Below are 117,958 nucleotides of genomic sequence, written 5' to 3'. Positions count from 1 at the left end.
TATTTGACTTTCATTAAACTCATTTCTCATAAATCTATCTTCCATTCCATCTTCTATAGGAAGAAGGGTCATCTAATAGATATTAATGCAATGCAACAGATTATAATATAATATCGTAATGTCATGGCCTGGAGAATCTCAGGTTTTATAGTTGCGGGCTCCCATAAACTGACACTAGGGGGCAGTAAAAGTCTTCATCATTGAACCTCACTCGCATGCAGTAAAATGGGGAAAAATACACTTGTGACTCATTTAAATAAGTCTGCGCTGTAAAATGTTTTATTCAAATGCAACGTGGTTCTTCCATTTTATAAACGTGTAACCAAATTATTCTATTGCAGTGTATTTTAGTTAATGCTTTATATTCACGATTGACCATCTGCATGTATCGGAATTGAGTTTGAAGACCATATGACTGCAACATGTTCATGTATATAAACCTAAATTATATGCTATAGATCACCTGTTAACAATATCTCTATCATTACAAATATCTGTCGGCTGACAGCCTATGTGTCTCATGGGGGTGTGAAAGGAATGTGAGAGACAGATCGCTGTTGCCAAGCCGACAAGCTCTACAAAAGAACTCCAAGACAGTAAGTTACATTCAAACAGCACAAGTCAACACAAGTAAAACGTCAGTGAAACAAACAGGGTTTTTTATTGTCGTGTCGCTCGTTCACTTCCTCTGTTACTAGATGTAAATAAGAAATGTATTGTAAATCACCAGAAGATGCAGTTTTTGATTGGTGCAGTCTAAGAGACAGTAGAGGAATTTAATGGGGGCTCCGGGACCCCCCATAAGGCATTAGATATTTCAGATATTTCTATTTGAGTAAAAAATAATACAGACAAATGTGATTAAATTAATGTAATGGATATGGTAAATCACTCCATCCAGGGTGTATCCTGCCTTGATGCCCGATGACTCCTGAGATAGGCGCAGGCTCCCCGTGACCCGAGGTAGTTCGGATAAGCGGTAGAAAATGGAATGGAATGGATATGGTAAATTTCGAGAATTAATTATTTACAATGATGTATATTAAGTTTGTTTATGGGCTAGTTGTCATGTAAAGACCGCTTCTAAAGACCGCTAAGCGCAGGACATCGTTGACATAATTGCTTGATTGGTGTCGCTCCGGCAGTGGCGGCTCCAGACACTTTTGATTGGGGGGGCAATGGGGGGTCCTGGTCATTTCAAGGGGGGTCTCATGAAAACCCAAAAAAATACAGTGGACATGGCTAATAACTGCATATTACTGCTACTAAACAAATAAAACCAGATCCATGCACACTGTGAAAAAAATGACGACAGGCAAAACAAAAAGCCGCGTCTTTTGAGTAACGAGTAACTAAAACCCTTGGATGCTAGCTGCCCCTGCGATCCAAAAGAACGACACTGTTATGATTTTAATTTAGGCTGTCCTGGTTTCTCGTCTGGGCTATGGCTTAAATCCCCGGTTAAATCCTTTCCATTTCAAATAACGTATGTGCAACATTAAATGCAAAATGAAAATAAAAATTCAATTATATCAATTACATTTGTAATCATAAAACCCCTGTAGGAACTCCCAAATGTAATTGATATAATTGAATTTTTATTTTCATTTTGCATTTAATGTTGCACATACGTTATTTGAAATGTATATTTAGATACACAATTGCATTGTCAATTTACATACTGCATTGCCATTTTGCATATTACATTTCAAATTGAATTTTGCAACACATATGCTTCCATATGCGAGTTGCTCCGGTCCCACCTCCTCCTCCTCTAATTCAGTGGTTCTTAACTCTGGCCCGCGAGATCCATTTTCCTGCAGAGTTTAACCACTTAATGTAGGGCTGCACAGATTGTTTGGCATATCGCATTAAAGTACCGCGAGAGCGATACAAATCCGTACAGAACAATCTGCACTTGAATTGCTCTCGCGGTACTCAAATGTCATACGCTGATAGATTTACGCAGCGCCGCATTAAGTTGAACGCGTCTATTCCTAAAGACGCTGATTAGCTTGTTCAGGTGTTTTATATCAGAGTTCGGGCTAAACTCGGCAGGAAAATGGATCTCGCGGGCCAGAGTTGAGAACCACTGCTCTAATTCCTCGGTGTCCTCTATTTCTAATTCTACGATCAAGCAGGGCTCGCCCTCCAGTGCAAGAGGTATATTTTCAGTCCTATTTCCGTGTGCTGTCAATTTGTTTTTAGGTATGACGAAGCGATCCATTTTTAGCTTAAAGATATAAAGTGCGTTGCAGCACTTGCGGGCTAGCGGCAGCGCCTTGAACGCAATGACGCAAGGCGCAGCGGCAGCAACGTTCATGGGGCGTCGCAGTGATTCTTCGCAGTGATAGTTTATATTTTTTTATATGTCGAATAAATTATGAATTATTATTGTTCTGCGTAGTTTGAAGAGGGCCATTGTTAAATCTTTATCCCGGATATATATATTTTAATATATATTAAATATTTTTTAATCACGGAGGCGGTGGGGGGTCAAAACCCCCCAAGACCCCCCTGGTGCCGCCGGTGCGCTCCGGTGACGCTTACTTCAGCTAAAAAATGAAGAAGAATAAACCTCCCGGAAGCTTTTACATTTTTTGATTGATTATGTTCTCTATAGATTTCCATTATATATATATAAACTCCATGTCGGGGCTTTTGTATTCCTTGCGTAAATTATTATTAGGTCGGTCCTAAGGTGCCAGAGATCTCGATGAAGATGAGTGACAGCTTTTTAGTAATTATAAAGTGAGTGCTCGTTGTGAGGTTTCTGTGGTATATATAATCCATTCAGAATTGTATAAAACTTGTTTTTCATTCTGCTAAAACCAACGGCCACATGTGTGCTGCAAAGTTTCAGGAATTACATCCGCATATAGATGCGGTATTCACTCTTGAAATAGCTATGATTGACATATTGATAGCTATAGTTAGTTGCTGAACAAAGCAGACTTTTGGACTGAAATGGCAGAATAGTCTGTTGACTGACATACTAACTCATAACAGTCCTCTGCTGCCACCTACTGGACGTAACTATGTAAACTGAACTGAAATCGTTGAAAAATCCCCACAACACTAACGCACAGACTGACAGGTCTTGTCACAATTTATTTATGAAGAGCTCTTTTCCAAAACGCTTTAAATCCATTTTAATAATTTTCATGAAAATGACATCTCTTAACCTAGACCCATAGATTATGTTAATATTCAATTTATCCTGTTAAAATGGTTTGTTGGCTCAGTCTGAACATGTTAAACAATGATTGTTAAATTAAACAACAATATTGTCGATTATAAATTCAAAGTTTTTTTTTTCAAAACGCTACAAATCCATAATTTTTTTCGAAAATGTTTTGGTTTAACAAACAAGAGAACATGCAACATATGACATCAAAGACTCATACTATACATTAATATAAAATCAAATAAATGCAAATGCATGAAATAAATAACAGCCATATAAAATAAATAGTAACAAACTAAATAGTAAAATAAAATAAATATTTTCAATTTCATGTTTCAATATTTTCCACCACATACAACAAATTTAAAAATAACACACATACAAATTCCACTAACAAGAGAATTCTGATTGGTGGAGAGGACATATCGCAATTGGGCTAAAAACAGGTTCGGCACTTATAGCGTTTTGGAAAAAAACTGCATCTTGCAGAACATTTTAAACAAGGAAATATAGCGATTTGGTATGAAACATTGATGGAGCAGTGAATAGGTTTAGTACACAGCAAAATGGCAAAATTTGGCGTTAAATGGGTTTTGGAAGAGAGGTTTCATTTGTAATATCTAATAAAATATAATAAACTTTCTTGCATTTAAACAAGTCTTCTGGAACCAACATTATTATCACAAAGTGTCAATCATCCAGTTGTTTTTAGTGAAAATGGTTAATACTGCATTGGTAATGCTAGAATTATTCTGTTGGACGTACACTACTGTTCAAAAGTCATTTTCTGTTCACCAAGCCTGCATTAATCCAAAATACAGTAAAAGATAGCCGTTCTTTTATGTAAGCCTGTTATTAATAAAAAGTATATAGTAATGAATATTATGATCAAATAGATTGTGTATTTGTATAAATTGAATATTGCGAGACCAACCCCCACCCAAAAAAGCCATTTGATTTAATTCCAGCACCGTGCAGAGATGACCTCATAGTGTGTGTGTATGTGCGTGTAAGAGAGAGAGAGATTGGTTGAGCAGAGATGAAGAGCGAGTAGACGGAGGCCGATCTTGCTGTAGTCTCAACCTGCAGCCTCCAACCCTTTTCATCATGTTCTTACAGCTTAGATCTGTATGCTCTGTTATATAACACACACGCACACACACACACACAGACACACGTGCAATTACTGAGATACCAACATACAAATAACATACCTACGCTCTTGTGAGTTTACCTTTTATCTGTTGTGAACAACAGCTGGCTATTTAAGACAACATCCTATTTGAAATTGCACATCGATTTCTGATTTATAAATCTCTACAATTAGCCTATAGTGGACACAAATGTGAATGCAAACAATTGTATTATTATTTGAATTACTCAAATGCTTTAGATACATAGCCTTCCTCACCAGCATCTGTTACTGAATAAATGAAATGTAATGTCAACATGCTTTGAATTTCATTAGCATAAATATAAACACTATAAAATGCGCAGCATAAAAAATGGTCACCCCGTCCATGTGTAGGGTCTTTGTAAAGAAGTGTCGTTGTCATGTTAAAGCGCTCTCACAATTCATGGTCAAACATTTTAGCACTTACAACTGTTGTGTAAATGCACGTAGTTTTCCTGATCATTGGTAAACCTGAAATTGTTCTTAGTTACATCTGTTGACTCGTCCCGCATGAGTTTATTGCAATGCATTCTATCTCTGGCCTTCAAAGATGGAAGCATACAGTATGATTAAAAATGCTGTCTATGCAGCTCAGGGTTTGGATGATTTAGTGTCATTATTTTAGAGTCATTAATGTCAGACAGCTTTGCCTTCTCTTTACTTGTCCCAATGAATTTTAATTGAATAGGACTGAAACTAACTCAGATTAAATCAGCAAGGGTGATAGATTGACACAGCTTGCATGGGAAAGGCTGATCGATGAGACTGCTCAAAAAACATGAGAGAAAGAGAAAGACATAAGGGAAAGAGAGAGAGAGGCTGCGGGGCAGGCAGGAGAAGTGAGCGGTAGAGTTTGAAGACTTTTGGGTTATTGTCCTTGGGGATGCTGCTCTGACTGACTCATTACTGCTTCAAACTAAAGTTACACAGGTAAAAGTCATACTCTGATTTAGATAGTACTATAGTGTGCTCAATGCATTATTACAACATGGTAAATCTGATTGACAAGCACTGTTGTGGTGTGGATTGACATCTCATCTCTTGTGTGATTTTACTCACGTCCAGATTTTAATAAGACATGCGTTTGAATTGCAGAATTGATTGAACTGCTTCTTCCCATACCTAAAAATCAAAATATAGAGTAGACAAGTGTCTAAAATCTCATGACCAACTGAACTTTGACTCCCATGATGCCAGTAAATGCTCTATTGGAATTAAATCGAAAGACCAAGATCAATCTCAATATTTCACGAGGGATATTGAAAGATACATACCAAATTTCACTTATTGAGTTTGAGGTTGAAACAGAAATTTTGTGCGGGGCATATCCAAGAGCTCATCCATTTGTAAAGGCCATTGGACAAAGCTTTGGTGACGCCAATGTATTTAAAATGCACCCTCTACAAGAGAAAGACTAACATTTTTTAAATGTATATCCAAATGAAAGAGAAATAATCAAACAAAAAAAAAACAAATAAATACTTTTAGGAACATAATGGTGTAGATGGCATAAAATGGTATGGACTAATATTTATTCTTATTTATTTTTTCAAAAGGCCTCATCTTTGATTCTGAGGGCACAGAGATGACACACATGTGCATCAATGCAGAGAAATAGATCCTAAAATACGTCAGTAACTTTGAAACATCATGCAGATAGGGGGCTTGCTTCTCCGTTAAATCCTGCATCTTTAAGCATTTGGCTGGCGCTCATGACTGCAGATGAAATAAGCCATTAGAACTCATCACATACTGAGATTTATCAGCATCCGGGGGGTCATTAGCACCTCCATCAGTATGTGATGAAGAGCCTCAGTGATGGGAAATCAACACTGAATTGCTACATCTGAGACAAATAGCAGGTCAGAGTGGCCAAAATGGGCGAATCTCTCAACTTAACTGTGTTTTGTGTTGGAATATTAGATTTATTTAAACGTATTTGCTTGTGGGGGTGTTAAACACATGGAATAGTGAGAAATCACAGGGATGTTTTTAATATTAATGCAATCAAGTTATAGTCGTTGTAAAATCTGAGAAAGCAGGATTCAATAAAGACATGAAGGAGATATGGTTCTGTCAAACTATATCAAAGAGCACATTATATATTGCAGATCTCAAAACATGTCGCTTTAATGTATTCATTATTCATTCATCCATTCATAGGTTTCAGTCTGTTATAGATTAAAATGTATAGCATATAACGTTCTATCAATTAACATATAGACATGTGCACTATATCTGGGGGGGACGTATCCATGGACAAATTCAGAAATGAGATGCTTTTTAAACAATATTGAAGGAGCTCCCAGTTATTCTATTCTGAGTTCTTATGGACTGCTTTTTTTTCATTCATTTCAAAAACTTTCGCTCATTTACAAAAACTAAATTCACAGTTAAATATTTTAATATGTTGTTGGCATAATCATATTTTTTTATACAAAAAGATATCTAAAACATTTTCAAATCTTGAAGCATACAAGATTTTTAAGATCATGAGAAAATATTAAAGAAGTGACATATACTTTTGAACTGTAGATGTAGAATTTAAAACAAAATAGATTTTTCATTTACCCCCTAAATTAACTAGATCCCATACAAACAAGCAGTTATAGTGTACAATATGTTTCATGTGTTCTCTGATTACTCTGCTCTTTAAAATGACAAATAAAGAGGCTAAATTTGGTGTGCAGACTTTTGCTATATACTCTGAAAAAAAGAATTTTGCTACTTTGTCCAATTTACTCAATTTAAACAGGTTTATTCAACACAATTAAAACAAATTGTGCAACATGACTTTTTATGTTCAGTTATCTAACTTAATTTGTTCAAGGTGGCACTACATGAATGATTTGTTCTGTGTTCACATACTGTAATTGTTAAAGCTGGGAAGAGGATTTCCATGCATGCTTTGCATAAGGCTGCATTTTAAAGTAATTGTCTGAAGTAAGTGTTGTTTTATGTGTTTTCAGTAAAGAAAAAAACACTTGTTAGTGTTTAATGTTCATTTATCTTTGAGATTTAGAGTTTGTTATGTGTTTTAACGTTTTGTAGTTACCATTGTTTAGCAAGTGCCATTTTGACATACCGTACAAAATAATGTTTTCAAATATAAAAATCATGTAAATCAACATAAGTGAATTGAAAATTCAAGGGAAGTAAAGGGAACAATGATAACAAAAATGATTTATGCCAGAATGTTTGGGAACACTGAAAATGATCGAATGACTTCTAAGCCTATTCTGTACTTCAGTCAGAACTCAGCAGTGCTCCGATATTAAGAATACTGGTAGGTATACTTTATTTAAGAGACTAGGATAGTATTGAATTGTATTCCTTTGTTTTTATTTGATTATAGACCATATGCATATATCTATGGAAAATGTGGGCTCATTTCCCCATACCAAACCTGGGAACAAAGAAATGAAGAGAATTACAGTACAGCAGATCACAGAGTCAATCCTGCAATCTTATAATAAAATTGTGATGTTTACCATCACCATAGATATTTTTTCATAAATGTGAATAATAATCAAATAAAAGTCACTGGTTCCTCAATTTAAACACTAGGTAATACCAATGTCATCCCCGCAACACACAGCCTATAGTTTCTGGGAAAACAACAGCAGGACTCTTGCTCATGTGATGGTTTAATGCAATATCACAAAACATGTTTCACTCTCGACATTCACATCCATATTTAATATGGGGAGTTGGATGCGCTGCCACCTGTCGATCACTGCTCACAAAACACACCTGACCCCTGTGGGTTTGGAGAAGGATGTAAGGGCTCTTGTTGTGCATCAAACTGAAGCTCAGCTGAAAGAGTTTCAGGGGGACTACTGGTTCTGAAGCTTTAAGAATTTCCATTATATAAAGCATGAGCTCAGTGACGTCAATTCTTAGCGGAATAGAGATTTTGAACTTTATTAGCAATGATTGGGAATGAATAACAGACATAAGTGAAGCACTTCTTTTTGTTACAATATCAGTTTTCTAAATGTTACAGCCTGACATAAACTTGACATAATGCACTTTTGATCGTTCTAAAAATAAAACACTTCCTTCTTATGAAGCTTCAATTTCAGTTAACTCCTGTTTTCCAGTTTAGATGAATATTTCTGATTATGAGCAGATTGTAGCTTGGCAAGAACATTTCCTTCCAGTTTCTGTCCATTTTTTCAGAAGCTGTAAGCAACATCAAATCTCACAGTTGATCTTTTACCGTACCTTCAGAATCCAATAACATATCAGATGCTGGAGAGAATGTGTTTTGATTGAAGGAAATCTCTTGTGAGCATTGAAGGAGGGGGAGAAAACGAACGCAGAGAGATTTGGGTTGGTGAGATATTGTTGCATTCTTTCAGGTCCAGCAGGCTAAACATGACGTGCGCTGCATGCAACGGCTTAACATTTCGGCTGAATCTCATCACTTCCATAAATATGTCAAATGAAAAGATCCCTTGAATATGTTAAAACATCTGCATTTTACATTTGTTGAATGTTTCATGCAAAAGGAGAGGAAACATTCTGGCTACCGAGAATAAAATGTGTCGTCATCACTCATCAAGGCTTTCGCAGCCGATTTTGAGCAACTAAAGTGCCTGACTTAGGCTGGTGGTCTTGTTTTACTCTTGCCGTCCTTTAATGGCAAATGTGATCTTGTGCCACATGAGTCGAACAAGCCTAATAGCAAGTCCGCTGTCCTACCTACTTTAATAGGGCAAGATATATTATTTTAAATCGCTGGCAAAAATCACAATTAAACAGCATATGTCCTATCAATAATTAAACCTGACATGAACTGTACCATGACTTGGGTTGAGCTGATATTTTACAATATTGGTCTTAGTCAAATCGTGTTACGAAGTGACGTAGATACGCCGGGGTATGGTATTCGCTTCTAGATAAAATACATATTTTGTTCCGACACTTACATTTTTGAAATTTTACCTTTCTAATACATCCATGGGCAACTTATAAAACACCAAAGACAAAGAAAAACACGTGTTTCCGGCGAATTACCCCTTTAAGATTTGGAAACAGTATTTGTATTCAACAAATTGTTATTAATGGAAAACGTTATAAAAGCTAGAGAGGTTTTTGACCCAGTTGTTAAAAAATATTTTGCTGTGTCAAAAGTATTTTCATGTTACTGTTGTCCCTATATATGCACTATACATATACTGTATACATATATATAGTGATGGTTAAAATTTGTGAAGATTCTATTTAGTATTTAGTAGTTTATTTTTACTAACCATAACCATATAAAATGCTGTAAATGTGTGAAAAAGTACATTTTAGGTATTACAGCACAATTCACCTTTTTGGATAGGCCTATACAAATAATAAAATACCTCAAAATGTACACTAAGAAGAAAAACATATTTAAAAAATGATGTTATAGAATACAGATTTTTCTAGTATTGGTCTGCATTAAAGATATACAAATCATGGCTGTCAAGCTTCGTTCACCTGCATACTGACTCAAATATTCATTCGCCTTTCTGAGAAACCCCTCTAGTGTCTATCACCCTCACTCAATGAAGACCCATGAAATGTGAGGTATTGCGAGGTGTGTGTAGTATATTGCTGGCAGTCATTTTACTGGCTGAAGTCATTAAGTGCCCTCAGTCATCCATCCCCCAACTCTTCCACTACAGGCGGATTTATTTGGTTTCAGCTGTCAGTTCAGAGGCAGGCTGCTTGATATGTGACAAAAACGGATCTTTTTTTTAAATATTACTTTCATGAAATGTTTCTGATGAACTGTGTTCACAAAGGCATTTTTAAAAAGAATGAGTAAATCATATCGGGACATGGAGGCGTTAGCCATCTGTTACATTAAAGAGGTACATGTATACCTAATATACTTGTTGGTTTTACAAAATATTTTACATATTATGTTGTCATCCCCAATCGAAATGAAATTTCAAATCTTACATTTATGCACAATATTTTCATATGATATTGAAAAATATGTTTTTTTTGCAATTGCATTTTTCTCAAAAAATATGTAAATTCTATTGTTCCTGCTACTAGATTTACACTATTTATTTTTTAAAGTTTCTTTCCTGTATAATTATGCAATATCTTTTTGCAACATATTTTTAGTGATTGACATTTTTGGATACTATAAAAAATGTGCATTAATAATTTTTCTATTTTTTATCTTTCAAAGAAGATTTGTCTTATCTAATAATAATCTTATCGATAACATTACAGAATTTTCGCATATTTTGAAATACGATAAAAAATGTCCTGTAGCTCAGTGGTAAAAGCATTGTGTTAACAACGCAAGTTTGTGGGTTCGATCCCAGGGGAATGCCTATACCTATGTAAAAATGTATAGGATAATACAATGTAAGTCGCTTTGGATAGAAGTGTCCTCCAAATGCATAAAAATGTAAATGTAAACATACATATAAGTAGCCAGGCTGCATATTTGCAAGTCAAGAGTAAAATAAAATGAAAAGCTTGAAATTTTACTTTACAAAAAATAATTTTGCGGTTTATCTTGGCGCCCCAGCTGCCCGAATATATCCTCATTTGACCATTTTTTTTGCAGAATACTATATATAATATATAAAACCATATGTTTTCTTGCATGTTACAGAGCCGTGTACGTTGTTCAGAGCAGAAATCAGAAGTGTTGTAAGTGTTGTGTGGAAATGCACCTCTAGCTAGATGTGCTACCTTTGTAATCCGCATAATCGGATTGAAAGAGCCCATAGGCGCCAACACTGTCAACATAGTGTGCAGATTCATACAAACCATATTCAGCTTACACGCTGTACACTGGGCAAAACAGCTGAACAAATTGTTCTTGTCACATTTGACCCAATTCCCCACAAATATCATACCCATACCCTGCTGTGGTTTGATGGGAATCCGAATTTATGTGGGATAGAGTCTGTTTGTAAATCCACACCTGGTCATGGGAATCCAATGTGATATCATATTTCCATGGAGACCTGCTGGAACTTATCACATTGTATAAAAAGATGTTGTCACGACTGAGTTTCTCTCTTTCTTTTTTCTGTCTCTGCGTATTTGATCATGTACCTACCAGAGATTATTGTAAACAATGCTTTCTGTATGTACCAGTTTTCACGATTGTTTTTTTGCTATAGGCACAGGTGAGTTTTAAAATATTGTAGGACTCTACTCTAGAAATCTGTACTGTATGTCTAGTTTCCACCTACTTGTTTTTACAAAACAGTAGATCTCTTTGTCAGTAAGTTCACATTGATCTCTCCCAGTAACACAAAATAACATCAGCAATTACTTGGCAGTTTGAAATATGGTTCAATATTTTAGCTGTAAAGGCATTAGACTGCAGTGCAGATGGCCATTTTATACTTTGCCATCTCATTCGCACCCATGGAGAGAGAGAGACAGTGCGGTTCTTTAAATCAATGATGTCTTCTCAGCAGTCTGGGAAATGTAGAAAAACGATTAAAATTGAAATGGCGATCGTTGTTTTCGAGGTGTGTGGTCAGATTCTCGGAGATGAGCGTTCAACATCGAATTTGTGCCAGAGCTGTCTGATGTTAGAAACTTCTGAGGGTTCTGACAGGGAGAGTTGTTAGACAGATGTTTTTATTTGACAAGTGATCTTGAGAGGCACAGAGAAAGCGAACAATGGCAGGAGGGAAGATATACTGTGGGAAGTCAAACAAAAAGGTTGGCGCTCAAAGTGGCACTCCAAAGCTAATGGCGGAAATGCAGAATTCACAAGTGTAATGCATACGCCGAAACACCCACTGGAATAATTACACACCTGGGTTGCGTGAAATGTTATAGATGTCAAATTGCCTAATTTTTCCAGCTTTCCTGTAGCTCATTGGTAAGAGCATTGCGTTAACAAGGTTGTGGGTTCGATCCCAGAGGATTGCAAATACCAATGTAAAATGTATAGGATAAAGTAATGTAAGTCGCTTTGGATAAAAGCGTCTGCCAAATGCCTGAATGTAAATGTAAATGTCAAAATTGCCTTTCAGAATTTAAACAAATGCACTGTTTTGTCGTTGTTCATATTTCTAAGTAACTCTTGCATTATGAAAATTGACTCCTTGTTTGCCTAAAGATATTTTTCACGTTTCTGGCTTGTGTTGGAGAGTACTGATTAAATTCTGGAACCGATCGTGTAGTATAATCTTCTAGGAAATGAATCACCGTGTCCTGCTGAGACAATTTACATTTACACTGTACCTAAAAACATCCCCTGCAAATTATGACAAAATCTTCACATATAAGTTTGCGCTTATAAAAGTCAACGGTCCTGTGATATCCGTGATGGATTGTGATGCATGCAATCTGAGTTTGTGACACACTGTCCTCTCTTGGTTGCTTGTAATCTGATTTTGGATGGAAAGAGTCCTCTAGGCGTGAAAAATGGAGGTCGATTACAGTAGTCTCACCCTCTTGTAGAGAGATGAGCTAATGGAGTACTTCAGAATGTTGTGAGATCATTTGAACCAGTAGTTTGTACAGCACGCCTCTTTGCCAGCATGTATTTCGGATTTGTGTATTTGTGGTTTTGCTGTCTTTGGCTTTATAGTGTTAAGAAAGATGCCCTCTGATCATTACTGCTTCCTGTGCTTCAGATTCAGATTCATTAGAACTGCTTTTTATACCCAGAGGAAATTTATATTCCTTAGAGGTTGCTTTTTCATAGCAGACTAAAAGATCACAGTTAAAGCAGCAGTCCTGTTTGAAAAAATAATTAAAGTTTAAAAATGTCACATTTTGCTGAAAAGGTTTATTTGGTAATAATATAATTTAAATGCATGTTAAGATAAGTACGTAAAGTAACCTGTATTTTATATTTCAAACAGAGATGGCGATAGAGAGGCAGACGTTACTAAAGTTGCTTTAAACGTCCAGTACATGAAATTTTGTGGAATTAAGTGGTGAGGTCGTGAATTGCAACCAATGGCTCATTCTCCCTTTTTAAAGCTCTACAGAGGCTAACACAGAACAAAGATGTCATCATATTTTTGCTTCTTTGCCAAAAAGGTTATCTATCTATGAAACGCTCTGTAGAGCAGTTTGTCAGTTAAGGACTACTGTAGAAACAACATGCCGAATTAAATGTGAGTGGATTCGAAGTGTATGTAGATAGAAGAAGCTAATTCTATGGTAAAAAACATAGTGCTTCATTATGCATTAAGTATACTGTATATCATATTTAGTTTTCTAAGTGGTTTCTCTACATGTTTTAGGATTTTGAGCAATTCTCTAACATGTATCTGTGAAAAAGAAACATATGGTTAATGTCTGATTCCCTATCCCCATATGTTATTCTACACAGTTATAGGTGAAGTATTTCCATGCTGAAAGTGTGAAAAACATATTGCATATAAACAAGATTAGAAGCACATAATAATCATGGACATTGTAGTTTATCTCATACTCATACACCTTGTTTTTTTCCCAATGGGAGTTTCATGTCTAGTCTCATAACAATTGTATTTTTTTATTCTCCTTGGCTTTTAAACGTTTATTTTTAATATCCCGTCTAATGTGCAAAACAACACTCCTGTAGCTCTAGAGATTCACACATGAACTGTCTGTCTATTGTAATCATGCAAAGATGCTGTTTATTGCCTCTATTTTCCTGCTAAAATCTCCCAAACAACAGAACTTTCCAAACATATGGGATTTTTTCTCCTTGGTTCGTACACAGCCACAGACAGACGGAAGCGCAGCTGCGCTTTTCCAAGCGTTTCCGTGGAGATGGCATTGAGAAGATCAGTACAGTAGGAGCGCATGAGATTACGTAAATGCGTCTCACCGATCCAACCTCCACTCTCTGTTATCACTACGTTTGTTTCTACCCTACCATGGCCTTATTGTCGTGATCCTGTTGCCTAGGTAACAGATATTTTGACAATGAGGATGTGTAGGCTGCCAGAGGCGAAGCCAGAATTTTGGTTTATAGATGATGAACAGGTCTGCGTGTGCTTTATACGTGCATTTATTCTAGAGAGAGGTTTAGTTCTCGACTGATTTATTAAAAATGGAAATAATCACGACTCTCATTTATCTCACAGTTGTGAGGCATAAAACTAGAATAGGGTTTGCACAACATCAGCTCTGAACCAGATCAAAAAGGTTTTGCCTTGTGCTGCTTTAAAGGATATAGAGTAAATAATACATTAAGTTAACCGTGAAGAGGGATCTGTGTGTGTGTGCGTGCGTGTGTCCTGAAACAATCTGAACTTCAGGCATATATACCTTTTTCTTGAAATGTTTATATTACATAAGATGTGTTGGGTCATGAAGCGTTCGTGTTTATCCGAAGTAGTACAAATACAGTAAGGGTATGAGGAGGCGTGAAGACTTCAGTGAATTGTTTCTCTTGTCTGACTGTGTGGTCAGGGTGAAAATAAGCATTGGCAAGCAGTGAGTCTAGCCTGTGGACAAGAAAAAAGTGATAGATCTATTACAGTACCAGAGCAAACATCATGAATATGCAACAGTCTACAGGCTTTATTTGATACTGATAGTGCTGAAATAATAATATTTTGTACATTTAGAATGTTTAGACATGAATTTAATGATGAGACAAACGAATATAACATGATTCAAATGAAGAAAAGAAGTCATCTTGGATGGCATAAGGGAGTAGCAAAGTTTCATATTTGGGTGAACAATTCTTAATTTAAGTGGCAATTTAAATTTAAATTGGTTAATAAAAGTCATGAGTTATATTGTGTATAATTTACTCACCCTTATTTCTGGTCACTTTGTGCTTTTGGTGTATGGAACATTGTGAAGTTTCTTATTTCATTTTTTTACTAAATTAATATATTTCATTGATGCTCCACAAATCAAGGACCCAAAAGTCTTGGTATCTTTAAGTTCCAGTATGAATACCAAGTGTCTAAAAATTGAATACTGATTAAGGTTGAAGATTTTATTAGAATCCTGTTATAGTGATGATGCAGCAAGTGGACCCCAGTACGGCCCCTAAATTATTTATCCCTCCCGTGTCAGTTGAACGATTGGCGGTGCAACGGGGCCCCTCCTCCCGCTGCGGATCTCAGCAGAGGTTGAGATGTAATTGCTCCTGTCCATTGGTGCTGTTTTATGAAACATTACACATAGACCTGCATCTCCTGTTCTCTCTTCCGAGAAGCCTTGCAAGAAAACCGACAAAGCCCTCTGCAGGGGAAGAAGTCATCTACCTGAGCTAAAAAGGCCGACGGCAGTGCCTTGTTAGAGGTGTGCGTGCACTTGGGCTCAGTGCACTTTCCTTGAGGACTGTTAGGATAGCAATAGCAATCTGCTCCAAGTGGTTTGAAGTAGATTTTCCAAAAACAGCATCTTTGAGATGGAGATGACAAGGAGGGTTTTATATAATCGCGGGTTAAATGAGTAATCAGATAGCAGGATATTCAAAACAATGGAGTGTTGAAGCACTCTTCCACTCCTCATCCATCAGCACTCCATCCATCAGCTTTTTTCGAGCGCGGAGGACCTCGTAAGTGTGAGCAGCTGCCATGCCGTTGGTCGGCGATGCGGTTCCCATGGTGATTGGTTGCGAGGATAAATGCGGTGGTCTTTCATCATTGTCATCCACACAGGTTATGAGAGCCCTGAACTCTTGAGCTCGTCTGGTAGACACTTCATTAAAGGAAAATCAACTGAAGGGCCGTGGCGAACCGAAGAGACATTCTTCAGAAAACAGACTATTTTAAGTGTGCTCGCCCGGGTCAAAACTTCAGATTTTGTGTATAAATGTGCTACCAAGCTGCAAAAGATTTAAAGTGGTCGCCACTTGGACAATTTATGCATACGGTATCTTATGTTAATCTTGAGTACTTACGAAATAGTATCGTACCCTTCACATATCCGTAGAGCCTTGAGTTTGACCACATATATAAATGACAGATCGCAGCTGTACGTATATTTCTGAAAACGTACAACATGTGCGGGGGGGGCGGACACGTTGCCAACAAAACACAGTCATATGACTCAGTTTCACTTACCACTTGCGGTTCATGTCCCTCATCTTTTAGCGCTGGAACCGCTGTATCTATCCGTTTCAAACAATCTCCAAGTCCAGCGTTATAGCCACTGTTTATATAATATCCATCACTGAAATGCCGTGAACAAACAAACAACTTTTCAATTTTGCAAGAGCAACGAGCTGCAGCTGCAGGTCCACAGTGCAGCCAATCTTGACGCAGCACAGCCAATCTTGATGGTAACCGGGTATTGCTTGTCGGTTGACGCGTAGGCAGGCTATTTCTTTCGCCTTGGCGTGGGTGTGCTTTTCCCGGAGAATTGCCCAATAACGGACTAAGAAAAGTTGTTATCAAACGTTTCGAAACATATAAGAAACTTGGAGGACTGTATCGAGCACAGAAATACTACGTAATACGCTTGACCATGTCAAGCCTGAGAAGACTTTAACATTGTAAAGAAGTCAGAATGCATGAAACACTGTTGCTTCCCCCATTAAGTACATAGCTGGAAAAGGATTTGCAAGTATCAGAGACCACTGCATTGTTGGAAGGGAATCTTTTTAAATTATCACACGTTAATGACAACTACATATTGACATTTTCAATATTCACAAGTGGGGCTTCTCTATGCAGAATTGGCTGTCATGATGCTGGGTTGAAATAGGTGGTTGCTAGAGTGTTGCTATGCAGTTGATAAGATGTTTTGGATGTTTTCTAACACATTTCTATGCAGTTAGGGAATGTCATATCATAAAAGGCTTTTACTTTTCAAATAAACAAAAAAAATGAGATTTTATGATAACATATTTAGTAGATTAAATATATATCAAGCTGACAGAAAATTCCATTTCACAACAGTTATTTTTAAGAAAATGTTACTTTCGAAATAGTTATTGTGGCATCTTAAGAATAGTACAGTTTAGTTCACTTAGATCTTTTAAGTGTATCTTATAAAGTACTAGGGCTAATTTATTGTATATAAAATTCAAAATTAGTGTGCTAAAATAGAGCTCTTTAAATACATTTAAGTACATTTTAGTGCACTTAGATGATGCCCTAACACTCCCCTTTTATCAGGACCTGTTTTTATCTCTTTAGCAGCCAAAAAGTTCATTTTAAATGTGTTTTTATTTTACATTTTCCTTTCTAGAAATAAAGGCACCACTGCATGACAAATACATTCTCAAAACACAAAGAGTGTTGAACAGAATTATCTATATTTGACTTTTCATTAGATTCTTTACTCTATCACATGGGTTGTTATAATCAACATTAATCTGTTGCTGATCTGTATACCTGTCTTTTCTGAGAGGTTATTATTATTTTACACTGCTGTTTTTATTTTGCCTCTCTGGCAACCCTGATATTGCAGACATCAGTATCTTAACCAAAGCAACAACAACAGGCAGATATTGACTGCTGACTTCTGGCTTTGTAATGATAGACCATCTCACACTACTTTTCCATTTTTGCCGTCAATGAATCGTGAAAAATAAAGAGGGAGAGGTTAAAAAAGCATTGCAGACGAGCAACCCACAAGCAGACGTCAACAGCATCTCACCACCTACCAGCTGCTTGTGATGCAGACACAGTGTGGGGGATAAGCATGCATGCTTGGAAATCTGTAGATTTCTATTCCTCCCTCTGTTTCTACACATCTGCTTTATCCCAGTTCTTCTACATGTTGCTCTAAGTTGGTTGTGTTCAGTCCAAACTCATTACTCAGCACAAATGAAAACCTGGTTGTGTAAAACTCCTGTAGTGTGTGGTGCGCCAACAAAAAAGACCATGTGTTCCATTCCTAGTAATCCGTCTATATGGCTGCACAAAAATGATCACAGTGGAAAAACACTTATAATAAATTATACAGTAATTTCAACTACAGTACAAGATGTTAAAACTATGCTCTAAAATGGCCACAATGATAACCTCTGTGTTTTTTTTAAATATTTGTCTTAACTTAGCTGTGGTCCAATTAATGTTATTTTTAATAATCATTTTGTATGCATATTTACATTTATTAAGTATAAGTATACATAGAAAAAAGAGAGATGTTATATTTCAAAAACTTTTGGAAATGCTGATTTTGAATTAGCATTATAGCATCTCCTGGCATTATTCTGCTTTTAGAAGTAATTTTTTAACATAAATTTACTAAATGTCACCATTAGCCTACATTATTCATCATCTATTATTAGTTCTTTGTTCTGTGATGAGTTCGGCTTTTGGTATCTGTGTAAAACAAGTGTCTGTAAAAAAAGTAAAAACAGATCCTGGATTACTCTTTGGGCTCAAAATAAAGTTACAGTAAAAAAAGAATTCCTGAACTTTCTACTGAATGATAAAACTGAATGCCTTTGATTAAATCGTTTAGTATATATTTGAGAATATAAAAGTAATGCATTGTAAATATATTACAATATTGCAATATATTGAATATTACATAAAGAATTGCTGCTTTTCATGTATTGATAAAGATAAGCACACATAGTATGGAAATGAATTATTTAATGTGTTGCATTATATTTTCTACTATATTCCCATGTACTGTATTTTTGTATTGTATGGGTTTCTGGGCGTAACATCATATCTGGATAAATTGACCATTCTGTTAGTAATAAATTACTTTTTAACAGTCACATCATAGAAATATATTTCTACTTTTTAAATGTTTTGTAGCTGCATCGATTTGTTAGCTAAAATCTCGAATTAACCCTTAAACTACAGTCCTCTTTAAGCTCCTCTGCATTTCAAACAATAGAAATGAAATCATAACCAATGAGTACGTGCAACAGTGCCTCTGTTTGGCTGTAACGCCTGTCATTTTTTTTGCACAAATTGAATATCAATGCATTTCTACAAATTTGTACAAAATGAAGATGTTTTGTATTTTTTTGTGGATGGCTTTTAAAAGTGTGACACACATCCTCCTGTCCACTGTCTGTGATATCAAAATTGGCAGTCAATGGAATGGGAATATTACATATTATTTAAAAAAATATTGTGGTAACTACAGAGCTGTTATTGACATAGGATTTACATTTTAGGGGGGTTGTTCATTAGCAAAGATGGCAGAAGTCTAATTGTGTACTTTGTACAGGCTGAGTTTGAGATGACTGCTAGCTAGCTTCAGGTATCAAACAACATTTACATCTACATTTAGGCATTTGGCAGACGCTTTTATCCAAAGCGACTTACACTGCTTAATCCTATACATTTTACATAGGTATTTGCAATCCCCTAGGATTGAACCCACAACCTTACCACCGAGCTACAGGAAAGCTGTAGCTCAGCAGACCTCCTCTATCTGGCGCTATGAGGCTGGAGGGCAGCAGGTCTTATCATTCAGCCAGTGACGCACATGCAAGACCCCATTGGCCGTAGGAGGTGGGGAAATCTAATGATGTAACTCCTAAAGGAACTGGCAATACCCCCCCCCCCCCATGAGTTACATCCCAACCAGTTGTACCTCGAGGACAAACACAGCACAGAAGCTTTGTTCCACCCAAGGTTTATAGACCTGTTTGACACCTTCTAACTTCGCAAAACGTCATCGTTTTTATTTCCTCTGGGAGGAACGAGAAAGTGTTGCAAGAAACGCGAAAGAACAAATATTGTGTGGCGTGTTTGTTAGAATGAATAAACAGGGCGATTTAAAAGAGCATTTGTTTTGACAGTTTATAGGCGAACTGTTAAAAAGTACAAAGGCAATTATTGCTCTCCTCGTGGTGCCAGCATCATTTCAACAGGACTAACAATACAATCGCTTTGGTTTTATTTTGAATTAGTCTCCTCAGTATCTGATTAAATGGGTCTTCGTCCTGTAACCCAGCTGCGTTGAATGTCTGCAGGCTAAATCTTCCTCTACTGTGCTTTCTCTCATGGTTGAAAAACACATTCATCTTGTGTAGTTACAATCTTGCATAACCTCAAGCAGATTTTCTCACTGTCATAAATCGTATTTTTCCACGATTGTATCTGTGGCAGAAATTGGATCTTTTTATGAAAGAAGCACAAATCATTGATAACTTTAGGGTGTATTTTTTATATTAAAATAGTTTCTCCTATACCAACTTAATATGCACAGACAGCTATTGTATAAGTACAGTAAGCCATTCAAAAGTGCATAAGTGACTGGACTTTTTATTTATAGTTTTGTCTGGTTTTAAAAGTAAAAACTTGCATTTGCAAAAGCTTGGAGGCATTTTATTGTTTCTTTATTTTCTTCTTCTGTTGAATTCAGAGGTTCGGGATCTACTGTACAGATGCCTGCAGAACATTAAATTTTAATGTCAAATCTCTGCATGTTGGTGTGTGTTTTTCGTACTCTTGCAATTTAAAACATGGCTGTGTGGTGCAAGAAAGCCGCAGAGATTACTTGAAATCTGCACCCATGGTAGAATGATGCAAATGTAGCTCCACCTGCTTTGTATGATTCTTAATTGTCTATCCAGCCTGGATGGTGCGAGAAGCATCTTAGTTCAGAATGATTAATGTACTGCAGCCATAGTGGGAGTCCCATACCTGATATGCACTACATATAATCACACATTTTTATACCGGCTCTGGGTAACTGTGTCCATTTATAAAGCTTAGTTTGTTCTTGTTCTGCACGTACAGTAGTAAACATAAATGTTTTTTCTGAAGAAAAGTGATACAGTTTCTTTCACAATATCAAGTTCCACAAACTTGAAAGAGAAAGAGAAGGCTCATTCATCAATGTCTTGCTTTTGTTCAGGGTGTCCGACTTGTGTTAATCTTTGGACATTTATAAAGAATGTGATTTCATATTGGAAGCTGGAGTCTTTTTGTACGATATATTGACAGCAAAATGGGTTCATGTTTACTGAGGTATCGTGTTGTAACTGTGTCTTTTTTTTCAGAACGGTGTCAGTGGTGAAAGTTTATGATCAATTTTTTAAAATAATAACATTTTAATAAAAAATAAAGTATCATTAAGATTACAAATATTACTGAATACATCATGTTACGATAAGACTGCTTATAAAAACAAAATGTAAAAAAATTAAACATGACTTAATGTAACAATATTAAAACCACACTATTGAACTTTTGCTCAAGGCTCCCCATGTGGTTGATAAGGGCATTTGTCTGCAACCGGTGTCGTAAATAATGTCACTGTATAAACTTCCCCGTGGGCAGTGCAATTCACTGAATTTGTTGACTAATCTGATGAAAACCGCGAATGCAGAAACGTTGTTTGGAAACCATTTCGCACTCTTCTGCAGGAAGTGAATGGGCTGTGTGTGTAGCGACTCAACACAGAACTTACAGTGTGTGGTTGTAGCCGCTATAAGGCTTTTGAGATATCAGTGTGAGTCGAATTCGTCCAGTTAAGAATTGTGTTACCACTGAAATCATTTTAGAGACATTATTTTATGTTCGAAAAAACTACAAAGTGTTGCTTTAATGTTGTTATTACAAGTTATTGCAAAACACAAGTCCTCTAAAATACTGCATTAAAGGGACAGCTCACCCAAAAATTTATATTCACCCTCATGTCATTCCAAACCTGTATGACTTTCTTTCTTTCTTCTGCAAAACAAAACAGAAGATATTTTGAAGAATGCCTGTGATGAAACAACACTGTCCCCCATTGACTTCTATTGTATGGAAACAAAACAACCGGCACATTTTTAGCTATTATATATATCATATCTTATTTATTTAAAATGAGATGACGATGAAAAACGCTACATCTTTAAAAACTATACGCAACTCATTTTACCTTTTTAAAGCATACTTTTGAGTGACACATGATATTCAATGAGATTAAATGTCAAAGTTGAATCTATCAGAAGTCGACTGGATCATGAGGCGTTCTCTTCAGTACATGCCAGATGCTTGAAGAGGTGGGGCTGAAAAAGAACAACACTTAACAGATCGAAAAGTATACCCACTTCAGTGGATTCAATTCATTACATCTTGATGAAAGATAACAGAAAAATTTTCGGAATAACCTGCCCCAATGAATCGTCATGTTGACTTTAATCACATTGATGAATAGGGCAATTTAAAGATTTCTGAAATGCACTGCTTGGTGGTTATGTGAGGTCGCACAGACGGGAAACTATTTTACAGTTAGATGTAATAGGGGAAGTGCTGGAAATCTATCTAGGTGATACATTTTTCTTTTCAGTTACACATGAACAGTTGACTAACCAAAGCTATGAGGAGCATTTCTGCAGAGTGCAGAATGGATGCAGTGAGCAGGAAAGAAGGGAGATGCGACCGATGATAGATGATGTTGGTTCAAAGAGTGTGAGTTAACTTGCCTTGGATCTAAGCAACATTGCATTAGGAATGGTGCAGTCTTGTGTTTGAGGCTGACTTATATGAACTCAGAAAATCTAATAAAAACAATGTTTTTTTTCATTGTGTTAGCACAAATGTTCTTAAATTGTTAGTCACCGACAACTCGATTTTATATCTATGTGTTATGTAGTTGGTGGTGTCTATCAATATTTTTTTGTACAGAGTTTTCAATAATGTCATGGCACAGTTCCAGGTCAGATACAAACACAAGATGCTCCATTCATATTGCAATGCTGCTTTGATCACAGGTTTAATTTAATACATAGCTTAATTCAACTGGATGGGCAGATGCAAGGCCATTATGAAGTACCACAACCACAAACCAAATGTTGTTTATTAAAATCTTTTTTAATAATTTATAACCATCTGTGCTTTTGTACAAATCCAACCCGCCATCCATTTTGTATTTTTTTAAGTGAATTTCAGTGTCTACTGCTATTGATATATACTGTATAAAAAACTTTTTCTGTTCTACAGATGATACAGAACATCACACGTTGGATAAATAATCAGGACAGTGCATGTTTTTCCAAGCCTGACAAACCAGTTTGGTAGGACTCAGAGCTTTGCCTTCTGTTTTAACCTCACTTGGATAAAGAGAAATGAGCAATTTCTCCAGGGACATTAAATGGCTGCCAGTAAACCTATGAAAGTCTCAGAGTGTCTCTCCCTCTGGTCTCAGGCAGTGTTATCAAGCATCTATCATTTCCCTCTCAAAGCTGTGCGTTTCTCTGCTCTTTCACGGGTGCTAAAAGCCTGGACTCACTGGGTCACACTCTTTGCTTTTATTGAAACAATTCATCAGTGGGTTTTGTGGAATGGGTTAGAGAGTTATACCTGCACTTATGCGTAAAAGTTGTTTTGTAAATGTTGTTGTTACCTCTGGGAATTCTCTCTATTATCACAAGGTGAAATGTATTAAAGTTAATAATATTTTCATTCTTTCCAGACGAAAAAATTGTTTAGAAGATTCTGCAAAAGGGCATACTTAATAGAGCCTTTAAATCTTTGTTTATGGCTTGGTGAGTTTATAGCAAGCTTTATCAAATAAACCTTATTTACACTAAAATACCAGTTTGGGAAGTTACTCTACAAGCATTTTATTTCTTTTTAAAGAACATTTAAATTGCATGTTTATTCATTGCTTAATGTTAAAAGGAGCTCTAGTCATTATCATACACTTGCAGCAGTGTTTTTAAAATGTTGAGAATTTCCTGGAATAGGACACTTATAAAGCGGTCGCTTTTGGTCCTTGATTCTGATTGGTTGAGCCATTCTAAGCCGTTATAAAATACCCCGATAACTTACGGCTGACCGCATTATGGCCTAAATATCACTTTATTTACTGTATTATATGAAACCTTGCTATGCATTTGGAATAACCGTTTTATAAAAGCAAAAAGCCACGAAACGGTGGTTTACAAGTGCATTTTATAACAGCTAAGGGGGTTATAAAATGCACTGTAACCCCCTTCTTCTTGGTGCTTATTGTTTAATTTACACCACTGTATGTGGACATGGTGTGCTTTTAAATTGGCTATGCCAAATTCAGACAGAAATTCAAAAAATGTCCTAGAGCTTATGGAGTAAGTAGCATTTGATTTTTAAGGTGCTACTTTGGTTTATGGATTGTTCAACAACAAGGTTATGTATGTCCGCGATTCATCCGTCTAATCCCCTTCTATCCGCTAGCCTAGTGTCATGTGATTGGTCAAGTGGTGTAGTCTGCTGTGATTGGTCAAACGCCTTTGTAACGAGCAAGGCGGGACTAGAGCGAGTGATGATAATGAGAGTCAGCTGCGCGTTGCACGGGTATCGCATCTCTTTGGAGGAGATCGGAAGCATAAATGGACGAGCGACCGGAGAGATGACCAGGCCTGGATTCTATCTTATGTTTTATTATGTTTGTGTGGCCGGCAGTGGACCGTACGGGAGCTGCCGGCATTTTACTTTCGATTTGGGGTTTGTTTATTATGTGTCATTTGAAAATGAATTGAAACCATTGTTTCCTCAGAAGTTCTTCCTTTGGTAGTTTCAATAAGACGCACTTAGTTTCACAACGTAGAACACAGGTTTTAGACGCCACGCGCATCACGAACGAGCGAGTGAAGTTTTCACGGCAGTCCCAGCAAAACGTAGTCTAGTAGATACGCGGCGTATAGAGACACGTCTTGTTTGCGTGATTCAGAGTCGACTCCCTTTTTTACAAGCCAATAACTTTGTTATTTATTCACCTTAGGACTTACAACTTGGCAGACTGCTTACTTTCAAACATGACAACATAACACACTGCATGAAATGTAATTTTCATGATCTAGTGCTACTTACTCTTTATGAAGTAAGAGCCTTTAAATCTTTGTTTGGGGCTCGGTAAGTTTATAGCAAGCTTTAACAAATTTCCTTGATAAAACCTTATTTGCACTAAAATACCAGTTTGGGTAGTTACTCTACAAATTTTTTTTTTCTTTTTAAAGAACATTTATATGACATGCTTATTTAGGGAGCTCTATTAGTCACTAGCATACTATAACCCTATTCCTTGGAAAGAATATAGTTGATCGAAGGAAACAGAACTTTAGGATTATATTGGCGATTTTGTGAAAATCGTGGTCATGTTGGTATTTTGATAAGGTAAATTTTTGTTTAAAGTGGCCTCAGCAGACCGCAAGAATTTATACCACAAGCTGAGCTAAGGCTCTCCTTTTACTTTGGAGTGCTATGACGATGTTTAATTAAATGTTAAAGGCTTTTTCCTAATAGCAGCATATGGCCAGGTGACGACAAACTTTAATGTGATGTTTGGATCAAAGCCACTAACGTCAGATGCTCGGCTCTAAAAGCTGATTTAGTAAAACTCCATAAACATGTGGCGCGTTTAGTCCTGCTTATTAATGATAAATTCCTCTACGATAACCTGACCATTAAACAAAAAAGCATTCCTCTGGGGCAGTTTGAGCATGGTAAATGGACATTACTTAAATGTAATATGACTTTTATTTCCCAGAGGGCAGAAAGATGTTTGGAAACCCCATGCGTGTAATGTATCTTACACAGGGTGATTGATTCTCTGGGGCAGTTTCTGTAAACGTCCTGATAGCGCTAAAAAATAGTTTTTTGATGCAATTGTAGAACTTGGCAAGGTACAACTGTAGTACATGAGAAACCTGTTCCTTCCAAGAGAAAGCCATCAGATAAAATCTGGCGTCCCCAGCATGGTCAGTTTACATAGATATTCAGCCCATCCCATCTTCAATAAAAGTTCTTACCTGCACCTAAACCCAGTTGTTGGCATAAAGCTGAATCAGTATTTTGGTAAAGATGCAGCACACGTTGGGCTTAACATATTTTCATACTTTTCATTTCAAGACGTCAGCTTAGTTATGTCTCACCTAACAGCTTTGTAAAATGAAGTACAGTATGTGGGGATCAACGGTGCTCAATCTGAGGTAGGACCGCCGTGCCGCTCTCCTCCCCAGATTATAACAGTTAAACATGTGTCGCGAAACTGCTGAAGCAGCTTGTCCTACTGTATCTCCCCATCACGGCAGCGCCCGCAGCTCACCATAATCACCTGCATCTCAAATATTCATGGCCCATCATCTACCCTGAGAAACTGAAATTTTTCAAAGCAGTAAATTTAATTTCTAAACGCAGTGGAAAGAGAGGGTGATGGGTTTCTTTTAAGACTTTATAAAGGAGAAAACTGCAGTATTAGAGGAAACCTGCGCTGCATGAGTTGTCTGTTTCACTTTTTTGTTTTATTTGTTTATCTGCAGTCTGACTCATTGCTCGCTTTAGGCATTTTAGGGACAATGTATAAAAAGATATGAAAAAGCATACAAGATTGGGCAGATGTCATAATTTAAAGAGACAGTTCACCAAAAAAGTCATTTATCAATTCATATTCAAGAGTTGTGAATGTGAATGGTATTCTTAAATGATTTCAGAATGGCCCATAACCCTAGTGTAAAGAGCAGGTCCACCTCTGATGTTGGCAGGTCTGTCCCAATAATGCACTTTCAGAGGGATTACAGAGACTTAAATGAGCTTCTCACTGTCTTCCCTACAGCTGTCATGTGTTTTCACAAGCTCACGTTCTCTGGGATAATAGAGTAGGCGTTGCTGCAAAGGAAAGTCTACAGGAATAATAAAGGAAACAGGGACATATGGGGGATGTGGAAGGAGTAAATGAACTGCAATAAAGAGCATCATTAGCGCCTTGGACGTATTTATGCTGATTGGGTTAAAGCGAGAGCCTGCGGACAGCCTTGCAGCTCGACCCTTAATGACGCTCAGAAACTGGAAGAACCAAGTAGTGCCTGCATATAAATATCACAGGCACGATGCTAAGGTGGAATAGGTGGTTGGTTGTTAGAGCGTTACATGCTATCTAAAATAGTCATGATATTTAAGCAGAAGAGATACTTACATATGGTTTATAGTGGTCATATAGCTGCTGTAATTCATCAAACTATAAATAAAATGATTATTTTGAGGCATGTACACAAACATTTAGAATTTAAAAACATGTACAGATGTTTAAATTGCAGCGGAGAAGGGATGCTTAGCAAGATTTAAGGAATTTGATCGATTTCAGCTCTTCATTTACACTATACGACCACAGTGATTTAGGGGAATGAAATTGCAAACTTTTGAAAAAGTGTATAAAAATTGTTACACTAGTTTCTGAAAATAATGTTTTTATCGACTCTAAACTATTTAAACATACATTTATGAAAATGGTGACATCATTTGCAATGCGTATTACGCGTTTTCTTACCTGCGTAAACTTGGATCCTTTCGACAACTTGGCAAAATTGGGCTGTTTTTACAAGAGTGTTTTCTAAAAACTGAAAACCTTTTATTTGTTTTTGATGTTCGTTTATATGACAACAGCATTTTTGGGGGACTGAAAAAATTAATGGTTATAAAGGGAATTGTATTGGTTTTAATGGAAATGACAATGGTCTGGTAGGTGATATCTGGCAATATTGGAATAATGCCCCAAAAACACTATGAAAAGCAACTATGGAAACCATACATTTTTTTGTGATGGTTTCTATCGAGTTCCTACATTTTTTTTCAGCGGGACACTTTTTTAATTTTAAGTACAACAGTCATTTTAACGTACCCTTTATTCAAGCCCTGAAATCCAGGCGTTGTGTTAAACACATAGAACAAACATATAGCTATCCTGATCTGCTCTCCACAAAGCCTACAGTAAAACCCGCTCGCTGATGGATAGATTCAAATGCTATAATATTTAATCTGTGCCTCGCATGTATAGATGAGCAATAGATATGAGAAAGAAGCGATTCTGATAGATCTCTTTGTAGCGTTTCTCGACAGGCTTAAAGAAGAGCCCCCGGGGAGCTGGAAATCTCATTTAGATAGATCCATCCCCTGGCGTTAAAAGATCTTTCAAATAATGTTTAATAAAGATTGTGAGTAGTTTGTTCTAATACGACCGATGTGGGATTTAATTAGCTACGAGCAATAATAAGCACAGCTTACAGTAAAGATAATCGTTGAAGTGAAAGTATTGAAGTGTAGTGCTCTTTATCATATTTACATGATCTGCAGTGTGGCAGGATACAGTCATCACGCTGTTGAGTGTCCTTGAAACTTTTCATTTCACCTGTGCGATCCATTCATGTGGAATGCTTGCTTTTAGAAACGGAGGGCTATAAACCGCTGCCTTTATTTTGAATGTGCGTTGAACGTCTTCATTAGGCTATTTGCACATCTCTGACGTCCTCAGAGACTTGAGGAGAAAAGAAAGGTGCTTTTCAGCACAGAGACTTCAACCATTCTTGAAGACGAGATTAAACAGGAAGATTTCCGTTTTAGCTTTTCTTTTTTAAGAACAAACAGATTGTGCTGCTTTTTAAATGTGTTTATTAGCTAATCTAGCCCATCCTACGCAAATCACTTGTGCAAAAACAGATCTTTCGTCTGCGACTGACATCATTTGAGTGATGAATTGGAGACATCAGTTACGTATGGAAGGCCAGGAATGTTATTGTGGTCATGACGTCATTCCTCTGGGACAGTGCGACATCGCTGACAAGCAGACTGCATTTCTGGACCTCTTCCTGAGCAACAGAAGGCAGATAAATGACTGTTTGGTTATGCAAATACTGATATGAAGCCCAAGATGATGTCATTGTCTTTAAATGTACTTTATATTTAGAACCCAAACGAATGACATCACATAATGTGCGTGGCCTACAGCACTCAGGATTTAAACGCAACAGTTCCTGTGGATGATGATGGTGAATTTGTTTTAATGACTGCCTGTGATGTGACTAAATTTAGGGATTGAGCATCTGGTTTTTATTTTGTTTTGTTCTGGTAAACTTTGTTTAGGTTTTTGGTAAACTCTTTTGTAGCGTGATGCTATTGTATGAAGATAAAGTCTATTCTGACTCCTGCTGAACACTCCTGCTGAATGCTGCAGAAAATAACCCCGAAGATATTTGCGTATATTCTACATGCTGAATTTTAGGCTATAGATAGAACTGTTTAGTTCTCTCGAACGTGTCAGGCAGATTCCGTTTTTCCTGCCACAAGATGTTTAGATGTGAAATGTCGCTCACACTCTAATGGCAAAGCCCTGACTTAACAGCTGGTGTACTTTGTGGATTTCCACATGGTTTCACACTTACACCATCCCTTTTACTCAGACACAGTTGTGAATTTTGTGTGCATGTTGGACTAAATGTGCTAATGCAGTCAAGCGTTCACCTGGATAACAGAAAAACAAACAATCATTATGTTCATTACAGTATAGATTTAGTTTGTGATTGATTGAGCACATAAATCTGTAGATAAGGAATCACGTGTTTGTTCAGGTGATTCATTAAATCCTCAAGAATATTACGTGCTGTTCTTGTCGAGCTTTGATCTGTCATTTAAAGAAGCCAGTTGGGAACAGGTTTGTCCCATTTTGACAGTGACATACCTTCAGAAAGACGACTTAACAAAGTTGTCAAAGTGACATGAATTTTAATGCTCTGAAGGAAGTCACATATCTGTCAACAACGTCAGCAAGCAAGTGCTAGATTTAGAATTCATTGTGCCACCTAAAACGTATTGCCATCAAAAATGATTTGGCATACACTTTTTGACTTCTAAAATCAGAATACTTACCCAGTATATATGTTTGTTGTGATTTCCAGATTTTCTTCTTTTTGCACATTTTGAAAGTATTGCTAAAACATAATCCTTGTTTAATAATCCTGCTTCATATAATGGGATTCTATGGGGTCCACCTGTCTAAGAGTTCCTAAAGCATATCATTTCAAAATGCGGCTCCTGGCGACATGTTAACATTTCGTGAAAGCGAATCGTTTGATATTTTCAAAAAACTGAACGTGATTTTAAATAATATTAACCCTAATGTACAGCCTCTACACACAATCACAATCTTCTTCTCGTAGTATTTGGTGGCGAATGGCATACCAGCATACGTTTAGCACCACCTGCAGATAGGGAGTGTTGAGGCTGTACAGTTTGGCTAATATTATTAAAAATGACGTTCAAATTTATGAAAATATCAAGCGAGTAACTTCATGAAACGTCAACATGTTGCCAGGAGCTGTTTTTTGGAATTATGTGCTTTAGGAACTCTTAGAACGGTGGACCCCATATACTCCCATGAAGCAGAGAGGGCTGCGTATTTAGCAAATAATCTTCTTTATTGTTCTACTCAAGAAAACATGTCACCAACATCTCGGATGGCCTGAGGATGAGTAGATAAACTGCAAATTTGAGTTTTTGTCTGAACAATCCCTTTAAAGAACTTCCGTTTCAGTTTCTTTTTGGTAGCAATGTTCAAATGTTATACACTTCATGTTTAAACTGTATGTCTTTAACTTTAAAGTCTTTTTACTTTCTTTTTGTTGCCACAAAAGCTGACCAAGCTATACCCGAGCGATGACACTTTATGCCGGTTTGATGTATTATGGTGTGTTTTACAGTACACTGAATTGCAGGTGCTATTTTTGGAGGTTGTTGAAAATGTTTCAGGGCTTTATTTAACTGTCCTGTGAATCAGCATGTGTGTGTGTGTAGAGGGGGGTATTCATCTGGGGTTTATTACAGTGCTGTGATTTTTCTAGCAGTTGTAGGATCTCTCTGGAGATTTGTGTTGGCAGGCTGTGGGTTAAAAAGTGCCTTTCTGCTCACACTTTTAATGAGGCTAAGATCTCCATCACAAATCTGTCCCCAATAAGTGGCCCTTTATTTTGAAAATCTATCTGTGAGTTAGCTTTTATCAGTTTTAAATATACTGATTAAGTCAACAGCACTTTGAGAAGTTACACCGATGATGCAATAAAATACTGGAGGGAAAGATGCAGTCTTGATATCTGTTAAGCAATCATAGTCTAATTACTGTCTTAATTTTAAGATGCTCCTTTATCACCTTTGAAGATAAATCAGTGTATTGTTTATAATTCTGTTTCCATTAAATTCTTTTCAAAGGCTCACTGGTGCTGAACGTAATAAAAACCGTACATATTATTGCAAAAAAACTCAAATTTATTTATGAATTTTCTGAATGGTCTGGAAGCACTTCCGGATTATGTTAATAATTATTTATTAATTCTTTTATTTTATTTTTCCTTATATCTTATAATTTGCTTTAGCAAATACCAACAGTAATTTTAAAATGTGTCATTTAAAACCATTAAACCTACATGTGTTACAGTGTTTTCACACCACTATCAGCTGCCAATGCAGAACAGGAGAGAAAAAAGGAGGACTTTATTTGATATGCGGTAGATAAAAATAGACGAGGTGATCTTGGCTGTGAATACCTGCAGTGTATAAGCAGACTATGACAGATTTCAGTGATTTGTGTGAGGCGGCTGGTGCAAGTTTGCCAGGAAGGAACGTTGCGAACTTTACCATTTTTATAGTCAATACAAAGAAGCATATCTGCAGAATGTAAATGAGCCTTGATGATGACGCTGGAAGCTGAAGAAGGTCTGTCAGCAGACAACAAATCTGCTGCGGCGACTATTACTTACATCCTCAGCGACGTTTACTCTGTATTCTAGCATTTCAAAGAGATAACTGTGGAATGTGCGATTTTGAAATGAGAACAAATAGTTTCCTTTTGAAATGTCTTGTCACTTGTCTGAAGGAATTCGTGGTGTTTATTCAGTTCTTCTTCATGTGTTATAAATATGGTGTCTTTTGTGATATATATCTTGCAGGTGTTGTTTGAACAGCTCCTGCGAAGATCATATCAATGTGGACTAACTTGAGCCCTGTCTTTGCTCGCTGTGAAATGCTGCAGGCACATAAACAATGTAAGTGAGATTCAGGGTGATGCAAACTTTGTCGTTTCTGTTATGCGGTAAATCTCTTTTTAACTACCTGAATACAACACAAGCATTTTGATTTTTTTAAATAGTTTTATTTTTAATTCTTTTGAATGCTTGCTACTTTATTAACTAGAACTTTTTTGTTTAATTTCGTAACTCTAATAGTCAATACATGAAGCCTTACTGTATGTGACGTATGAAGACAATTTTCTATGGGAAATGTTTATTTATACCTCTAAATTACTGTGACACAGACCCTGACTCAGGTCAACCCATCAATGAAATACTGACTTATATAAAAAAAAAATGTTAGGATAGTATGAGATTTTAGTTAGTTAGAGAAGTTAGTTTTTAAAGACACCTAATTGAACATTATTTGAGAAAAAGGCTTTGGGTGATTATAATAGTCAATTCTTGTGTCCAGACCAAAGCATCTAAGATTGGAAGAAGCATTTGAAGAAAATGAGTAAAGACAATTCATCTCTTGGAATTGCATTTTATTTCAAGATCAAATCTCTTACAGAGAAAATAAATGATGATCTGGACACTATCATCAGGAAATAGTGTGGCACAATAGACAATGACCCAGAGTGATACACTGTAGTCAACCCAAATTATAGAAGGAGAATATGTTCTGAAATGGGATTTCTAAAATGGGGAGACTGCAGACATCTGAAGTGAAACTTATAATCACTTCACAACTCGGCTCACATTTGTTCTTATTTCGTGCACACTTCGAATGGAAGTTTTGAAAATTTGCTCCTTTCACATGCACAGAAGGTGACAGGTGAGGTAGTCCGTCTCCACACTGACTTACTGCCACGCAGTGTTTTATTCACAGAATGTCATGAAATGCCTTCAGTGTTGTGTTGTGAAACTCAGTGTTTCTAGATACACAAAAGATTGATCTCTCAGCCACCTTGTTTAGATTTTTTGCTTCCACACCATCTCTATATAGTGTTAGTTAATGAATCATTGGCTAATGGTTGGCTGTGGTTCACAGGTCACAGGGTCAAAGTTGAAATTGTTCATCACAGCTCGTGACCTGCATGTAATGTCGATTGGGGGGGGGGGGTAGTGCTTTAAATTGCCGTGTAGTTTAATGCATTGCAGATTTATGTGTAAAAGTGACATCAGTTCAATCTCTAGCTTTGATTCGAAGCTTTCCTTTATGTTTCATGTATATTTTTTACAAAGCATTACCTTAGGTTTGCAGTATTGTGAGTGATATTATATTATGTATAATATGCCCATACGTGACCCAACCATGGTTTGAATCAACCCAACCCGACAATTCAATCTTAGTTTATTATCATCAGCAATTCATGAACTACTGCTCCCAATTTTTCCCTGTTTTGGCTTTCTGATTCATAGAAAAGAATCATTGCATGCAACAGTCCCCAGGGATTGCGATCATGTTGCACACGTTGTGCGTGTGGGTTTACAAAATCAAGACGTACACGGAATGTAGTTTAGGAGTGGTGCACATGGGACAGCGGAGCATCTCCCTTAGGTGGATTTCACATATTTTCCTCATGAATTCAAACAATCTCTGCTACAGTACATTCCCTTCAGCTGCTATTTCATGAGGTGATTACGGACGAAGAGAATTCAAGTCGAATTACTACACATCCAATATGTGGATACATACTGCATATAGGCGAGTGTGCTGTTTTCATAGTGATAGGCTACAAAACACTTGTGACTTCGTCAGAAAATGAATGACATGTAGGACTGAACAAAATATTTTGGGGGGTCCTCAACTTTAGAGGAACTGTTTAATTCAATGTGATGCACTTCCAAATAAGTTGACAAAACGTTGTCACAATATGGCAACTTAAAATACTGTTTTAAATTTTCTGTATTTTAATACCTTTACCACCAGACCAGTTCCTTTATAAAGAGCCGCTGTCGTATCACCTTGGCACTGAATTTCAGCCTTGTGGTACCTATGCTCCTAATGATAAAGCTTTTCTGGATGCCTCATGAATTGTTGTGTGTCAGGGGATCTAATAGGATTTGTAGAGCACTATGTCACTTCCCACAAGAATTCATGAATGCTCAGAACGGTCTGAACACTTATGCTGGGGCAACATATGAAACCATAAAGCATAATTTACTGTATCATTTTATTTTATCACTAAGATAATATGTTAAAAGACAGTTCGTTGACCATTCTATAATCTTGCCGTGGCCAATTTTCAATAACACAGACAGTCACAATCATCCCACTATATTTCTGAGATGAAAACCACTATTTTGTCTCCCTTCCATTTCACCAGTCATGATATCCATGCTGTGCATATTTGCCTGCGATAATCGGTAACCATAGTAACACAGGCTTGTGTAATGTGGTGATGTTAACAGTGCATGAGCACTGTAATGCCACACAAGCACTACCCTATATTAAAAAGCAGCGAGTTAACTCCATTTCTGCTTCACGGCGGGATTTTAACAGAAAAAATAGGTTTACATTCCGACCACAGTGCTAATAAAGTTATTATGGGTCATATTTCTGGTTTCAGGTCCTATACTTCCTATGGTTAAATCTCCACTATATGTAGATGCCAGTGTAGCTGTCCGTGGTGCTGAAGTGCTGCCATCAAAGGGGAAGCCCAACCAGTAAACCGGACTGTTGCACCAACACTTTGATATAAACATGTATGTTGCTACAGGTCCTTTTCTTATGCCATGTTTAACAGGTTTGGGTGAAAGTGTAGATATCAAAATCTTCCTTGAACAAAGTCTGCTTCAGTGGTGGGAGATATTGCAAGCTATCATTGTGATGTATTTGATGTTAAAGATTTCATGGATGGACTTACCAGAATCAGGCAAGGTAGCCTTCACATGTCTGAATCATGTTCCATTTCTTCAATTGTTCTTTTCTATTATAAGATGCGATGCATTTCGGTGAACACGAGAAACCACTCAAGCAGACACTATGCACATGCGCTTCATCTAAGTCTTTTAGACACTGAGCCCCTTAGGGCCAAGCTACCATTGCGCAAAAAAGCATAGCTTATTCAGTGACCAACTCCCCATGGAAACTGTGTACTACCCCTTCTGCTCAATGTGGTTGCTTTAAAGGAGTAGTTCGCATTCAAAATGGAAATTCTGTCATCATTTTCACGCCCTCTTGGCTGTACAAAATTAAATGTTTTGAAAAATGTTGGTAACAGAACAGCACAGCCCTATATTCACTTCTTTTATATGGACACAAACCAATGCAAGTGAATGAGGGGTTGGTATCAGCATTCTTCAAAATATCTTCTTCTGTGTTCTGCTGAAGAATGACAGTCATACAGGTTTGAAATGACAAGAGGGTGAATAAATAATGACAAAAATTTGAATTTGAAGGTTAACAACCTAGAGTTTGTATGTCACTGTTTTATGTGCAATTTCAATACAATTTAAGTATCTGCTTGAATCATTTATGACAAACTTTATGTACTTTATTACACCAAGTAGTTAACTTCTCCATGTGTGTTTCAAATTGTTATTTGGTTTTATTCACAACGTCATTTGTTATCATATGTTTAGACAGAGATTACTGCTAAAGTTCTCAAATGATGAAAAGAAACGACAATTGAGCTTAATGACATTAACTTTAACGAACGTCAAGACAAATAGCATATCATTCAAATTAAAATGTTGCCTATTGCTTTTACTGTTTTAACATTTTCCTCGGTTTATTAGATGGCCACACCCCTTCACACACAGATTAACTCTCGTTACTATCTCTCTCTCTCTCTCTCTCTCTCTCTCTCTCTCTCCTTGCTCTCGCGCATCTCTTTCATCCCTCTCGCGACTGAGAAAAAACCGCCGGCGCCAAACAGATGGGAGAACATCCGCGGAATTGGCGAGCACTACCGCGCAGAGAATAACGGTCGAAACTCAACGTTTACCGACAACAACTTCCGTCCGACCGAAACACTTGTGGACTGAGAACTTGAGGACATTTTACGACTCATACGACTGGAAAAGTAAGTTTTGCAGTAACCGAGGGCGTTTGTGAAAAGCACGCTGGAATAAATGTAAGTGTATGTGAAAGTGTAATACGTTCAAGAAAGCAGTTTAGTAGGGTTTATTCGACAAATTATAACTTTAAAGTTGTAAAACAACCATCATGCTTTGAGTGTGAAGGTTGCAAGTGTAGGTGCTTAATAATACAACGAACAACTTAATGAATATTTTGTAAAGCTTATTTTGATTAGGCGTTGATAGTCATAGTAACGTAACACGCACACAAAAGAAAAGTGTACTCTCTTGAATTCGTAATAATAGCTTTTTTAAATGAGAATATAAGGTTAAACAATACTGTTTATATTTATTTAATGATGTATGTATGGTATGCCTATCGTGGTTTGTTGTACTTGTTTGATGCGCATCGGAGAGACGCACTGCTGCAGATGGCTGCACATTGTACCTGTTATGAGAATTTGAGTTGCGATATTCCCAAATACTTATTGTTATCTGTGTATTTATAGAACAATTCAACTGAATGCTTTGTAGTATGATAATATCAGTATCTTCATAAATTTATGAAATTAGATTAGATATGATGAGAATAGAAAACTAATAACTGCTCAAATATATATTAGATTGTCAATAATAGGTAGTGGACCAATTTTCCACTTGCTGAAATCGTTTGCCATCATTTGGGAAAATGTTAACAGACACATGCATTCATTTGCAATGCAACCAGATCATTGTGTAAGTTTGTTATTCTCGGTCATGATGCATAAAGTGGATTGACTGTTTACACAAATTGCATTTCTCTCTAAATTAGGTGCCTTAAAGAAACATTTATTGATACATTTACATCCACATATACATAAAGTACATTTACATATAGTAGATATACAGTATATCTGGCACCGATGTGTATATATAATTACTCATTTATGGTTTTATTATGTCAGTAGAAGTCTAATAGTGGAAGGTGTGCATATACTTGTGTTTATGATTATTAGTTTTATTTTAAGTTGTGTACCCACAGGTCGTAATGTGGATGCAATCTGTGAAAGCATTGACATTAAAGTGGCTGCATAAAACTAGCAATGATATTTGGTGTCAAATAATCATGTTGCACATAATAACAGTGATCCACTGTACTTACAGCGCATTGCGAAAAAATGAACTGTGCTTGGTTGGTTAGCACATTCATGTTTTTCCATTAAATGTGTGCAGATGATGTGATGTACTTCTATGCTCCGAGTCATGTGTTTGGCCCCTTAGAACAGATGGGGTCCAACTCTGGGTCTCAAGTGGTGTTTAGCAAATGCTTGTTGAAATCTGTTGACCGCCTTTGTCACTTTGTGCATGGTGCTTAATGAGTTCCCATGCACAACGTGACAGATGTGAAGAAAACATTGTTTCAAATACATAACATATGCCCTGAATTATATTTCATTGACTGGAAGAAATATTTTTTCCAGTGGTTATTATCTTCTGACGTTCTGTGAGGTCTTGTGCCAAAACACAATCTCCCACTATCACTTCCCTTGTGAAATGGATCATGACATTCTGACATAAATGTTGTCACAGGAGCAAAGAGATATTACAATAATCACCTTTTGGGTCTTTTGTTAAATTGACATTTGAATAATGGCGATGGGAATGCTGGGAAGTTATGTAATAAGGAAAGGTTTTGCTTGGCTGTGGAAATGCACGTGGAGCTTAGAACGCCACCAATGGCAACATGAGCTTTGTGAAGATCAAGGGTGTGCGCTAGAAGCCAACAGGCCGTGGCTCCAGTGAGTTTTGTGGTTTCATTGACTGAAAGAGTATGCTTAGTCAAATGTTCTTTTAGAGTGGACTGCATTTAAGCTTCAGATACCTTTATTATATTTGCTTGCTGGGAGAATACTGGCCAGTTCAGGGTTTCGAATGTGCACTTTTCACATAACAGTACAGACACACATACTGTTTATTGTATTATTTATGACTTGATTTACTGGAATGCGAAAGCTTTAGACTGTATAAGGCTATAAAGATCTTACTTAATGAATCATATCTCTGCAAATGACTGGCGTTGCTTTTCAATACTGTGATGAAAGCATTTTAACCTTGTAGTCATTGATAAAGAAAAGTCAACAGAAAATATTAAAGTGCTTGTCTTTGGCTTCAAAGAGCAACTATGCATAAGTCCACAGAATATCAAATAGCTTTGTATCTGTAGATGCATGGAAGTGGTACACTTATTGCATATCCCTTTGGGGTCATTAGTGTTCAGAACCTCAATCAATAGGTAGCTAACCCTCAAGATACCTTGTTTGTGTATTTTTCACCTATCCTGAGAGAGAAGAACCAGAATGATTTACTCTTTCAGTACATCACCCTCTCTGACATTAGATTGATTTTGTGCAAGGAACAAGATCTCCACGAGCTGAAAAAGTGATATCATCACCTAGTTTTACGTCTCATTGAATAATTTTGTGTACAGTAGCTTCACCCTTTTATCAAAAGTAATGATTATTGTTTGCATTAGTTGGCCAGAATAATAACTGCTTTAGAAATGCATCAAACTTGTTGTTGCTGCTGCACCCAGGTATCAACATTTGCATTGATTATTAAGCATTCTGTCAGGGCTGTTGGGGGGGTTGTGCTGTAAGTAGTGCCCCTCTAATACATTTCAGTCACCCTCCAATATTGTTTTGTTTCTTTAATGACTTAAAGAACCATCATCGACAAGGAAACGACAAGTCCAACGTCTTACTTTGTCAAAGTGATTGTGACAAATTACTGTACTGTATTTCTGTGGCAGGTTAAATTAAAAGAATGATCCCTCTGAGCTCCTCTTCATTCACCAGGAGAAAAGATAGAGCTTTATTGTATTAAATATGTCCCGGCTGCAAGATTTTTTGAAGACTGCAGGATTTGGCACCTCCGGGCACAATGAGCCCAAATTGATCTAAAGTGCATAAGTCATCTTTTGGCAGACCACCCCTTTCTCCAATTTTAGGAAGTACATAACAAGAAAAAGCCACAAAGTTGCATCAACTGTGGATGTATTCCTTTTTCTCTAGATAAAAAACTGAAGTCATACAGCCTGCAATGACGTCAAGCCCTTCCAGAGACAAAAGGAAAGTAGACTCATGGCTTTCCGCTGAAAGGGTTACTGGTAGCATCAGGCAACTTCAAAGCCCCACTCCAGCTGATAGCCCCCATAAATAGAGAATTTGAAGGGGAATTTTAAATCAAAAATTGATTAATATTTCACCTCCGCATTGATTCATGCTGCCACGAAAATACATTTTTCTCTTTCTCTTGAATCGTTTGTATGAATTATGATAACTTTATTCCCATGATCAAACGCGTCATATGATCTTCTCCATATGATTTAAAACGCTGTAAAATTCCATTGTCTTGAGTTTCTGTCATTTTAAATTGATTCACTTTGCGGACACTTTTATCCAGTCCGACTTACAAATGAGAAAGAATTTAACATTTTGTCAATGAGCTAACTATAAGAAGCAGGAGTTGAAGCCAGGTCAAGAATTTACACTTTATAACCAAGGCTGTGTCAATTCAATTAAAGCCTGAAAACTTGATAGATGTAGAATGAAATGTATACTGCAGGTATAATGGTTACTACACTGTAGATTGTTTTACAAAACCGACTGTCTTCGATTGAATAACCACATTGTAGCACATTGATATGCTCCCTTCTTGACATTTAAAGGGTAAACTGTCTTTTATTCTCCAGTGTTTTTGAGACGAAATTTAGATATTTTTAGAAGTGTCTTGCACCGTATCTCTTGGTGTTCTACTCCAATGAAAATGTTCTTTGATTGACAGCGAGCAGTGCATTAAATGTCCAAGTAAGTTATTGCCCGTCCTCCTGTCTTTCTTAAGGATGACTTTCAACAGATGGTGTGAATTAATTTCATTTGCAGAAGGACAGGGTGTAACAGCACTCAATAATCCAGTAGCCAGAGAGTCACTCTTTCAGGTGAAGAACAGCGTCAATCCATTTCCATTACAATGACCGGGACTTAGGCATTCGGCCTGTGTTAGCATAAATGTGTGAGTAGAGATCAATATGGGGCAATATCCTCAAGCACTGACAGGTTGCATGTTCGTACGAATTCTTGATGGAGTTGCAGCCCACCCTAGTGTGTAAAAGCTGAGTGAAGTGCCCAGGTTTCACTCTTGCCAATAATTAATACAATGCAACCTGCCCTAGTCTAGCCAAAGGCGATTTTGTGGTTCTAGACCTTACCACGTAGCATAAATAAAATGTTTGTGTTTGAATCTGAGACAGGCCTCTATGCATGCCATGCCGTGCTTACTTTTTGACAAGTATCTCTTGGCTGTTATCATTCATCTATGCTAAATGTTTAAAGCTAAATAATTCAAAGAGGAATAAGACAGATGCACGGTTATGCGGTTAGGAGGATCGATGAATTATAAAGTTGTTGTCGACTTTGTCAGGCAGAACATCCATCCACAGATGAATTGAGTGTGCGTGGGATATGTCGTCGAATACTTCCAAATCTATTTTAAAGGAAGCACTAGCTCTAATTCACTAGGATTTCATTCACGTGGTGTTTTTTTCTGATTCCAGTTACCCACACAAGATCTCATCTCATGTGCCTGTCCATGTAAATGTTCTATTTTAACCGTCTGATCTTAGATAAAAAGCAAGGCATTTTTCGAGAGATAAGTGCTGAAACAGGCGGCTCCTAAATTTAGCCGTGTATAACACCATGCTCTCAAACCATGTGGGTTTTCTTTTTTTCGCTCTCTGATTTACTGGAACAGTAGAGTGAAATGCCATTGAGGGACTTTGTAACCAAGGCAACAAACAATAGCAGAGTGGAATGGTCAGATTAGCACGTAAGAAGTGAGGCGCTTCAATTTAATCGTTTTTTATATAAGCAGCCATGCTGTGACACTTATTGCTGGCTCATTCAGGGCCACACCTCACCCGCGGGGGATATATTTGATCACGACTATAGAAAATATCTGTTTGTAATTTTAAACACACAAGAAATTAATATATTTCAACCGGATGGCAATGGTGACACTGGTTTTAAATGGTATATTAGGCAGCTATTGATGCCCAGTTGATGTATTTTAGTGTAGAGAAAAGTTTTTTGGCAAGAGGTGTTATTATATAATCTATCTCTGCTTTTTCAAAAATATTAGTATTTTCGGATACAAATAATTCAATTGTTGGCATTCAGTAAACGTGTGGTGTAGTAAAACAAAATGGATAGATTAGCTTCAATATCTCATATTGAAATTACAATTTTGAATAAATTTGATACACATTTTAATCAAAAAAGCGACTCACAGAACATTATACTATACATTTGTTTCAAAGTATGTGCATTTACAAAACTTTTGTGGGATGTGTTATTCCATGTGCTTATCCCCTCGAACTCATCCATGCCTCAACCGGCCACAGATCGGTATCGGACGATAATCACATTTTATGACTTGATCGGTAAATTACTAAACTTGGCCGATCTCACGAACCGATCAAATTTGGTCAAATCAATGCATGAGGACATACATGATGCGTGGGGACGTAAATTATTTTATTTATAATAATTAATATAATGTTTTGAGGAAACAATTAAAAATTCACTAATTACACAATTTATTACACAATTTTAGGTAAAAAAACGCTGTATTTTCCTCATACCGTGCATGTTTGTATCTCCTCTCTCTTTCCATCACTCTGAAACGCGCTGATATTTTACAAATGTTCTAAAGAACTCTCACGGGGAGGAGTAGTGTCCAAATCATTTAATATGACAAACCTGGTATTACGTTATCATTACTTTATCTGAAAAAAGGTTAACATTTTTTAGAGAGCTTATATATCAGTTATATAAAGCTTGAAGCATCGGAATCAGGATCCATATCGGCCATCAAGATGACAAGAAATCGGTACTCGGTAGCGGAAGCAAAAATCCTGTTCGGAGCATCTCTAGATACAACTAATTATTTTTGGACACAAATAATACAATTCCTGACATACAATAAGAGTGCGGTGTAGAGTAGCTTTTGGAAGATTAGAGAAATTTGAGTTAATTTTGTTTGGACGGAAACTGATATTTTGCAAAACTTTGTGGGACTTGTGTTTCCACTTGTTGATCTGCACTTGAGTTCATTGGTTCCTTTGAGAAACAACTGATTTTTTAAAGAGACTCATTTTTAGTTTTTTCTACCCTGTGCGATTTGTTTTGGCAGACATTCCATATTGTGATTCTACTGAGCGAACAAACCATTTCAAAATATGCTTTTGCGCAAGCAACAGCAAAAGCAAAAAAAGCGTACTTCCAGGTTGCACGCAGCAAGCTACATCAACTGGAGTGCAGTCAAACGCACAAACACACGCTCTGCTATGGTATTAGTGTAGCACGACTAACGGGGGCGTTCTTCACCATTAACCAAGCTGTTTCTCACCTTCATCTCTCAGCACCCCTGATCCTCCCACCGTTCTGACCTCTGTCATCCATTCAGTGACTCATCCCTCTCTTTCTCTCTCTTTCTGCAGAGCGGTGTGCTCCAATCACACTGTACGCTGACAAAAAACACAGACTAGTCACTGTCCAGTTCAGCCCGGCACCACAGCAATGCATCGGCGTTTATATTTAGACCGCGTAAAAGAATACAGCTCTCACTCGCAATTGACTGGGAGAGATAATCGAGCGCGGTGGGCTCTTTCACCCATGTGGGTGTGAAGATGCTGGAATTCATCCTTTGTAAAGCCTGGTGGGGTTGTTTTGAGCGGTGAAACTGCTTTCAGCTCTATTAACATATGCTGCAGAGGGCACTTTTGTTGGCTCACAATCCCGGCCTAAAAGCTTATGAGAGCGTCTTTCCTTCTTTCATCCCTCCATTCTGCCTCTAACAGCCTTAAATTGCCTCGCTAATAGATAAGACACATTTAACTGCATAAAGGAGGATGATTTATGTTTTTATTTTCAATTGTGTGATGGTTTCTCAAAACAGCAGGATGCGCTGGTGAAAAGTATGCAGACACTTTTCTCTGTTGCTTAATTGGTTTGCTTTAGTTCAGGGGAGAGAGAGAGAGAGGAAGGCCCTGCTGTTCTCGGGTGAATGCTGGCAGTCGCCCTTATGAGAATTAAGGACAGATTCATGCAGACAGCATGTGTGAGACATGCATCAGTTCCCAGAACAGTGTGTGTGTGTTCGCGATCGTGTGTGCGTCCGCGTTTATGTGTTAAATATGGTCAAATGGAGCAGGACACCGGACAAGTGTTTGTGCATTTCTTCATGATACTAATTAACAATATACTAATTGATAGGACTCCCCAGGACCATAAGCATAAGTCAGTTTTTTACTTAAAACTTGTGACATTGTATGTTATTATTCCCACATTACTGCCCATCACTGAACTTTTATTAGCGTTTGTCTTTCTAACTAACAGTGAGACCTTTAATGCTGTTTGATATTAGAATGTGAAAGGCACATAAGCAACAGTACGGCTTGCTGAGAAGAAAAACATAAATGTGTTGGCTTGCCTCTGAGGTAAAGTAACACTGCAGAAATAATCATGCTTTGAGAATACATAAAAGCTCCAATAACTTTGCACATTTCGGTCTTGGGCTCTTTTTCTGTTGGTAATGTGTTTATGGGCTGTGTCCAATCTAATAATAGCATGTTGCAACTTGCAGCATCCTGAGATGTTCAAAGACAGAACATTTAGAGACACGAGTACAGAATGACACTTAAAACCAAGGCGGATGATTACAGAAATTTGTCATATTAAAGGGGTCATTTGATGCAGCTAAAACGAATATTATTGTTTGCTTTAGATGTAATACAATGTGTCTACACGATTTAAGGTTAAAAAAAAACCCTGTATTTTCCTCATACCGTGCATGTTTGTATTTCCTCTCTCGTTCCATCACTCCTCTGAAACGCGCTGATATTTTACAAAGCTCATCGCTCTGAAAAGCGAGGTGTGCTATGATTGGCCAGTTCACTAGTGCGTAGTGATTAGTCGAATACTGCACAGAATTGTAAAGTACAGTATTTAGCTGTATGATAAGCCATGAAAGTCAATCTAGACAAGAAGGCCAAACCATGGAGTACTAGTTTCTGGAACATGCTCCTTGCAAAGCTAGTGCCATACTCCAAAATGCTGTTCTTATTTGAGAACTTTGTATTTTAAGTAATTTATCACCTCCCAAATGAACAAAATACAAGAATGTTTAAAGTGATTTCCAGGTAAATTAATACATTTGACATATAGAGGCGGTTGTTATCTAGCTGTGCCTTTATTTTTCTCTATGTGCTGAAATAATGCTTGCATCAACTACAAAATAATGTCCACATCCTTATCTCTCAAAAACAGAAACTGATAAGGTGTGTAAGACACTATGTGTTCCGTCAAGGAGCAACAAATGTGCACACTGCCCTCAGTCCCCTGTGAAAAATTATCTTTGGGCTTGACAAGCTGAGATGTATTAGCGGTACATATTGGACAGGGCGAATAGCAGTGCAATTTCCACTGAACAAACTAGAATAGCTATTGATAAATCATATTATTGACTTGACTTCCTCGTACATTAGGGACTTTTACCTAAAGTGGATGCTTAGATGAAAATGAATACAATTCTTCTTTTAACAGTATTAAACTAAAGCGATCTATACAGGTGAATAGAATTGAATTAAATTATTCCTGTCAAATCAATAATGTGTAACTAATCGATTTCAAAATAAATAGTTGTTTATATAATGTATATGTTTATGAAATATGTGTAATGTACTCTATGCTTATATTTATATATGTAATTTTGATTATATTTTATATATTAGAGATGCACCGATTGCAATTTTCTTTGCCGATTCTGATTTCCAATTTTATTATTAGTGAAACCTGCCAATTACAATTTTTGCTGATTACGATTTTATATCCACAAACCTTAATTGACAGTGTATAAAAAAACATTAACTTTTCTTCAATACAAATTTTTTCATATATTTTTATTATCATTACATAAATTATTGAACATTACTTTCCTAAATACAGTTCTACATCCTGTGTTAAATTACAGAATCTTCTCTTGCCCAAATAACTCTGTGACTGAAAATAAGTGTAAATAATAAAATATAACTAAACTTAATCACTTAATCAACCTTTTTCATTTTTGTACTCTCACAAAAGACTAAGATGACAAAAAAGACTTCAACTTTATTTTTATCTGTTTATGTTTATGAAACTATCATTGCTTTATAAAAAAAATCTGAAATGTAAAATAACTTGACCTTATCTTGGGTCTGTAGTACTAAAAGAAGTGGGTTGATTTTAGCTGCCACTTCAATAAAAAGTAAAAATCTTATGAGTGAATTCTACTCTAAATATGTATATGTATTTGCCCTTTTTTGTGTTAGTAAAGAACTCAATCAGATATATATCACAAATATTGGTTGATTGTTAGTGTGCATGTGTGTGCATTAAATATAAATTCACAAACACGTATTATATAAACACAGACATTAATTTTAGAATTGATTAATCACGAGTAATCAATTTGATAGGACTAAGAATAGAATAGAATAGAATAGAATCGACCATAAAGTGTACAACCCCTCATTTGTTCATGCAGTTGTAATTCAGATGGTGGAGTCTTTGCCATATGACATTGTAAAACACATCTAACTATAGAATGTGAGAGACAGACTGTTCTATAAAACAGGGAACCGCGATTGGGAAAGAAGCACAGTGTACTATAGTGCTCTTGTCATAGGACATCTGTACACATACCTGAATAAAGGAATGCATGTGAAATGCATTTTAATTGGAAGAATATTCCATCTTGTATTCTGCAGCCTGGTCAGATGGAACAATACACTCTTTTGTGCAATTCCGTAAAATCCTGTATTATGATGGATGCATTAGTTGTTTTCCTGTGTTGCAAAGAACGATGCAGTGATTATACTGTGTACGTGTGTGAACTTTTATTGTGAAAATGATATTTGAAAGTATATTCCCCCGCACACACACTTTTCATTTGGATGGCAAGCACACCCTAATTTACTGCCTGTAATTTGTCTCTCAACTACAGCAGTCAGCATTCCAACTGGACCTTCAATTACCATGCTGCTTGCGTTCGCACAGACTTCATTACTATTTATCGGCAGCAGGAGCTTAAAATATTTCCCGTAATATCAATTTTATGCAAACCAATTAAATAGTCTGTAGCTGAAGCATATTAGAAATGGACATTTGATGAGATTAGAGCGTGCACACAGTTGTTTAGGCGGGTTGGGGGCATGTACATAAATATACACTTCAAGTTCGTACTATAATGAAGAGACATATTTATGGCGGCCGTTTTGGAAAATGTCCTCAGGAGCACCAGAAAATGTGCACACATCACTCCTCGATGACCTGAAAGATTAATATGGCCATCCTGCAGTAAAATTGCAGTCGATATTGAGTGCAGCCTAAGATGTGAGAATGCACATAAAAACAAAGTAAATGTATAACTCTCTCAAATGAGCTTGGAAAGTCTGAGAAGTAGAGGATACGCGAGAATAAAAATGATCCCTTGTGTGTTTCTTGTACAAATGGTATTTAGAGAGCAGTGCTGAAAGACATACATGGAAACATCTGCGATAAATACATAATCATAGAATTACTGTAACAGTATATTCTGCAGCATAAAATGAGGGCTTCTGGCACATATCTCAGAATTCAAAAGATGTTGGTCATGACACAACGAAATGGTCCAGATCTATATTTTAGTCTGGTCAAGTCAGAGTCCTGACCTCAATTGCATCTGAATGCTTTGGTGTAAATTGAAACAGGCCAGTCAAGCAAGGCGCCCCAGAAACACACATAAGTTGAAACTATTGCTTATCGGGAAATGAGGACAAACTTCTGAAAAGAGTTTCATATATACAGTATCTTATCAGCAGCTACAGAAAATTTCATGTAGGTTTAAATACATACATTTTCATATACATTTCCGGTCAAAAGTTAGGGTTAGAATCACTTGACAAAAATGTTGCTCGTGATCTTGAAAATCTAAAGGTGTATGTTTCAACTTTTGAAATCACTTCCACAGACAACTGTGCCAACATATTAATTTATTCAAATTAATAAAACAGATTTTTATTTTTAAACATATTTTTGAAATGGACCAATTATTGAATTATTGAATAAAAAGCAGTCAGTAAGAGTCAGGCATAAATGGAAATTTCTTCCATTTTTTTTAATACATTTAGCAGGTTGGAACATTAACAAGCTGGATGATAAAATGGCAAGTGTACCATTTAGCAAATTCTAGGCAAAGGGTGACTACTTTGAAGATACTAAAATACAACAGGGTTCTTATTATTTTAATAGTTGACTATTAAACTACTGACATTAAACTGACTATTGACTACCATAGTAGGAAATATGACAATGGTAGTCAAAAGTGCCCCAGAACTGTTTGCTGTCCAAAAATATATTATTTTTTGTCCAACAGAACCTGTATGATAGTCAATGATAGTCATTCTTCCAAAAATGACTTTTTTTATTCTCTTCAAATCTGCAATTGTAGCTTAGGACACAAGCTCCCTGTGGCTTTAAATAAATAAATAAAGCATAAAGCTGAATTAGAGGATGTTGGATGGTTTAAACATGCTGGTCCCATGCATTATTGACAGCTGAACTATACATAACCCTGCATATTCAAATGATATACAATCCTTTTAAATCTTGTAGCTTTAGATTGTGACATGGAATTAATCTTAAAAATCACCTTAAAAATGGTATATAACAATGATTAAGAGAAAAACTTGGCTTCTGTCCACCGGTCGACTCACATTGAAGCAGACAGAAGCTATTGTGGCGCTTTGTGCTTTTCTCTGTCTTACGCAATATTTCACAGAACAAGATGAATTTTGTGTTTGATAAACCACAAAGGTGTTGTGTATGATGCATGAGTTTTATTTTAATTAAATGATCAGTGAGGATGGAGTACCACACCAAAAACAGACAGCGAGACAGAGTGAAAGACATGCCAAAAGAGGGAATACCAAAGAGAAATCTGAGATTTCGACAATGCAGAGGGAATAACTGACTGTAGGAGCAAAGGAATGTTGAAGAATCCAGAGGCCGAGAGCTGCACTAGACACAAATAATTGATAGAGCATCGCTCTTTCATTTCCCCCGGCTCATTATTTTGTTTTGTGGCTTTGTTGCCCCAACACTGCAATGAGGATTGGAGCTTCTCGGTGACTCTATTTGTGCCCTGACTCAAACTCCTTGAACATTTAAGGGTGAGCGACTTTGATTTCAAACTGGCCTCAAAATCTCTGAAAATCACTAAGGGGGATAAAAGATAGAATGAAGCTCATAAAGTGTGTGATTGGACTATTTACTGGTTTATGCAAGTAAAAAATTGTCAAAAGGAGCTGAGATCTAAGACTAAAACAGAAGACAAAGCTGGTTGAAGATTTTGACTTTGTAAGAAAGATGTCGACAGCCTGTCAATACGTTTTGAGGGAAGACTACAGTTGTTTAATGAGTCTAAATATGTTTTGTTTTTCTTTGCAATAATTTTTTTGAGACCATCCTTATTTTACAGGGCACAGATATCGGCACCCTGGAATTAGGGGTGTATGAGATATATCGTGTGCGATAATAAATCTTGTTTTAACGTTGTGTGAAATCATATTTTCAAGTATGTCATTCATTTTTAAATTCCACTAAAAACCGACTCTGTGTACACAAATACTTTACTCAAGCACTGCGCATGCACATTCATAGCATTTTAGCCAATTGTGCTGTCTCTGTCACGCGTCAGGTGAAGTGATGTTACTCGAGGAGTTAATTTGTGTTTTCCTGACGAATACTGTCAGTTCGGATTCTGAAGAATTAATCCATGTAGACTTGATTTCGGCCACAATGCAAGACTATGATTTGGGAGCAATAAGGCTTAAATTGTAATGAGAGCATGCGTGAACGAGCCGTTCCACTTTGTTTAAAAACAGTTCCAAATAAAAGAACAACACAACTTAATCTTAAACATAGGCATCCCACACAAGTTTGCTTTTGGTATGCTACTTGTTGAACGGATAGTTTACTCAAAATATAATTTGTGTTCATTCAAATATCATTTATTCTAACATCGTTATTACCCTTTTTTGTTAAAAACCTGTACATTTCTGTAAAAAATAAGATATTTTGGGAAATGTTTTTGTGTCTTTACAATGGAAGTCAATGGGTTTAGTGTTGTTTGGTTAACATGGTTCTTTAAAATAATTCTGTATGAATGTATAATTCATTGTAATGCATTTTTAGCCGCCAACACTAAAGTTTTTTCATTTAACCCTTTGGGCGTCGTCTTTGACCAAAATATTTTTTATTTAATTTTATGAATTAATTGGAATTAGATGTCAATTGGTGACCTTAGCTTTGCAAACACACACAAAAATGTTAAAGGGTTAAAGAAATGTCATTACACATGTTATTACCTTTTTTTACAACCGGATGGCTCTTTTTTTCTTTTAAAATTTGAATGTGAAAAAATGCATTAATAAAAAAAAAAAAAATAGTATTTTAATGGTTGATAATTACCTTATCTTACCATAACTTACACTCTTATAAAAGTTATTCAGATTAATAAAAGGTAAGAAAGAGATGGTTCTTTAAAGAACCTTAGACTAAATGGTTCATTGTGGAACCAAAAATGGTTCTTTTATGGCATCGCTGTGAAAAACCTTTTATGTACAAAAAACAAGACATAAATACTGAGAATTTACTACCATTTTAAAGCAGTATAATACAGCTTCAGGTCATCGTGTCTGTACAACCAGTAAGCTCACAACCACCCTTAAGCAGAACATTATTAATTGTCAAATGTCAGATTACAAATCAAAGGGAATCACTACAGGAGCATTTCAGGCTCCCACACTTTTTTCTGAGTCATTTTTGGTGGCATTTTCTCAAATTCTGGTTAATTTCTGACCCTGCCCAGTGTGCAAAAGGATCTCACAGCGTCTGGGGATCAGATGTCTGAACCCACCTGCTGTGAAGCAATCTGTGGGTCATCATCAAAGATGCAATGATCTCTGTCTCACCCTGTCCTCAGCCCTTAATGATGTCATGCCTCTACAAACTGTAGCCAGATGGATTGATGGAGGGAGGCACAGGTTTTGCCAGCTCAGAAATACTATCGATGGTGAATTTATGGGAGGAAGGTTGCCATTGGTTGTATAGTAAGCAGGTTTTCCTGTGATGATGATTACTATTGTTCCCATAATCATCAGCAGTTTATTGTTTCCGTTTCTTTCCATTGGATCAATCCTCCCATCGAAACACACTCGCTCTCTTTTTCACTGTAATGCTGTACATGAGATTTTTATTGCTGTCTTTCTCCCAGTCTGTGTTCCTCTTTGCTCTCCAGAAAGGATGAAACCGAGTCTAATGTATCAGGCGCTGGGTTTAATTAGCATTCACAGTACCCTTGGGATAACCAATGAGCTTTCATTTCTCTTTCTTAGAAGTTTCCCGTTTCGAATTAAGTTCTGGATCGCCTGATTCCTTTCGAGAGGCAGTAATGAGGAGATGATGTTGCAAAATGCAGTCCTACCATGCTGTGCTCTTTCTTCTGCTCTCTCTCTCTCTCTCTCTCTCTCTCTCTCCTTGCTTCCTCAAGAACCTCATGAGTTTTTAGTCAATTAAGTTCTTTGCTTGTTACACAGAGGAACGCTTCATAAAAAGAGATGAATGCTCTGTGTACTCTAATGTGTTCGGATAGGAACTGGTCTTGCAATTATACAAGCTGTATTATGAGTAACTTCATTGTAATTGCATCGTATAAGCTATAAAACTAGGCCGGCTAATTGAAGACAAATCACTTTGTTTGTTTATGTTGTTATCTGTAAATCTCCATTTACAGCAAATGCATAATAACATGTTTTTATTATTTATGTAATGGAACTGTACCTGATCTAAATATATGTAGAAGTGGAATATGAAGACCAATGGGAAAACTACTATAAATTAAGAAAACCGAAAGGCATTTTCCTGATTTAAAATAGTAAAAAAAATCAAATTCTGTCATTTTCATTTCATTACAAAGAAAACGACCAAGGACCACTCTTTTTTTGATCAGCATTGTTATTTTTATTGAAATTTTGATCAGCAATGTCTAGCTTAGATGGTTTAAACAGCATAAGAACATTTATCGATGCATACTGTATAGTCTCATTTATAATAACCGCCATGCTTTACACCAGCAGAATCATTTCTGCCCGAACACTATGCTTCATCTGATCCACATCCTTCCCTTTACTCAACTAAGATTGCTCAGAAGAGGTTATCGATTTGATGCAAAATATGATTTGCACATTATGGACAAAAATAGGCAAAATGAATCATAAGAGTGCCAGATAAAGAATTTTTTCCATGTGTTGTCAGCATCAAATTGCTGATGGTACTGGCCGGAGCCCACAGGCCTCTCAGAAACATCTTAGAGTATTGACCACCATATCTGCTCCTTCTAAAGATGTGCAGGCCGTATTCCTAGATGACAATGCTGAATATATATGTTGTTCCGCTTATGCCAAATGGCCCATTACGCCATGTTTATAATATCAAAGCATATGGGTGTGGACGGGGTGTGCTATAAATGCGCTTTAAGAGCACAGCCTAACATGAAAGAACGTTATAGTGCCAAAGAATAAAAGAAATCATAGTCAGCAAAAGAACGAGATAGAAACAGAATGTGTCAGAAACAGAAGCAGCTGTTTCGCTGTATAGTGAGTCAGTGCCTTAACAGTGTAATTCTTAAAGATCGGATAACATGCTATTTCATGCATTCTGACTTCTTTACACAGTCAAACATGCTGGCTTCTCATGCTTAACATGGTCAACTTGTTAAAAAACGAGTTGGACGTATGATGTTGTATTTCTGTGCTTTATACACGCCCCCGGCACTCCAACTTGTTTTGTTAGTTTGTTATAAGTTTTCACCCGGAAAAGCACGGCAAGGCGAAAGAAATAGCCCACCCAACCGACAAGCGATAGTAAGACCCGCTTATCAAAATTGCCTGCGCTGCATCAAGATACAACGTATGCAATACTACTGCATAGGTACTCAAAATTAATGAGATTGGCAGAAATTGCACGTGTCAGCGTCAGAGATTGGAGATAACAGGTTAATATTTAATGACATTTTTGTATAATCAAAATAAATAAAATGAAAAGCAAAACATTTTACCACTGTATCAGATAGCATTTTCTTTTGATCAGCTGCACAGGATTTTGGGTTATTTGCAGGTTATCATAGGCCATTTAAAAATAACCAGATGGATAACCAACTTACCAAAAATAACCAGACATTGGACAAACACTCGGTTCAGACTTGGCTTGATGCCTTCCTCACCACCAGATACAGCAGCGTATTTAATAGCCAGATAAAATGAAGCTTTAAATCAAATTGATGATCATTAAGACTATGTGCATCAAATCTTAGGTTTTCAGCTTGGAGTTTGACATCTGCCTCTCATTTTTATGAGAACTTGGTACATTGCAAGAATGGTACATTCCACTTTTTAAAGAATATATAACCAGTATAGACGGTTTCAGCAGCAACAACATAAACAAACCTGTGTCCCAAGAGAAGTTACAATTGACACACAGTAATATTTTAATACAAATGAAAAATAAAACAAATTGTTTTATTATAACCAACCACTTTGGGCAGGTGCATGTATCTGCCTGTAACCATCTATAACTAGGACTGAATTTCTGATAAAAAAGATCTGCACACTGCATACACTTTTCATTGTTGCTAAGTTGTTGTTTCTACAATAATGTTGAATTTTTGTACATCTCAGTCAGACTGTGGGCAGTTCTTGGCTCGAAAATGAATCAGACCAAATGCCAAAGTTCTACTTGCTTTAGACTACTTCTAGACTAATGATTTGCATGTTTAAAGGTATAGTTGACACAGTTCACCAAAAATTCTGTCATCATTTATTCACCCTCAGGTTGTTCCAAACTTGTATAAATGTCTTTGTGTTCAGCAAAACAAAGAAATGTATACAGGTTATCCTGGATATCATACAGATATCTGGAGGAATGTCAGTAACCGAACAGATCTCATCCCCCATAGTAGGGAAATTAAATACTATGGGAGTCAATGGGGGATGAGATCGGTTTGTTTACTGACATTCTTCTAAATATCTTCCTTTGTTTTCAGTTAAAGAAAATGTATACAGGTTTGACATGATAAAAAGATGAGTAAATGATTGCAGAATCTTCATTTTGGGTGAACTATCCCCTTAAAGCAGTTTTAAATTTGACTACGCAATCACTTTTCAAGTTTTATGAAAACCTCTTAATCTTTATTACTTTTAATTGCTCTGTTTATTCAGATAAAGAATGGGAAATCTCTACTCAGCAGAAATCTAAAAGTTATTTTCTTCCTAATTTTCTTCGCACGCACATGTACGTTTTCATAAAGGCAGATGCATCTTCTGCCAATTAGTCTGGCTATCAACTAGTCCCACTTGCAGTACATGAGAGAGAGAGAGAGAGAGAGGGTGTGCTGTCTAATTTAATTTATCCTGTCTCGAGAGAAGAGAAGTACAGTGATTTAGTCTGTAAGTGTGGTTAAAAAGCACACAAAGACCTTTCATTACACTTCATATTACTTTGTCCATCATCACTCAGCAGTTGCTCTTTGCTTGACTCGCTGCTACACAGGGAAATTTCTCTCTGACTGCTTTACCTCAAATAAACTGTTTTACTTGTATTTTTTATTTATCTATTGAAATTAGATCTCTCAATGGCACTCTTAATGTTTTTGGGCACCAAATTTGTTTTGTTTGCAAATGTAAGTGTTTATGCGCAGGTCTTATTTCCTGCTTGAACAAAAAAAGTCACAAAAGAGGATTAAAAAGGAGCATGCAAATTTCCCGTGTTTTGTCCTAACCCCTCTCTCTTTCTCTCTCCTTCAAGGGCAGGGTGGGCCATGCCATTCGGCTGTTTAAAACCTGGCGAGAAGAAGGACTACACCAGTCCCACAGAAATCTCAGAGAAATATGATCTGGGGCAGATCGTTAAATCGTAAGCGAAGTTTGATCATTTCATAATTCATTCCCTGTATTTCTGCATGCAAGAGATTTTTCTTAAATTATATTTAATTTAACCTCTCAAAATATTTATTTAAATGGTAACTGGTAGCAAAGGTCATGGGTTTAAATGTACCGTGAATGAACTTTGGATTGAAGCCAAATTGATCTCTCCTCAAGGGAGGAGTTCTGCGAGATCTTCAGGGCGAAGGATAAGAACACGCTGAAAATGTACACCTGCAAAAAATTCCTCAAGAAAGATGGAAGAAAAGTGCGGAAGGCTGCAAAGAACGAGATTCTCATCCTAAAGATGTGAGTTACACACTGTTTCCTTGAAAATGTATCATCTACCCCTTTTTAATCATAATCTGCTCTTATGGATATCATTTGGTTTACAGAGCACGGGATCATATTTTTTTCACTTGCAAATATTGATCCTTAAAGCTCCATTAAGCGCTCTTTTTCCTCCAGGATGATTTGTGCACAGTAAACCTCACAAATCCTTATTGTGCTGATTTAGTTTGTCCTCATTTTCAGGACTACACAAAAGATGCATTAAATATAAACGAACTTTGAAAAACATTTTATTTAGCAATAAAGTAAGATCTGAAATATTGTACTAAAGTATGCCAGTGCACACTAGCTACAGAAGCACGAATTTACATTAAGACAGTGTGACATCTAATGAAACCACGTGTTGAACATCAAAACCTTTCATTTAAAGCCTTGAGATGGTGCCAATAATATAACACATGAATATACAGTATGTGATTGTATCGCCTGCAGAAGACTTATTTAGCATGAGCGCATCATCAGCATCTCTCATGGCACTTTGATGGTGCCATTCAGTGGTGCGATTCTGTCCCTGCTCGCAAATCACAACGGCTCATGAATAACACAATAAGTCATTTTTAGACTGAGCAAATACGCTCACCTTTAGTTGCCCTTCTCTTTTGAATGCATAAACACATGTAACAATCTTCAATGCATGAAATCGGCATATTAACTCTCTAAACTGGACTGATTCATTTTCCCTTCCCACGTCCAAATATAATTGGGTAGAAAGAGAAAGTAGCAATGTTGAATGGGCTATATAGTATACAGACAGTACTGTATAAATGCATACATTTCTAATAAATACTTTGTATTATACAGTTCCCTTGGTTGTAAAATTGAAAATGCTAAACCGTTTTGATCTGCTGCATCTGCTATGTGTGTATCCCAGATGTGTATTCTAGCACAAACCTTCTTTTAATGTCAATTTGTCTTCAACAGGGTGAAACATGTCAACATCCTCCAGCTGGTGGACGTCTACGAGACAAGGAAAGAGTACTACCTGTTCCTTGAGCTGTAAGTCCAGACATCTGCTTCTAAGGGAAACGGTTCTTCTGTGCAGTGCACCTTAACTAGATTCCACCGGGCCAATAAAGTTCATGTTCTATATCATCGCAAACTTCACAAGACCAAAGCAGCAACTATACTTCAACCTGAGACACATCCGAAATAAATCTTGCGCTAAGACTGTCCTAGCGTGATTATACCACAGTGTCCCTGTCAAACTCGTACCTGTCTTTTTGGATTTGCATTCATTAGTTTGATTCCTTGTCCCTGCTGTACAGTATATGCCACGTGGATTGGCTGATCTGTGCCTGTTAGAGATGCACATGTGAATCTTTTGAAGGTGCAAATATTACAGCAGAATGAATCGTTCAGATTTGCACAGAAATTGCAGCTCAGCATGTTGTGTCCACTTGATGTTTACACGTTATGCTGTTAAAGGGGGGTGGGTGGTCTCAGCTAAACCCTGATTCTCCATCTCCATTTTATCTCCATTGCTTATGAAAAATTAAAAAGGTCTAAAATAATTTATGAGTCCTTTTGTCCTGACTCAACAGAGCTACAGGTCGAGAGGTGTTCGACTGGATATTGGATCAAGGCTATTACTCGGAGAAAGACACCAGCAATGTGATCAGACAGGTGATGGAGGCTGTGGCTTACCTGCACAGCCTGAAGATTGTTCACAGGAACCTAAAGGTACACAACACAGCGCCCTCTAGTGGTCACGTGTACTACTTCTACTTTTCTATTCAGACTACAAACAAATAAGCATTTGCCAGAAACCCTACTTTAAGTTTGTCTTTCTTTTCTTTCTGCTGATTAGGTCATGCATAAAAATGAGCTGTCATCTTATTTTTCAGTAAACAGCGTTCATAAACTTTGCTCAAGAAAACGATGTTTGGTTTAGATTTACATTATCACAAATGGAAGGTTTAAGGCAGAATTATTTGAGAAAAGAGACTAGCATGTCGTCTTGTCATTTCTATTCCCTGTAGCTTGAGAATCTGGTGTACTACAACCGACTGAAACATTCGAAAATAGTCATCAGTGATTTCCATCTGGCAAAACTGGAAAATGGACTCATCAAGGAGCCTTGTGGAACCCCAGAGTATCTAGGTAAGATGCTCTGCAAAACAGACAAACCCTTTTTGAAAGCTCTTGGGACACGTAGAGCAGATGGTGTTGTTGTTGTTTTTACCTTTTTTTTCAACAAAAGTGAATAGAGAGAGCCAATACGTCTGCAACGTTTACGATCATAAAAGGTTAGAATAGACAAAGTAAAATAGTAGACAACGGTAACTAGAGTTCTCATGCTGTTAAAAATGTTTTGGAATATGTCCTGACCTTGATACTTGTATATTTCTTCATACAGCCCCAGAGGTTGTTGGGAGACAGAGATATGGGCGACCTGTGGATTGCTGGGCTCTTGGTGTGATCATGTACATACTGTAAGTTAACATATTTCTTTACATTTTTCTAAACACTAAAACCCACCAAGAATGTTTTTGACTTACAAAATATCCACATGAAACATGTGTTGACCTCATTTAAATAAAAATTGACACATTAGAATACATTTGTAAGTTTGTATGCCGTATGCATGAGACAGTCGGTGGGCTGTCTGTGGGCACACCATCTGTAGCTGAGACTACCATTAACCAGACTGCAATGATTTCATCCGTGCACAGGCTTTCCGGAAATCCTCCATTCTACGATGAAATGGATGAAGATGATTATGAAAACCACGATAAGAACCTCTTCAGGAAGATTCTTGCTGGAGACTATGAGTTTGACTCGCCATACTGGGATGATATTTCAGAATCCGGTACATTTAATGACTTTCACAGATAAACCTCATGAATTTTGTATAGACAAGGCAAAGCAAGTTTATTTATATAGCTCATTTCATACACAAGGGCATTTCAAAGTGCTTTACATAAAATGATTGACAAAGAGAAATAAGACGTATCTTAAAAATGCAAATGATTTAAGATCACAAAAACAACTTTAGATTTTAAGAAACAATAAAACAGCAATAAAATTGATTGAAAACGGAAGTGTATATATAAAAAGAATAAGAACAATAGAAAAATAAATTAGAAATAGAAGAGCAGTTGATGTAAACCAGCACAGTGTATGCCGGACAAATCTTCCCTATTTAAACCTTGACTTCAATAAAATTGTTAAACATTGTACTTAGGAATGTTTTCCATCTTTGTTGTTCCATCTTTTAAGCAAAAAATTTAGTGTCACGGCTGATGGAGGTGGACCAAGACCAGAGATTAACTGCTCAAGAGGCCATCAACCATGAATGGTACTGTAGTTCTAGTATTAAAGGAACAGTTCATTCCAAAGTGAAAATTCTTTCGTCACTTTTTCACTTTCATGTCATTCCAAACCTCTATGACATTGTTTCTTCTGAAAAACACAGAAGAAGATATTTTGAAGAATGTTGGTAACCAAACAACATTGCTCAACATTTACTTTTTTAAACACATAAGGGTGAAAAAATAATGTCAGAATTATACAACACATTGCCATTCCTGTTAAGAAAAGGTTCTTATTTTCCTTTGTGGGTGTGAGATTTGCTTATAACACCTTTTGCTGTTAAGGATTTCCGGAAACGCTGCCTCTGACAAGAACATCAAAGAAAATGTGTGCGCTCAAATCGAGAAGAACTTTGCTAAAGCGAAGTGGAAGGTAACTTGTCGAACAATCTATTGTTGCTTTTTAGCATTGCTCTCGTTTGCCAAAATAACATTTGCTTTAACATCACTCTATAGAAAGCCGTACGAGTCACGACCATGATGAAGCGTTTGAGGGCTCCGGAACATCAGACTGCAACAGCGGCCGCACCAGCTTCCGCAAACCCTGCACCAAGCACCCAGGAAAACCCTCAATCTCCACCGGAGGCCTCCGTAGCCCCTACAGCCGAGAGCAAGGCCCCTGCCGCGGAGATTCTTAGCACCCAACCTGAACCGGCGACTGATACCCCTGAACCACCAGCTGACCCCATTCCGCAGATCCCGATTGCCGAACAGCTCGATCCCACATCCAGATGCAACGGAGAAGCTTCAGCTGGCCCGGCGTCAGACACTGGCGAGGAACCAAGCGGTTAATAAGGCTTTCTCTCACATCCTGCACACTGTACATAAGCAGCTAGCATGCTAATACTGATCTGCAGCACATAGCCTCGCACACTTTTAAGAGTTGACTAACAACACCGGGAGCTCAGCAAACATCTGTTTGTTTTCTATACTAAGGTGTGTGACTTTGTAAATGTTGCATAAAATGAAGTAAAAAGCTGTTTTCTGCTTACATTAAGCCAAGATTGGACTTAGCACAGATCTGCTTATTCATGTATGTTTTAGGATAGATCATAGCAGACATCTATACAGTTTATTTAATAGAAGTTTAGTCTAGCTTAGTTGTTATTTTTAGTTAAGTAGTGATGCGCCCAAATTTTTGGCTGCTAAAAATGTCACTATCCATGCACATTTATTTATTCTCCCATGTTTTTTTTTGTGAAGTGTAAAGTTTCTGTAAATAGCTTACTAACCTAGACTAGACAAAGCCAAGACCAGCATGCTTTTTTTAAATCTTGCGTTCAAGCCATGCACACATGCGTCTATAGTTTAGCTTCACTAGGATATTTGACGGCGTTGACGAACCCACTGTTGGTTTAACACGGTTTATATGTTAAATACTATTGCAGCATTCTGCAGCAACAAAAGGAGGATTTTATCTTCAAGTACTAATGGCGGTGTAATGGTTGAGACATGTGGCCCAATAAATGGAGCAGAGTAGGTAAATGTACCACAAACCTCAAAACTGCTTGGTAGCTATAGCCACATGAACAGTGGAAAAAAACAGTGACGTGATCTTATACTGTATTATAAAATCATTTGCATACACTGTACATGTTATGCATAATAAACCTGTTCATCGTAAAGTACAGATCCACACACATACAATAGTAATGTTTTGGATACCTTGCTTTCTTAAATTCTTAATTTCTTAAATTTATCTAAAATACAGAGAGGCCATTTTATACCTGCTTTAAAACATCTGTTGATTTGAATATATACTCATATTCATTATATGGTGGTTTTACTCTTTAAACTTTCTTTAAAAAAGCCATGATGTGTTCTAAGATATATCAAATATATTGTTTTAAAAAACTGAATTATGTATTATCATAGTCTATATCACATTCAAACACGAAGCATGTAAATGCATATCATTTATATTTAATAATTTTTTCGCTCTCACTTTAAGAAAATCACTTAACGTATATAAAAAATAAGTGACAGAATATTTTGGAATGTAAATTTCCCTGCAGTTTACTTAACAAGCATTGTATGCTGATTTACACATTTACTGGTGTGTAGGACATGTAAGAAGGCGATTATATCCTAACAATTTTAACACTAATAACTATAATAATATTAATCATTTGAATACACCCCCTAATTTTTATAAACCTTTAAAACACATTCTTCATAATTATCATTTGTTTTGAATTGTGTGAAATATACGTATAATATTACTTTTAATAATAGTTTACTGAATAGATATGTCGTTTCTTCAACAACCAACATTTTCACGATTCTATACAGATGTTTTATGTACTTTCTCATTTACTGTAAGTAATTCTACCACTGTACACACATCTGTTACTCACAATTGTAATTTATCTACTAACTGGTTTACTCGAGAGCTGTTTAAAAAATGAAATCTAATTTCTTGCTTTCAGACTTTATATATGAAAAGTATTTTTTTGGTTATACAAATATCTCATTTTGATTTACGCACAAGAGAAAGACAGGTAGGATTTTAGGAGCTTTGAGAAACGGATGCCCTCTCATGAGCAATAGTCTACAACTGCGATACTGTGATGCTGTTTTCAATGTGTTAACACGCGATCTTTGATTGGTGTGTCTGTTGAAGTGGCCCACTGGCAATAGTGATGTCATAGAGGAAGGCAAGCATTGGTTTAAGCCCTGTTTATCATGCCTTTCACTAGTTATCACACCAACTTAAAATCCTTGCTTATAATTAGTGTCTTCATAAAGAATGTTTTTGATGTAGCCTGTCACAAAAAAAATGACATTACGGGTTTCCCCTCAAGTGGCCAACAATTTGTAATTGTAGTGCAGTTGCTTCAAAATCATGAAGGCCTTGATATGCAATTATGGTCTGTCAGCGGTCTATTGATTTCAGGAGGATACAAGGCAACGGTTTGTGTTTGTGCTGTCACAGGTTTCTGCTAAAGTCGGCTTTGATTAAATATTCTTTAGATCTTGGATTGCGTCGTGTCATTTTGTGTGTTTTTTTCTTATAAAATATTTCACTTGTTAAATCGTTCTCACGCTTTTGTTCTATCTAATCTAAGACTTTTGAGATGTGATTCGTTATTCTGTTTTTGCTTTTCACACTTAACTACTAAAAGCTAAAAGACCTCAAATAAAAAACAGTGATAAGCAATGTTATATTGTATGTAGGTCTAAAGAACTTATTTATAGCATCCGTGTGTACTTAAACCGCAACTAGATACTGTGAACCACGATTTAAAGCAATTTTTTTAATAGTGCTTCACAATTGCCTTTGGTGTTCTGGTGGTCTGTTGGTTTTCTCCTTATTTCTCTGATGTTCTTCTCAGTGTGATTGAACGTGAATACAGTGAGGACTGTCCTCCTTCCACCTCTGTATTCTTCAACTGACTGTCATGCTTTAAAGAAAATAAACACATTCTGAATGATCATCTGTGAGTTGTTGTAATTCTTGGTTACTGAACTGCAGACATTTCTGTTCTCTTCCTGTACTGTACGTCTTAATAATGGATATTAAACTAGATGTTGTTTATCATACGTTAAAGGTGAATGTTAAAGACACCAGTTTAGTGTCTTTAAAAGTTAAAAGGCAACATGTTTCCATTGGTATTGCATTGCACTCAAGTTAATAGGAAATATGGTTGAAGTTTTATGAAAATGTATCAAGGAAAACATGTTTATGGATATATGTTGTTTTAATGTGTAATCCTAAATATATTGTCCATCAGAAAGTGACAATTTTAGTGTGAAACAGCATTAACATCAACAAGTACTACTAATAAAAACTATTTAAAAAAATTAAGAAATATTATTAATCATAAGTGGCATTAGTTTGGTTGAAGCGTTTGATAAAACATATCTCTAAGATATCAATCATTATATTATTGCTCTTTGCTCTCCTGAAATCAGTGATGGAAACATTATCTTGTCATTGGGAAAATGCTTTAATGGAGTATAAATGCAGTAAACAATACTTCCTTTTCTCCTTCCAAATACAATTTGTCTTGTCTAAAATATACATACAGTAATATACAGTACATGCAGAATTTATTTTTTTCCTGACTACATTCATTTCTTTGATCAGAATTTTTGAAAGAGAGTTGTTTCACAGTAGCATTTTTAAACTTTATAATATTTTGTTTTATTCTACATACAAGTGCACAACGAATTGCCTATGAAACGTATTTTTAAAACTTATACAGCAATACTTAGTGTGCAGTAGCGCAATTTGGCCAAGTCTGCCCTCTGCTGGTTGATATTATGTATAACACATGTGAGCAGTAATGACGTAAAGAGCGAATAAGAAACATAATCAAAGCATTGACGCAGGCTGTGATAAAAACCTACAGATGCATTTCGGTCTCTTTGTTAATGTTTAATTGTCTACAGCTCCAAGAAACAAACATGAATTACGTGAAAATCTTGTTTTGTCTGCACCAAACTTTAAGTGCATGACATCAGAGCTTGCTTACTGTATATCCTGACCACAAAACATTAAATGTCTTATGAAGTTTCCCAGCAGTCAAGGTCCTGTACACATTTCCAACTGTTCCATCTGACAGCTGCGTCTTTATCTGAAGTCCTTTCTCCAAAGATCTGCACACTGTGGCGTTTGTAATGGCATTGATGGTAAGTTGCGAATCAGCCTCCACTGCTGCCCTGATTTCAGACAGATAAGACCAGTAAATGTCTCTTCTGATGTAAGATGTGCTAGTCCATGCTTTTATTGCTACACATCTGCTTGCACAACCTATCAACTCACACACGTTATTCTGGCCCTTTTACCGACAACTGATGAAACTATTAACAAAAGTCTTTGTAACCGTGAATAAAGCCTTTCCAAAATAATGACAGTCTATGATGGCATGTTGAAAGGATGAGACCCCCCTCCTCTTCTGATCGGCTGGGAAGATAAGCACGTGGGTTTTTCGAGCTATTCTGTCCTCAATGTGTTCTGCTATTCACTGTGATAATCGGCCATAACCCCAGTGGGTGAGAACAGGCAGCCATTACTGTCTGACGGGACTGTGCCCACCATCAGCACCAGAAACGCGAATCATAGGAGTCATCAGATAAGACAGAGACAGTAGATTGTCTGTTGAGGGGACGCGCGTGACAAAAGAGCCCAGTGATGATGAAATGTGGGGGTAACAAGGTTCTTTTTTAGCCTGAATGTGATGTCCGCTTGAGGAAGAACAATGCGGTGACAGGCAGAGATGCGGCGGTCCCCCCCCCCCAAAGGAACGATGACTAAAACAAAAAAGAGTTTAACATCACGCGCGCTGCAGCTAGCTAGGAGCCCTTTAAATACGAAAGGGATTTGATTGGCTGTCAATGCGTCATCGTTGATCACGTAGAAAAAAATCACGGAAAGTTCGAGGCAAGATATTGTTTCTCTCTATCAGTATTTACATTATACGACGGCGTTTTAGTGCCACGTAAAAAAATAAAATAAATCTAAGATTTCGAGGATAAAGTCGAAATGTTACGATAATACACTCGTAATATTTTGAGAAAAATCACAGAATTGGTAGAAACAATGGATGTGGAGGATTTGGTTAAATCCATTCTTTAGATTAGGATTAAGCAATAAGGAAATTCTTTGTCTTCTGGCGCATCATCACGGAGTTATAATTAGTAAAAGGACACTGCAGCGGTTATGTAGGAAACTGAATTTATTCAGAAGAAATAATCAGACAGTATTAAGAACTAACTCACTGGTTCAGATGACGTGCTTAAACATAACTTAAACTCTTAAACTACAACTTTGTCGTAAACAAAATACGTATTACGACGACTTTATTCTCCTAACATTTCGACTTTAACCTCGAAACATTTCGACTTTAACCTCGAAACATTTCGACTTTAACCTCGAAACATTTCGACTTTAACCTCGAAACATTTCGACTTTATTCTCGAAACATTTCGACTTCATTCTCGAAACATTTCGACTTTATTCTCTATACATTTCGACTTTATTCTCGATACATTTCGACTTTAACCTTGAAACATTTCGACTTTATTCTCGAAACATTTCGATTTTATTCTCGATACATTTCGATTTTATTCTCGATACATTTCGACTTTAACCTCGAAACATTTCGACTTAAACCTCGAAACATTTCGACTTTAACCTCGAAACATTTCGACTTTATTCTCGAAACATTTCGACTCAACTCAACTCAACTCAACTTTATTTATATAGCGCTTTTTACAATTTTCATTGTTACAAAGCAGCTGTACATGAGACACATTTAATACAAGTATGAATTCTAAAGCAGCCCCCCCGGCCAGGCAGATAGTGCAAAACAATATGCAAACGGTGGTGAGGAACCCAAAACTCCCATCGAGAAAAAAAACCTCAGGGGAACCCAGGCCCAACCAGGGGATTCCAGTTCCCCTCTGGCAAAAGCTGCTGCCTCTGCACAAGCTCAACAGTGCTTGCACAACAAGGCTTAGTAAAAATATAAAAATTAAGGATTAAAGATTATCATTAACAATCTAATAGCATTTGAAATGTTATAGGAAAAACAAAGTTGTCGCGTCCTTTATCCAGCTCTATCCTCTTAGCACTTGTCAGGTCACCGCTTTCCATTCTCAGCTCTGCCATCAGGTCTGGGCATGAACTGCATCCTGCGGTAACCTTGGAACAAAGAGACAAGACTGGCTGAGAGTAGAGTACTGTTCTGCACTCTTTGATGCAACAAGTGTATATTTGTTGTTGGATGTGTTCCTGGTTCCGGTTGATCTAGATAATGCAGCCTAAATCCTCTGAGGATTAATATTATGGAGGTGTAGTGTATGCAAGATTAAAAAGATGAGTCTTTAGTCTAGATTTAAACTGACAGAGTGTGTCTGCCTCCCGGACCGTGCAGGGAAGAATATTCCAAAGTTTAGGCGCTAGATAAGAAAACGATCTACCACCTGCACTTGATTTTGAAATTCTAGGTATTACCAACTGACAGGACCCCTTAGAGCGTAATGTACGTGGAGGTCTGTAATACAATAGAAGTTCATTCAAATACTGCGGCGCTAGACCATGTAGGGCTTTATAGGTAATAAGCAAGATCTTAAAGTTAATGCGATGCTTTATAGGTAACCAGTGCAAGGTTGACAGAACCGGGGTTATATGCTCATACTTTTTTGTACGTGTAAGAACTCGAGCTGCCGCGTTTTGAACCAGTTGCAGTTTTTGTAATAGGCCCGCAGGGCAACCACCTAGAAGTGCATTACAGTAATCTAGTCTTGATGTCATGAATGCATGAATTAATTTCTCTGCATCTGAAAGTGACAGTATATGACGTAATTTAGATATATTCTTAAGATGGAAAAATGCAATTTTACAGGTGTTTGCGACATGGCTTTCAAATGAGAGAGTACTGTCGAATACAACGCCAAGATTCTTAGCTGATGACGAGGATTTTATGGAGAATCCGTCAATCGTTAAGCAGTATTCTTGGTTGTTACGCATAGCAGTTTTCGGTCCAGTAAGTAACACTTCTGTTTTGTCCGAGTTTAGTAGTAAAAAATTGTTACTCATCCACATTTTTAAGTCAACTATGCAATCCTTTATTCGATGAAACTGCTGGGTTTCATGAGGCATCGAGGAAATATAAAGTTGAGTATCATCAGCATAACAGTGAAAGCTAATTCCGTGTCGCTTTATTATATCTCCTAGAGGTAGCATGTATAATGCGAAGAGCAGGGGTCCCAAGACTGAGCCCTGTGGTACACCGTACTGGACTTGTGATTTGCGGGACACCTCATTGTTTATTGCTACAAATTGAAAACGGTCGGATAAATAAGACTTAAACCATTTCAATGCTATTCCGTTAATGCCAACGTAATTTTCGAGTCTATGTAGAAGTATGCTGTGGTCAATGGTGTCAAATGCAGCACTGAGGTCTAGCAGCACCAATAACGAAATACAGCCACGGTCAGACGCTAAAAGCAGATCATTTGTAACTCTGATCAAAGCAGTCTCTGTACTGTGACATGCTCGAAATCCAGACTGGAATTCATCATTAATGTCATTCCTTTGGAGGAAGGAGCATAATTGAGTTGAAACTACTTTTTCCAGAACTTTAGATATAAAAGGTAAATTCGATATAGGCCTGTAATTCCCTAGTTCTTTAGGGTCGAGTTTGGTTTTTTTTAAAAGAGGCCTTATAACAGCCACCTTAAATGCTTTAGGCACATGTCCTAATGTCAGAGATCAGTTAATAATACTAAGAAGAGGATCTATAATTTCTGGGAGCATTTCTTTCGACTTCATTCTCGAAACATTTCGACTTTATTCTCTATACATTTCGACTTTAACCTTGAAACATTTCGACTTTATTCTCGAAACATTTCGACTTTATTCTCGAAACATTTCGACTTTAACCTCGAAACATTTCGACTTTAACCTCGAAACATTTCGACTTTAACCTCGAAACATTTCGACTTTAACCTCGAAACATTTCGACTTTAACCTCGAAACATTTCGACTTTAACCTCGAAACATTTCGACTTTATTCTCGATACATTTCGACTTTATTCTCGATACATTTCGACTTTATTCTCGATACATTTCGACTTTAACCTTGAAACATTTCGACTTTATTCTCGAAACATTTCAATTTTATTCTCGAAACATTTCGATTTTAACCTCGATACATTTCGACTTTAACCTCGAAACATTTCGACTTTAACCTCGAAACATTTCGACTTTAACCTCGAAACATTTCGACTTTAACCTCGAAACATTTCGACTTTAACCTCGAAACATTTCGACTTTAACATCGAAACAATTCGACTTTAACCTCGAAACATTTCGACTTTAACCTCGAAACATTTCGACTTTAACCTCGAAACATTTCGACTTTAACATCGAAACATTTCGACTTTAACCTCGAAACAATTCGACTTTAACCTCGAAACATTTCGACTTTAACCTCGAAACATTTCGACTTTAACCTCGAAACATTTCGACTTTATCCTCGATACATTTCGACTTTAACCTCAAAACATTTCGACTTTAACCTTGAAACATTTCGACTTTATTCTCAAAACATTTCGATTTTATTCTCGAAACATTTCGACTTTAACCTCGAAACATTTCGACTTTAACCTCGAAACATTTCGACTTTAACCTCGAAACATTTCGACTTTAACCTTGAAACATTTCGACTTTATTCTCGAAACATTTCGACTTTAACCTTGAAACATTTCGACTTTATTCTCGAAACATTTCGACTTTAACATGGAAACATTTCGACTTAAACCTCGAAACATTTCGACTTTAACCTCGACACATTTCGACTTTAACATGGAAACATTTCGACTTTATTCTCGAAACATTTCGACTTTATTCTCGAAACATTTCGACTTTATTCTCGAAACATTTCGACTTTATTCTCGAAACATTTCGACTTATTCTCGAAATCTTGGATTTTTTTTAACGTGGCACTAAAACGCCGTCGTAACATTAATACGATTTTGTGGGTAAAAATAAACAGTAGAAGAAAAAAGACCCCGATTAATAAAAAACAACAGCGGCATTACTATAAAATATAGAGCTTTAATTTATTAGTTAGCAACAGCGAGAGGGAAAAGAAAATCATTTACACAATTATCACAGTAACGTCACCTGTGCTTTTTAGTCTCAAACGGATGACAAAATAAAAACACAAACATTTCTAGACACATTAAAATACCAATAAATTGTACAACCATTTTCTCTCAATGTCAGACACTGCATTAATGGAAGAAGAACTGGGGTTTAATCTGGTCAATTATTTTGCAGGGAACGCAACGATGCCATCATTGTCATTTTAATGTGAGGGGTCGCAGTGTAAGCTGACACTGCCCTTACAATAAAAATAGGAACAGAAAGAACCGCAACATAGCTATCTTTAATTTTACGAGACCACTACATAATCATGCACACAATGAAAAGCCAGCTTTCCCAAGACCTTGAGAGTAAACTCTGACAAATGTTCTGTACAGTGTGAACACATTTTGAAAATGAAATTTTGCTTGTTTCATATTTCACCCCAAAAGCAGAAAAAAAGAGCTAAATGTTTTTATTTCACCACAAATAAATCAATAAATTATGAAGCACTTTAGGAGGTTGTACTTATTAACAGTAGGATGATGCGTTGCATTAACTAACAATGAATGATAGTTTTTCCGCCATTGTTAATTTTTAATGATGTTGGTTAATGCCGGCCATTGTTTCATTTAGTTAATTGTGCATTGACTACTATTAATAGATACAGCTTTGGATTTTAAATTATGGGCCTATTAGTAATTGCTGAAATGAACAAGAACTAAAATTAATAAATACCGTGCATGTATTGTTCATTGTTAGTTCATGTTAACCGAACACTACTTATTGTAAAGTGTTACCAAAAACTGTATAACAGTAATGAGAATCACCTCTGAAAATAGATAAAAATGGCAAGATGAAATGCCAAAATGATAATTTTGAAGAAAAATTGCTTCGTTCTCATGCAAAATCCCTATAATGACCCACACAACAGGTTTTTATGGAGAAAAAAAATCATTTCTTATTTTCTTTCCAGTTTAGGGGTGAAATGTGACTTTATATTTACCCAACTGTGAATGTATAACTTGTGACATCTGGTGGGTTGGTTTGTGCTTTTACTCTTTTCAAAATTGCTGAAGAAACAAAAAAAAAGAAGCTTACTAAAAACCCTCAGCAGCACTTTTACATTTCCGACTAAACATGTTAGAATCGGTAGAATCGCAAATGACATTTTAACATTTGTGCAATGAAAACAGACGTGTGCATATAGTGACATCAGGGAAGACATTATGAGCTGGTGTATCATTGAAATCAATGAGGGACCAGAATGCACTTGGAACTAGCGGTGAGGAGCGTTATGATGTCCCTTTTCATGCCTCGCCTTTTCCAAATGTCTTTCTGTATATAGCCATATAGAGTCCAGAGGGCAACTTCTGCCCAGTCGCTCTTTCTTTCACCATTTTCACCATCTTCGCTCAACTCAGTTTATAGTCTATGGAGCTATGTCAGTATACACAACAGTCATCAATGCCCGGAAGATGGAAATCGTTTTTCTCTTTTGTTTTCTTGTAGTTGTGACAATAAAAATATTACAATAATATTTGCCCGTTAGGTACTTATACACAAAGAGCATTCTTTTTTCCTATTTAAGTACAAAGAAATCCACAGAATGGTACTATATACAACCTACAATAAATACTGTGTATGATATCATCTTTATGTGTTAAAAGGGAATTCCAAAGTTTGGTTGATGGAAGTTTATATTTTCCTTTTCTTTTCTCCAGGGTTTTCGTTTTTTAGAAAGTCCTATAGGCGGCCACATGTGGCAGACACCCCTCATGTTTCCTCTTCGTCCCCGTGATGTCTGCGATTCCTCGGTTTCTTTTGTTCCTTGAGCTCCTTCAGGTCTTTGGACTTGATGGCTCCCGTCAGCGGGTCTCCGTACTGCCAATAGTCCTGGCAGTACTGATTTATGAGGCCCATCTCGGGCTGACTAAGGATGGTCAGAAGGTCTTTGTATTGTCCGGAGCTGGGGGTCCAGGCGCTGGACTGGAGTTGAGACGCTGCTGGTCGGCCTGTTTCGACCAGAACGTTATTGACGGCCTGGTTGGTCAAAACCACCAGCTGAAGTTTGACCAAGGTGTGCTTGAAGTTCTTCTCCGTGGCAGTGCAGACATAGATTCCAGAGTCAGAGGTCAGCAGGGATCGGAGGAGCAAGCCCTGGTCTGTCTTTAAAACACGGCCATCGCTGCGAACCTAGAGAAAGGAAAACTATATAAGTCACGTGAAATACCTTTTAAAGTTGAACAAAATACATCTTGGGTACCCATACTGGGTTAATCCAGCTGATGTCAAAAATGTACAAAAAGACCACAACACACCAACAGTCTTTGTCCGGCCCTTATTATATATGTGTGTGTACTGTACTTGCCTCTCGTCTCCGGTCGCTGTTGTCTCTATGGAGATGCCATTTAATGGCTGCATGAGGAGATCTGGGCTGGCATTCCAGAAACGTGCTGCTGCCCTCCACCCCATACTGTACAGACTCCAGAGTGTTCTTATTGGCTGGAGAGAAAACACAACACGTCATTTCTTAGAAATAAACATTGCACTACAGTGAGAATGAGATCTGATGATGTACTGTTATGAACTAGTCGGTAGAATAAGAGAGCTGTCAATCAAACTGCAAAAAAAAATCCATGATGCCTGCAAAGACATTACTAGATAATACAGAAAAATCATGGAAGCTGTTATTTGACCGTTGGTTATCTTAGAATGTGTGTAGCTGAATTCTTATTAACAGCTGTAGGACTGTGATGAAAGTGAAAGTAGTTTAGCGCGTAACTCAATCAAATGCTTACAATCTCTGATAACCAAACACTACACCAGTTGCCCTTCCTCTTCTCTAAGGAAGGCCTCGCCCCTTTTTTGGCATTTCCTTTGGGCAGAGGTTATTAAAAGCACTCTGAACTTTGAGATTTATCATTTTGCACGTATTTTTTATGCTCTAACAGCAACATTACACACTAACAAAAGGTTGAAAATGGGATCATGGGGAATGTGTCCTTTAAATTGAACGGGGAACATTCCGTAAGTAGGGTGTATTGGAGACATTGGGCTTACTGTTGGAATTGTATCCTCTGCATTGCCGTATGGGGTTCCCGTACTTCACATCCTGCCGGCGACTGCGTCTATAAGACAGCCAACATACAAAACACTGTAAAACTAATTTATTCCACCTGTCTCTTGAGCAGACAAATATTAAAATACACTACACAGATGATTTTGGTAATTGAGGTCCCAACATTTGTTCATATTTCACCAAATAAGGATGAATATATCCCTTGCAGTCATCAGTGTCTGGTATCTTGAATAAAGCGGCTTGTGACCCAATAATGCCAGTAAATAATGCAATGCAATACTCCGAAGTATTCTAGGATTTCAACTCTGTGGCAACTTTGGGAAAGCCCGATTTTGCTTCACAATGAAGATCCTGTGTGATCTTTACAGAACCTGTTCATCCAGGCCAACACAGAGCTTTGACCTCAATTCCACTTATTAAAGATGCATTAACTGTGATGTGTAATTGGCAACATCAGTGCACAGCATGACTAATGCTTCTGACTGCATGGAGGCAAAAATTACACAGTTACAACATCTGAAACACAATATTCCCAGAGGTTTTTTGATTGTAAATAATAATCAAATCAACGTAAATGGTCATGATTTGGGAATGTGATTGATTCTAAGCAGGTGCTTTTAAAATTCTTCTTGCTCCTTGAAAGACAGTTCATACGAAAACATATGATGTTCTCTCACAGGACACAAAATGAAATTTTAGGCAGATTTAAATATATTATTTTAATATTTACCTCTTCTGAGAGGCTGAGTACCTAGAGCAGGAGGATCCGTCCCAGGCACAGTAAGGGTCACGGGCCAGACAGCAGTCTGCACACGCCTCGCCATAAACATCACACCTGTGCAGAGCCAGGTGAGTCACGCCCACCTCAGATGCCACATACAGTTGTTGCTGCAATAAAAAAAAAACATGCACTGTAATTCAGAATGACAAAAAATTATGTTACTCACTAAGAACTGCAACTTCCCCCTTCGATTAACCACAATTTTAAAAAGAAACATTTCAAGATGGAACATTCTGTCCAGCAAACCCAAAAATTCAACCCTACTGTGTCTCTACAGTCATGAATTAAAGGTGCGATCAGGTTTTTAAGATCAGCTGTTCCGAATCAGTTATTCTGGCAGTGCGCTGAGCTGAAATTATGATTTTGCAATGATGTCATACTGTAACACATCTGCCAATGATCCTAATCGTGATGAAAGGCAAAACTCAAATGAAATGTGCACTTTTCCCCTAACCATCCGAATAAATGTAACTCCCATATGAGAGGGCCGTATGAATTATGCGGGGCCATTTTTAAACAGTTTAGCTCAACGTTGCCATAAACCCTTTTATAGTTACCCTTTACATGCAATTACGACTTCAGAAATATTCAATCCTACATAAACAAGTTATCAAGTATAGTGACAAGCCAATTCTTACCCGTTTTGAAGAAATCTTCATGGTTGTGATAGCGGTAGGTACCTGACAGAAAGACATAGAAAATTCATTTTTAAAAATGAGCCTTGCATAAATGACTAAAAACATAAACGGGTAATGTACTGTACAGTTGATCGATCTTCATCTCAAAAAGATAGCGGACATGACCCCGACGCAAAGTTTTAGGGTTCCTGAAATTGTTATCTAACATACTTTATAGAAAATGATTTTTCTTTATTTACCATATTGCTAATCTGTAGTGATAAGAATGGTGCCAAGTTTCCTATTACTCCATCATTGCAAAGAGTTTCTCTCACCTTAAAGACCTCCACTTCCTCCAGGACAAGTTCTTCTGTCTGCTGATCATCTTTAGGCAGGACAATGACCTTTTGCACTGTACCTTTGTCTGTGGACCAATAGAAAGTCACATTAATAACAAAGTAAGAAACTCATAAAACTTTTCAAGTGCATTGTTATGTTGACATCTTGACTTAAACCCTTAAAAAAAGACACCATTTTCTACCATTTCCATTGCATCTTGTAGTATAAAAGTCTAAAGAAGCTTCACCTCGCCTTTAGCCGGTCTTTCATTACAACCCATTTACCTTTTCCAGCCTTCCTAGTTTTCATCCAACCATCCCTTCCTTTCCCAATCCCTCTTTATTCTTTTGTTTTCACAGCTTTTCACGGCACTCTCCTCTTTCAGTTCAGCTGTACGCTGTCAAGCCCTGTCTCTGCTGAAACCGAGCACTCGACCGAAGGGCATGTGTGATTTGAGCGTGCCCGCTGCATTCCTCTGTGAGATTTATTGCGACTGCAGCAGCACATCTACCCCGAGCTCTGGATGCACTGTTGTTGCAAGTGTTGATATTTAAAATCAATTCGCTTCTCACACACAAACCAGAAAACCACGAATGAAAGAAAGGGTTAACTGTGTGTGAACCTTTTCGGGAGAAACCGAATACTTATTTGTGCTTGACAACCACAAGGAGCGTCAGATCTGTTTAACTCCTTTCTAATAATATTACATCAACTAAAAGGAATGAGACATTTTTTTTCCTATCATGTTCCATTTCCAGAAATCTTGGCAATCTTTAATAAATATTTTAGAGAGCAGCGAATTTAGGTAGGAGGTAAGATGACAGATCAATAGCTAGCAAGCCCCATCTTTACTTGATACAATCTTACTTGTAGATTAGGTCTGAATATAACAGGTTAAAAAATGTGCACAAATCTAAACACGAATGCTGTTCACAAACTCACCTGTCCCCAAGAAGAGCACTTCATAGCTTCCATCAGCAGCAGTCACCTGGTCCACAGCAATGGTGGTGAACTCATAGTCCACATTGGTCCTGACCACCAGGGGGCGCTTGTGCATTGGATACACCACGTTGTACATGGTGGGATGGTTCCTCATGAAGTTGATGACCTCGTCTGGGTAGTCTTTTGTGGACTTCATGTTGGGGGTGAAAGTCCCACCGGGACACTAATGAAGATACAGCAAAAATAAAAGCATTTAGCAAAGGGGATGCTTCAAAGACAATCATTTTTGCTACATAAAGGCAGGAGCTTCTGGTTTTGATCTTAATAAACAGGTTCATATTAACACATGAGTTTGCATTGGCCAACAATATTATTGTTATGTTGGTTTATAAAGTGGAAACTCACTGTTCCTGGACGGGGGTATGGGATTTTGCCAGTGTAGGCCACCCATTGATAATTGGGGCCTTCTTTGTGTGCAAAAGGTCCATTGAACACCATCCGAATGTCCGCCATGGAGTACACGCAAACAGCTGAGCCTTTGAATACAGAACTGAAAAAAAGTTGCTATTGAAGTATTCTACTGAAAGAGATTTTCTGAACTGTCTAATGCGGCTTCACAGAGACTTTTTCGTGAGTTTTGTATTTCAGAAACAGTTACCGGGTAAACCTCCCATGCTAAACAACACCTTGAGTGTTTACACGTAACTGAAGCAGGTTCCAGATGGCGTAAGACACATTCGTGACGCATTCAAACTCACCCAGAAACAGAGAAGACTCCGTAGATGACCGGACTTTTGGTGTCCTGAGTGGGCTGTATATACACATCCCCTAAAACACACAAACAAAGAACAGCTCAGTTATAAAGCCGGAACGCTTTGCTAATATTTGCGGAGCATAAATGTAACGCATCTACTGATTTGTTCCTCATGTTTGTAAAACAAAACTTCCTGTGACTCAATGCATTTCCCCATCATCTCTGAAGCAGCGTTACATATCTTTCCCTCTCGTTTCAAGAACAGTTACATTTTTCTCTGTAGCCAAAGTTTTTATTGGCCTTTACATGTTACAGGCATTGGCATACTAACAATTTCCATTAAACTTTAAATCAGCAAATAACAACTCAGAACATATATGTATGTATTTGGCACAACTTTTATCCATTCTAGAAATGCATTTATATCAGTTTGTGTGTTCCCTGAGAACCGAACCCATGCGCAGCGCAGGTTTAGATTCTGTAAGTCAGCATTAGAAGACATTATGTGGCATTATCGTGGAACATGCTGAGCTAGCCTGCATAAACACGCATGTGCGTATGAGGATGTTTGTGTGTAGGGGAGTAAGCGAGCATGTATAAGTGCCCGTAAAGTGCTCCTCAGGGACAATTCTGAGGATAACAATGATGAGTATGGCAAAACATATGGCTGCTGTTACCTCACACACACTCATACTGTACAACCTGACAACCTCCATATCTGAGTGTAGCTGTGTGGGCAAAGCAGGGCAAATAATATGTGTCTGGATACAGACAAGACAGATTTATAAGCTCTCGTGATTCTTTGCTTGTATTTCATACTCATTAACACTCGCAGTGGTGTATCACAGCTGTAGTCCAGTGTTTAGCACATATGCCAAGCTTTTTAACTTTTATTATTCAAATGTATAGGTATTTATAATGACTTTATAAAGACATTGTAGATCTGAAATTCTTCATCAGGATTTAATTGGACAGAACAAAATGATGCAGCGTTATCATTGGACAATACTATTTTGCCACACCCACGCAGCCATAACTACATTAGGCGACTGGTTTTCAGGTGGTTTTCCGGAAACAGAAAAAAGTTTATGAAAGCAAAGATTTTACGCATTACATTATTCATGAACACATTTAATGCACAATGAATAAACTAGGGACGAGTAAATACTATCAAATTTAATATCATCTAGTTTAAAACCAAAGTTTCATTGGGTAAATGGATTATCTGCCGTTCATGCAATGAAAATGAATAGCAATTGCTAATATTTTTGTATTTATATGAATTAATATCAATCTAAAGCATCATGTTTTTAAAGGAATAGTTCACCCATTCATGTATACTGTACACATTTTGTTGTGCTGAAAACAGATGAAGATATTTTGATGAAAGTTTGTCCAACTAAGCAGTTTTGGGTCACCATTGACTCTACAAACTTATACTATATAAATATCTTCATATGTGTTCAGGACAGTAAAAAAAATATACAGGTTTATAACAACTTTAGGGGGAGCAATTAATGACATTTTCGTTTTATGGTGAACTACTCCAAGCAAACCTGGACCCTCTCTATATCTTTCTCTCTCTCTCTTGCAAATAAAAGCTTAATCCTGTTCATTAACAGACTGCCACAACTCACAATGAACTACAGATTTACTTCCCTATTAAAATACGTCGACATCCCTCCTTCAACATACACACACCCACCCAGCTAAATCCTCACCTCTCCGTTTGCCTGTATAAACATCCTTCCCACTAATAAAAGAGCCAAACTTGTTTATAAGCACTGAGTGGCACTGCTCGGAGCCCAGATCTGCTCTCTTTCTATGAGTAACAGCAATAAATTCCAGGCCGTGATCATAACCCGCTATTTCCCTACATCACTGGGGCCAATTATTCTGGAAATGACTTTAAGTGAAAGAGAAAGAGACCCTTAGGACCCTAATGAACCCAACATTCTGCAGTCCACTCGATCCGTCCACAGGGCACGGCCTTCTCTCTGGACGACACCAGAACTCCCTGTAGCTCATGGCACATCTCCCACAACTAAACCATATCCACCCCTCTCAAAAAGAGCCTTTTGTTTAGACTCCGAGAGGGGGGAATTCTTACAACAGGGTTCGAAATAAGCTATTATCCATCTCGGCATATGGAGAGAGTGTGATCCAGGTGCCATATGGCTGGAGGTTGAACGTGTCACCTGGTGCTGGACAGACGCAGACTCGGGGGCCCAGGATGTGGTGGGTTGCATGCGGTTTTGCAGTAGGGTGTGTGGGCGAAGCTGGACAGGGTCATTGAAACCTGACTAAGCTGGAGTGGATCTTTCTCGTTCACACACTGCTCAAGTGATCCCAGCCTGGCCGCCGGCCAATGTAAACCATCCACTTAAATAGCCAAGATGAAGACTTTCTAATGAAGACTCGATTTGCCGTTAAAGACGAACAGCAAAACCCAATAGCTCGGAACGGGACGCTTACATTTGACCAATGGCAGGCTTCATTTTAAGATGACATGATCACAGGGTTGTGAGGATGGCATGAGCACACAGAGACAGAAAACCAAAGTGACTTACGGAGCTCGTCGAAATGCGTTTCAATCCCATCCACCCCCGGGACGGAGCAGATGAGACGTGCTTTCAGGAAGGTGCTCCACTTGTTGACCAAACAGCAGTGACCGCCGTCATCGTTCTGTAAACACACATTAAGACACGTCGATTTAAAACAAAACCAAAGGCAGACGAAACAGTTTCGCAGTTAGGCCCCTTTCACGGGAGGAGAGAGATGAACGGCAAAGAAAAGTGAGCAGTTAATAGACTAATGGCACAGAATGTCTCATCTGATCCACACGATGCGCTCATCTCCTCTGAAGTCTAGCCAAGTCCTTCGAAGAGAGGGTTTTGGGCTTTACATAATGTCTGACTTCTTAAATCACAATTCATTTGTTTTTAAACTTTAAAGAACGTTTAACATTAGTAGAGACGGCAACAGCGGGGCCGCTTGCGGCAAACACTCGGCCACTCTTTAAACTTCACGATCCGTCGGCATATTTCACATTTGATTTCATGACTCCTAATTATTCAAGTCAGCGTGAAATTCGCAACCCCAAGTGACTAAGAATGTAACAGAATAGGGTCATGAAAAGTGGACATTCCATAACCAATTGAACTAAATTCAAGTTTAAGAATAAGGGTTTGGTGACACCATTTTAAACGGAGTCGTTTAGTCGATAAATTCAAGTGACATGTAATGATAAAGCGTGCAAAATAAAGCGTTTCGTGTATGGCAGCAAGAGTTGTGAGGATGTGGATGGTGACCAGATGGGTGCATTTCAGCCGATTCTCGAGAGGGTGATCCATAAAGTCCGGAAAGCAGGGGGATGTTTACCACATGACCCCGTCTCATAAACAAAGACTTTGTCGGGGGGCACGCACGACAGATACACGCACAAACAAAACATAATGCATAAACACAACCCCCCCCCACACACACACAAAACACATGCAATGACTTTTAATTTAACACTGACGCACACAAATAAACCACAATGTGGCCACACATAGCTCAATGAACGTATGCACATATGACAAAAAAACATGAACCAACATGCACACAAACCTAGCTATTCTTGTGGAAAAACTACAATGAATGGTCCATTGTCATTTAAATGCTAGACCACCTTTTGATAAATCTACTAAAAATATTGAGTTTAATTATGGAACGAATGTAAATATTGACCTGGACTGTTTGTTACACAGCTGTATGATTTGACTATATTTGACTGACTTGACTTTCATTTAGATTTTTAGACAGCTCTAGTCTCCATTTACTTTCAGTGTATGTGACAGAAAATCTGCCTAATATTTCATTGTGTATTTCCCAGACACAATCGCACCAAAAAGAGCTCAACTAACAAAGGCACACATTGTAAAACTGCGGCTTTATAAACAATTTTCCTTTATTTTATAATAAAACCCTACGATTTTTTTCTACAAATATTCACCTGGACTGTTCCTCACACCAAGCAGCTCTATTCCTTTACTTTTATTTTGCTTTTTTGTTCTTGACAGCTCCAGTCCCTATTTGCTTTCAGTGAATGGAAAAGAAATCTGCCTTTCATTGATTTTTGTCATAATGGGGAATAGAGAGTTCACCCAAAAATTTAAATCTATTTTTTTAACCCTTTAGAGACACATTTTACATTTTAAGAACATTTTTAGTATGCCATTTGACCCACTCATTTATTTTATCATTTTAATAGTTTCACTATATATTTAGGACATTGTCAAAACGTGGGCCCTCCCAGGTACAACACACACAAACAAAAACCTAAATTAAGACAAATAAGAGTCACCAAACAGCTTTACCCCGTCACCGTGGGCTGCCTCTCAATGTTTGTTTTTATTGCCTTGCTCAATTTGCAGTTGTGGTCTGGCACAACTTTCATTAAGGACTTGTGGTTAAGCTCCACACTTGGGACAAAACTCCCTGATGCTGGCATTTGCGATCGCTTCCACAGCATGCTTTCCTCATCGACAGACTTCTGTCATACTTAGAACGGCTGACCTGACGGGTCAACAGGTCACAGGTTCAGAGGTCACACAGATAGAGAGACGTATTGTACGCGGGGAGGTCAAATATGTGAGGATTTCAGCACGTCAGCGACAAGCAAACAGAAACGGAGCAGTCAAGTATCCAGAGACAGAGTTTGGAAGGAATCTCTTTCCTTTTTTTTTACTCAATGTTTCAATGAATCACATTTTACTGAAAGGGATTTTACATTAGCTTACCATGCAGATGCGGCCGATGCGAGCCTGGGATTTAGGACTCTGGCCCATCTCGGAAGACTTCTCGCGAAAGAAAAAGTAAAGCTTGTCGTCGTTTTTCTCGTTGCTGTCAGGGATGAGGTGCACATGTACAAAGGAGGGATCTAAGTAGGAGAAAAAACATCAAATGTCATTTTTCAGCTCAGATGAATTGTGAATTTGAATATTTGCGACAAAATGTTATAGCTATTGTCTGTAAGGCTAAATTATGTACGTAAACTGCGAAAGCTAATCAAAAAATTATAAGAAAAAGTGACAACGTAAAAAATGCATTTACCTCTACGAACCACAAATAATTTTTTATTATTTACCATTCAGCCATCTGGAGTTGTACTGGTCAGTTCGCATGACAGCGTTTTTTCCTAAAGTTCGGAAAATAGCCGAGTCTGTGCCCATGAAGTCAATGTACACCCCTGCATAGAGCTCTCCATCTACGAGTTACAGAAAAAAGAAAGAAATGAGAGAAGAAGAGAGACCGTGTAATTTTTGAACATGTCATGATGATAGATGTATATACTTTTAAAACCTTTGATAAACCTGCAGTCACACCCTTAACTAAATGTGGGTGTCTCTTAAGCCCAAACACTGTGCCAGGAGATCAATCAGAACGCAGGGCAAATAAGGCTGTATATCTGTCAAATACACCCTACATGCTTTATCATTAACTAACACATTCATCCAAAGTGACTTATTATCCTTGTAGTACAGTTACAGGGCCAAACCCCTAAGAATAACCCCAGTACAGTATACTGCCAAGGGGAACAATGGCGAGTTCATAAATCAAACCGTACATTGTTCAAACCTGCAACATTTTGGTTACCGGCACAGATCTTTCATCACAGTCCCTTTGATCTGCGGCCCTATAAATCCACAGATGCACAATAAAACACACAATTCTTTAAATAGCACCAAAAAACATGCCCTCAAAACTTTATTTATTTCGATTTTTTTATTTGTTTTGCAGATGAAATATGACCCAATAAGGTTTCATGAATTTAACCAAAAGCTTAACTAATATCAGCTGATCTTTTAAAGGTCCACCGTGTAAAAAAATGATATGGACAGAAGTGCAATCTAATACACATAACTTTGTCTTCATAGGTGTATAAAAACCTTACATAATAATGCATTGCTTTCAATACCTTAGAATGAGCTACTTCTATCTACATACACGGCGACTCCCCTCGCATGGAATTCGCCATATTGTTTCTACAGTAGCCCTAAACAGACAAACTGCTCTACAGAGCCTGAACTTTCCTGTAGCTCAGTGGTAAGAGCATTGCGTTAACAATGCAAGGTTGTGATCTCAGGGGATTGCAAAAACCCATGTAAAATGTAAAGAATAAAGCAATGTCAGTCGCTTTGGATAAAAGCGTCTGCCCAATGTCTAAATGTAATGTAAATGTTGGGTAAATACGTTAGCTCCTTTAGCAAAGAATAGAATTTGACGACATATTTGTCCTGTGTCACCCACCGTAGTGATTTGAATGGAAGGGGTGGAGTGAGCCGTTGGTTGCAATTCGCAACCTCACAGCTAGATGGTGCTAAATTTCATACACTGGACCATTAAGAAATCTTAATAATGGCCTTTCTGGCAACTTGCATTATAAAGTGCAGCAGATTAATGCCTGCTGGTTTTCACATGCACGGGTCATTATGTGTGTGCACGTGAGTGGTTATTATTGCCTCCGGAGGAATTCGTTCCTTGTTAAGCAGAAGTCAGGCCAAGTGTATGTGTGCAGGTCATCTGAGCAGGTGTCCCAGCGTGTAACTGGCAGCGTCCATGATTATTAAGGAGGGGCAGAGGAACCACGGCCAGGCGGGACACTGTCCCTGCGCTCATGATTAATTCTCCCTCTGTGGAATCCAGAACACGAGGCCTGTCTGTTTTTGCCCACACTTGTTTCTATGTACAGTGAGATATGAGTGGTTTGGAGAGGAAGCTGAATGGATGTGGAATGACTTGACCGTGTATTTGCTTGGCCCAACTGCGTTTTTTCCAACGGCTGGGGAAGTGTAGGTGCCAACCTGTCAGAATGTCTTGTAAATTCGAGCAAACAACTATAACATATGAGGTGGTTGTTAAACATTACCAGGCGGGCCAGCGCTAAAGTGTTCCTGGAGGACGGGCGAGCTAAACAGTTTGTTAAAACAAGCTTGTCATGTTTGTTTGTGGCTTTTAAGGTCATTCCCTGTGTTGGACCGAGAGGAATCGCTTTGCGGGCTTAGCTAAGTGGTTTTACTAGTTGTGGGATTTGCTAAGCTGTGCTGTTAAGATGGTTCAGTCGGTTATTTTTATAGTTTTTGCTGAATAACCCACTGTTGTTAGTCTTGCTTATTTGGGCATACGCGGATTTGTTTAGTCTTTAATGATGATCATCCGCTAGGCAAAAATCCATTACATAGCAAAGTAGAAACAAGCTGCGAAAATTGGGTTTTTCACAAGCCAAAGTTTAATATCTAAGGTTAAAGATTTGTTCAAATCCCTTAACAACATTACTGCCAAGTACAAGCAATAGTACAATAATAGCGATGCTTGCCAAGCTAATAAAACAGGCTGTTTCACTTTTCAAATTAAAATATGTAAATATGAAGTAACTGATTCCAGATAACCCAGTTAAATGCGCAGACTTTTTCCAAAATTCTGAAATGATCCGTTACCAAATGGTCCATAAAGAGTCGAGTTGGGCAGTGCATAAATAGTCAAGAATCATCCGTAGAGGGATTGTTGTAAGATTCCTTTCTTTTACTGCAATCTGAGTTTTCCATTCTCTTAGATTTCTTTGGTGAGATATATCGAGAGATATATCGTGGTTTGGACGTACTCGCTAAAACACGACCAATAATCATCAGATTTCTGCAATTCGTTTAATATCCACTTTGGTGAAATGGCGTGCCGTCTCATGACAACATGACAATGAAAGTTCAATCTCACCTCATGTTGTGCAAATGAAACAAAGAACAGGGAGGCCTTTTTGTCCTTTTGGGCCACGATGAAGCAAGAAAGCGAAGTGGATTGATTCAAAATGGTTGTTAAAATGAGCGATGCTGGAAAATGAGAGGTGATGGTGCTTTCAACAGCGGGATATTTGAAGGGTAACAAAAATCTCCACGAGAACCTCTTCAAAAATATTCCACTGATGTGGAACTACATTTGACACTGTTTTGAATGGAAAATGGGACTAATTGCAGAAGGAACTTACTGATTAAAGCAGAGACGCTGTTCAACTTTGGGTCATATGGACATTTTCCCTTTCCAGAATCCTCTCTGCCCGGCTCCAAGTAGAAGACGGATTCCTAAAAAAGAAAATTGAAAGCAAAGATGTATGTCATTATTTCTATAGAAATGACCTTTAGTCTTTGCATGCGTTAACCCATTTCTTATATCACCGCATGCATTTAGTTTAGACAATACTGGATGGCGATAAAGTAAGACTGAATGACCAATAAAAAATCATTATGGAAAATCGAATCTCTACATCTGATATTTTAAGTTTGATTTGTTTTGCCATCCAAACTTCTCTGCTCACAAGTAACTCACTAGTGTACGCACTAGCACCTGTCTAATCCTGCTCTGTGAGCGTGGCGGAATGGCTTACTGACACCCGTTTGTTCCAGCATCCCTCAGGCATGATGCAGAAACTCTGACTGACAGGTATTTGGATGTGCGCTTAAAGAATTGCCACCAGCGTGTGCTGACATGCCCTTAAGACTCACCATGAGCCAGATCGTCGACTTCACCCTCCCAGAGATTACCTCAACTTTTCTCATCTTATCTATCAACATTCACATGAGTGACTGTCAAACTATTTAAATCTTTCCAACATTAACAGATCATCTATCGCTTTTTATTACTCAACCCAAATAAGCTCCTGCAAACAAAACAGTCAGGGGCCGAAGTCCCTTAAAGTTGATATATGTTTGATGTCCGGTTTCAGGTTAAAATAAAGAGATAATTACAAGCAATCCATTGGAAGGCTGATTTGGCCAAAAACTCTGTCTCTGTGGTGTTATTAAAATCACTTTGTTTGTCGAACAGATTAGAAATAAACGTCAGCTTTAAATTAGAAATGTAAATGTTTGCTCTGATATGTAATTGCAGCACTTCCAGATTTAAGATTTTGGTGAGTTTATGAATCCAAGTTTGTATAGAGAGAAAACTCTGGTCACAAGAGGGTTAAGCACTTCTTCCTGTGATGTGAAATGTACAGTAGGCTGGCTGGGGTATTTGAGTAATGTTAACTGTGTAGCTCTATTTTCTTTCGTTTCTTGCATTTGCTACTGCAGCCTTGTGTTTGCGCTGGATCAACTGTCTGAAAGTAAAGGAGGGTCAAGAAATGTGTAGGTCAGATAGAGAAAGTGTGTTTGGTCTTCATTTCATTCCATTGACAGGACCATTGGGGTGGATGATGGATCTTAAACCGTGAAGGTTGTCTATCGAGTTATTTATATGAAAACGTAAAAATTGTACACCATCACTTCGGCTCAGATAATGTACTTAAGAATATTTTAAATCAGGTTTGCATGTGACAGAAACCTAAAATAAGAGAAACATCAAACAAGATGGCAGAAGATCGTAACAAGAATAATCCAAAAGTATGAAGAATGATGAAGTATAGTGGGATCCAAATGTCTGAGATATTGTTAATAAAAAATGAAGAGAATTAATCAATTAAATATGACTTGTTTCTTAATGAAAAGTTTTGCACCAAAAAAATCCTAATTCCATTAAAGCACCAAAGCACTTAAAATGTGCTGTGATAAAATTATACATATGAAAATACATAATATATATAAAATATGATAAATAATAGAGATGGATAGAGAGAGAGAGAGAGACAGAGCGGGGGGGGGGGGGAGAGAGAGAGAGAGAGAGAGAGAGAGAGAGAGAGAGAGAGAGAGAGAGAGAGAGAGAGAGAGAGAGAGAGAGAGAGAGAGAGAGAGAGAGAGAGAGAGAGAGAGAGAGAGAGAGAGAGAGAGAGAGAGAGAGAGAGAGAGAGAGAGAGAGAGAGAGAGAGAGAGAGAGAGAGAGAGAGAGAGAGAGAGAGAGAGAGAGAGAGAGAGAGAGAGAGAGAGAGAGAGAGAGAGAGAGAGAGAGAGAGAGAGAGAGAGAGAGAGAGAGAGAGAGAGAGAGAGGGAAAAGGAAGCGGTTTTACTAGTGGCCTCCAAACTGAATCATGCAGGACCGACCGTAAGACATACAGTAAGTTTGGCATAACAAAGAGCATGCAGGTTAGTGTCTTAAGACGACGGGAGATCTAATGGACGCCCAGACCCAGGTCCCACCTGTAGTCCGGTCTCATCAAACACTACTTCGGGTTCGGCCGCACGACTAGTTCTTCCTTTGGTCTGGGGCATCTGAAGACTCATGGCCGTCTAAAACAAACAAAGTCACATGACCTGAGTTTTCACACACATTCCATTTATACCTATTAGGCCTCAAACGTTGGATAAAAACCTTTTACGTCTTCTAAAATACCTTTTTGGTCAAACTACAATGTATTTCAATTAACTTCTCCCAAAATGCACTGCAAGAAGCACATACAAAAATATATCTAGGCAATAGGAAAGGGAATTATACTGATTTAGTGTGTGAAAGATATTAGACACAATAGATATGTTTAGGTGTAAATCAAAACCCTATTGGGATTATGGAATCATGTGTTTGAGTAGATTTGGGAGTAAGCCGTGTTATTATAGCCCCCTGCAGTCGGTTGGTTTAGGTGTGATGGGATACACATCTAGTTCTCAAAAAAAAATACACCAAGTCAGCGTCTGCTGTGGCCACATCTGTTTTCTCGGGTACAGTCTGAACACGAAGACTGTGCTAACAAACCAAAGCGTCAACTGCGCAGAGACCTGCCACATCTGGACGTCTTTGGGTTTATGCGTGTCTATATGTTGGACATGACGTGTGTTGTGCTCATTGGGGCACACATGGGGATGTTTGCTGGGAGGAGTGCATTGTGGACACAGTCTGCGACCCGGGTTTCCTGTCTGAAAGGAACGGGGTACCAACTTTTTGCTCCTTTACCCACATTCACACAGAGAGGGCATTAAAAGAATTCCTGGGAAATGTTCATTAGGGTGGGCTCTGGACCTCCAGGACCCCGCTGGACCTCTATAATGGGAGCTCCCATAGCACAACCAGCCAACATAAAGCACCTTTCAGACTTGAAAATGAGAGGGTAACTGTAGCTTTGGCATAACTGTGTGTTAAAAAAAATAGAGGTAGAGAAATTGGTTGATTCCCGACCTGTGACTCACTTTCCGTCAAGGTCCCAGGACCGCCATTAGGAAACAAGAATCAAATTTAGAGCAACAAGAACAAAAATGAGGGTCCTGAAAAGGCAAAGTGGGTCCGGGGAGTGATGTCTGACTCGAGCTGAGAAACTCAATCTCTCCAATTAAAGAGTAAAACTAAACATGAATGTTATAGTGCGTTGGGGAAGGCAGCTGCTTGGCAGCCGACACCTGGAGGGTTTTACTGAAGGGTAAGTGAGAAATGATGGTTGATGAACTGTAAGAGTCAGTAATGGACAGACTCTGGAAAATGGATGTGCCTGTCCAGGTGTACCCGCTAATGTGTAAGCACACCTCCCATATTCCCCTGCAAACATTTACCATGGGTTTGCGTCCTCGGTTCACGTAGGTGCACACAGGGTTGTAGGCGCCCGTCCCGCACACGTACAGGTGCGTCCTGTTCCACGGCTCGACCAGACGGACAAAATTACCACACTCGCCCTAATAGGGGAAATAAGGGTGTTAATTATTTTCACAAACGTCTGTGGAACACAACAAACGAGCCATTAGAATTAATATTAAAAGACCACATGAAAAGTCTACTATGGGAATAATTTATCACAGCTACTGTGTGTTATGTTAGCTATATGTTAAACTGTATGGGACGGTTGCCCAGACAGGGCTTAAGCTAATTCGTCTGCTAATCTTGATCGAAAACTACTTGCACCGACATTTTAAATAAGTCAGAGCGATGTCTCAGAATGCTTTTAAAAACTAATTTTACTAAAACCTAGTCCGGTTTTAAAATAATCCATGTCAAGGAAACTGCTCCTAGATTATTTAAAGTATTTTATATTGTATAATAAAAAAAATATTAAATGAATCTATAACTGTTTTGTGAGAAATAAACCAAAATACTATTATTATATTATTAATATCACTCTTATTATTACTATACGTATCATTATCTATATCACTATTATAATTTTTAATATCAATATTAATAGTATGATGGATATATAATCATCATAAATAATTATAATTACTATTTATTATTATTATTATTAAAGATAAACTGTAGAGCCAAAGTCACAGACTACAGCTTTAAAAGAATCGAACAAAAATGAACAATAACTCATTCTGCTCATGGGTTTACACATTATTTTTAATAATAAGATTCTAAGGACATAAGATATTGGAGATCAGCATCCTGACCTATTTAACAATAATGTTATGTTCAAAGAAACGCAAGGGTTAAATCGCATATGGATACATTTCACAGGATAACCCTGTTAATAATTCATAAGCTGTGGTTGAAACCTGTCACGTCCCACGCTGACACAGTGACACTAAGTATCCTACCAGTAAAAAATCCACACCAAACGCCCTCAAAGAAACAAACCCAGCAGATGTGCAGACGATCAGGTGATGCAGAAATGGACATATTCTACACGTTTACTCGCCCCCAAAACCACATGTCTAATTCAACATATGAATCTAGAAAGCTGAGATGTTTGAGTAGGTTTCACACTGAATCTGGCATCTGTTTTCCGTGTATGTTCATATGCTTACGTATGTGTGGTTTTTGACCAAGCAGATTTCTAACACATACATTGAGACATAAAGCTGTAAATATAGACTGGCTGGACTACTGCACGATCCCCAAATATTGACTCATGATGAAGAGAATTTGTGATGAGGTTATTAGAATGCAGTCAAAAAAAGGGCCTCTTTAAATTTGGGTTCCTATCAAGCAGTCAGACCTAGTGCGAAAACAGCCTCACAATTCCGGGTATAAAACAAGCAAAGTAGTTTGAAAAGAAAAAACAAACTCACTTGTGTGTCTTTGCCACTTAAAACACACTCCGTCTTCCTCTGTGGAGTAACAGGCCAGTGTATCTATAACAGAGAGAATACGAGAGAGAAGCCAGAGGTCAATCCCATTTGTCACAACAATGACACACTACCTCAGAAAAAGTCCAATTAAACTCAACAACCTATCAATGTAATGAGCTCAACTAGCCAGGGAATGTTCAGCCCGTTCCTTTATAAGACCTCAGGGTTCCCCACATCTAGACTTTGGTGTACAGAATTTAAGCTACTTCCCTGCATTTACTGTATGTGGATAAAGAGGATAAATTGGTTTGGCTCTTACAATGAGGGGCTCTCGGTTGATGTCGTGGAGGTCGAGGGACAAGATGTAGTCTTTGCAGCCCACGTACATGCGGTCGTGATCCTCGTCCATGCGCAAGATGCGATAGTCTGATGTGTTCAACAGGAAGGAGAAATGATGGGCCGTCTCTGTTGACCTCAGTTCTGCAGAATAAAGAAAGACAAAGATGAGTCGGTCATCAAACAAATACAGTGGAGACAAAAAAAGAGAAAACGAGAAAGACAGACAGACAGCAATTTTCTCCCAATTTCATTTCATTTATAAATAAACAGGGTAGCTTATAACAATTGTCTTGGCCACGATCCACAACAAAAGAAGATTACAATTCACCTCATCAGATAACAGGAAGTTTGTTATGGCAATTACGAAACATTGCAAAAGAATCCATAATCTGCACACTCAAACCTCATTTAAACACATACACTTCATTTCCAAAGCACACATCAGACTGAATAAACTGATAAAGACAGCAATAAATTAAACAAACAAAAGATTATTTGTTGGTATAATAAACTGTGATAATACAGAAGTTAACCAGTACATGGTCATCGGGTCTGCACACACACACACCTCTTCAGTATCTCTGCCACTCAGGGAGTCCCATCCAGAAATAACCCAACCAGAGATAATGATTACATTTAAACGCTAATCTTAGTAATTTATCAAAACAAATAGAATGTAAAAATTAGGTTTTTATCTGCCTGACCCAGGGTCTGTGCTTATTGCCACAATACACTGAAATTAATTCTATTACAACTGATGTATTTATATAGTTTGACTTAATAAATGCACAAACGAGAGTTGTTTATACAGGTCAGGGTTTGATTGACAGCTGTCCGTGTGTGTGTGCAGATTATTTGTGTTTTAGCCCAAAACTAAACAATGTGTCCCTTCACTACAAAATAGACCATATGCACTAAAACTGAGACAGAGACTTAAAAACATAGGTATGTTGTATAAGTCTTGTTTTGGTTTTGGGAGAGTTTCATTAGTGAATATTGCAGAATATTGGCCATTTCAATAAAGCACACAAGAGTGAGAGAGAGAGCGAGTGATGAGCTTACTGCATGTCTGTCAACATCTTCTAAACATCTGTTTGTTTTAGAAGCCCTTCTGACAGACCATCTGCTGGGTTGGATCTCAGTCCGATAACTGTGTGTTTGCAATGGAAGACACAGATGAGGGGTTGACACAAGTTTTCACCATGATGCCAAAGGTTTGTACTAGAAGTCTCATTTATATTCTGGTCTTTACATATCATTTTAGTTATGTATGTATTATGTATTATAGTATATATGCTTAGAACCCTTTCTCTCAACAGGTGTTGGTCTAGCTTTTGTTGAAACCAGTAACTTTATATTGGCATCTACCTACTGTATTATTGCTCCTGTATGACATATCGCATATTGCTCCCTAAACTCTTGTATGTCGCCTTGGATAAAAGCGTCTGCTAAATGACTAAATGTAAATGTAGATAAATAACAGCACACCTTTCTTTATTAGTCAAAAAATGAAAGCACAAAACATTTGTAGAACAAGCGGTGCGGCACAAGTTACACCAACATTTTTAACAATTGAGGTTTGACAAATCCCTAAACCTACATAAGTAAATGCAAGCTACGCTAATAAGTCCGGATGATTTAAAAGTTAAACAATAGTGCTATTCTATCCATCCCATAAACTAAATATAACACGTCTACAGGATATTCAGTGTCTATACAATGATTTTTGCAGGGCCAAGCAGCAAATCCAGTTCCTGTAACTCTCTAAGAAAACACTTCTGTTTAAAGTCTGGAATGTTCTTAAGGGAGGGGGAAATGTAAGTTTACTATTGTAGGAATTCAAGTATGCACTTTGCGTCTTTAAGCGCACAAAGCTCGGTTTAGCTCTAAGGCTTGGCATATGCTCGGTGCTGACGAAACCAGAGTAAATATGGAGCAGAGACTGTGCATGCCAAAAACGAAATGCTACCCCTTATCTCGGTCTTCTCGCGTTCTCTCATTCAACCCCCGTTCTGGTTCGGTCTCTTTCTCTCCTGGAAGACAGAAAACCACCTGTGGCAACAAGAGCGACTGGCTGAGGATCTTTGTATTCAGAGACCAACAATACCAACAGCTACATGTCTGTCTGAAATCTATCCGGACACATGATCCAAAATCTTCTCTATTACCGCATTAAAAGAAAATAAATAAAAAAAGGAGAGAAAATATTAAATGGGACTTTGGACTTCCAGGCAGCAATACACCCAGAAAACAAAAACAGAGTGTAGCAGCTTTTGCTAAAAAATAATCAAAATGTTAAATGTGTTAAATGTAAAAAAAAAATGTTGGCAAATAATGTGTACAAAATATACTTGTATTTGGTGGATCATTGTTATTAAATAACCATTATATTAAAAGTGCGCCTTATACATTGCAGATAGGTACTGTACCACACTAGTGCCATGCGGGGTGAGATTATAAAAAAGCGCTAAAATATCCCGAAACATTACAAAAACAATGTAAGGTAAGCAGTGCCAAACCCACAGCTCTCTTTGACAGATTCACTTTCAACCTCTTGGTTCAAGACCTGTGAAAATCCAGTCAAGTAAAGCCAGATAAAGCCATAAGGAACATCATCATACTGTGCCGCCTAAGTAACTCACTACTGGGGGGGTCTGATCTACACAAGAATGGTCTTTTTTTCTTCGCTCCTCTAGCATGAAATGGCCTGTTCGGGAGAAACTAGAACTTGATGTTGCGAATGAGTAGTAACCTGACCCGTACTTTTGCTTTTCAGCCTTTTTTCCAATTTCCACTCTCACGGTTGCATGCATACCCTGTTTCCCCGCATGAGCGGTGTAGCAGGAAGAATCCACTATGTTCAACAGCAGCGCTACTGTTCGGCCTCCTCTCTTGCACCTTCTCACACAGCCTGTCTTTCTCTGCACCCTGCTGACATTTCGGTTCGTTCAGCTGGTGTCCGACCAGCTGGAAACCTTTTCACATCGTGTGTCCGGTTAAACCTTGAGAACATGGTAATGGAAGCTGGTGTGACTCTGGTGTGGGTGATCAGGACTAATCCTTTGCCTGCTCCAGGTGATGGTGCAGTAGTGATATTTACAGGTCTTCGCTGCACACTTTCTTTCTCTGTGGCTTTGCCAGTTGCTGGTAGGTCATGTGAGATCACATTTATATCCAAAGACTGAACTTCAGGTCAGCCCCGGCTACAAGAAAGTTTATATTCCTATAGCATTATAAGCTGCCAAAGTCAAGCTTAGTGTTCCATTACAATGCTTAGTCACATTCAATGCTAATATGATTTTGACTTCATCCTGACATAAAGATTGGGTGACACAGAGCATAAAAGTGTGCTTAACTACAAAACATACTATAAGACTTAAATGTCATTGAAAATTGTTGATGAGTTACTTTTTGTCATCTTAGTTATACTCAAAATAAAAGTCAAGACTTCCTTCTTTACTGTTGATAGGTATCCATCAACTCCTTTTCCTTTTCTGTGCTTCGTTTATATATATATATATATATTTACAGACATGATGGAAACTGATCCTAAAATGAAACTGACCCTGAAACTAATACCAGGAAAAAACACACTAAGAAGACAAAATTTTATTTGCTATAATAGTAACACCTGATCAAAATATACTTTTCATATATAAAAATTAACAAAAGACCCCAAAATCTTTTCTAATACAAAAGTTTGGATAAGGAATTAAAGTTTGCATGAATTGCATTCATGTTAAAACAGTACTGTCTGTATCAGACATGATTTGGGAGATAATTTGGCAATATGTGCAACAATAATCCTTTATGTCTTTTGCACAGCAGGAACTGTCCTGCTCCACATTTCTCAAGTTTCAAATTCGGTAAAAAAAAAGCATCTGCCAACTGCTGTGGAGCAAGTTCCTACACGAAACTCAGCACAGCTCACGGGACGAGAGCCGCAAGGAAAAGGAAGAGAAGGATGAGGGCGGTTTGAGATTAGCGTGACACTGATGTATGCAGGCGGACCGCGGACAAAGCCAGAGCCCACATCATCGCTCTCCGCAGCATATGCATATATGCTGGCCCGCTCACTTGCACGCACAAGCAAGAGTGACATAATCGAGAGTCACAGGGTGATAACTGGCGTGTTTAAGAGAGAACACAAACGGTTGTATGAAAGCCCTCATATAAACAATAGGTTCCACTAAACATCATCAACGCCATGTCAATAACATCACTCCAGCGCAAGGTATCCTTTGAATCTTTTAGCCTTAAAGTCTATCTGGCAATAGTTAAACTGTCACATGGGTGTGTTTGTCAAATGTAAAAAATAGGGAAAAGTGGCCAAAGCAAACAGCTCCACTTGTGATGAATGTATAAAGAAATCTGGCATTGCTGTCACTTATTTATGAGACTGGATTAAACATTGGGTAGACAGCTTTGTTTAAGAGCTTGCCTAGCATCTGTTTCAATTTGCAGTTTTAAACATTCATTTTATTTAAAAACAAAATGCTTTGCATAAGTTTTAGTGCAAACTGACATTTTGGAGAGAGAAGCATCGCGTCTATGACACTGCAGCTGACAAAGTTGAAGTCGTCATTTTTCAAGGAAAATAGACAAGGGAAGGGAGGCCAAAGTGAGAAATAGTGTGATCCAGTTAGCAAAACACACTCCGTTAATGCCCTTAAAGTGTGTTTACTGTATCTACATGTGACCCTCATCCATGCACAGTTTAGAACATCTTGCTTTGAGTCTGTGTGTGGTAAAGAGGGCACGCAAACACACACATAGACACGAACAGTCGAGGTGGCATCAGTCCAGCACATTGCATGCCGCAGTGCACTTGTAGCTCTCTTTGTCCTGACAACTCATGCATGCTGATTTCCTGTAAGACTCAGATAAGAGCTCAGGGTTTAGAGAAAGGGTGACAGAGGGAGAAAGACTTACAAACTAAGGGTGAGAGACACGGACTGAGAAAAAAAGAGAGCGAGAGATAGCCGTTTTTATCACAGATACACTCCGGATGTTGCACCTGATTCATAAAGTTCTGGCAGTATGATGTAAGCGGTATCTTTATCAGCTCATATTTTCATTAATCTCAATGCTATGACTCATTGAGTCAAAAGGTGATTTAAAACCAACAGCTAGTACGCCATAAATTAATATGCACTTGTTCTTCTCTCTCTTTATATGCACACACAGATACAGTATTTGTTGGCCTTCGGGATCTAAAGATGACACAACCGTGAAAAAATGCATCTATAACTACTGAAAAGCCTGTCTGGCTTTCTTTTGCTGTTTAGCTTGGACTTGTTAAATCGCAGCGGAGAGCCACTGAAAGACAAAAACAGTGGAATAGACCAAAACCCTTCAAGAAAATAATTTATGAGCAAAGTTTTGATTCATATTCATGTTCTTGCTGAAGATTAAAGGGTCAATATTCCACACTTTTGCAGCAATTGCATTTTTCCCTGAAGTCTTATGATGTTAACAAAGGATTCTTGCACCAAGAACAATCATAACACAGTTTTGCATGACAAGAGACCACAGCTGTCACTGTGATGCACCTAGAAATGCCAGAAATCTTTTTTAAGCTACATACTGTATTTAGAAGAACTTGCTTTCAGGACAAAAACTAATTTACAACGACCTTAATTCAAACCACTGCTTCCGGTCTCATATTGAAGGTGAAATGAACGACAGATGATTTCAATATAATCTCAGTTGTGTTTAAAAACTGAACATCTGATGGAAAACCCATTTCCTACACGAAAAGCCTTAATGTCAATAAACGGCAGATAGCTTTCTGTCACGGCGTGCAGTATATGTTAAGATGGTCAGAATTGTGATGAAAGAGAATGAGGGACGGCTTGTTCTAAATCAGAGACATCTGTAAAAACACAGCTCTCTATCACCACAGACATGTTTTATTAACAAGCATTCTCTCAACAGCAATCAATCTCGGGCGTCGGCCTCTCACACGCCGCCCTCTCGTGCCCTGACCCCGGGAGGGTGGGCTGCCACAGCTGTCCGGGCATCAGGTGTATACTAAGAAGAGCCCCCCCATCTTTATGATCGACATAATATTACGGAGCACAAAAATCTTAGATTTTTTTAATTTGGATTTCGTTTGATATATTCTGCAAAAACTGAGCCACGAAGCAAGACCAGTCATCCGACTCTCTCATTCTTAATCTCAGTGTAACACGCATTCCCTACAACGCTGCCAATGTAAATACATCAGACCTACAGCAGCAGGCCTCAGAGGTCACGAGGAGCTCCACATTAATCCGGGATTAGCCCCAGGGTCAGGGTCGCTGGCCCTGATCTGAGCGGAACCAGGAAGCAGAGATTGCGAGGCAAATTGGCATCGCTTCAAGAATCACAAATGAGGTTTATTGAGGAAAATAAGATGAACAGAGAATACAAATTTCAATGTGCATGCAAAGTTTTCATCTACAAGATCAAGCAAGAATCTTTTAATTATATTAAAAAACATAAAAATTTACATTGCAGCATATGTATTGATTTATATCACTGCTTGTCAAGTTACAATAGTAAAAAATGAAGTAGGATTTAAAGAAGATTGAACACTCAAGGGGAACTAGATCCAAAAATGCACAACAACTGCCAAGCATTTACAGATTACATCTTTTTAAGCAGAAGGAAAAGCAGATTCTGTGAATCTACAACAATTTTGCTCACTACGATACATTTTGTTACAGTAAAAAACACATTAAGAAGATTCATTAACCTGTAAAAATCACAATGTTTAGAGAAATGTAATAAAATGCTTAAAATTTGACAACATCATTTAAATCAATGAAAGGTGCAAAATCACCGTTTTGTTATCTAGTTAAAAGAATAAAGGAGCAGTTCATCCAAAAATGTTGTCATAGATTGCATATTCTGCCGTTGTTACCAAAATTGCGTTGAACACAAATAAAGGTATTTTAATGAAAGTTTGCAACTAACCAGTTTTGGGTCACCATTGACTCCCATTTTATTCTTTTGTCCTACTATGGGAGTCAATGGTGACCTACTCTCGCGCAGCAAGACTTATTGCCGCTTTCTTTAGAAAGATATGACTGACAGGTAAAGCAACCAATCATGTTACTTTTTGTGCTGGCTCATGTTTAGAGGCGTGGAAATGTCCCCGCAGTAACAGACCGATGTACATTTACGAACATGTCAAAAGTTAACAGAAACAGCAATGATTATTAAGTTTATGCCATGAACTTTGCATACTTTTAAGAATTTACTGTTTTTTTATCGATCGTGATGAATTCTCATGGCAACCGTTGTAAACACGACAGCTTACATCTTAGATCATAAGGCTTTGTTGTTTCCAGGTGGACCATTAAAGAACGCGAGACCCATGGAAATCCTATGAAATTCAACCAATCAGATGTTGACTTCCAACGTGCTGAAGAGTTTCCAGAAAAGTGTCCATACGCATCAGACGTTCAGCCTACGAATCGTGGGCGTGACGTCTGAGGCCGAGACTAATGGTGACCTAAAACAGCTTAATTACAAACTTTGATTAAATTATGCTTATTTGTGTTAAGCACAACGAAGAATTGTCAACAGGTTTATAACAACTGGAGGGTGAGCACATGACATTTTTTGGCGAACTATTCCTTTAAATGTCAATGTTTCAGTTGCTTTGTTGCTAAAGACAGCTTTCAAAGCAAAAATGATTGATATAACAAATAAGACATAAATATATTAGAATATAAAAAAACTGCCTTTATAGAATCTGTTATTTTGAATTAGAGCTCCATATTTAAACAAATAAAATTCCTTATTGCAGCTGACAACGTTCAGACCGCAAAAAGATTTAAATCCTAATGAAGCCAGTCATCGCTAGAGTACTTCTAGGATGTTATTTGGTCATCTGAGATTTCAGGCCATCCTTCATGTACTTATTCCCAAAACCCCAACACCACCATATCAGTATGAAGATGTTTGTCTTGGCCTGGAGCAGAGAGACGTTTGAATTCAGCAAAAACCATCCTGCATGCTTCACTGAGATTTGTTATTATTAAAGAACAGAGTTGTGAAGATTGGTCTGGATGGGTATAGCCTCAAACTCCCAAAGCAAAAATCTGAGAAAGGGGTTTGATTTAATTTGATGTCCTTTTTCCATCAAGGTGTCCAATATGAGGCACTAATATCATTTCGGTGTGACACGAGAGTCGAGGGGCCGGTTTGAGTCTCCATTGAAGCTTATGTAAAAAAACAGATGATGTCAACACCATAGTCGAAAAGAGGCAAAAATGCTGCATCACCTATAAGATGAAAACAATGCACCCTATAAATTACCACAGAAGCCTCTAGGAAACAGGAAAAAAACACTTTATCAGCAGCAGGGAATGGAGACACACAGTGCTGAATGTCTGACACAAGCAGATTTTCCGCAAGAGCTCCTGTCTGTATCCTCAGACATGTCTTCGGATAATTTACAGTCCTGGACATCCAGGAAGGTGATCTTTAGTGGCCCTCAAGACGATGGGAACACGAACACCCTGGTGAGAGCTGCAGACTGCCGGGCTATCATAACAGAGGTCAGGGGTCACAGCGCGGCAGAGGTGGGTGAGGAATTGTTCCCCACATCCTCTGAGGCACGGAATGGAATGCAAAAACTGACAGCAGCCATTGTGAGAGAGTTTTATCCTCCAACCACACCGCCCACTGCGAAGCCTCTATAGCGCTGGCTCAGTGTTTGTTGCCCCAACCTATGGGACCTGAAGAGCCTGTATGGCTGGCTGTGGCTTTTGTAAGCGGAAAAGTTTACATATAGAACGGGCTCTCTCGACACACTCTTTTCACAACATCCAATGTATAAGACACGGAGGAGCCAATCAGAAAAGACCTGTGCGAGAAAGAGCCAACGGCTGTGTTGCATTTGGCAAACGCTTTGGTTACGTCCGTGGTTGCATATGTTCCGTTTCCCAGGCCAGACAGGAAGGAAGTGGGATTAGGATTGAGCGTTGGTTTTCTCAGGCTTATGTCAACACTCATCTATTTCGCCCTGCCGCATTTCCCTTGCTTTACGCGAGCGCTCATCTATGAGCAAGGCGATTAGCCGCAAACAAACAGCATTGAGTTTTGGTGCAACGTTCACCCGGCAGCACATAGACGCTCGCTCCCGTGGGAATAGTAAGGACAGATGGTTAACCCATTCAGGACGGGCTCCGTCTCGGCCGGAGAGAACTGACTTTGACAAGAGTTGAACAGACAGGTGTCACAATGACCACGAGGCCTCTCTTGACCAGCTACGGGTTCACAAGACTCGTGCCTTGCTTGTGTTAATTTTCAAGAAAAATTTTGACTGATGCAAGTAAATAAACGCTAAATACAATTCAAAACTATTATTAAATCCATTCGCCTATTTTAACAAATACATTATTTTATAGTATAAATCATTTTTTGCTTCATGTCCTAAAAATATCACTTTTTTATAAAAATGAATACGAGTTTTTTGTTTATTTTATTATCTATGTATTGAAATGAATGGGGACTGTAGATGGAAAAAGATCATCATGTTATTTAAACAACTCCGTTGCTCATCCAGTTTCATTTACTAGAAAAATATTTATCAAAATTAACTTTAAATGGAAAAAACTATGCAGGTTTACAAAGACATGAAAATCACAAAGGGAATGTATTAAAAATATGTATTAGAGCACTAACTATATACATCACAACTACACAATGGACATGAAAATTTAGCAAACATAGAGGAAATTTACCTTTGGCTATAAGAAAGCAAAGAAATGCATTTGCAGCTTATTATCTTTTTCATAGGTTGCAACTTTAGTGTATTGGATTGTAAATATTTCTATATATGCACCAGGATTTTCATAGAAGCATTCTAATCTAAAGAGTTTTATGTCAAATATGCCAAATAGCCAATGGAGTGGCTACAAAGTTACATACAAAAAAAAAATGCTACATTTAAAAGTTTACTCCTCACGAGACTGTACAACCTTAGCCTAATGCTGTCACTCTCATATACAGTCTTTGACAAGTTGTTCTCCATTTCCGACACACATGGGAAAAAGAAGCTTGAATCTCGTCCAACTGTGAAACTCAATTATAATCAGAGAGAATGAATTAAACGCTCACATTGAGGGACGGGAGAGACGAAAGAGAACCATTTAAATTACAGGTAAGGAAAATTCAGCCCTATGAATAGTTTACAGTACTGGAGGCGAATGATGTAACGGTGCAATCAGACATGGCATGGAAGGTACCAATCATATGATTTACAACCCAGGCCTCGCCAGCTTCAAGACAGAGTGTTGAACAAATACTTCGGCGGCTAAGAAACGATGTGATGCCATCAGTATACCAGGCAGAGAAACATTGTGAAAACAGCGCATTTCAAGATTAGTTGAACATTTGACATTTTCTCTTAGTCACCATCAGTTCGGCAAACATTAAATGTAGTGTACAATAAGTAATGAGCAATGTTATGTTTATAAACTTTTATAAAACTATATTAAACGGGCGTTGAATGAAAGTACAGTAATGTGCAGCTGTGTGGCACTAATGCAGGTGATTCATTCCTTACAGACATAAAGCTTCATTTGTTTTCTGTCAAATAACAGCCAAGCAGTCTTTACAGAGGGCCACAAATCACTCTCCTGTTCTTTGATTCCAGCTGGGTGCTTCCAGAGTCAATCCAGCTTTCTAAAAGCTGCTTTAATCGATGATGTGAAAAACTAATTCATGACATCTTTTGATTTATCAATACAAGCCCCAGAGCCTAAACAGGACACGGTGAACTCACTAACCTTCTCATCCAGAAACTAAGAACTACTATCGATTTTCCTCATTGCAATGCCACAGCATCATTGAGGGGGTTTATATCGCTTTAAGGGAGCGTTACACAAAACAGTGAATTTCATAGACAAGCTTTTCTCAGCTAGACCGTTACTAGGGCATCAGCGGTGAAATAGTCATTGAGATTTATTTAGAAACAAAAATGCATTTTAAATAGACATATTACACAATGATATTTGGGCTGTCGCATCCAGCGTTTGTGTTTACAAAATATATGCCTGTGTACGGTGCATATTAATACATGTACATATAATAAATTAATAAATGGTTATGTCTATTTTATTATTGGTAAATATTAATAAACATCAATAAGTATTTCCTAAATATATATACACGTTTGTGTGTGCGTGTGCGTGTCACAGACATATAGGCCTTTTTATGTAAACAAACTTTATTCTGGATGCGATGACATCCATAAATGTTAACATACATACAAGACGATTGTAATTCAAGTTAGGGCCACAACTGAAATAAGGGCTCAGTGACCCTATAATAAATAAAAAATATAAAGAGTATGAAATAAAAAATTGTTTAATATGGCAAAGAAGTTTATGTTAACTACACGTTTCGAGAAAGTAACACATGGCTATATAAGGGGGGAAAAGTTGCAGATTGCAATTTTAAACATATGGTTTCGGCATGATTTATGCATGTAAATTGACCAACATGCACTCCCTCATTTAGAATAAACTACATCCATCAACTTTAAAACAAGGGAAACTTTATGTGCGCACACCTTGTGGAAATTTTGACTGAGACCCTTTTTGTCCAAGTCGGTAAGAACAGTTGTACACGTGTGTTACCGAATGAGATCCAATGTTGTTGGATAAACTCGACAAAATGACCTCAACCCACAGGACTCTGTGAGTCTGCCATTTAATTTGAGATATACGACCCCATTGGCTTTCAGTGAAAGTAGGGTCATTGGGTTATCACAGTGATGCGTTATGACAGGAGACAGGGAGGGTCACAAGCTGTCCAACCTCATCCACAGCACATTTACAATAATAGCAGCAAGCCCGCAATACACATCTCCTTATACTGCTGTCTGCTATAGACAAACAGGCTCCATCTTCAACTTTACCTCGAGATAACAAAGAATCACCCAGAATGCACTGGGCCGCTATCACTGCAGGCGCATTAACAAGAGCCAAACAAATCGAAAGACAACTTTGAGGCTTCTATTATTATGTTGCCTTTAGTTTAACACAGGAAAAATAACGGTGTAATGAGATTCACACTCCGTATTGAAAAAGTTGCTTGTCTGCTACTTTCAAACACTAGAGTGATATTAAGATATCTACTGAGCTCCATGTCTCCCAACATAGTGCACTTACTGGCCTGTTCTCTTGAAAGGAGAGAGCTGAGAAGAGAAAGGTCTCATCCATCATCAAAGGTCTGTCAGGATTAACCAGGCCTCATAACTTCTCAGTGCCGAGCATTGGTGTAAACCTTCCCTCCCCTGCTTTTATCATCCAAATCCCAACCATCCATTCTCCGTATCAGTCATTAAGTTCAGCCTGCCGCTGACCTCCCACTTCCAATTAATAACAAAAGAATAAGTCAACACTGCCTTCTTAAAGTGCATGCACATATGTAATCTTTAACCCAAGGTGCAATGGGAGTAGTTGGTAGTTATGAAAAACAGGACCGGTAGAACATGGAGGGGGAGGTGTCCATATGAAATTATGGTTTTGGAGACTCGTTGCTACCAGGATTCATTACAACACAGGAAGTGTGGGCTCACAAGAACCAAAACGCATGACATTTTTTTAAGATAGTCAGATAATACTCAGGAGGTTGTCCTAAAGAGAATAGATTATATATCAGCATATGGATAAAATAGGCTCTTATTGGAAAAACCGATAACGCAATTTTGAAAAATGTTTAATATTCATGTATTTTATTGTACATTCCAAGTAATTTCAATAAACTGCAGTTGGGTTGTTTTTTAAGTGATAACTGAAATACAGCTATTAAAATAAACATAACACATAAAAAACAAGATTTTTTTTATATTTTAAAAACAGAGTTATCCGGTGTTGCAAATAAACTCTACAAATACACTGAGCTGAACAAAAATTATTCTCTGCTTGTTTAAAAGATGAAAAAAGGTTTAATGGATGACATTATATATGAACATAAATATATAATTATAAATACAAATATAAAAATATAAAGATAAATAATGTAAATAATATATATTTCTATGAATATGAATATGAAACACACTTATATAAAACATGTACTTAGTGGCATATATAAATAAACAAGGATTTTTTTGTCGGTTTAAAAAATGCATTCAAAATAATACTGCAAGCAAAATTTGACACTGAAATAAAGGAAATATTTTTGCAACTAAGTAAAAAGAATTTTTGAAATAAAAGGAGTCATATGAGATACAAATGTCGGTCGACAATCCAGCAAAAATATTAACGACCAAAATACATTCATTCATTCAAATTCATAATCAACTTTATTAGAAAACCATCATTAGTCAGAGGAAACATGATTCAGTCATACATTCTCTTATATTTAACTTCACTTTTAAACACAGTAAAATGTCAACAAAACCCATTCAACTGAACTCAACTAAATACACCCAGAAACACTTAACCATGGTTGGCCCTGTCAGACATCCCAAAACAAACCTGAGGCTCAAGTCTTGCACGTTTAAGGTGAAAGATAAACAGTGAGTGAAAAGACTAAAAGTCCACACAATTAACACCATTTAAAGAGCTAGTGTATCTCTCCCATCTCTCCCCTACCGGCCATTTCAACCTCCACAAAGCCTCGAACCTGTCAGAGCTCATTCCACTGACACGACTGACAGATGAAACGCCCAATCATTCTTGACGGGCAGGCAGGACATCCTAAACCGTGACCTTACTGTTGACCTTTCAACCCTAGCAGTCAGGTTGCCAGCCGTAAGGTTGAGAGAACGTTTCAAGTTAGCGTCTCGGTTAACAAGAAAATATTGAAATTCAACCATGTCCAGGGTTCCTGTCTCATATTTTAATCTATAGACTCCCCTTAGTGTGGTTTTCGAACATCTGCCACTCATAGAAACAATAAACAAGGCAATATGTGGTAAAAAAGTCAAAGACTTTCAATTAAACGTGTACTATATATATAATGAATATAATGAAGTACCTATGGGTAAGATTCTCCAAAGCCCATTGAGATCCAGCGGAGGGGAAAATTAGAGTCGTTTGGAAATGTTGGAGGCGACGATCTCTCTATCTGGATCTCTGGTCACGGTTCAGCAAGATCAAGTGAAGAAGAACCTCCCTCTTTCTCACACTCTTTTGTGGGCTTCAGGTTTTTGAGAATTAAGCATAAAATAAGCGGAACCGGCTCCATTGAGCATGCCCTCTTGTTCATGGAACGAGATTAATGAAATTCCCACACAGTGCCAAAGTGAACAAATACCTACCGTCGCTGTGTTAGCCATTAATATGGCTTGTTATTGTTGGCTCGGTTTTGACAACAAAACACTGAGACCCTCATAAAAATTTCCATCACAACGCTAATAAAAAGAGGCCATGTCAAGGTAATTTCTGACTGCTGTCGAACTTTGTAGCATCAAAAATCAAAACAATTATGAAATTGGGGTTATGATCCTTGATAAATATTGACATGATCAAGAACGAAGAGAAACTCTGTGTGCGGTAAACCTGAAACCTTCAAAGTGATGATCTAAGGCGATATCAGAAAAGCCGCCAGCCGCATCGACTTGTAATCTGTCTTACTCTTTTCATGTTAACATCTTGGCTACATCCATCAGTCAAGATAGCAGTGCAGTGGAAGTTTCACTGACGGCTGGGTAATATGCTAATCTGATTTGGGTAAGAGCCAATGATGTTTGTTGTTTTCCTATCCAGCTCTTTCAGAGATAACTGTGAGCTACAACGCAGAAAAAGAGAACGAGAGAAGTCGGGAGAGAAAGAGAGGGTGGAATAAAGACAGAGGGAGGGAAAGAGGGAGCGAGAGAGGCGCCACCCCATGATGTTCAACAGAAAACATTTTAATTGCTTCGGCAATTAAGCAAGACGAGTCAAAAGCCGAGCACGTCTGAAAACTCCCCGCAGCAAGACGTTAATCTGCTTCCTCGGGCAAACTCTTCGCCAATGGAAAGCACAGCAAAAGAAAATCTCTCTTTTAGAGCACCAAGAAATGAATAAAGAGACAACGAGGCACAAAAAAGTTCGGTCAAAATAAAAAATATGTGCATTTATGAATTGTGTTAAGGGATAAGATCTGTATTAAGATAATATACTGGGAACTATAGCTTGAAGAAAAAAGCGATTGTATGTAAAAACCTTCTCGTACTTTGCAGGATGTATTACAGAGCAGTTGTAAAACTAAAATTAAAGTTGAAACCAAATGGTCCCCTGAGGCATTCAGTTATGTTGAAATACTTTAACATGGAAGGATTTCACATATGAATTTCACCTGTAAAATTCAATTGGCCCTACTCGTCCAAGGTGTCATGAAAACACATGAATCGGCTGCTTTAAAAGTGAGTTTTACAAATGAGCGAGAGAATTAAGGCTTGCCTTAACAGATCGAGTTTGTGGATGTTGGCTATGAATCCTAAATTCAAGCTTTTCTAAGAGAGCTCAAATGTGCCATTATGACACTTCTGTATACAGATCAAATACAACCTAGCCATAACATTAACTCTGCGATATGCAATGAAAGACCTAAAAAGGAGACATTTTTGGTCCGAGGACTTGAATGAAGAGATCACGGCTGCTGCCGTGCACTGACACACTCGTGCTTCATACACACAGACCTGGGTGGTACATTAGAGAGAGGGGAATGATATCGGCCTCCGAGATCTTGTTCAGGAGATTACAGCACAAAGCATTTCATTAAAGGGATTAAGCGGTAATTTAATCCTCCGTGGATTCACTGCGGGCTCAAGATTATGGATTGAAAAGAGCTTTTGGCTGAACATCTTTAAACTTTCATTTGCTTTAGCATTTATACAATATAAAGTTTACATTTCTCCAAACACGTGACAGCAAAACTTCACACCGTTTTGTCAGTGAATTTAATCAATTAAATCAAGGTCGATTTCTTGATGGTTTTAACCAAAAAACGATTTTACAATCCAAGAAAATTTCTCTATTTAACACTGTTTTTAAAGATGAGTTCAAGGTTTAGGATTTATAAAATCTGTTATGAAGCGTCCACTTATTCTCCTGAAGATGTGAGAAATTACTGATATAACTATATCCACATTTTCTTTTGTATTTGTAAAGGCTATTTTTAGATAAAATACCTTGTAGACAACTTCTTAAGATTTAAAAACTGGTCCAGAAGCACTTCCGGTCTCTCCTTCATTATTGCATTTTAAATGCTTGCATATCTTGAAGATATTCAATCATATCAATTAAAAGCGTGATCATACCAAGTATGGAAGAAAACAGCTTTTGTTTAAATCAAAACAAGAAATGTGTGAACTCCAAATCAAGTCGGCCTCCAAGTGGGAAAAGATCTCCTCCAGAACCACAAGTCTATTCCAAAACCAACCTCCCTTTCAGCGTACGGCCGATCCATTAAAAAGCGTGACTGGAAATAAAACACTCACCTTCTGAGAAAAGCACAATGAATCCTAAGAAACGCACAAACCTAAATTGACAAGTTTTAAAAACATCACACTTTCCGCTCCTTTCTGTGGCCTCTCACGCTCGGTCTGACAGTCACATGTGATGTGATGCACATTATACAGTTCACACAGCTGGACATATGTTAACATCGGATTGTAACAACCACAGCATAGGTGATCCATCCAGCTGCACTTGGAGTTTCCATGTGCAATCACTTCTGTCAGATGGAGTACAGCAGGGTGAGGACCTCGGCTAAAGCGGATCGGCCACAGGATTGGGGATTTTTCCTGAAATCTAATGAAATGCCATAACTCAGAGCAGACGAAGCTTGTCAACGTTTTCTCTCGGCTGTTAGAAGAGCTCGGCTTATGCCAGCTTCACAGCTTCAAGTCATTTGTTAGTTTTTCCACCCATCTGGCACATGACCTTGAGGGGGCTACATGCTGCCCAAATGTGCCCTGATCACAGAGCAGTTTACTGCTTCAGGTAAGAGATTTCCATGGAAAAACATGATATAAAAAATTCACCGTATGCATCCTTCACTTTTTATCGGCAGCAGATGAATTTATCCAAAGCAAACACATCGCTCTACAACCTGAGCTTAAGAAATCAAGTATCAAAATACTTGAATGAGCTGACATTGCCTATAATTTGAACATTATCTATCCGACAGATCACATTGAACATTTATAAACATGATCTAATCTAAATCTAAGCCTTAACCAGATACAGCAAACCAACACGACACAAACCCACGAGAACAAACCATGACCTTTAAAGGAGTTTCTCTGACATCATTTCCCCTGGAGTGTCATTATCTGTTTAATCTCTGCTCATCCCTGATCTGCTAATTAGTTACAATCAATTACAGCTCTTTTGCCTCTATGTGTTATGAACATTACAATCGTTTTGTTCTAGCAATCTCAATTACATTGGAGTCCAAGCAGGCACAATGTGACAAAGCAATAAGCAAGAAAATCTACTCTATAAATATAACTTTGAAAAAAATACAAATGTGATAGTGCAAGTTTGTGCATATACATGTGGATGTGCAGCAGTGTTGGGTAAATTAATCTCAAAAAGTAATGAATTACTAGTTACTAATTACATATTCAATAGTGTTATTAGGTCCTGTACAAATTACTCTCTCCAAAAATTATTTATTTACTTATTACTTTATATATCAACCTTGATTAGAATTGATTCAAGGAAAGAAATTAAACGGCTTATTTAATTCATTCAAATAAATAATATATAACTACATTAATTATTCTTATTAACTGACCAAAGTATACAAATGTGAGAAGGATACATTAAAGCATTCATTTTACAGTTAGAATTATAATTTTGATGTCATTTCCAGTATTGTATTTAGTTAAATTACATCAGAAGTAACTGTAATTAAATTAAATACAAAATAAGAGTAATCCCTTACTTTACTTCTTCAAGGGGAAAGTAATTAAATTACGGTAACTAGTTACACCCAACACTGATGTGCAGTGTAGATGGTTTCAGCAACAACAACATATGTTATGTTTGCCCAACTTAACTTCTGGTAGATCTCCGCAAAGAATTAATAGCTGTTGAGTAGTTCTAATTTAATTGAATACAATTAATATACAAAACATTTATAAAAATTGGCTTAGCTTTCCAGTAGCTCAGTGGTAAGAGCATGGCGCAAACAACGCCAAGTCGTGGGTTCGATCCAATGAGAATTGCACATACTTAGAAACAAATGTATAGGATAATGCAATATAGGTCGCTTTGGATAAAAGCGTGTGCTAAATGCATAAATGTAAATAAATTAATATTCATATAAAATAAATTGTTATTTTACTAGACTCTAGCCAGACCGATAACCAAACACAGTTTGGAAGTTAACATCAGGCCAGGTGCATGTGTCCGATGACACCGTGTATACACTGCATGTATAAATAAAACAAGTGTAGTTATTTATCGAGTTAACACTAAATGAGATTTTCATAAAGAAAAGATAAAGTATGTGTAGTCAATGTATCTACTGTGGCTAGAACCAGTTGACAAAATTATTTCTCTCTGGGGAGCTGAAATGTTGCAATGGGTCTCGCATTTCTCCAAACATGAGGACATAACTGAAACCCTTGAACTTGATGCAACATGTAAGTAATGACGGAAAAAGTCTTTCTGAAAGCGTTGGCGTGTTTAAACAGCCCACCATCATCACTCCAGCTGTTCAACCTGCTAATTGATGCCGTTATTACTCATTTCAAACAGAAAATAAACCAAAAGAAGTGGGTGATGACATTCACAATCCCGTGGCAACAGTCACACGCTCACACGTTCGCACAAACGCAATCCCTCTAAGTCAGGACGTGTTCTTGATAAAAGCTAGTATAAAAACGATGGCTTGCGCACACATCTGGAGCTCAGCCTGATTATACACTTGCTTCACAGCACCCAAGAGTCAAGACCTCATGTCCGTTCGGCAGCTCGAGAACATACTGTGTGGAAGATAAATTCTAAACATGTCCAAACGGGACGCGAAGAAAACTGAGGCATCAACCTTTGGGTCTAGGGGGAAATCTGACACCGACTGTATCCCCATCCTGGACAACCGCACAAACACAAACCGCAGCACTGGGAGCGGACACACTCAGAGGGCGTGCAAATCAAACTCCTGCCCCCTTCTGTGCACACAGCCCTCTCTCTCTGCGTGCATGCGAGTCTATTGGCGTCTTCTCTCTTGCACTCAACCCACGTTTGTCTTTTCCACAAAAAAGGACATGCAAATGCGCCGTTTCCCCTCTTCTCTGGGAAACGCCACGGGGCGCTGGGATAGAGAAATTAAACAAAGTCGCTGTGATGCATGTGGCAAAGTGGCAATAAAGTATTCATTAACAGCCATTCAGACGCTAAGCGAGGCGACAAGTGGTCGAGTTAAGAAGTTAAACAGAGACTTTATGCCGCAAAACCTCCCCTGGGCTTATATATTTACAAAACAAAGGAGCTCCATTGACGGGTCCTGCGGTGCAGTGCACCTTGCTCGGGGGGAGACGGGCTCGTGTGAATGGGATGCAGAATCAAGTGCGTTTACCTAGAGAGCGGCATTCACTTTGATGTCAGAGGAGTGGGTAAACAAACACGCACATGCAAGATTAGCATTTGAGGGACTTAAATGTGTAGATACTGGACCTTTCTAAAGAATTCCTTTAAACTGTATTTCATGCACACGCTGTATGACTTTCTTTCTTTTGCAGAACACAAAAGAAGATATTTTGAAGAACATTGGTAAACAAAACTCCTATTGACTTTCATTGTACAAACACAAAACCACTCAGACATTTCTTGAAATATCTTCTTTTGTGTTTTAACTAAAGGAAGTAAGGAAAACAGGTTTAACAACACAAGGGCGAAATAAATGATGTCATCATTTTTATTTTTGTGTGAATCCCTTAACTTGGATTATACACTCACATTCATTACCAATGTCCATATAAAGCCAAATTCTGTGTTCTTTATATACATACGCTTATTGTGTTCATCAAAGTGTGTGTGTGTGTGTGTTGTGTGGCACTCATTGATGGCAAAATAATGGCCCAGTGCCAGTCACAAGCCCACCCCCAGGTCTCCCAGAACGTGAATGAATTGTTGTGAATGGAACGATGAACCCACACAAATGCCCTCTTCCCACTCACGCCCGCTCACCCGCCCGCCTTATGGAATGGAGTGCGGGGGGAAGACGAACGACAAAAACAACAACATCAACCACCACAACAAGGGAAATGATCTGCTCCGCCCCTTCCAATTCTACCTTTCGCACCCCAAGGACCACAACACGCCCCCCCCCCCCTCCAGGCCAATTCCACAGCCCACAGGGAACTTGAACAGTTATTGTGGTCACAAAGCCAAACCTACACCCTTTCCCACCAGGAAGAGGGGTGGGATGTGGGTGGAGGGTTAATGGTAGAGAGGGAGGGCCTGGCACGGCTTCAATAAGAGCAGATGAGAGCTCATCTCCTTCCATGACAATTGCCACCCACCCGAAAAACACGCAGTGTCGGGCGACCGAAGAACGCAAATCAGCATCTCAATGAGGGCATCAAAGACTCTTGAAGAAGGAGCAGATGATGAGTTCCTCTTTGGTGGACACTTTACAAACGTTGTGTCATCTCAAACATCCTTGGTTGAAATTGAAGGAGCATGTTAAGGAAGGAAGAGGGTTAAAGAACATTTGAAATTGTGAACGAATTATAGATGACTATGTCATCATTACAATTCAAAGTTACAAAGTGAGTAATGAAGATAGACAGATCTAGTGAAAGCATTGATAAATGACTGACACTTCACTGATTAATGATGTTGAGCTCATTAAATAGACCCGCTCTCGACCCCAACCCACGGAGGGGTCAGACCCTCTCCACATCATCTCTGGAGGGTATTTACGAAGGAACTTACGGCACTGCTCAGGGAAAACAGACTCGCCAACTGGGTTGTGTTGAAGAACTTATAATATCATATGTTCTGCTCGACAGTTCACATGTGATATTTTTTATCACCTAGATGTTATTGAATGATTTTTTAGGCATTTAAAAACATTTTGATGCGGTTCATATCTAGAGTACAATCTCAACAGATGTGAAAAATCCAAGCACACAATTGAGTGAATATCGCTGTGCTGTTTCTAAGCATTCGAAGATTCAATTTTAATGCTTTTCAGAAAATAAGGGCCAAAAATAGCCATTGACTTCCACTAAAACCCGAGCCATATCTAGTGACTTGAAGAAATAGATCAGGGGGAAATAAAATTATTATGCCATCCCAGATGTACATTCTTAAAAATGCCAAAGGAGTATCATTTTTGTTTCAATAAAATAGTACTTAAAATAAACATTTCTTCCTTACGCTTTTTTTTTTCGAAAATAAAAACAAAAATGTTCTTCTATGAAATTGTTAAGCATCTTTATTCCTTCCTGCCTGGTAACTTTACATTCTCTTACAGTTTATCAATAAGAAAAATGGTTAAAAAATCTGTTTTAGAATTCCATTTGCTTTAAATTGCAATTTAGAAGTAAATAATGTTGAATTTATATTCACCTCCGCAGATACTGAAACTGATGGCCAGTCCAATGGTGGCTGTTAGCCAATGGCCTGGTCAAGACCCAATTAACTCTTGCTAAAATCACCGCTCACCCCCCACGGAGCAGTCTCGGCTATTTTCCACACAAACACGCACAACACCTGTCAGTCACACACTCTTAATCCAAAAAGACCATCGTTCTATCCGACACTTTAATCCAGAGAACATTAGCATTAAATCTAAATATACTCCGTGTACGGTTGAATTCAGAGCCACATGCAGATATTTGCAGAGTATTTGCTTAGGTTTCCTAGACCTCTTTACACAACTACTGTATAATCCAGTAATCTGGTTTTATCTAAATCACAGTTCACTTTAAAATAAACAACAACTTACATCAAAATATTAAGGCTACCTTTAGTATCATTAACATTTTATTGAGAATTTTAACTGATGACAATTAACATCTTCATTATCTTCTCATCCGATATATGCTATGGAAACATTCCTCTCTGTATTCATGAGAATTATGCTACTTATATTTGCAAACTCAATGGCCAATACAACATTTTATTCACAAAGAGAACAGATGGAACAGCAAAAAGTAGTGTAGGATGGCATTTCCGAGTCTTCTGCTGAGAAACAACTGAGCTCAGAACAACAGCGAAACCCAAAACCCCCAGAAGCACACAAGTGAGAGTCCTGAACAGACACCACATTAAACCAAACACCACTCTTCCTGTGAGAGCTGCAAGTGTGCCCTGCTGCCACCTCAAGAATTCTGAATATTCAACCTTCCTGAGAATCCCCCATCAACACATCAGATGCGAGGAGACAAAGAGAGAAAGTCACACACAGCAAGTCCATATTCTTACTGCTGTAAAGCAAAAATTATCCAAAGTTTTGAAACACATCAGACTAGAGGACTGGAATAAACTGTTGTATAAATTTAGTTGACAGTCACCTACAATTTCTGTTCCCTCATCAGTAATAAACACTTCAGCATGCGAGAATCTGTGGAGAGTATGAGAAGGAAATACTGATTTTATTCTCTCCAGGTGCTCACAATCACATACACATTAACCTCTAAAGTGTGTGAACAGACCATCAGTAACTGCTGTGGAACCCTCAAACAGACCCATGCGCACAATCCACATCCCAAAACGAAACTAGGACCACCCATGTGACATCTAAAATGCAGATGCACAGCCACATGTCATATCCCACAATTCCTGCGTCACACAACAGGCAGATCTCCCTCTTTTCTCTCTCTCTCCACTTGAGTTGAACCTGCTGACCTGAAGCTCATGTGAAAGGGCGTGATAATCCACTGACCTCACTCCAAGCGCTCGCGGTGCATGCTCTGGTTTGTGAGGGGTTTTAAAGGTCCAGCTGCTGTTGTGTCCGAGCGCAGACTGATGAGATTCAAACGGGAAGCATTACAATGCAGCTGCAGGGATTACAGCCGAGATCTGTGGGAACCCTGAGCTCATCATCATATCACTTTAGATTACTGAATCACGTCGACTGGTGCGATCGGATACACTACAGAGACTGTGAGTCAAAACGAGGGAAAAAAACGTATTCCTCCTCTGCAGCGGTGAAGTGGCTTTCGCGAGGGTGTCAAATTAGTGACAAACTATTATTTTATTCAATTCTCAGAACGCCAGCCATTGTTTAAAAGCATTTTCAGACGTTTTATAAAAATACTGATTCAACTTTTAAATCATCAACCAACTGCTTTATTGTTAGATCCTGTGAACCAACTCAAGGTCTTCGGAAGGACTCTTCCTGTTTACGGGCCAGCAAGTTCGTGCTACTTATCTTTACCAAGAGCAGCTATTTTAATACCAGGACTATGACCTGGCCCATTTTGCGTGTGAAGGGCAGAAACACCCTCGCGGGGTGAATGCTCTCCCTGTTTTGAATGCCAAAGGCCCTTTAAGTGGATCTGAGCGTCCTGAAACCCAAAGAGCCTTGGAGGAAATGATTTAGCCATTTAGAAGAATCTCCATCTCTTTTCTTCTTATAGTGCATCTGTCTATTCATCCGCTACAGATCCCTTCTTGCGATCTGCTCGCAAACTCGGGTCTGAGCGATCTTTACCTTCCCAAACACAATAAGTCCAGTGTTCCTCTTCTGAAAAGCGGATACTTTAAGACCTGGAGAACAAATCATCCTCAACTGACTTCATTTCAAATGACCTGATTTAACATGACAACGCAGAATAGTTTGCAAGGATCAGATGTCGCTCGACACTTATTTGAAGGACAAAAGTGATCACTGTCCAATTGGACGTTTGCCGTCGCTTTTTCAAGAGTCAAATGTAGAAACGGCTGCTTTTAAAGGCAAGCGACAGTTGTTTGGTTGGGTATTCCATATTCTCACTTGCCTATAAACTGTCCATATGCGGTTATGTTTTTCGTCATAAAAGTGTGGTTTTCCTGGCTGGCATACATACGGGTAATGGGCTGAGCACATCAATTATACTGTATTTTGTCTATATTTGTTATTGCAGTATTGGCTGTAAATGGCAATGGGACGTGTAATGTTCAAGAGTGCTCTGGCCAAAACCTCACGCCTCAAAACCCACCGCTGCTATTTTAAGAAATTAAAAGTGTAAGCGCGCAAATACGAGCGCCACACGTTGAGGATACAGAGGTTAACCGAATAAGCAAAAACAAGCTGTGGCATTGGGCTGACTGGTTTCAGTTATTTCACAGAATTTGATGGACAAAACTGAAGTCTGTTAATGCAGGAATACAAAGTAAGTTACTGGAATAAGAAAAGAAAAGACATACAAATATATAGTAATGTTCATAGTGTCTATTTAAATCAATGCACTAATAAGATCAAGGAAAACCATATACAGACTTAAAGGGATAGTCGCTGTTCGGTTACCCTCTTTCTTCAAAATTTACTTTGTGTTCTGCAGAAGAAAGTTATATAAGTTTGACAAGAGGCTGAAGAAATTATGACAATTTTTTGGTTGAAACAAAATGACAATCTTCACAAGAAGGAAATGTTTCCTCCCAAATAACATCCTCCTTGACCCCAAACCTGAACAGCAAGCATATTTCATGTCATTAAAAGCTTTGTTGGCTATGAAGTAAACTTTGAGCCCTTGTATTGCAGCACAACGGAGCGAAATCAAAGGTGCCGCCCATCTCCTCAAGAACGTGTCTTCTCTTTAACCCTATCCTGAACTAGACTTATACTGATCACCGTCTTGGCAACTGTTAGGCAAACACCAATATTGACTTTGAACCAGCATGAGGGGGTAACACCAGACCAAACACTCTGTGGGGTGTACGAGTGTGTGTGCAGTAAAAGGGGGCGATAACCCCCTGGAGGTTGGCTGGCGACAGAGATTCCTATGGCTTTAAATCAATTGTGCATGCCGGTTCACCTTTCAGTCTCACCTTTGTGATGCGTGCAATGGTGAGGAATTGGTTTCATTAGGATAAATCACACACTTAAACCGCCTTGATTCGCATCGGACAAGTTTTTGTCCTTTTGTTGAAATTGTAGACGATAACCCCCACTTGCTTCAAAATGAACCCGTGCATATAGCACAAACAAAAACGGATGTCTGGTCGTCTGGATGCAATCGCCTGAAAATTGATCGTCACCGAATCAGTGTCACTTCGCTCACCATGCTAATCCATTTGTACACCAGACCAAACAGGATTGGATTTCTCCTAAACCTGATATGGAAAAGGTACCACACATCTGCCTCTGGTTTGGACGCCCTCCCCATTGGCATCATGGGAAGTTTGCCCTGGGGAGCGTGCACAACGAGGGGGAAGGAAGTTGTGAAGCTCAAAGAACAATTAAGATGTTTTCGATTTACTCTCCGAGTGGGTTAAAACTGCTTTACTAGAAAAGTGAGCCCCATTCGTGTGGGGGGGTCACAACTCCTGACCCCTAAAGTGGGTTGACGGAGCAAATCGATTTGGAACGGCATCGTAGACTGTCGGACGCGAACCTCTTGTTACAACTGCAAACATATCAACTTAACGACTTAAAATCGGCTCAGTTTGGCCTTGTGTTTGAGTCACAAATGTCTTAAATTATAGCATTGTAAAGTGGAAACCAAACCTAAAGGTGATAACTTCTTTAAAACCAGTTCATGTACTGAGACGACTTACACAGAGGGGTTGGGTTTTACATCGTGAAAACTTCGGAAGATTATGGAAGTCGAAGAAAGTGGTTAAATGATCATATAATGTGTTTGGACCGAGCTCAGATGAGACGAGAGGTTTATACGTCTGGTACCGGGTGAGGTTTTGACATTAATTAGCACATTCCTGTTTGTTCTGTGAGGCGTTATGAATGGAAAACAGTTGGCCTGCACTTTGGGTGGACGGCAGGTGCTGTCTTATGATGAGGTTTGCGCTCGCTCTCCAAACCAATTAAAAGACCCAAATGTGTGATTGGCTCAGGAGCTCTGCGGCTGCAAAACCCAAACTGCTGCGACCAACCTAACAGCACAAAAACGGGCAAGCAAGCAATGCATCAGCTTTTCCTGACAAACACAACCATAAATACAGACCCTCGGACTAAAAAGTAGATAACCCCAATTCAAAAATTCTGATCATCAGGTTTTCACTCTCATCTTTCTCCAAACCTGTATGCCATTATTTTTCCCAATACACAAAAAAAAAACAGTGACCATGTGCTTTCAAGTCGATGACAAATATAGAACTTTTGGCATGAGTCTTGTTTGTGGTCGTATTGATACGCTATTGTAGAAATGTGCCACAATCTCTAATCAAAGACTGCGAGCCGTATAATGGGCGTACACAGACATGGGTTCTAGCGTCTCACAGCACCAAATGAGAGACCAAATTTTCTAAATCCTTCAAAAATGACTGGATCTACAAACATGCTCAGTGGAGTGTTAAATCCATCTTGATTAAAGCGAAAAGAGCCTTGAATACAAACGGCCCCAGTCTCCGTAATTAAGTCCACAAGTGCATTCTGGTCAGAGCTTGGCAAACAGACCTATATCCTGCTCCCTGATCTCAAACAACTAATCGCAGATCTGATCTCCAGCAGTGTAGACCCGCGGCACATTGATGTGCATGGCTGATCTAGACAATCTAACTCTAGACTCTATTGCCTGTCTTATTGGACACACTTAAAAATGATACATAAAATAAAAGGTTTCCGAACTTCGCATATTATGACTCTATACAGTGACGTTGCTCTATAATTATATTGGTTCATACGTCGAGTTTTTGCTTCGCCATTAAAAATTTGTATAATAGAGGCCAAGGCACGATCAGGCTTTGTAATTCGCATGAGTGATTTAAACCCTTAAATTTACATACTTCTTTCCCAAACTAGTGGACTGGAACTAGTCAACTATTGTTGTATTATGAACCACAGACTTCAAAAGGCTCACTTAACTGCAAAACCCTACTTGGAATATGTATTTTATGGATAAAATTCACTGTGAACTCTATATATCTGTGGAAATCAGTCCCTGAAGGATCATCCGAAATGATTTCCTCTCCTGCTTTTCATCTGCTATTGGTTATTTCAGAAATGTGCTTACATACATACTACTGAAATAACTGACAAGGCATGTTCAATGTTCTGTACATTTTTCTGACCCGTGTTGAAAGTTAGCAATGATGTTATTACATCTCTTGTTTGTGTTTTTAATTACTCTGACAAAGAATGAAAGCGGATGCAGCTGGATTTAAAACAAACCCACGTTTGACGGCAAGCCATTAGAGACGCACCGACGGTTTCTACTCATTCAGCGTTGTCGGCTGAACTGAAGAATCCGTCTACGCTGTACATTTACCAACCCAAAACATTTCACCGCCTGCGCTCATTTACCAACTCATCAAATTCAATCATGAAAACCAGAAGGCACCATGTGAGAAAATGATATTCCAGAACGTCTGCACGCTTCCTCAGAAACCACAGGCCCAGAGACAAAAAACAGAAGAGCAGTTCATAAAAGCCGAAAAGAAAGATGCGTGCCCTTACCTTTGAAGGAGAGATAGACCCGGGGGGAATTCTGAGGGTCATTTTCCATACCCAATGTCAGGACACATAGAGCCAGGAGAATCTGGACTGCCCAAGGACTCTCCAGCAGCATGGTGCATCCGTTCAGGTCCGACACGATTCACAAAGGTCACTGAAAAAACACACAATATTGTCAGTTTCAATAACTTCATAAAAGAAACACAAAATATTTATTCTGGTTAATTTCTGGTCATTTTACGAAGACCCCACAATCCAGTTTAACAACACACAAAACAACTTAAACATTACAATGCATGCCATTAATCATAAAACGCAATATGTCACAAGAAAGGCTTTAACCCATATACATCCCAGAGAATTTTAAATGTAAATGTTTTAACTCCGCGGTCCAGTGTGCTTTTATAAGAGGAGGCCCTGTGCAGTAAACACATCACCCAAAAACAGGGTTTTGGTTACATTTGTTTGAAACATACAGTAAAGGGATATTCCCCACAGGACGTTTACAAAGCTCAGTGCCGTCACATACTCCATCTCTTTCAGATGGAGAAGAACAAGGCTGCCACCCATAGAGGGACCGCGCTCACGTTGCTGAAGGGTGACATGACATTAACCTTAAAACCCTAATTCTGCACAGAGATAGTTGAATCAACGTTACCAACCCCACAGTACTTACATTCATCACGGCTGTAAACCTGACGCGTTTTAAAAAGTATTGCTGGTGGAAGACGAGTCGTCCAAAAAAAATGAGCCGAGCGTTTATGATTGGAAGCAGCTGTTTAAACCTCAGCTATTTGAAGGCAATTTGTTAACTGTCCCGCTGTTTATCTAAATTCTCTGCCTCTTTACCTCACACAAGCCAGTGAAATTAAACAACAATTATATGGACACAAGTGCACACAGACACACATTCTCACAAATACACAACACCTAAAAATACTGTTTTAAATACATCGGCAAAGACACTTCATTCAGTAACGAGTGAATTTTATGGGATTGAGTTTAAAGTCTTCTCATTTCAATTTATTTTTTAAATACATCTCTAAGATTAAAAATGATTGGTTTTCAAATATTCTGCATTAATTAAGAGTATTCAGCTATTATGAACGTATTTATTGCACTTTATTAAACATACGTGAACTATTTTCATGGATCTAGTATTTTATGACATGATGACTTTAGATGAAAAATTAGAAAAACATATGCAACTAATCAAACTTTCCACAATCGAGCTCAGTAATTCTAATGCTAAACATTTTTTAACAAAATAACACATTGCAAAAGTGCATGATCAATTTTTATCAAGCATAAAAAGTGATTAAGCACCCATTTACAAACAAGCTTGCATCTTTTAACAAAGTTGGCTTGGACTTAAAATGAACTCTGTCTGTACTTGGCTTGTAAATTCCAGTTCTCTAGAAACATGTTCCAAGTTAACAAGCTAAATAAAGTCTCTTGACTGAGAGATCTTGATACTGTTTGTTTTCACCACGATCATTCTCTCTTCTCTTCTTAGATTGTCAGAGTGCTTATTTTGTGGCTGTTATCATGTCATGCCATACAGCACTGCACATGTTCTATGCACCCTGGTTTTTCAAGTGTATTTCATGCCACACAGTAGAGAATTGGAAATACACTACATTGACTAAAGTGGCTATTGTGCATCTAGTTTATATGGAGATGTAAATGTTGCGCCAGCGCGCATTCACTCTACAGTGTTAGAAGAACAGAAGGAACTGAATAAAAACAGAAGATGTGCGAAGTGAATAAAATAAGGAGTAGAAAACAGAAAAGAAAAAAAAGTAAATATTAACACTATTAAGCGATCTGTTTGTATGCAGTGTGTTTGTGTGATATTGCGCGCATCTCCAGAGAGCCTGCACATTTTCTTTCACGAATAAATGTATTACAAAGTATCATAATAGTGACAACAAACAATATGCGCTATTCTTAAATATGCTTTGTTACAGTATCATATAGCCTAAGCCTACAACAAATCATGAAGACGATTAAACGTCGGCACTCATTATGCCATATTTGATTAATATGATTTTTTTATTATGACAACACAGTCAGGTGATTAAAAAAAAAGTAAATCCAAATAAATCTAGAAATGCAATTTGTGCGTAAAAGTGTCTCGTAATAAAATCAGTGCTATACAAATGCGCTTTCAAACAAATTAACATAGGTTTCACTACAGTGACCACAGTTTAAACACGATATCTGAATTAAAACTATGGCCATACAGACATCTATACTATAATAAAAACTATAGTTAAAATCACAACTACCGTAAAATAAAATACATGCATACGTTTTACCTGACTGCTCCAAACTGCCCAAAGAAACTTTGAGTCCAGGAGTGAATCCAATGAAACGCAGTTGAGTTTCTCTGTAGTCAATGTCCCAGAATGTATAGTCCTATAGTGAGCACCTGAGCGCGGTGTGTTTCCTATCTATTATAGTTTTCATCTGGTACAATTGTTATAAAATCCGATTGATATTGGTCTAAGAAGCGTTATGGAAGCGTAAAAGCCACTGACAACTCCGCGTTCTTCTTCAGCGCGAGGAATATCCCCAAAGACAAGCGCACTTGTGAGTTCATGCGTTCCCTCGCCCTCACTGCTGCTCAAACAGCTTGGCAGGTGGATGCAATGTCCGTCATTTGCATGTGACACGCCCACGGGGCGGAGAATTCACCTTGGAGCTCCACCCCTTCACCGCAACTGCTGTTATCTTTAAAGCACCGCGTAGTCAAGTAGTCCAGTAAAGACTAGGTGAATCATCTTCCTTTTCATTCATGTAGGTTAAAGAAACTTAGAAGTTTATGGGGATGTCATAAAACTATCTTTTTTTATTAAAATAATTTTCCTTCAAACTAATATTCTTATAACAATACTTGGCCAAAACAATACTTTCTATTATTTTTTTTGATACGCCTCATTATTAATATTTGCAATTTCAACATCATTTTGAGTTGATATTTTGTGTTAGTTTAAATTCTGCTTAAACTGAACTGAAACTTGAACTCCATATATCTACCATTGAAGTGAAAAGTGTGAGAGTAAAGACTCTTAAAAACAAACTCATTTTAGTGTTTGCATGTGATTCTGTTGTGTTGTGAGATCAGTGGAAATTTCCCATGACCATTTGTTTACATATTAAAGGTCAAGCATGAGAATATTGTCCAAAATATGAGAGGCTTTTAAGCTTCGACAATTTCCCCTAAAGGGACTTAAGCAGTGACTCCGATCAAAGTTTGTGATACTACACCTACATTTGGCAGACACTTTTATCCAAAGCGACTTACACTGCTTTATCCTATAGATTTTACATAGGTATTTGCAATACCC

General features: G+C 37.9%; 2 protein-coding genes across 2 annotated transcripts; one reads left to right on the top strand and one right to left on the bottom strand.

Moving 5' to 3' along the window:
• Positions 1–35,774: 35,774 nt before the first annotated feature.
• On the top strand, positions 35,775–61,176 carry camkvb (CaM kinase-like vesicle-associated b). Its single transcript, XM_056735662.1, has 11 exons — positions 35,775–35,993; positions 53,964–54,071; positions 54,257–54,388; positions 55,352–55,426; positions 55,972–56,110; positions 56,410–56,530; positions 56,787–56,862; positions 57,103–57,239; positions 57,650–57,728; positions 58,027–58,114; positions 58,198–61,176. The coding sequence occupies exons 2-11, from the start codon at positions 53,977–53,979 to the stop codon at positions 58,531–58,533; spliced, it is 1,278 nt and encodes a 425-aa protein (XP_056591640.1). The 5' UTR covers positions 35,775–35,993; positions 53,964–53,976; the 3' UTR covers positions 58,534–61,176.
• Positions 61,177–67,289: 6,113 nt separating this feature from the next.
• On the bottom strand, positions 67,290–117,215 carry sema3fb (sema domain, immunoglobulin domain (Ig), short basic domain, secreted, (semaphorin) 3Fb). The gene is made up of 19 exons (XM_056734866.1): positions 116,927–117,215; positions 114,609–114,759; positions 87,073–87,233; positions 86,754–86,816; positions 85,299–85,418; positions 83,961–84,050; positions 81,878–81,971; positions 78,986–79,105; positions 78,639–78,778; positions 76,425–76,539; positions 73,859–73,928; positions 73,506–73,650; positions 73,101–73,323; positions 72,155–72,243; positions 71,841–71,882; positions 71,152–71,309; positions 70,403–70,470; positions 69,711–69,844; positions 67,290–69,535 (listed from the first exon to the last, which is right to left on the bottom strand). Exons 2-19 carry the CDS (start codon positions 114,718–114,720, stop codon positions 69,116–69,118), a joined length of 2,364 nt encoding a protein of 787 aa, XP_056590844.1. The 5' UTR covers positions 114,721–114,759; positions 116,927–117,215; the 3' UTR covers positions 67,290–69,115.
• Positions 117,216–117,958: the final 743 nt, after the last annotated feature.

This window comes from Triplophysa dalaica, chromosome 21 (genome assembly GCF_015846415.1).
Source record: "Triplophysa dalaica isolate WHDGS20190420 chromosome 21, ASM1584641v1, whole genome shotgun sequence".
NCBI lineage: Eukaryota > Metazoa > Chordata > Actinopteri > Cypriniformes > Nemacheilidae > Triplophysa > Triplophysa dalaica.
Note: the sequence above shows the minus strand (reverse complement) of the source record. Positions and strands in the feature narration are given on the sequence as shown.

Bases quoted from the DNA above. Each gene is read 5' to 3' on its own strand.
- camkvb (XM_056735662.1), top strand. From the start codon at position 53,977: ATGCCATTCGGCTGTTTAAAACCTGGCGAGAAGAAGGACTACACCAGT. The intron at 54,389-55,351 runs GTGAGTTACACA...TGTCTTCAACAG, and splicing joins GAGATTCTCATCCTAAAGAT to GGTGAAACATGTCAACATCC. The intron at 57,240-57,649 runs GTACATTTAATG...CCATCTTTTAAG, and splicing joins GGATGATATTTCAGAATCCG to CAAAAAATTTAGTGTCACGG.
- sema3fb (XM_056734866.1), bottom strand. From the start codon at position 114,720: ATGCTGCTGGAGAGTCCTTGGGCAGTCCAGATTCTCCTGGCTCTATGT. The intron at 85,419-86,753 runs GTGAGTTTGTTT...TTCCCCTATTAG, and splicing joins TAAGTGGCAAAGACACACAA to GGCGAGTGTGGTAATTTTGT. The intron at 84,051-85,298 runs GTAAATGTTTGC...TGTTTGTTTTAG, and splicing joins ACCGAGGACGCAAACCCATG to ACGGCCATGAGTCTTCAGAT.